The sequence below is a fragment of the Ylistrum balloti genome, unplaced genomic scaffold (assembly GCF_031769215.1).
Source record: "Ylistrum balloti isolate Yb309-2 unplaced genomic scaffold, AGI_CSIRO_Ybal_v1 Utg370540, whole genome shotgun sequence".
NCBI lineage: Eukaryota > Metazoa > Mollusca > Bivalvia > Pectinida > Pectinidae > Ylistrum > Ylistrum balloti.
This window is the reverse complement of record NW_026782343.1, coordinates 37737-159632: the sequence shown is the minus strand read 5'-3', so window position 1 is coordinate 159632 and position 121896 is coordinate 37737. Positions and strand designations below refer to the sequence as shown.

At 35.8% G+C, this 121896-nt stretch overlaps 7 protein-coding genes and 1 long non-coding RNA gene across 9 annotated transcripts; 4 read left to right on the top strand and 4 right to left on the bottom strand.

Moving 5' to 3' along the window:
* Nucleotides 1–2405: 2405 nt before the first annotated feature.
* LOC132556012 (GMP reductase 1-like) lies at nt 2406–33073 on the top strand. 2 transcript variants are annotated; one of them, XM_060220402.1, is made up of 8 exons: nt 2406–2532; nt 4881–4943; nt 22710–22829; nt 25763–25846; nt 26168–26341; nt 27235–27423; nt 29101–29303; nt 29817–33073. In XM_060220402.1, exons 1-8 carry the CDS (start codon nt 2446–2448, stop codon nt 30013–30015), a joined length of 1119 nt encoding a protein of 372 aa, XP_060076385.1. In that variant the 5' UTR covers nt 2406–2445; the 3' UTR covers nt 30016–33073. The 2 variants fall into 2 exon arrangements, with proteins under 2 accessions (XP_060076385.1, XP_060076387.1); XM_060220404.1 differs by lacking the exon at nt 4881–4943.
* Nucleotides 33074–34299: 1226 nt separating this feature from the next.
* Nucleotides 34300–47282, bottom strand: LOC132556013 (inositol monophosphatase 1-like). Its single transcript, XM_060220405.1, has 9 exons — nt 47249–47282; nt 43381–43471; nt 42500–42633; nt 41419–41523; nt 40754–40799; nt 39849–39957; nt 38775–38880; nt 37896–38047; nt 34300–37028 (listed from the first exon to the last, which is right to left on the bottom strand). The coding sequence occupies exons 2-9, from the start codon at nt 43441–43443 to the stop codon at nt 36922–36924; spliced, it is 822 nt and encodes a 273-aa protein (XP_060076388.1). The 5' UTR covers nt 43444–43471; nt 47249–47282; the 3' UTR covers nt 34300–36921.
* A 286-nt stretch (nt 47283–47568) lies between these two features.
* LOC132556011 (ribosome biogenesis protein bop1-like) lies at nt 47569–66219 on the top strand. The gene is made up of 20 exons (XM_060220401.1): nt 47569–47628; nt 50237–50329; nt 50730–50963; nt 51532–51683; nt 52199–52316; nt 54270–54371; nt 54635–54757; nt 55837–55947; nt 56658–56819; nt 57927–58007; nt 58514–58583; nt 59211–59343; nt 59581–59687; nt 61521–61603; nt 62177–62287; nt 62701–62775; nt 63725–63827; nt 64609–64693; nt 64913–65020; nt 65139–66219. Exons 1-20 carry the CDS (start codon nt 47569–47571, stop codon nt 65290–65292), a joined length of 2265 nt encoding a protein of 754 aa, XP_060076384.1. The 3' UTR covers nt 65293–66219.
* Nucleotides 66220–67714: 1495 nt separating this feature from the next.
* On the bottom strand, nt 67715–76320 carry LOC132556020 (uncharacterized). The gene is made up of 3 exons (XR_009554459.1): nt 76293–76320; nt 69221–69274; nt 67715–68755 (listed from the first exon to the last, which is right to left on the bottom strand). It is a non-coding gene; the product is annotated as an uncharacterized LOC132556020 (long non-coding RNA).
* A 287-nt stretch (nt 76321–76607) lies between these two features.
* Nucleotides 76608–78301, top strand: LOC132556023 (EKC/KEOPS complex subunit TP53RK-like). The gene is made up of 2 exons (XM_060220415.1): nt 76608–76842; nt 77325–78301. Exons 1-2 carry the CDS (start codon nt 76653–76655, stop codon nt 77816–77818), a joined length of 684 nt encoding a protein of 227 aa, XP_060076398.1. The 5' UTR covers nt 76608–76652; the 3' UTR covers nt 77819–78301.
* A 20155-nt stretch (nt 78302–98456) lies between these two features.
* LOC132556031 (transmembrane protein 42-like) lies at nt 98457–105938 on the bottom strand. The gene is made up of 4 exons (XM_060220422.1): nt 105871–105938; nt 101136–101334; nt 99226–99372; nt 98457–98667 (listed from the first exon to the last, which is right to left on the bottom strand). The coding sequence occupies exons 2-4, from the start codon at nt 101307–101309 to the stop codon at nt 98527–98529; spliced, it is 462 nt and encodes a 153-aa protein (XP_060076405.1). The 5' UTR covers nt 101310–101334; nt 105871–105938; the 3' UTR covers nt 98457–98526.
* A 208-nt stretch (nt 105939–106146) lies between these two features.
* LOC132556005 (ER membrane protein complex subunit 8-like) lies at nt 106147–112505 on the top strand. The gene is made up of 5 exons (XM_060220394.1): nt 106147–106350; nt 107274–107350; nt 107762–107831; nt 108581–108672; nt 108961–112505. Exons 1-5 carry the CDS (start codon nt 106147–106149, stop codon nt 109112–109114), a joined length of 597 nt encoding a protein of 198 aa, XP_060076377.1. The 3' UTR covers nt 109115–112505.
* A 6238-nt stretch (nt 112506–118743) lies between these two features.
* On the bottom strand, nt 118744–119437 carry LOC132556008 (zonadhesin-like). Its single transcript, XM_060220399.1, has 2 exons — nt 119277–119437; nt 118744–119078 (listed from the first exon to the last, which is right to left on the bottom strand). Exons 1-2 carry the CDS (start codon nt 119379–119381, stop codon nt 118788–118790), a joined length of 396 nt encoding a protein of 131 aa, XP_060076382.1. The 5' UTR covers nt 119382–119437; the 3' UTR covers nt 118744–118787.
* Nucleotides 119438–121896: the final 2459 nt, after the last annotated feature.

The following is a 121896-nucleotide window of genomic DNA, read 5'->3' as shown; positions in this document are numbered from 1 at the left end:
GATTTTACTCTCAAAATCCAAGATGGCTGCCTGTCAGCCATCTTGATTTTAGATCAGTCCAAAAAGGTACAATGCAAAACTAGGGACCAAGTGGAACCTGCATATGAAATTTGAGAAAGATCCATCCAGCACTTTCCCAGAAATAGCGATAACAAACTTTTACTTCCAAAATCCAAGATGGCCGTCTGTCAGCCATCTTGAATTCAAATCAGTCCAAAAAAGGTACAATGCAAAACTAGGTACCAAGGGGAACCTGCATATGAAATTTGAGAAAGATCCATCCAGCACTTTCCAAGAAATAGCAGTAACAAACTTTTACTTCCAAACTCCAAGATGGCCGTCTGTCAGCCATCTTGAATTCAAATCAGTCCAAAAAAGGTACAATGCACAACTAGGGACCAAGGGGAAACTGCATATGAAATTTGAGAAAGATCCATCCAGTACTTTCCCAGAAATAGCGGTAACAAACTTTTACTTCCAAAATCCAAGATGGCCGTCTGTCAGCCATTTTGAATTCAAATCAGTCCAAAAAAGGTACAATGCACAACTAGGGACTAAAGGGAAACTGCATATGAAATTTGAGAAAGATCCATCCAGTACTTTCCCAGAAATAGCGGTAACAAGAATTGTTTCCGGACGGATGGACAGACCATGGACGCAGGGCGATTTGAATACCCCACTATCTGATGATGGTGGGCTAAAAAATATGACACGAAATGATGGATCCTGGTCTGAAAGTGAGTATCTAGGATGGATATTGCATGGTAACTGACCAAAGAGCCTATAAAACAGACCAAAAGCGAGGGCAAATCATTACCACGATGCCTTTCTCTCTGTTTGCCGAGTTAGTTGACACTCTGACATCTGACATCTCTGACATCTAGGTGCGAAAGAGACTTACCTTTTTAGGATTTAAGTTTAAAGAAGTGATTTCTTCATTTTTCATGTTTTATATTATCCACTATTTTCAAACAAGTAAAAAATCTACACCATTGCTCAATACAATTGATTGCAGGTAAATGCTGTCTTCCTACACGACCCCTGGTGACATACATACCTGTCAGTGTAATTGTTATTCACAGTCTATAAGAGGCAGCTGTACCTAAAACATGTTCTCAGGTTTATTCCTGAACTGATTTGTCAGTTTGCTGCCCACAAACTATTCAATCTTGTTTGCCATACCTCTGTTACTGGTGATAGCACTATCTTAGTATGGCTTCTTTGGCTATTTGTGTTTTACTATACCCAGTTAAAGAAAGAATAAAAACATTCCTCCATCTTTTTGTGGTGCCAGTTGTCTGTCTTTATCTGTAACACATGTAGTTGTTGCTTTAAGAACAACTTTTTAACATTTTGTCACAAAATCCTGGTATCCAAATTCTGTAATTACCGTGCTTAAACTTAATTACCAAAAGGTGTATGGAGTTGATTGTAATGTTATTGTCCATGGTGAGAAATGGCTTTAATGAATGAAGGTCTTGTAATAGTCAAATGTGTAACACTCAAAAACCCTTTATCATAGCATGATGTAAAATATATTATGCACAATAAACAGATAGTCTTAAGTGATATGTTTGCACTTTTAAAGAGTTTCGGACAAATCTTATGAGAAAAACTTTCGTTCTGTAATCTCAACAATCGACTTTTATGGTCAAAATGTTTCATTGGACACTTCCGATGCCAAAAGCTCCCTTAGCCTGTATGTGGTCAGTTCGGTATAATATTTCACCTGACGAATTACCCCTAAGACCACAATAAACAGGTAGTTAGGTCTGTGATTAACACAACCATTTTTTTGTCACATAGGTAAAAAATAAATGGCTTTTGGTTCACTAGTTACAATGATAATCACGTCACATAGATCTATTCCATCTGAAAAGTGAAAACGCAGTGTACATGGTGATAGGGAGAAAAGCAAGCAAGTTTAAGATGTGTCCATGGTTTGAAAATAAGATTTCACGAAAATTGTTGCTCATTGTGCAAGTAGAAATATTTGTTTCACTGAAGAAATTACTCTACCTTTAAACAGAGTCTACTTCAGGTAAGTCTTTGGTGAAATCGGAGTTCAGCTAAGATTTTGATGTAGACTACATATGTTTAAGTCCGTAAAGTAAACATTTTTTTCGAAGCAGTAAAATGTTGAAGATGAAATAGATAGTATTAACACACCAGCTATAACACAAATTTGAACGTATGAAGATTTATTAGCCCCGAACACAATATAACTCGCATTAATTTGTTTTAATGAAAGCAGATGCTACATGTATGTACGATCGATATGATTATTTCAAAATGTGCTTTGTTACCATACGTCGAAATCCCCTCCCTTTTAACCTCTCATGGCATAACGATTTAGAACTCTTCTGCTAGGAGACAATAAAGGTATTTACTTCCTTTTGGCGCGAACGAAGGTCATCAGACAAATCGGTAGGGTACAGAGCAGCTATGCCTAGAATCGACAGCGATATAAAATTGGATTTTAAAGATGTGTTGGTCAGACCCAAAAGAAGTACACTGAAGAGCAGATCAGAGGTAGATAATTACTACAAACTCATTTTGAATGTCACGTGCGTCTGTTACAATACATGTAGTTTGTTATAGAACACAATCGAACGTTTTCAATTCGGTTATCGCAACCTGAAGGCCAAATGTAAAATTTACTAAATGTACACTAATTTTACTTAACTACAAACTGGTCTTAAGTAAACCCTAATACAGGCTGCATTGAAAACAACTTTTAAGACATTTACATCTATTTCAGGGACGTGTAACACCGATTATTCGTCCCTGGCCAATTTGAATGTGAGAAGTTGAAGAGCATGGATTTGGTTGGGGAATTTTTACATGTTAACATTATTATTTTCTTTTGGAAATATTTACCGCAAGATGAAACATTAATGACATGAGACTCATTAATTGTTAATTGCATGATGTATTATTTCAACATTTGCTTAATCTTTGTTTTGATCTTAAATATTTCCATGCAAAAGTTACTTTCATATATCTAAGTAGATAGATGCATACTTACCTGCCTTTATGCAAATATACAACTGCATAAATATCACAAAATTAAGCAAATTATTTGACAAATTATCCTTATTACTGTCCAGTCTTTTACTCCTAGAAAATCCCCTACTACGTTACATTTTTCTCATGGACCCTGATCATGAGCAGAGGCCCCCCAGCTTCCTCAATTCATTCCTGTCTACTGACATTTGGTGACTTCAACCAACAGGAATAATCCAAAAATTTCATTGATATCAAACTATTCCTACAATGTGAGGTTTACAAGATGCTTTTGAAGGCTATATATATCTTGTAATTGTAACAGATGTCATTCTATATATTTCAATAGGAATCTAACTGGGGACCCCTAGCTTACTAGTCTGACACTCAACCAATCGAGCTAAAGAGAAGTTCTCTCTAGCTGGATGGTATTTTGCGACTAGTATTTTACCAGGGTTACATATGCCTTCACTAGTAAATAACTCGTCATTGAGTGTCCAGGGGTCACAGCGGTACTTGTGAAAGTAAAGCTGAGAGGGCATGGCTAAGTATTATTCCCAAGTCCCTACATGGACGCCAATGTAACAGAGGCCATAATATTCATTTCAATTCCTCTGCTAGGAATCAACCCAGGGATCTTACTCTTAAGCTCAATTGGTTGAGCGTCAGACTAGTACCGTGATTCATTTCACCATGCTTCACAATACCATGCTACACCGGGTTTGATTCCTAGAATAGACATTGAAATGTATATAATGACCTCTGTTACATAATGCTGCAGTCAGCATGATGACACAACAAATCCACTGACCAGTGTTATAGGAGATTTAAACCAGTTATAGATTGTAGCAAGACATTCATAACATTACTTTCATATTCTAGGGAAAGCTCCCAGCAGGAAAAAGGCCCATATGTCACAGTAATAGAATCATTGTCACAACATATATATAAATATACATGCATTTAAAAACATCTTGGTCCTGATCTGACTGTCAAAAAATATACAGAGGACAGCACCATCCACTTTTTCTCTCAAGTTTGCTAAACTTCCATTCTTTGGAGAATTGTGATGCTTAAATCTGGAAATATTTACAGGTTTTGCCATTGGGAATTTGGCCATAATTCAACCCGAAATTCTGCCCCAAAAATTGCATGGTATTACTTGGTATTACATATATTCTTAATTATAAATGTTTGCATTTTCAGCTTTGATTTTTTTTTTTTTGATAACATTTCAACTTCTCATTGTTCTCAATGATGTTGAGCTTGAAGCCTTGTCCAATTTATATAGATCTACACTGCTTATCAGGACAGACTTAAATACACGTCTGATTAAATGAAGTATTTTACTGATGATTATGTTTTATCATTCCTGTTATAATGTTTTTTTAATATTTAATGGCTAGTACACTATCTAGCTATAGCAACTGAGTACAGTGAGGTCAATGCTTATCTAAAAGTACCAAAATAGTATAGCTTCTGCTATTAAGAAGAGTGTACATTTGTGTATCAACTGCATACTAAAATGGTTATGAGACATTACATAGATATTTCTCTTTTAGACCATGTAAGTGGATACAATTTGTACTCTTCAAAGATTCTGCAAGCATGGCTTCATACAAAAATGCATTACTTGTTACTAATAAAGTGCTTACAAATGAACAAATACTAATACACTGTAATTATGTTCTAGAGACTTTCTTGTATGAAATATTAATTTGTGCCATTTAAATCCTTAAATAGAATCTGAATTTGAAATTGTGTATAAAGTGTATACATTTCATTATTATTAAGAATAATAATATTGTATGAATTACTAAACACAAAGAAAAGTAGTCTTTGCTGTGTAAAGTGTGTGCCTGTTCTGTTGGTAGAACCCTAGTCACAGCCCTTACATTCACTATGCCAAATGTACCTCAGCGATCTCCGGGGACACGGTATGTAAGATGTTGAATTCAAATGTCTTTGGTAAGGTTTGTCCTTTATAAAACAACGCTGTCATGAATAACCACTGAAGAGTTCTACATATATGTGTTTATTAATATTACGACAGGAAATCATTTTTCCATCCCTATTTAGCTTTACAAGTCAATGTTCCTTGATAAGACTAGACTGATACTTGCATGTTACACAATACTCACTCACATACTCACATCATATACCTGCATTATCCCTTGAAATATATTTAACTTTAGTATTTTGGAGTTTGAGTGTTTTCGCTGTATTTGTTAAAAACCAAAGTGGGCCAATGGTACAGTGTCAAATAGAAGTGTAAGGGGTTTTAAAAAGGGAGATCTGCACCCTGTACCCTTTCACAGAAAACAGTGGACCTGCATAGCATACATGTATACAATCGTGGTTTATTGCTGGCAATATGCAGTACAAGCAATGAATGTACATTTTGATAGGTACAGGTGTTACAAATAACATAACTTGACAGTTGATACCAACACAGTGGGTACCAGATGTTGTGGTATGGAACTTGATCAATATATACGTGTCCATTCCGATTCAGTTCCAGTAGATAGGCGAGTGACATTTTTTCTTTGTTTTTAATTTTGGAATATATATATATTGTTTGTAAGATATGTTTAACAAAGTGAATATAGTGACTTGTAATTCTTTTTTAGGTCATCGGACCCGAAGGGTCCGATGACCTATAGTCATCATGCTTCGTCCGTCGTCGTCCGCCGTGCGCCGTCCGCCGTCCGTAAACTTTTCATTCAAACGACTTCTTCTCAAATACTAGAAGGTCTAGGGGGCTAATACTTGGCACAGAGGATACTGGCATGGAGCTCTACCAAGTTTGTTCAAATGAATGACCTTGACCCACTTTAAAGATCAAAGGGGTCAAATATGTTAAAATCTTTAAACAACTTCTTCTCATTAACCAAAAGGCTCAGAGTGTAGATATTGGGCCTGTGACATGCTGGGATGAAGGACTATCAAGTTGTTCAAATGAATGACCTTGACCCACTTTAAAGGTCACAGGGGTCAAATATGTTAAAATCTTTAAACAACTTCTTCTCAATAACCAAAAGGCTCAGATTGCTGATATTGTGCCTGTGGCATGCTGGGATGAAGGGCTATCAAGTTTGTTTAAATGAATGACCTTGAACAACTTTCAAGGTCACAGGGGTCAAATATGTCAAAATCTTTAAATAACTTCTTCTCAAATACTAGAAGGCCTAGGGGGCTAATACTTGGCCCATAGCATGCTGGCATGGAGCCCTACAAAGTTTGTTCAAATGAATGACCTTGGCCCACTTTCAAGGTCACAGGGGTCAAATATGTTAAAATATACAAAGGACTTCATCTCAATAAGCAAAAGTCTATGAGTGCCGATATTGGGTCTGTAGCATGCTGGGAGGAAAGGCTACCAAGTTTATTTAAATGAATGACCTTGAACAACTTTCAAGGTCGCAGGGGTCAAATATGTCAAAATCTTTAAATAACTTCTTCTCAAATACTAGAAGGCCTAGGGGGCTAATACTTGGCCCATAGCATGCTGGCATGGAGCCCTACAAAGTTTGTTCAAATGAATGACCTTGGCCCACTTTCAAGGTCACAGGGGTCAAATATGTTAAAATATACAAAGGACTTCATCTCAATAAGCAAAAGTCTATGAGTGCCGATATTGGGTTGGTAGCATGCTGGGAGGAAAGGCTACCAAGTTTATTCAAATGAATGACCTCAACCCACTTTCAAGGTCACAGGGGTCAAATATGTTAAAATCTTTAAACAACTTCTTCTCATTAACCAAAAGGCTCAGAGTGTAGATATTGGGCCTGTGACATGCTGGGATGAAGGACTACCAAGTTTGTTCAAATGAATGACCTTGACCCACTTTAAAGGTCACAGGGGTCAAATATGTTAAAATCTTTAAACAACTTTTTCTCAATAACTAAAAGGCTCAGATTGCTGATATTGTGCCTGTGGCATGCTGGGATGAAGGGCTATCAAGTTTGTTTAAATGAATGACCTTGAACAACTTTCAAGGTCACAGGGGTCAAATATGTCAAAATCTTTAAATAACTTCTTCTCAAATACTAGAAGGCCTAGGGGGCTAATACTTGGCCCATAGCATGCTGGCATGGAGCCCTACAAAGTTTGTTCAAATGAATGACCTTGGCCCACTTTCAAGGTCACAGGGGTCAAATATGTTAAAATATACAAAGGACTTCATCTCAATAAGCAAAAGTCTATGAGTGCCGATATTGGGTCTGTAGCATGCTGGGAGGAAAGGCTACCAAGTTTATTCAAATGAATGACCTCAACCCACTTTCAAGGTCACAGGGGTCAAATATGTTAAAATATCCATGAGTGCTGATATTGGGCCTGTAAGATGCTTGGAGGAGAGGCTACCAAGTTTGTTCAAATGAATGACCTCAACCCACTTTCTAGGTTTGGCTTGCTTTTTGTCAGATGACCGTTAAGGCCCATGGGCCTCTTGTTTTTCATATATGTATATGTGTTTCTTGATATATTTCAAGGTAAGACTAATTACTTACCATTACCACCAGTGAAAATCAGTCTTTATAGTAGGTATAAGAACATGTCATTTAACAGGTAAGGTAGATACCTGTACAGGTATAGTAGCATGCAGGTGTATAGTCACTTAAGGGCTTGTTGTGTAGTCTGAATAGAGCACATACATATTGAAGGTGAATACTGATGTCTTTGATATGATAAAGATTGTAAATGGAAGTATGTTTTAAAAACTATTGTCAGCAGCTTTAATATCAATACCAACACATGATAGTGTCTTGAATATTTCTCAGATAAAGTTATTTTTAGATGCTGGGAACAGTTATCTAACTTCTCCTTACAAAAAACCCAACATCACACAGCTTCTTCCCCTATGTAAATGAGTGTGTTTTAACACTCTACCATGGTATGTTTCATGTTGTCATGTGGTTGGTAACATAACGAGATAAATGAGTAAAAGGGAAAGTGTATGATCAGCCATAACAGTGTTTTTTTACCAACAAGTATTTCAGACTATTTCCACTACAATGATATAACTATGCTCCATGATCTATACTTCCCATGGTGTGAGAAACTCAAGATTTTGTGTGATTAAGGCTGCTCGAATGATATGAAATAATTTCATAGTTCATCAGCTTCTTGTCGATTTATACCTTCATACTTAAAAGTATTACATGCTTCAATTTGTAGGTGATAAACTTCACATCCACCCTTTAATGAAAAAGACGATAAGTTTTTACTGGACCTCTGCATTTATACTTTTCTTCTCCTGATTTTATACTGTCATGTATTGCGATACTGAAGTAGATAAACTTGACCAATGCTTTAACGGGAACAGTGCTCAAATACCCGGTTTTATTTTTTAGGTCATCTGACCCGAAGGGTCCGATGACCTATAGTCATCATGCTTCGTCCGTCGTCGTCCGCCGTGCGCCATGCGCCGTCCGTGAACTTTTCATTCAAACGACTTCTTCTCAAATACTAGAAGGTCTAAGGGGCTAATACTTGGCACAGAGGATACTGGCATGGAGCTCTACCAAGTTTGTTCAAATGAATGACCTTGACCCACTTTAAAGGTCACAGGGGTCAAATATGTTAAAATCTTTAAACAACTTCTTCTCATTAACCAAAAGGCTCAGAGTGTAGATATTGGGCCTGTGACATGCTGGGATGAAGGACTACCAAGTTTGTTCAAATGAATGACCTTGACCCACTTTAAAGGTCACAGGGGTCAAATATGTTAAAATATACAAAGGACTTCATCTCAATAAGCAAAAGTCTATGAGTGCCGATATTGGGTCTGTAGCATGCTGGGAGGAAAGGCTACCAAGTTTATTTAAATGAATGACCTTGAACAACTTTCAAGGTCGCAGGGGTCAAATATGTCAAAATATACAAACGACTTCTTCTCAACAAGCAAACGTCCATGAGTGCTGATATTGGGCCTGTAAGATGCTTGGAGGAGAGGCTACCAAGTTTGTTCAAATGAATGACCTCAACCCACTTTCTAGGTTTGGCTTGCTTTTTGTCAGATGACCGTTAAGGCCCATGGGCCTCTTGTTTTGTTCTCATTCCCCAGTGCAACCAACTTGTTCACTCTTGAAGCATGATAACTATGCAGGTGATGTAGGTACTTTTCTAACTCTGATAAAAAAACTTTCAAACAAAGTGGAGGTAAGCTGAATTCATGCAGATGACTTTTTTCTAAATACTGACTAGCAGACTGCCTCCAATGGCCTTGATGGTCATAATTTTTTTTTGTTTCTTTTGATTTCTTGAATTGAGAATGACTGGATTTGTAATTGTCAAGTTTCTAGGTATAATACGTATGTTTTCCTTTGTCCCTAGATGTGTGCACATTGATCCCAAGATGTGGGTGTATGTTTGAGTTTGGAACCAATTTCAAAGGAAAGAAAAATCTCACGATCATGTTAAAATATCTCTCTAGGATCTGTTTGTTTAGCCCACCTTGCATTGGCATAAGACATCCATCTCTGAACTTGTTAATTTTCGTGAGAGCTTAAATCAACCAATGTTGTAATATTTTAATTCCATATGTAAGTCCATTTAATGCCTTAGACAAGCAAATGCATCATAGGTTAAAGTTCAAGGTCACTTTTTAAAATTTAATTCTTGCCCAAATTTTGTCATAAACACAAGTTTACAGAGTCATTAGTCATGATGATACTTGTTATATATAGAAAACACCTTTTCCTGGTAATTTCTAGTTGCAGGATAGATTATTTTTACACTTCATAAAGTTATGTTCTGATAATCTCTTGTTTTATTCCTTTATTAGTCTACTGCAAATGAAACTGGAGGGAACTATAGTGTTTGTCTCTGTCTGTCCGTCAGTCTGTCTGTCCATATGTTTGGTTTCCAAACAATAACTTGAGAAAAGATATATGGATTTGAATGAAACTTCATTTAATGTTAAGTTATGAGGTATGAGTGAGATTGAATTTGGAGTGGAAAGGTCTGCTATGAAGGTCGCTATTGCTAAAAAAAAGGTCTGCTATGAAGGTCGCTATTGCTAAAAAAAGGTCTGCTATGAAGGTCGCTATTGCTAAAAACTTTTTTTTGTCAAATTTTGACTTCCATATGATAACTTAAAAAATGATCGATGGATTTGGCAGCAACTTTATCAAATGTTAGCTTATGAAGTAATATAAACAGGGAATGAGTTTGGGGTTAAAAGGTCACCTATGAAGGTCACTGTTACTAAGAATAGACTTAAGTCATCATATTTTGGCTTCCAGATGATAACTTGTGACAGGGTTGACAGAATGTATTTAAAGTTAATGCAATCTATTATAATTAGAAAATATACTGGTGAGATTGAGTTTGGGTACAAAAGGTCATCTGTGAAGGTCACTTATTAAGAAAAGAGAAATTTATTGCCATTTTTAGGGCCCTGCATCAAAGATGAGGTAAGCAAAGATTGTCAGAATAACACCAGTAGTCAACTGACCAAGGTTCAAGGTCACTTTATCTAAAGGTCAAGGTATTATTTTACATGTTTTTATGTGTATACTGACAATGGTTACATTTACCTTTTAAAGTTTGAACACAAAGCTAGGTTCTTTCAGACATGTCAGTGTCTTAGTTTGTTTTCCAGATAATCACTTTGAATTAAGGATGACAAATTTGATTAAAACTTCATTCATTATTAAGTACAAGTTAATGCAAAGTCAAGTTTTTCTTGCCTTATTTTCTGGTTTTTGTGTCCTTCCTTTCAAGACACTGGTTTTTGGAGGGAAGACTTTCTGTTGTTAAAATGGGACATCTGTTTAGAAAATTTGATTAACAGAAGGGGACGAGTATTCCATGCAACATTACCTGTAAGTGTTTCAATACATGCACAGCACCTTTAAGTGCCCTCGACACTTTGATACTATATTGATGTAAATAGACTCTCTTTGGTTTCTTGTGTATGTTGTGTATAATGCGGATATGTTATGTAATTGTCTGATTCACCTAACATATTTCTCAAGGAAAAAGTCGTTACTCCCGAGGTCAAGTTTCCAAGAAATGCCAACATATTTTGGCCTGCAAGGCAGGCTGTCCATCATCAGTGCACAATTATTTGTGTGTGTTATACCACTTGTGTGGTGAAGCTGAACAACAATGCTAGGTCATATGACTAAGGCAATGGGAAAATTTATTTACATAAATCGGAAATTTTTGTATGATCTATTAAGCGAGTCCTAAGAGATCAATAAAGTGCTGATATTTTCAGTGACTGTATAAGGTCTGTGCTGTTGTAGTATACATTATAAATCGAAGAATACAACAAGAATGATAACATGTGTGTAGAGAGCTTTAGAGGTCAGTAACAAGCATGGTAACATGTGTAGAGAACTGTAGAGGTCAGTAACAAGCATGATAACATGTGTGTAGAGAGCTGTAGAGGTCAGTAACAAGCATGGTAACGTGTGTAGAGAGCTGTAGAGGTCAGTAACAAGCATGATAACATGTGTGTAGAGAGCTGTAGAGGTCAGTAACAAGCATGGTAACGTGTGTAGAGAGCTGTAGAGGTCAGTAACAAGCATGATAACATGTGTGTAGAGAGCTGTAGAGGTCAGTAACAAGCATGGTAACGTGTGTAGAGAGCTGTAGAGGTCAGTAACAAGCATGATAACATGTGTAGAGAGCTGTAGAGGTCAGTAACAAGTATGATAATGTGTGTAGAGAGCTGTAGAGGTCAGTAACAAGCATGGTAATGTGTAGGGAGCTGTAGAGGTCAGTAACAAGCATGATAACATGTGTAGATAGCTGTAGAGGTCAGTAACAAGTATGATAACGTGTGTAGAGAGCTGTAGAGGTCAGTAACAAGTATGATAACATGTGTGTAGAAAGCTGTAGAGGTCAGTAACAAGTATGATAACGTGTGTATAGAGCTGTAGAGGTCAGTAACAAGCATGATAACATGTGTGTAGAGAGCTGTAGAGGTCAGTAACAAGCATGGTAACATGTGTAGAGAGCTGTAGAGGTCAGTAACAAGCATGATAACGTGTGTAGAGAGCTGTAGAGGTCAGTAACAAGCATGATAACGTGTGTATAGAGCTGTAGAGGTCAGTAACAAGCATGGTAACGTGTGTGTAGAGAACTGTAGAGGTCAGTAACAAGCATGATAACGTGTGTATAGAGCTGTAGAGGTCAGTAACAAGCATGATAACGTGTGTAGAGAGCTGTAGAGGTCAGTAACAAGCATGGTAACATGTGTGTAGAGGTCAGTAACAAGCATGGTAACATGTGTAGAGAACTGTAGAGGTCAGTAACAAGCATGGTAATGTGTGTAGAGAGCTATAGAGGTCAGTAACAAGCATGGTAACATGTGTGTAGAGAGCTGTAGAGGTCAGTAACAAGCCTGGTAATGTGTGTAGAGAGCTGTAGAGGTCAGTAACAAGCATGGTAATGTGTGTGTAGAGAGCTGTAGAGGTCAGTAACAAGCATGGTAATGTGTGTAGAGAGCTGTAGAGGTCAGTAACAAGCATGATAACGTGTGTGTAGAGAGCTGTAGAGGTCAGTAACAAGCATGGTAACATGTGTGTAGAGAGCTGTAGAGGTCAGTAACAAGCATGGTAATGTGTGTAGAGAGCTGTAGAGGTCAGTAACAAGCATGGTAATGTGTGTATAGAGCTGTAGAGGTCAGTAACAAGCATGGTAACATGTGTAGAGAGCTGTAGAGGTCAGTAACAAGCATGGTAACATATGTAGAGAGTTGTAGAGGTCAGTAACAAGCATGGTAACATGTGAAGAGAGCTGTAGAGGTCAGTAACAAGCATGATAACATGTGTATAGAGAGCTGTAGAGGTCAGTAACAAGCATGGTAACATATGTAGAGAGTTGTAGAGGTCAGTAACAAGCATGGTTACACATGCAGGGTTTTCCATAAGAGCCGGTTGCCGGCCAATTTGACCGGCTACTTTGCTCATTTGGCCGCCTACACCAATCCAGTTCCGTAATAATGTTCCGTACATGACTACACGTACACAGCAGGCCAGCCTCCTACTTTCACTACACAGCCTACTACTAACAAAATGATGGAAAACCCTGATGTGTATAGAGAGCTGTAGAGGTCAGTAACAAGCATGGTAACGTGTAGAGAGCTGTAGAGGTCAGTAACAAGCATGGTAACATGTGTAGAGAGCTGTAGAGGTCAGTAACAAGCATGATAACGTGTGTAGAGAGCTGTAGAGGTCAGTAACAAGCTTCATAACATGTGTGTAGAGAGCTGTAGAGGTCAGTAACAAGCATGATAACGTGTGTAGAGAGCTGTAGAGGTCAGTAACAAGCATGATAACATGTGTGTAGAGAGCTGTAGAGGTCAGTAACAAGCATGGTAACATGTGTAGAGAGCTGTAGAGGTCAGTAACAAGCATGATAACGTGTGTAGAGAGCTGTAGAGGTCAGTAACAAGCATGGTAACATGTGTAGAGAGCTGTAGAGGTCAGTAACAAGCATGATAACGTGTGTGTAGAGAGCTGTAGAGGTCAGTAACAAGCATGGTAACGTGTGTAGAGAGCTGTAGAGGTCAGTAACAAGCATGGTAACATGTGTGTAGAGAGCTGTAGAGGTCAGTAACAAGCATGGTAACGTGTGTAGAGAGCTGTAGAGGTCAGTAACAAGCATGATAACGTGTGTAGAGAGCTGTAGAGGTCAGTAACAAGCATGATAACATGTGTGTAGAGAGCTGTAGAGGTCAGTAACAAGCATGGTAACGTGTGTAGAGAGCTGTAGAGGTCAGTAACAAGCATGGTAACATGTGTAGAGAGCTGTAGAGGTCAGTAACAAGCATGATAACGTGTGTATAGAGCTGTAGAGGTCAGTAACAAGCATGGTAACATGTGTGTAGAGCTGTAGAGGTCAGTAACAAGCATGGTAACATGTGTAGAGAGCTGTAGAGGTCAGTAACAAGCATGGTAACGTGTGTAGAGAGCTGTAGAGGTCAGTAACAAGCATGGTAACGTGTGTAGAGAGCTGTAGAGGTCAGTAACAAGCATGGTAACGTGTGTGTAGAGAGCTGTAGAGGTCAGTAACAAGCATGGTAACATGTGTAGAGAGCTGTAGAGGTCAGTAACAAGCATGGTAACATGTGTAGAGAGCTGTAGAGGTCAGTAACAAGCATGGTAACGTGTGTGTAGAGAGATGTAGAGGTCAGTAACAAGCATGGTAACGTGTGTGTAGAGAGCTGTAGAGGTCAGTAACAAGCATGGTAACGTGTGTGTAGAGAGCTGTAGAGGTCAGTAACAAGCATGGTAACGTGTGTGTAGAGAGCTGTAGAGGTCAGTAACAAGCATGGTAACGTGTGTGTAGAGAGCTGTAGAGGTCAGTACAAGCATGATAACGTGTGTGTAGAGCTGTAGAGGTCAGTAACAAGCATGGTAACGTGTGTAGAGAGCTGTAGAGGTCAGTAACAAGCATGGTAACGTGTGTAGAGAGCTGTAGAGGTCAGTAACAAGCATGATAACGTGTGTAGAGAGCTGTAGAGGTCAGTTATGATGATGGTGATGGATAGAGAGCTGTAGAGGTCAGTAATGATGATGGTGATGGGTAGAGAGCTGTAGAGGTCAGTAATGATGATGGTGATGGGTAGAGAGCTGTAGAGGTCAGTAATGATGATGGTGATGGGTAGAGAGCTGTAGAGGTCAGTAATGATGATGGTGATGGATAGAGATAATGTGTTGGATGAGTAGGGACATCATTTAGCTCTGATGGCATCATTTAAATTAAATGGAAGAGATATCACTTGTAAACATCCGAAGTAGGTTTTATCTAATTAAGAATGGCATGAAATGATCAACAATTTACATGTATTGTCAGGATTATATGCTGAAACACACTATGTTATCATGTACCATGTTAGACTGAATGTTATTTGGAAGCTATACATGTATTTGTGGTAAAACTACTGATACGGAATGTGATTTGCTGTACATAATCAGATGTACAATCCATCTGAAGGAATAAACAGCTGATATAAGATTGTGTAACATTTTGTCTGGATTTACACTAATGCTATGATTTTCACAGTAGGGTCAGACTTCTTCAATTATCCACCCCCATACTACTGGGTGTCTGTTAATTGATTACGCACAGCTTAGTCAGTAAGATTACTTCATCTATACATACACTGGTATGAGTATGTATTACTAGCTAGATTTATAACACACATTATACTTTTTTTGTGCAAAATACTGAACTTTAGTATAAGCATCTAGAGCTAGGCTTCTTACTAAGTTGAATATGGTACAAGGTGTATGTGTACAAGTCACTAGTTAGTAAATGTAGGAAGATGCTCAACTTGAGCTAGTACTACTTGTAAACATACCATTAAGTAGTCTAGGTACCAATAACACAGGCCTGGTATAGACATGTGGAATGTCTGCTAATATTTCTACCATTGTAGTGGTCACATACATAATATACTTTCCTTTGTATATAGTAAATCACACAGGTCCTGTAGTGTTTTATATATAGATAGTGTGAAATCACACAGGTCCTGTAAGTGTGTTTTATATATAGATAGTGTGAAATCACACAGGTCCTGTAGTGTTTTATATATAGATAGTGTGAAATCACACAGGTCCTGTAAGTGTGTTTTATATATAGATAGTGTGAAATCACACAGGTCCTGTAGTGTTTTATATATAGATAGTGTGAAATCACACAGGTCCTGTAGTGTTTTGTATATAGATAGTGTGAAATCACACAGGTCCTGTAGTGTTTTGTATATAGATAGTGTGAAATCACACAGGTCCTGTAGTGTTTTATATATAGATAGTGTGAAATCACACAGGTCCTGTAGTGTTTTGTATATAGATAGTGTGAAATCACACAGGTCCTGTAGTGTTTTATATATAGATAGTGTGAAATCACACAGGTCCTGTAGTGTTTTGTATATAGATAGTGTGAAATCACACAGGTCCTGTAGTGTTTTGTATATAGATAGTGTGAAATCACACAGGTCCTGTAGTGTTTTATATATAGATAGTGTGAAATCACACAGGTCCTGTAAGTGTGTTTTATATATAGATAGTGTGAAATCACACAGGTCCTGTAGTGTTTTATATATAGATAGTGTGAAATCACACAGGTCCTGTAAGTGTGTTTTATATATAGATAGTGTGAAATCACACAGGTCCTGTAGTGTTTTGTATATAGATAGTGTGAAATCACACAGGTCCTGTAGTGTTTTGTATATAGATAGTGTGAAATCACACAGGTCCTGTAGTGTTTTGTATATAGATAGTGTGAAATCACACAGGTCCTGTAGTGTTTTATATATAGATAGTGTGAAATCACACAGGTCCTGTAGTGTTTTGTATATAGATAGTGTGAAATCACACAGGTCCTGTAGTGTTTTATATATAGATAGTGTGAAATCACACAGGTCCTGTAGTGTTTTGTATATAGATAGTGTGAAATCACACAGGTCCTGTAGTGTTTTGTATATAGATAGTGTGAAATCACACAGGTCCTGTAGTGTTTTATATATAGATAGTGTGAAATCACACAGGTCCTGTAAGTGTGTTTTATATATAGATAGTGTGAAATCACACAGGTCCTGTAAGTGTGTTTTATATATAGATAGTGTAAAATCACACAGGTCCTGTAGTGTTTTATATATAGATAGTGTGAAATCACACAGGTCCTGTAGTGTGTTTTATATATAGATAGTGTGAAATCACACAGGTCCTGTAGTGTGTTTTATATATCATGTCTTGTAGTGTATGTTTTGAAAATTGATGTAGTAGTTAGATGAGATTGGAAATTATAAGTGCAATGTATTGGCATTATGATTATCAAAACTGGCAAAGAACATTGTACATGTAGATTTTACTAAAAGGTTAGTATGTAAATTATAAAATAAAGATTTTTTTTATTCACAGTATAAGTAATTTGAGTTATTGCTTAACATTTTTTACAAGAGGGAAAAGGGTGAATGTTTTAGCAAACAAAAGACAATGCTAGATCTAGTGTATAGAAGTATGTCATTTAGTTGTAAAACAAGTTGCTTAAGACTTATGAAGCCATTGTCTTCTTGTTCCAATACTAGTTTGACCATGTACAGTGAGCAATCACACACCGTCGTATCAAGTGTTCTGTTCTATCTTTAGTAACAAACTGACTATGACCCTCATGCATTGTAATAACACACCTGGCTATTACCTGTAATATATACACCAGTTTCCTGTTTGGTGGGTCACTGTTATTTGTTTTCTTTTGCATGGTCATGAGTGTGATTGAATATCCCTCTTAATATAAAAAATTAGTCTAAAGCAATCAAATCCTACTTATATATGTTTATTGGATATTCAATCATGTGAAGCCCCATATCAGAAAACTCTACATCTTTATCAAAGATACTTAATGCCTCCAGTTTGACCCTAATTAGCTACAGGTGGAGCATGAAAAGGAAGGTTATTTACCATATTTATTGGCCGACAACTAAAATGAAGTACTATATGTATAATATATTGACGGACAACTGGAATGAAGTACCAGATGTATAGACTGACAACTGAAATGATGTACCAGATGTATTGACTGGTTACTCAAATGATGTACCAGATGTATTGACTGACAACTAAAATTATGTACCAGATGTATAGACTGACAACTAAAATGATGTACCAGATGTATAGACTGACAACTAAAATGATGTACCAGATGTATAGACTGACAACTGAAATGATGTACCAGATGTATAGACTGACAATTAAAATGATGTACCAGATGTATAGACTGACAACTGAAATGAATTACCAGATGTATAGACTGACAACTGAAATGAATTACCAGATGTATAGACTGACAACTGAAATGATGTACCAGATGTATAGACTGACAACTGAAATGATGTACCAGATGTATGTATTGACTGACAACTGAATGAATGTACCAGATGTATAGACTGACAACTCAAATGATGTACCAGATGTATTGACTGACAACTAAAATTATGTACCAGATGTATAGACTGACAACTAAAATGATGTACCAGATGTATAGACTGACAACTCAAATGATGTACCAGATGTATAGACTGACAACTCAAATGATGTACCAGATGTATAGACTGACAACTGAAATGAATGACAACTGAAATGAATTACCAGATGTATAGACTGACAACTGAAATGAATTACCAGATGTATAGACTGACAACTCAAATGATGTACCAGATGTATAGACTGACAACTGAAATGATGTACCAGATGTATTGACTGACAACAGAAACGATGTACCAGATGTATAGACTGGTTACTCAAATGATGTACCAGATGTATTGACTGACAACTAAAATTATGTACCAGATGTATAGACTGACAACTCAAATGATGTACCAGATGTATTGACTGGTTACTCAAATGATGTACCAGATGTATTGACTGACAACTAAAATTATGTACCAGATGTATAGACTGACAACTAAAAAACTGATGTACCAGATGTATAGACTGACAACTGAAATGATGTATACTGACAACTCAGATGTATATTGACTGACAACTAAAATTATGACAACTGAAATGATGTACCAGATGTATAGACTGACAACTGAAATGAATTCCCAGATGTATAGACTGACAACTAAAATTATGTGCCGGATGTATTGACTGGTTACTCAAATGATGTACCAGATGTATTGACTGACAACTAAAATGATGTACCAGATGTAAACAACTGAAATGATGTACCAGATGTATAGACTGACAACTATGTACCAGATGTATAGACTGACAACTAAAATGATGTACCAGATGTATAGACTGACAACTAAAATGATGTACTAGATGTATAGACTGACAACTCAAATGATGTACCAGGTGTATAGACTGACAACTGAAATGAATTACCAGATGTATAGACTGACAACTGAATGTACCAGATGTATAGACTAGACAACTGAAATGATCAATACCAGATGTATAGACTGACACCAGATGTATTGACTGACAACTGAAATGATGTACCAAATGATGTACCAGATGTATAGACTGACAACTAAAATGATGTACCAGATGTATAGACTGACAACTCAAATGATGTACCAGATGTATAGACTGACAACTGAAATGATGTACCAGATGTATTGACTGACAACAGAAACGATGTACCAGATGTATAGACAGGTTACTCAAATGATGTACCAGATGTATTGACTGGTTACTCAAATGATGTACCAGATGTATTGACTGACAACTAAAATTATGTACCAGATGTATAGACTGACAACTAAAATGATGTACCAGATGTATAGACTGACAACTCAAATGATGTACCAGATGTATTGACTGGTTACTCAAATGATGTACCAGATGTATTGACTGACAACTAAAATTATGTATAGACTGACCTGGTTAAATGATGTACCAGAGATGTACCAGATGTATAACTGAAATGATGTACCAGATGTATAGACTGACAACTAAAATGATGTACCAGATGTATACTGACTGACAACTGAAATGACAACTGTACCAGATGTATAGACTGACAACTGAAATGATGTACCAGATGTATAGACTGACAACTGAAATGATGTACCAGATGTATAGACTGATGAAATGAATGTATGTACCAGATGTATGTAGACTGACAACTGAAATGATGTACCAGATGTATAGACTGACAACTGAAATGAATTACCAGATGTATAGACTGACAACTGAAATGATGTACCAGATGTATAGACTGACAATTAAAATTATGTACCAGATGTATAGACTGACAACTGAAATGAATTACCAGATGTATAGACTGACAACTGAAATGATGTATAAACTGACAACTGAAATGAATTACCAGATGTATAGACTGACAACTGAAATGATGTACCAGATGTATAGACTGACAACTGAAATGATGTACCAGATGTATAGACTGACAATTAAAATGATGTACCAGATGTATAGACTGACAACTGAAATGAATGACAACTGAAATGAATTACCAGATGTATAGACTGACAACTGAAATGATGTACCAGATGTATAGACTGACAACTGAAATGAATGACAACTGAAATGAATTACCAGATGTATAGACTGACAACTGAATTGATGTATCAGATGTATAGACTGACAACTGAAATGAATGACAACTGAAATGAATTACCAGATGTATAGACTGACAACTGAAATGAATGACAACTGAAATGAATTCCCAGATGTATAGACTGACAACTGAATTGATGTATCAGATGTATTGACTGGTTACTCAAATGATGTACCAGATGTATTGACTGACAACTAAAATGATGTACCAGATGTATTGACTGGTTACTCAAATGATGTACCAGATGTATAGACTGACAACAGAAATGATGTACCAGATGTATAGACTGACAACTCAAATGAATTACCAGATGTGTAGACTGACAACTGAAATGAATTACCAGATGTATAGACTGACAACTGAAATGAATGACAACTGAAATGAATGACAACTGAAATGAATTACCAGATGTATTGACTGACATCTGAAATGTACCATAAAGATATATCTTGATCACGGAAAAGTAAAAATGTAAGAAAATTTGCTGGTCCATTTTTGTAAACCTGTTTAATTGTGAAACAAACAGAATCAAATTTGTTGTAAATGGTGTTTGAATAAACTGAAAGCTCCTACAAACCTTGCCAAAGACTGATTGTTATGGTTTTGTTGAGCATGCTGTACATGCTACACATGCATGTCCTTGCTGACAAGGTTGCAGTGGTTTTAACAGAGTGGATGCATTTGTCAGAATTACTTAATTAAACCTAAAACCAAATCATCAATATCTGCATAGTAATTTGTGAAGCCCACATACACCCCATTTTACCTGTAATACACAGTTTAAAATTGTTTTAACTTATAAAAAAATACTCAATTAACTGTGATAAATCAACATGCATGTCGTGATTCCTGTACTTATGGAATGTTGATAGAAATTACAAAATGTAATTAAATGTAACATTATGGGACTCGTTGTTTTGATAGCAATGAAGTTGAAAAGGATTTGTGAAAATAAATTGTAGATTAATTACTGATATAGAATAAATATTTGCTAGTGAAATGTCAAATTCTGTTTGATAAAATTCTGTGTGATCAGGTGTGACCTCACGCTTATGTGTCTAAAAGAAAAGCTTTGGAACCAGTCATTAATTTGTTGAATTGAATAGGACAGTTGATGTTATACACATGATATCTGACAGTGTGAAAGATATCGGTTTGATTGAATGAATAAAATACCATTACACATGAAAATATTTAGAAATAAAACTTCATATAGATATATATATTGTTTCATATACTGTGCTATGAAAGTTATATAAGTTGAACATGTTTTTTTGTTCCATGACATCTTGTAAAAGTTTTCTTGAGGGATAATCTGTTTCCATAATATATTCTGTACATATATTTTGTAAACATATGAAGCATATTTAATAGAATAGTATACATGATGTAACATGTAAATTTTTGACAGCAATAAAAGTTCTCTTTGAATGAAAATGAAGAACCAGGATAGAGATTTTTTTTTTAAATAACAAAAGAAGTCAAACTGACAGAGAAAAGTTGTTACGTGTTTCTGTCTGAAATAAGGTAGATCCACATGTACATATTATATACATACTATTTAAGCTGTCTTTAATTACTGTCATACAGATTTTCTATATATTTCATTGTAATTCTATGTTTTCTATTGACCAGAAAAGACTTGTGTGACAAGGTACTTTCAATTTTTGGAACACCTCTAACTTTATTCTCTTTGATGCGTATATTTATTGCTAACCAATTAACAATAGCTGCTTCTACAAGGTTTGCTTCTTCATTACGTACCAAATTAAAAACCCGATGGACTGGATTGATTCCATTGTCAAACAGACTGCCTTGACAGCAGCAAGACGGTTTACAGTATTTGACATATAAAAAAGTTTGTGTGCTGATTCTGGAGACTTTGAAAATTTTCCCTGAGATGGAATTAGGATGAGGAGTTACCAAGTTTGTACCACCCACCTCCTGGAAAGCATTGTCTCCCTACTTTTGCAGACCTCACTTTGCTGTGATTTACTTGAAATAAGAACCATAAGTGTTTTATTGTGGTTGTTGATAATGCTTGAAATATCAAAATTTTGTTTTCCTCCAGCAGTTTTAGTCTAAATTGATAAAGCAATTATAGTATGTTGATATGTGTCAATCCAAGATTTACGCACCAATCAAGAATAATATCTACATCAGACTTTGACGTCGGTCAATGTTGTTTTTGGTTGGTGCAATAAAATCATTGATTGACCTCATCAACAGGCTATAATTGTATGATATAGCCTTCAAAATATAGACATTGTATTTCAACTATACAGCATAAATGCCATGTGTAGGAAGCAGTGGCCATACATTTATCCTATTATAAGAAGCTATGTCTGGAATTTACTTATATAACCATTTAATTAACCCTCCCATATATAGCTGTCTAATTAGAAATTCTCACACAATACTATCATTGTTCTGTAATAAGCCTATCTTCCTAGCTGCATGTAGTTGACTTGGAGGTTATGATGATTCATATTCTGGTCTTAATGCGGGAATAGGTAATATTTCTCGTGAGTAGTGTTTGTAGGGTAAACAACAGAAGCTGTCTTGATTGTCCTTAGACCACGTATTATAACACTATCATGTTAGACTGATAGTTGATTGTGGAGTCTAGATGATTTTCTCTGTTGTAGGTTGATCTGACTCGAACATTCACCTTCAGGAACTCCGGTCAGAATTACTATGGGATCCCCATCATGGTCGCCAACATGGACACCACAGGAACATTTGAGATGGCAAAGGCTATGGGCAAGGTATACAATGATGAGATGTTTGTAGGCAATGGGTAGGGTATACAGTGATGAGGTGATTGTAGGCTATGGGCAAGGTATACAGTGATGAGATGTTTGTAGGCTATGGGCAAGGTTTATAATGATGAGATGTTTGTAGGCTATGGGCAAGGTTTATAATGATGAGGTGATTGTAGGCTATTGGCAAGGTATACAGTGATGAGATGATTGTAGGCTATGGGCAAGGTTTATAATGATGAGGTGATTGTAGGCTATGGGCAGGGTATACAATGATGGGTTGTTTGTAGGCTATGGGCAAGGTATACAATGATGAGTTGTTTGTAGGCTATGGGCAAGGTATACAATGATGAGATGTTTGTAGGCTATGGGCAGGGTATACAATGATGGGTTGTTTGTAGGCTATGGGCAAGGTATACAATGATGAGTTGTTTGTAGGCTATGGGCAAGATATACAATGATGAGATGTTTGTAGGCTGTGGGCAAGGTTTATAATGATGAGGTGATTGTAGGCTATGGGCACGGTATACAATGATGAGGTGATTGTAGGCTATGGGCAGGGTATACAATGATGAGATGTTTGTAGGCTATGGGCAGGGTATACAATGATGAGATGTTTGTAGGCTATGGGCAAGGTATACAATGATGAGATGTTTGTAGGCTATGGGCAAGGTTTATAATGATGAGGTGATTGTAGGCTATGGGCAGGGTATACAATGATGGGTTGTTTGTAGGCTATGGGCAGGGTATACAATGATGAGATGTTTGTAGGCTATGGGCAAGGTATACAATGATGAGATGTTTGTAGGCTATGGGCAGGGTATACAATGATGAGATGTTTGTAGGCTATGGGCAGGGTATACAATGATGGGTTGTTTGTAGGCTATGGGCAAGGTATACAATGATGAGTTGTTTGTAGGCTATGGGCAAGGTATACAATGATGAGATGTTTGTAGGCTGTGGGCAAGGTTTATAATGATGAGGTGATTGTAGGCTATGGGTATGGTTTATAATGATGAGGTGATTGTAGGCTATGGGCACGGTATACAATGATGAGGTGATTGTAGGCTATGGGCAGGGTATACAATGATGAGATGTTTGTAGGCTATGGGCAGGGTATACAATGATGAGATGTTTGTAGGCTATGGGCAAGGTATACAATGATGAGATGTTTGTAGGCTATGGGCAAGGTTTATAATGATGAGGTGATTGTAGGCTATGGGCAGGGTATACAATGATGGGTTGTTTGTAGGCTATGGGCAGGGTATACAATGATGAGATGTTTGTAGGCTATGGGCAAGGTATACAATGATGAGATGTTTGTAGGCTATGGGCAGGGTATACAATGATGAGTTGTTTGTAGGCTTTGGGCAGGATATACAATGATGAGATGTTTGTAGGCTATGGGCAAGGTATACAATGATGAGATGTTTGTAGGCTATGGGCAGGCTATACAATGATGAGGTGATTGTAGGCTATGGGCAGGGTATACAGTGATGAGGTGATTGTAGGCTATGGGCAAGGTATACAATGATGAGATGTTTGTAGGCTATGGGCAAGGTATACAATGATGAGATGATTGTAGGCTATGGGCAAGGTATACAGTGATGAGATGATTGTAGGCTATGGGCAAGGTTTATAATGATGAGATGTTTGTAGGCTATGGGCAAGGTATACAATGATGAGATGTTCATTTACTTCTTACTTTTTATTATCCTGAACATTTTTGGGGGGCATAGTTGCTGAGACGATGTTCAGTGTATCAAATTCAGGGCCTGTAACTCCAATATTACAGAGTTATTGTCCTTTGTTAAAATTTTGTGTCTGGTGCTTACTTGCATTTGAATTTTGATGATGAAAGTTGGTGTATACTTCGGTCTTCTTAAGACAATGTACATTGTAATAAAGTTGGAACCATTTGGCTTGTATTTAAATTAGGGTAATGAAACTTGGTGTATACCTTAATTTGGGGCCTGCAACCCCTTAATTACCGAGTTATTACCTTTACATCAAATTTGTGTCTAGAGCATCAATTTCTTTGCATTGAATCTAGGATTTCAATTTGGTGTAGACATAAGTTATACTAAGACAATTTGCAGTGAATTAAATTCAAGACCGACAACCCCATGATTACAGAATTATTGCCCTTTGTTGAATTTGGTGTCCAGTAAAATAATTTTTGGTAGCATTCATCAATTTCACTGATACTCTTTTTAAAATGGGCAATGATAGTTCAGTCTGTTAGCATTTGTCTACGTAACCCTTGGTGAAGACCAGACGTTCACGGTCCCATGTTCCAACCTAGTAGCAGATTGAGTTTCTTAGGAAATTAATAAATGGACTGGTCTGTGCTGATGTGGTTGTGTCTTGGGCAAGACACTTGTCCTATATTCATCTGGATAGCATATAGCAAACCTCCAATATGTTGTTCAGTGAGGTACCCACCAGCTTCTACAAAGAGAACCTAGTGAGGTACCCACCAGCTTCTACAAGTAGAACCTGGTGAGGTATCCACCAGCTTCTACAAAGAGAACCCGGTGAGGTACCCACCAGCTTCCACAAAGAGAACCCAGTGAGTTACCCACCAGCTTCTACGAAGAGAACCCGGTGAGGTATCCACCAGCTTCTACAAAGAGAACCTGGTGAGGTACCCACCAGCTTCTACGAAGAGAACCCGGTGAGTTACCCACCAGCTTCTACAAAGAGAACCGGTGAGGTACCCACCAGCTTCTACAAAGAGAACCCGGTGAGGTACCCACCAGCTTCTACTAAGAGAACCCAGTGAGTTACCCACCAGCTTCTACAAAGAGAACCGGTGAGTTACCCACCAGCTTCTACAAAGAGAACCCGGTGAGGTACCCACCAGCTTCTACAAAGAGAACCCAACCATAAGGGCTGTTCATGAGATAATCAAACAAACAAATCATTTACTTTTGCAGCATGCCATGTTCACTTGTATACACAAGCACTACTCTGTGGAGGCCTGGAAGCAGTTTGCAGAAGAAGCCAAAGATATCATACAGGTTTGTATACATATTTATAGATATGGTATTTTAAAACATGTAAAATTGGTTTGTCATCAAATCCAGAATTGGATATTCACTGAGAGGACTCGTCGGAATATAATTCTCTTGAGAAATCATACACATATCTGGGAAACAATGTTTTATAAAACTGTACTATTTAGAGGAACATTGTGGAAGTTAAGATACCCTAATGAACTGAGACCTATAATGATACATGTATAAAATTACTAGAGTAATAATTCTGGCATTTATATTACAAATTGCACTAAAATCAGGAAATAAGACAGAAATCTAATCTGTTGAGTATTTTTATGACAGCATGTTGCAGTGAGCACTGGAACAGGTGAAGGAGACTTGAGGAAGATCTGTGATATACTAGAGGCCGTTCCTGACATCAAATACATCTGTGTCGACGTTGCCAATGGTTACTCCGAACATTTTGTTCAATTTGTCAGAGATGTCAGAAAAAGATTCCCAAATCACACAATTATGGTAAAATATCAGAGTGTTTCTACATATTACATTGTCACGTCTTCAAAGTTTAATTTCCTTCCTTGATTCTTATCTGGTTTATGTCTTGAACCATCTTATTTAAAATAAATATTGAATCTTGCTTTGGTCAATTTATAGGGTGATGAATTTGAGTCGCTCTTGAGACAAATTCCATCAAAGCAAGATGCATTGCTTGGAAATTTTTCACTCATTGTACAAAAACATGAAAATTTAAGTATCATCAATCAAGGTTTTCCACAATATTTCAGTCAGAAAAAAAAACATGATAATGATAATTGTACTTGTTTTGCATACAAATTTCAGTTGTAAATGTACATGTAAATGTATTGTAGTTTTGGGATTAGGTCTGAAAAATGTACATTTTCAAAAAATTGTTCTTAAATCATTGGACACATGCAGATATCAGGTAATTGGTTACTATTATAAGCATGGAAAGAAAAAATGAAAGATGTGCTTTGATCATGATTTGATATTAGTATTCACTTGTTTAAATCTACATACCTGTGTTCTGTTTGTAGGCAGGTAATGTTGTGACAGGGGAGATGTTTAAATCTACATACCTGTGTTCTGTTTGTAGGCAGGTAATGTTGTGACAGGGGAGATGTTTAAATCTACATACCTGTGTTCTGTTTGTAGGCAGGTAATGTTGTGACAGGGGAGATGTTTAAATCTACATACCTGTGTTCTGTTTGTAGGCAGGTAATGTCGTGACAGGGGAGATGTTTAAATCTACATACCTGTGTTCTGTTTGTAGGCAGGTAATGTCGTGACAGGGGAGATGTTTAAATCTACATACCTCTGTTCTGTTTGTAGGCAGGTAATGTTGTGACAGGGGAGATGTTTAAATCTACATACATTTGTTGTGTTTGTAGGCAGGTAATGTTGTGACAGGGGAGATGGTTGAGGAGTTGATCTTGTCAGGAGCTGACATCATCAAGGTTGGCATTGGCCCAGGAAGTGTTTGCACCACACGCAAGAAGACTGGTGTTGGTTACCCACAGCTCAGTGCAGTCATAGAGTGTGCGGATGCTGCTCATGGTCTTGGCGGCCACATTATCTCTGTAAGGATGGCTTTAGTCTTAATATATTAATCTGACACAGTTATACATACACTGTTGACAAGTTTCTTCAGGTATAGTTATGATGACGCAAGTTTTAATTCCCTTTAGTACACACTAGTGCAACCAAATTGTAACAATGCAATTCTCAATCATTTGTTGATACTGTTCATAATTAAGGCTTCCTTGACATGTAATACACATATTCTGATCTATTTAAGTATTGATTTTGCTAAAAATAGAAAATCAAGCAAAAAGCCTTCAACAAAATTAATAAAAACAGCCTGTTGGAATGGACATGTATATATTTGGTACTGATCTACATAGTTTTGATTTCATAATGTTCACTTCACACTAACGGTGATAGATTGACTTATGAATGTATTGCGATAACTTTGCTCTCGATAGCAATAGATAGGTAGCTTATTTTCAAATCGTTAACTATCATGACCGTTAAAGAAATACAAGATCTGCACAAATCACCTACTTAAAATGGAAACAGAATTTTCAGCACAAGTTTTTACTGTTTCTAAATCTACGAAATATACGTTTAAAGGACATAGTGATTTCTTTAACTCTGTATCCATATTTTACACCCATTCTTGAAATGACCCAATTTGATAAATAATATGGCAGAAAGTAGCAGCATTTTAAAATTTGTTCCCAATATAAAGGCAAAATCAGCAATATGGCATTATTTTGGTTATGTAAATATTAACAAGAAAGTGTCTCAAAACTTATCACACTTAAAACTTTTTCATTTTGACAAAGCTGTGTATACAGTGTATGAAGTGTGTCAAAATTGCTGTCAAAACCAAATAATTATATCACTTGTTAATTATACACCTTTTAAAACATGAAAAAGTTTAAAATAAAGAGGAAACTGATACAGAATTTATTTTAAAACTAAGACTGATATGAAAATTGTATTACAGAATAGCATGTTTATATGTAAAATAAATAATACAAAGATATAGCAAAAACAGAACCAAAGTGTAATTTTTTTTTCAGCTATAACATTATCTAAATATGTAAATTTTTTTTCAGCTATAACATTATCTAAATATGTAATTTTTTTTTCAGCTATAACATTATCTAAATATGTAAATTTTTTTTCAGCTATAACATTATCTAAATATGTAATTTTTTTTTCAGCTATAACATTATCTAAATATGTAATTTTTTTTTCAGCTATAACATTATCTAAATATGTAAATTTTTTTTCAGCTATAACATTATCTAAATATGTAATTTTTTTTTCAGCTATAACATTATCTAAATATGTAAATTTTTTTTCAGCTATAACATTATCTAAATATGTAAATTTTTTTTCAGCTATAACATTATCTAAATATGTAAAAAAAATTTCAGCTATAACATTATCTAAATATGTAATTTTTTTTCAGCTATAACATTATCTAAATATGTAATTTTTTTCAGCTATAACATTATCTAAATATGTAATTTTTTTCAGCTATAACATTATCTAAATATAATTGTGACCTTGCTTTATTTCTGGGTTAGAAAAAAGATCTTTCAAAGGTAAAAAAAGAATTGTGATCGTAGTGCTATATTCACTAGACGATCGCAATGTTATTAAATGGTGTTTTCACTATTGCAATTCTATCATGATAGCTGTTTTGGCATCAGTATTAATGCCTACTCTGTATCCATCAATAGGACGGTGGCTGTACCTGTCCAGGAGATGTTTCCAAGGCATTTGGAGCTGGTGCTGACTTTGTCATGCTGGGCGGTATGTTTGCTGGGCACACTGAATCTGGTGGAGAAATTGTGGAAAAGAACGGAAAGAAGTTTAAACTGTTTTATGGCATGAGTTCAGCTACAGCCATGAAAAAACATGCTGGAGGTGTTGCAGAGTACAGGTATTCCCAGCATATATATGAAAGTATTACCAACTAGCGACAACTTTTGTATGGATTCCTAGGGAGGAACAAACTTTCAAATTTACACAAAATGTACTTATTATAATAACTTAACTTTCACTTGTCCATCAGCAGAAGATATTTCTTTAACAAGAAATGTTTCAGTTTATGAGGATTTTGGTTTCTGAGATAGACTGTAAGTTGTCCTCTGGTAGCTTCACTGCAAGGTACAAGGGCAGCAGTTTATGCAAGTCTTTTACTATCAGGGTTTTCCATAATTTTGTTAGTAGTAGGCTGTGTAGTGAAAGTAGGAGGCTGGCCTGCAGTGTACGTGTAGTGGTGTACGGAACATTATTACGGAACTGGATTGGTGTAGGCGGCCAAATGATCAGAGTAGCCGGTCAAATTGGCCGGCAACCGGCTCTCATGGAAAACCCTGTACTAAGATAAATAAAAATAAAGGAAAAGTCTTAAATTGTAGAGGATTTCACCTCATGTCTGCTGTCTTTTCAGGGCGTCTGAGGGAAAGACAGTCCAAATTGAGTACAGGGGTGATGTGGAGCATACCATCTTGGACATCCTTGGAGGTGTTAGGTCCACATGTACATATGTTGGTGCCGGTAAACTGAAGGAGTTGAGTCGCAGGACGACGTTTATACGAGTTACTCAACAACTTAATGAGGTGTTTAGTGCATTCACTAAAGAGCATTGATAGGAAGATGTTCTGTTATCAATCTTGTTTTGTCTAAATGTGAAATTTTGGCAACTTTTAGAAGAATCTCTTTGTTTTTGAGATTTGATTTTTTAAGCTGATAATGACAAAGAACTTTTTTTTTTTTTTTGAAATCTGTAAGATATTTTTATGGATGAATTTTATGCTTCTTAACGTTTTTTACCAAATTTACAGTAGTAACTGAGACACTTTACTTGCCTGCTGAAAGATATCAGAAGTATATTAGTAAACACTTTATTGAAACATTTATTTGAACAGTTAAAATAGTTTGCTGGAATTTCTTGGGAGAAATGTACTATTACTTCAAAATCATCAAGGTCTAATCGGAAACAATGAACTGTTAGGTAGGGTTTCTGACATAGCTGTCTTTAACCTGTATTTGTTATAGACATACTGGTAATTTTAAGGGACATTAAATACTCACAGTATTTCACAGGGATATGCCATCATTTTACATGGTTCATACAGATATTAAAAGTCCTTGAATGTCAACACTTTTCTGGAAAAGTTCTGGAACTCAATGTCATGGCTGAGACATGGAATTTGGCATCAATACCTTAAAAAGTCTTGATAATTTATGTCTGTGATGTTGAAATAAAATTCAAACCAAATTAATTTCCTAAGATATTTTAAAATATGCATGTTTTTTAAAGAGTGTTCTGGGATAGTCTTAAGTTATATTTTTCTTTTATAGCCCAAAAACACAAAAATATTATGGTTACCTACCATGAAAGTGGAAACAAACAATGGTTAATTACAACTCATAATGCGAACGTGAATGCATCAAGCACTGTTCCTTAAAAGATCCGGAAAAGTCCATAACATTTATTATCAGAAAGGCGTTGAAATTTCTTGATCAATCAATGAATCACGTCTCTCCTGGTCTTAGAACCTCTATGAATCATGTCTCTCCTGGTCTTAGAATCTCTATGTGCCATGTCTCTCCTGGTCTTAGAATCTCTATGTGCCATGTCTCTCCTGGTCTTAGAATCTCTATGTGCCATGTCTCTCCTGGTCTCAGAGACTATGTGCCATGTCTCTCTTGGTCTCAGAGACTCTATGAATCGCGTCTCTCCTGGTCTTAGAATCTCTATGTGCCATGTCTCTCCTGGTCTTAGAATCTCTATGTGCCATGTCTCTCCTGGTCTTAGAATCTCTATGTGCCATGTCTCTCCTGGTCTTAGAATCTCTATGTGCCATGTCTCTCCTGGTCTCGGAGACTATGTGCCATGTCTCTCTTGGTCTCAGAGACTCTATGAATCGCGTCTCTCCTGGTCTTAGAATCTCTATGAATCACGTCTCTCCTGGTCTTAGAATCTCTCTGTGCCATGTCTCTCCTGGTCTTAGAATCTCTATGTGCCATGTCTCTCCTTGTCTTAGAATCTCTGTGTGCCATGTCTCCCAATTCTCAGAATCTCTGTGCTATGTCTTTCTGGTCTCAGAGTCTAATGAACCATGTCTCCCAGTTCTCAGAATCTCTTTGAACCATATCGCCCTGTTCTAAGTGTCTCGATGAACCATGTCTCCCTGGTCCCAGAGTCTATGAACCATGTCTAACAACACATCGTAGAAGACTTGATTGTTTAAATTAGTGATAAATCTATTACATGTATATGGTTTAAAGACTTAACTAGATCAATTGAGTCCCAAAAAGAGTACAAAAAGTAAATTGAATTTTAATTGTTGCTGAAATTTTGTGATTGTTTCTGTTTTAAGTAAACTGTGAACATGTATATAATCGTCTCCGTATGATGAATTCCAAAGATATTGTAGAGGAAAATTACTGGATGTTTTAAAGTTTAAAACAAGTTGCAAATCAGCAAACATATTTGTTATTGTAGTTTTGATTTTCTTTTCTTTTTTTTCTTCTGAATTATCTATTCAGATGGCGTGAAAATTATTTTCATTCACTGAAGAAGTGAAGCATTTTCCTGTTGATTTATGTGTGATTCTCTGTTCTAGTGTGTGTTATGGTTGTATACAAATTTGACTAGGTATTTTAAGTCATTCAAGCATCATTATGACTACTAACATTAAATAAAGTGCAGGGTAGCATTTGGTATATAGGATCTGATGTGCACATGTACCTGTTATAGCCTTGTATTACAGATAATGTGCAGGGTAACATTTGGTATATAGGATCTGATGTGCACATGTACCTGTTATAGCCATGTATTACAGATAATGTGCAGGGTAACATTTGGTATATAGGATCTGTTGTGCACATGTACCTGTTATAGCCATGTATTACAGATAAAGTGCAGGGTAACATTTGGTAAATAGAATTTGAATAAAGAAATAGGGAGGCAGAGAAAAATGTGCTGCTGGAAGATCAAGAAATTAAGTATTGAATATTAATATTCTGAATTCAGACGGGTGCTTAATACATTTTGTTGGCTTATACACAGGTTAATGTTAAAAACATATTTTACATTGCACCAACAATCAGTTTGAATGTGAATGTGAACTATTGATCGTGAATCTTAGGAACTTTGTATTTAAATGTTACTGTTAGTGGTAAAGATGTGTATATTACTTCACAATAACAGTGGACCTTCAGTTTTAAACACAACAAGTCATGATTTACAATAGGTAATTATAAACTGGTGATAACTATCTATTATATTTTCTATATGCAGAAAACGTATTTTACTATGTTCCATCATAAAGACTTGATCTAGTATTAATGTGGAGATGTTCAATTGCTCACTGGCCAGGTATATGTACTGATAAACGTTGTTTGTTACAGGTCGTGGATAATGTCACATTTGCTGTAGTTGTATTAGAAATTTTATTGAGTGCTGGTGAATTGGTTTTACACCTTGTGATGATTGATCTTGTTATTCTGTATTCCCCGGGTTATACTACCATCGTAACTTACAATGTGTCCCAGTTGAGTTTTTGGGGTAAAATATAAACAATGCACTAAGTTGTTCCTTTGTTTGTAATTTTGTGTATATATCTACACCTTGGCTTTAAAAATTTACCCAATTGTACTGATGTTTTGAAAACAATTAAAATGTTCAGGGCATTATAACCTTTGATCTTTTTATATTTTAGTAAAACGGACAATTGTCAACTTCAAAATCTGGATCACTTTGTGATTGTTACACATTGTGTATATAGGTATGTGTAAAAAGAAGCGTTGAATTATTAAACACTAATGACATTTGTGTACCATTTTCAATGGATAACATTCCCTCCGTCATTATTTCTGCCTTGCTCATTATTCCAGTGTCCATACAGAATTATCAGTATTAATTAGTAGCCTTGATGGAAATTTTACCATCAAGACTCTATAGATGTTTCTGGGTATCTTTTTATTTCACCTGAGAAGCAACTTGTCAGTAGTAGACTTTTCTCAATCTTTCAGAAGTAGGGGTAACACTGTTTTCCAGATGTTGGCCATGACATCCATCTTGATTGTGAAAAAGATCTGAACTTAATAAGAAATATCTGAGGACAATACCTGACTCACCAAATCTAGTGTCAATAGGTTTTTTCATCCTGGATACTACAGTGGTTATGATCATTTTTGTCTCTGCACCCCTAGAACATTTCATGGCAGAATTGAAGATTCCATGTGTGACATCTTGTTTTTGCTTAAATCATCTAGGCACTTGGGTGATCTGCTGCAGTAATCACCATCTATAAAACTGGTTATTCCTACTGAACAGGAAGTGGAATGACTCTCATAGAGTATCATCTTCATGAGCCAAGGATGTTTAATATGATACTTGTCAAGAGGTTGTAGGTGATCCTAAATCCTAAAAGATGAAGGATGTCCTAGCTTTGGATCTTTTAAACCAGATTTCATATACACCGTAAATGTTAAAATTGACAGCATATGATAATTACAAATGATACTGATTTCAAATAATACTCGCTCTTCTATAGGACACATTGCTTCATGAGCACCTGTTAGGTCTTATTATCCAAATTATCACAGGTGACCATGTCAATGTGGGAAAGGTTGAGAGGCATTCCAATGACAATTCTTTTTGAGCAAAGTGTCCAAGGTGATGAATTTAACTTCTAAATCAAGTACATTTATAGCATGAACATCCTGTGCTATTTCCAGGAAACATTCCTGTATAGATTGGTCAACTGATAGGCAGAGCTGAGATAAATTAATTACCAACTGAAGGTAATACTACTGTATTTACAACAACCACAGCAGACTAATGGATTATTGTCAAAAACACTTTATATATAATGGAAAGTTGACCCAGAAATGGTGTTTATAAAGATAAAAATGCCATGTATGACAAATATATTTTATTATGTTGAGCAAATGTTGCTCAAAATTTGCTTTGTAACATGTACAAAAATAAAAAATAAACTACAGTACATGTAACAAAAAACTTTTTTCATCCTCAGTAACATTTTTCTTATCTGGTATTTACGAAATCCTGTATGATGACAGAAGAAAGTATTTGACCCCACGACCCGACTTCACATCTTTCTAGTGTTATAAATTACCGGTACATTTTACTATGTGTAGGTTGGTGGGTTTACAATGATTAATATTTCCTTCATAATTGTTTCAACATATAATAAACTTCAGATTTAGTACAATAAAATTAGCTCATTATCCCTTTATCCCTTTTTGGCAAATTATACAGAAGTGACAAGCAGTCATATTTTAATGGAATACTTTCAGTACGAAAAATATAAAGTAAGATGACTACTTATATATATACCTTCATGGTATAAAAAAGAACCATTACAGATATAAAACATTTTACTGAAGAGTAGCTTTCACTGAGGAAAAAAAACGGGAAAAAAATTATCTATTCATAGCAACAAAGTAAAAATTCACTTATCTAAGAAACACTCAAGACAATATCATGCATTTGTGTTTGTGCTGTAAACATACGACTGAACTACACATGGAAAATGGTTTAGATGTTAGATGAGAAGTCGGTAGTTACTACATGTATAAACATGTAGAATATTGTCCTATTCAGGCTGCATACAAGTCCTAGAATGACTACACACTTCAACCTGTGTTATGATGTCATGAAAAAGCACACAACATCTCACTTTGCCTGTAAAAGGCACCACCTACGCCTGTTTGAGATATTGGTCACATGGTTTCTTCGTTACAGCCTTCTGAACTTCATATAACATTGGTTTGTATTTCAAGTGGGTTCCACATTTATTAATCCATATTAGTTTTGATATCAAAGATATCCTCATAATTACCACTCAGCTTAACCGTTTTAATCTTTTCTTTGTATGATTACTAAGTAAACATTTTTGTAGAAATTTTCTGAATCTTGTTAATTTGCCAAATAATGCGTATATTGTGGCTTTTACTCAGTATAACTAAATTGTCCTATAAAAAGTTACAAACTAAATTTCTGTCATGCTTATTCTGTCCTCAACTGGTAAATTTCTGATCAATTAAGATCAAAGAAGTATGGACTAAGGATATTGCCAATCATGGAAGGCAAACACAGTCATACGGTAGTTTAAAGCCGAGTCTGATTTGTACTAAATATCTCATACATTTTTCTCCTAATGGGGTGGGGATATTTTGAAGCTTTTTCAAAGTATAGATTTTTATTTTTTCTATGCAAATATGCACACAACAATTTTCTTGCTATTACACATGCAAACAATGGAAAAAAACAAATATTACATCACTGAAACAAATCTACTCAAATACAACATCTATATTCAAACAAAAAGACTTAGCACTTTTTATGTAGTAAACACATATACATTACACATTCAAATGTAGGCGAGATTTAAAGTAGATTTATGTAAACCCCTATTTTTGAGCCTGATGACTCACAAATTCCAAATCACAAAATATAAACACCTTTTTTTTGTGTGTAGGGGGAGGGGGGCATGATAGCTCATTAAGGGTGTTTGCATACATAACCTCAGGTGATAATCCAAGGTATGTATTTCAACATTCCTTGTCTGTGGCAGTTTGTTTTTCTGAAACAGAATGGTGTGTACCGACATGGTTGTGTCAGGCCTCCCATATGTTGTTCACTGAGGTAGCCACCAGCTACTACAAGGAGACTTCAAAGTGAAATATTGGCTGTTTACAGTGCCATAAACCCAACAAACTATTAATATCACATCTTCAAGGCAATTAACTTAAACAACACGAGTTGTATTCATTCCTGTTTTACAACAATTATCTTTTTGTGAATTTGCAGTCATCACAAAATCTGTGAAAATAAATTAAACGCAAAATTAAGATCGTTTATAGCGACATAAACACAATCCGTTATTGTTGTTCTGATGACAGGTTGCTTGGACCCAAAATATGTCAACAACTTGATGCACGAATAATTCATGAATTTGGAAGGAATTGTTCGTGTTGTCTTAACCTATAGTCAACAACATGTATGCTATCTATGAAATGTGAAAGTTTTCTGGATATTAAAGCATAAATGATTAAAACAATTTACATCATACCCTGTTTTACCACTTTAGTGTCCAGGATAGAGTTATTAGAGTTATGGATACTGTCAGTCTGTATTCCTGGTTCTTATTGGTTATTAGACACTAAGGATAATCAACAGTGTTAGAGATACTGCATGGTAATGACAATATTTCTCCAAATGAAGTAACCCAACAGTAACAGATACTGTATGTCTTCCTGTAAAATGTTAAAGGTGAAAATTTTGACAATACTTAGGAGACTAGAGTATAAGAAGCCCCTTCTATTCTTTGAATAGGTGAGCTAAAAATGTACAAACTCTAAGAGCAGTGTACATGTACAATTTTCTGATTACAATACAAATGAACCTGTCATATTTAGATTAAAAGTATCATCAATATTACATAAGGTTTGTGTAACACATTAATAATAATATTTATATATACATTTTTCTTCATTAAATGTCCCATTAAAAAATTTCAGTCTCTTTCAAATTCCACGGGTTTGATGATTTTGCTGATGCTGGTCGCTACACTGGCTGAACTGGCACAAAGAATTCCTCGACTAAGGTAGTCCACCTCTGATCCTGTGGTCACAAAAAGTCAAGGAATAATAGTGGTTAATGTTTAATAACTTTATGAAAATTGAACAAGCTTACAGTTAGTGTTGCAAGCAACACATGTCCCTAGCGGTGCCTTAATTAACATTTTTGAAGAAACTTTACAAATACTCTGATTGGAACAAGACATGGGAATTATAACTAGTATGTAACACAACATTATGTATGTGGCACCCTGCATTGCAAGTGGTTATTTCTATATTTCATATATTATTTGTGTTCATTCGTGTAAGCATTAGTTACTTTCATTCTGTCTGTTGTTCATGTCTAGTAGGCCCGGAATAGGCATACAATTGTTAGTTACGTATCGCACATGTTCTGGACAATGACTGACCACTTGACCTGTGATATGTGCTGTTTTATTCTTTCTGCCTTTTCTATTTCTAGTTTTAGCTACATTGACCTGTGTGATCGACCTTTTGACCACAAACACAATCCCACAGTAGGTCTCTTACTAAATCAACGATGAATCAGGATTCAACCTAATCAGTCATCCCTAACTCAGATTATCATCCTCTTTATTTAGCATGCAGTGCTATGGACAGCAAGTTTGAATCACTGAATAAGCAGACATGAAATTAGAACCACACTACAGTAAGTCCTGTGGTGGGATTGCAAGATTTCATGGCTGTCAAAACATATATAGTCATTGCTGATTGACACTATACGAATTGTGAATAAAATTTATTAAATGTATACTGCATTCTTCAGATGCAATTTTTATGAAGACACAACTTTCATTATCTTCGATAATTTCACAAAATACTGTTGAAATACTACTTTGAAACCCAACTCTAGTTTTATGTCATACAATATTGAATTATGTCAATATACCTGTAGGATCCATGAGAACTCCACCTGCCTCTTCAACGATGATACCAGCGGCTGCAATGTCCCAGACATGAATTCCATATTCGATGTATGCATCCCCACTACCTTGAGCCACCATACACATGTTGACAGCTGCGGAACCAAAACATCGAATGCTGTGGCAGAAAGTGGTACAAAACCAAAGAAATTACAATGCTCTTGATTAAATAGAATTTTATTTTCATGTTGGCAAGAAGAAGGCATCACAGATGATACAAAGACCCATGAGGTTCTACCCTGACGTAAGTGCAATAAAGGAGATGGTCCATGGTGACAAAAAGATTCTAAAAATAGTAATTGTGGCCTTGACCTGGAACCTGCAACATTGGAACACAAACTTGTGTGGTATTATAGTCCTTATATGAATGTGGAATTGATCTAAAGACACAAGAGTGATGACAAAAATTTCTAAAAATAGTAACAGTGACCCTGACTGACCCTCAGAACAGAAGATCCAAATCCTCTGAGATGTAGTACATATTGTCCTTTATTTGAGCATTGAATTGCTTTCAGTTGGCATTCATGGAGTTTGTAACTCCTTGGGTATATAATTACTCATTATTCGTGTGTGAAGTTTGCTGAAAATCTCTCAAAAAATAAAATCAATAGGGTGCTGACAAGTTTGAAGTTTGGCAGAAATCTATCCTGAATTGAAGATGCTAGAGTGCTGACAATGTTGAGTTTGGTTTAAAAGTGTTATGTACAGGAACATTCCTATATCCTGACATTTGTCACAATGGAATAGTAATCCAACCTTATAAACAATGCTTCAGAAGTAATAGTAACTTAATTTTTGATCTTACAAAACTACATAATTGTAAAATGTAATCTTTGATTACTTACCCATGAGAGGCAAAGACAATGTTTTTCATGTTTTCAATCTTGGTGAGGACGGTATCTGGCTGTCTACTGTTACCAGCTTCAGTGTACACAACTGCATTCTTCAGGTCTGTTCATAAAGAACAATAATGTAAATTATCAGAAGTTCACAAATAAAAACTATCATGTCTGAATTGGAATATGAAAAATATCTTTAACTCACTTACTGGTTATGCATGGTGTGTTGTGATTGAAACTATAACTTTTATTTAAGAAATATGAAAATAATCACAAAATTTTGAATTTTGATTTTCTGTTCACAAGGATATAACAACACCTTTCAATGTACAGATCTATAGCAAGAAGTTCATAGAAATCTTATTCAGAAAAGGCCTGGTGGAACTCACCAATAAGAATTAATTGAACATGATAGAATGTTTTTGAACAAATCTTACTGTTTCTGTACATTTACAATTAAAAATGCAATTTAGCCTTGCAGTCATTTGTCAGGAGTTAACACTCTTGATTTTGAGTTGACCATCAGACAAGTAAACCAGGAGTTCTAGGTTTGAATATTAGTGGAAGCAATGAAATAAAGAATGACCATTGTTACATTGGTGCCTATGTAGGAATTTTTGTACCATAAGCATCGGTATAACCCCTGGAAAACTTGAGGACAAGTTCTTTCCTGTGGGGGGAGGTTATGATGTAACCCTGGTAATACTAGGTTACACAAACTGCAATACTAGCTAGTATCAGGGACACTCCATCTCAATCAGCTTGAAATTAATTTGTACTTGTTGCACAAACTTTGCCTTGTTGATTACCAAGTAGTTTTTATTAATTTTGTCTCTTAAGATGCCATGGCCTCCATTCATTTGACAATTAGCTTGTTTGACATTAGGATGGTCCATTTAAAGTTAAAGCAATGTGACTTCACACAGACTTATCCTAAACTTAATTCACATCACCAGGGAATACAGTGGAGGAAATGATTTTAGAAAAAGTCTACTACAAGTTAAAACTACATTTACAAAAATCTCCTTCATATACAGAAATGTTTCCTTTTTTCAGACAGACAGAACAAATTGTACTTACCCGATGTATTTGACACAGATAATCTTTTATCGTTACAAAATGCACCTTGGCCTTTCACTGCTGTATACATCTGGTCAGTTACAGGGAGAAAAACCACACCCAGCACTATCTGTAAATTAAAATGGTATTATTAAATATAAATAACAACAAAAATCTCCCCAATATATAAGATACAGGAATGTGCAGTAAAACCGTGATTATCGTTCAACATGTTTAAGAATAAACAAAAAGAGACTAATTTGATCAAAATCCTTTCTTCCAGAGATAAAAAGATTTCAATGATTTATAATAATTTTCTTTCTTAAGTTCTGGCCCTCTGCCTCTATCCTTCTGCCTCTACCCTGGGGTTAATATATTCTGTTGATAAAAGAATTTCCAGATCAAAAGAGGGATTGTAAAGATTTTCCTGTATTTCACCCATTGTGAGCCTTTCCTCTTCCTCCAAAGGGCGGACCACACCCTCTATGTTACCAAATTAAGTCCACATTTACTTGGATGCTCTAGATGACATTGTTTAAAAGCCCATTCTCTGAATAAAAAAAGAATCCCTAAAGAGGTCAGACCCTATTTATGGTAGCCTCATTCTCCCTGAGAAGCTCTAGAACAGATCTCGTCAAATCCATTCAGGTGTCCAGAACCAGGATGGTTTTAAAGCGAAAGGGAGCAACAGATGATAAATGGATCACAGGAAAGAGCAGCTTGCACTAGTTTTTAAAAAAGACTTCAGTTTGTTAAAAAAGGGTCTACTGGTGGCTTCAAATCTTGAGACTTGAATAATTTAAATATCCAAATATTCCCTTCAGAAATTCAGAAAAAAAATTTATTCAGATCTTATTATTAGAAATGTGATATCAAAAATAAGTCATAATTGCAAAGATATTAAGTAAAACATAGAAATGACTCACTTTTCTGTTGATTCCCAGACCAATACATACACAGTTGTAAGGAATACTGAAACAGAACAGATAAACAGCTGGAATTGGGCTATATCAAGTAAACACTGATGAAAAATGATATACAAAATAGTCTCATTTATACATACTATCATCAAGCCATACATTTTAGTTATATTTCCTGAGAAACTGAGATAAAATGCCAAATCTATGAATTGAAGAAAGTTATTAAATCAGTACCAAAACACACATAGTAAGTACTAATAGCCATCAAGAAAAATATTTTCCAGTTTACTGAGATAAAAATCAATTTCAATATTTGCTGTAATTGTACATACAATATTTCAAATAAATTTGAATACTGTAAATTATTAAAATTTTGTGAATACTTTATCTCACAAACTTACTTCTTCAGACAATTGATTTTGCAAACGGTGATCTAGAAATAGCTTTAAATTTGTGAATGATGGGCTATTAGTTTGACCCCAATACCTGTCTGTACAAATACTTGATTAACTCTCCTTGCGAAAATAAATTCTAAACAAAATGTAATTAATTTATAGTTATAAAAAATAGACTTAGTACCCTTTCATCCAAAATGTTTTCACTGAAATAAAAAATAAACTTAAACAAACCTAGTAACTACAATGGTTTATTAAGATATACTAGCATTTTACCTATGGACAAAGTTGGACGTTCCATCAATCGGGTCAATTATCCATGTCGGAGTGTCAGTCCATTCACACTTCTTTCCTTCAGCTACAGACTCCTCTCCAATAAATCTACAAACACACAAACAATTATGCTGTGCCTAATACATTATGTATCAGATATAGTTAAAACTATGCATGAGCATATTAACATCAAAATTTGTACAATCTCGAAGAATATAGCTAATGAAGTTAATAGTCACTTCAGAAAGAAATAATCTCTCTAAGATTTTCAATTCATAGAAGGAATTCATTACTGATTTCATCACAGGTTTTAGGATTCATCAGAAGATTATTGAAGATTTTAACACATCTCGGACATAAATACAATTTTGGTCACTTGATGCACAAAATCACTCCTGGTTGACATTAACTAAGCAGTTGATTCTAATTTTACTTTTTGAATTACAAAAAAGCACAAACATCGGTTTTGGTTTCTGCTTTTTCATGTGAATTTTAAGTATTTTCGGAGAAGTGTTTACAGAATCAAGAAATGCATTTGATAAGTTGATAACTTCACAAATATTAAGTTTTTTTTTACATCAACCATAATATGAAAGCCAAGCTAATGCCCTATTTACTTGTGTTGGTCTGGCGACCATCCCCTTCACAGAAAGGTATCAAGAGAATTTCTGACATCAGTCTGTGTAAATATATGTCAAACATCTCAGGGCACATGTTTTTCTGGGGATAGCCAGTTAAAAAAAACATGAGCAAAATCAACATGGGGTTTACAGTATAATTGTTTTGCCAAAATTTTGAAAAAAAATTAGGGTTAGTAGAAACAATAATAGAGACATTCACACTGGAAGCACATCTGTTTTTCTTTCCCATTAGAAAAGTAAACTGTCAGTCTCAATCTTGTTTTGGTAGTTGAAATGTTGACACCAATGCTAATTCATTTACAGACAAACAAAAACGCAAGAACACATCTGGCTTCCATATTTAAAGTTCACAGGCAGTATCTTAGGCACTCGGATAAAACAGATGATGTTCAAATACTATGGTTCCACACTAAGAAGTGACATCATTAGATATGAGTACCTACTTGTGTGTGGGATATTTCTTTTCTAATGACTCTATGATTTTCCTCTCCACAGCTTGGTCAGTCTCCGTCACTAAATCAGCAAAGCTTTCCTTTGTAACTACTGACTTGTCCACATAGTAAGCTTTTTTAACCATCTAAACAGAAAACAGCAAACCTATCTTGTACCATAAATCAAACAATTCCACCAATAACTGTCTCCTACTGAATGCTAAGTGGAGTAACATTGAATGTTTGACAGAGCCCGTATTCAATAAAGAAAAGTGTCAGTATTACTATTGAGAATAAACGTGCAGGAAGTTTACAGGAAAGCTGTTTTACCATTACATCTGTTCACGTCATTGCATTTCACCATTTAATTACACATCAATGTGAAGGAATTCGGAGATATCACAAATGAAAGCAAGCGATATCAGAAATTCAAACATATAAGCGATATAACTTCCAAATGAACTTCAGAGTAACTTATGTTTACCCTTAGTATGAAGTTCCACCGACAAGTAGAGTAGGAAATAGCAACTAAACAATTTGTCTTTGATGTAAATCAATGGCAAACTATAACATAATAAACAAAATAACATTGTGACACACCTCAGTGAACCCAAGCCACATGTATGAAGTTCCAGTGACAAGTAGTATAGCAAATAGAGCCCAGACAATATGAAGGATGGAAGGAGAAAGATGAACACAAATTAAAAATATGGTGTACCCTAGAATTCAACTTCTGCCATTTCCTTATAAAACATGACATAAATGATGACAATTAGCAATTATTGATTTTATTATAAATCCCTGCCATTGCTAAAATACAATTACAAAATAGATTTTCATTTTTTGAAGAATTGTGTCAAGGAAACAGTGAACTGACAATCATATCCACATACATTGCCTGCTACCCTGGCTACTTCCACAGCTGTCTTCAGGTAGTCTTGTAAATCATGGTCCATCCTTCAATCTAAGTTTACTGGAATGTCTCTGAAATAAAAATCAGTAAAGTGAATAATCAAGTTGATAACAACAAATTTCATCATCAAGTTCAAATCATGTAAGATTCAACACATGCAATATTCTGTTTATCATATACGTAATGTATAATACAACTTTTGCTAAATTCATGAAAACAGAATAACTACATTAGATAGAAACAATAGATAGATATCCTCACCGATCTCTTTGATGATGTCATGATGGTCAACAACAACATAAAGCTTTAACATCTCCATGGAAACAAATAAAACCTTTCACCATTTATAGCTCTAGTATAGTAGGTCATTACCCACAAAATGTGATAAGCATTTGATGAAAAATAATTGATGGGATAGCCAGACATGTTCTTAGGAAGAATTTTGTCATAGAGCCATAATTTCCATAAAAGAGGTTGGACAATACCAGAAATCACGTTAAGAGTTACAACTGCATAAGGTCCCATTATTACTCAAATGATTTGGAAAAACAGACAAACTCTTACAAAATACTTAAACAAAGGGGTTTGATAAATTCAACAACTGATAAAATTTGAAAATTTTTCTAAGAAATAACAATGAAAATCTATAACTGCTGAATACAAAATGATTACTTATTGTCCATCTTGTTTTTCTGATCAGTCCCAAAATAAAAAGGGCACAACTAGAGACCATGGGAAACCTACATATGGAATCTGAGAAGATCCATACAGAACTTCTCAATAAGTAGTCATAACAAGGATTGTTTACGACAGATGTTGGATGGTTGGTCTAACAAGATCTAAAGAACAAACTCAATAACTTAAAAAAAATCAAGATCAAATGATATATGTTTTGATGAAAAGGCATGCCAGACTTTAAAAGTAATTAAATGTAAACTGAGAAAAGAAATCTTTGAATGAGATTAAAATTTGATAAAAAAAATAATTCTCCCCAAAACTGAAGAAAATCAAAATATCAAAATGCCATTTAAGGATTTCTTTTTAAGTTTGCTTACATAAATTAAAGTGTATTTACATGGGCGAAACTACATATAATGCACTTGGTCCTTGTTAGCAGTAAATGGTCCACTTGGACATAATTGATGTTGTGTCTGTCACAAACAAACCAAAGCCAGACATGCCTTCAACGCAAGAGACCGTTTATTGTATACTATACAGGAGAGTTACAATTTGGGTGGGACCAATTACATAGCCGAAAGATGTGTACCAAAATCCAGAATTAACCAAAATAGTAAATACATAACAAATGACAAAGCCATGATGTTTTATCATGTCACATAACATATAGATGTCTTACATGTCTCTTCACATTTACTTAAAATTTAGGAATGTAGGCAAATATCACAGATAAACAATATGTATAAATAATGACTTAAAATATTTCATAAAAATTGGTGAGAAAGTGGGAGGAGATTGCTAGACAAGAAGAAAATACTTAATGACTCAAAAGGCAATAACCTCCTCCAATTATTGTCAAATCAAGAAAACACAATTTCATGTCCTAGATAATATGAAACACAGGTCTAAGAGCAAGTGCAATGTGTTCATTACTATGTGATTCAAATTAAGCTAACAGCTAGTTTTTTGAGTCAATGTGTTTGTATTCTCTCACACAAGATACATTTCATTGATGCATCAATATTTGTTAATCTGATGCCATACTGAATACAAGACAAACTTTATAGCTGCTTACAGTGGCTAGCAATGATAGTGTCACATAGTCTATTTTAGGAATGTTTTAGCAAGTGTATATCTGTACGGATTCGTCATGAGTTATCTTATCGAATGCCTGTGTTATTGTTTATCTTGGGACATGTGCGCGTACCGCTCTCAAGGTGAGTCAATCTATATTTTGCCGTCACACTTGGCCAACCGGTCTGGGTACCTGTTCCATTGTTAGCGTGCGTGGGTCGAACTGTCATATAATGTTGTTGAGTTGTCTTCTATTCTGTATTGTAATAGTTTGTATGGGGCGTAAGTTTTCTTTGTAAATCGTCCGCCTTTGTTCGGACAGACTGAGCTCGTTCGTTGTGCTGTGCAGATGTGTTTTTTACACCCTGTTTATTATTGCTCATGTCTTATCCCATTACACCCTTGCTTATTTCATTGTACTCAAACATGTTCTACTGATCCTGAATGCACATCTTAAGTGACTTTTCAGTCTTTGAGTGGTTTTTCTCATAAATTTGCCGTAAAATGATACATGGCCCACTGGCCGAGTCCCAAACTAATATGTTGACAATGGCAATCATCACATTGGCGCCCAACATGGGGCCTGGGAATAGTACTTAGCCATGCCCCACCGGCATTGCTGTGACCCCTGGAAACTCGAGGACGAATGATTTCCTGGAGGGGGAGTATGTAACCCTGGTAAAATATTTGCCGCAATATACCACTCGGCTAGAGAGAACTTCTCTTTAGCTCGGTTGGTTGAGCGTCAGACTAGTTAGCCAGGGGTCCCGGGTTCGACTCCTAGCGGAGCAGTGAGATTAAAAATGACCTCTGTTTCATACATGGATTGTCGTGGTAAAATTTTAATTTCTCTCTGATGTTTATTTGAGTATAGTTTTGTTCCATACCATTCCATGTTTTAGTATATTGAGCTTCAAACAGGAAATGATATCAGCAGAAAACCAAGTGTGCTTTTGTCCTGATTCGTTAAGATTTATTTTTTTCAAACAAGTTTTTGGCATAACAAGTTTCATTCAATCAATAGGTAGGAAGTTCACAGTCCAATGATGCAGAAAGTTCCAGTTAGCCAGTGCCACATACCATAAAACACTCACTTTTATCAGAGACGTATATATCACATTTACATCTCTGCTTTTATGCCTACAAAATCTGGAAGAGATCAGTTGTAACACCCCTGTTTTCATGTAACTAATAATATGGTGTCCTACTATCTGTTAAGTCTAACAAGTCTGGAAGAGATCGGTTATAACGCAGGTGTTTTCATCTAACTAATAATATGGTGTCCTACTATCTGTTAAGTCTAACAAGTCTGGAAGAGATCGGTTATAACGCATGTGTTTTCATCTAGCTAATAATATGGTGTCCTACTATCTGTTATGTTTCATCTGTTATCTGAACTTATGACTATATTGTAAATAGGATATATAGGACATATTAAATGATAGTTGTCAACTGTAAGAAGGTACATGTTATTAAATTTTATGATAGAAGACCAACAAATAGATAAGGGTTTAAGAGTTAAAGGATCCCATTTGAAATACAAGTCATTTTGTGACTTTGATGGGTAATCCTATTTCCATTAGTCTGAATTATTCTCATGTTGCGTAATTGGCCTGTAGTCAATGAACGTCGATCTACTGCCTTGTTCTACCTTTCTCATTTTTTGTATTACCTGCTTATTTTACAGTATTATCACAGTGCTATTAGCTTTGATACCGGAATGGAAATAACGTGATATTATATATTCCTTAATTGAATAAATACTAAGAGTAAGAGTGTTTTCATCAGTAAGTGTAAGTTGCAATATGATCTTGAATGTTTAATGTCTCGTTTTAAACTAATTTCACATGCACATTTTACCTGAATAAATATCATTATATTATTACTAACATTTTCATGGATGCATTGTATTGATATCCTCATAATCCAAAGTATGTGATCAGAACCTTACAATAACCGAAAAAGTATATTTTATGTGGGTTTATTCGTGATGGAGTGATTTTCTTATCTAACTCCAACCTGATTGAAATTTAGACGATAATGTCACTGTGAAAACATTTTATACAAGTGGGTACCTACTAGATTACTATACTTACAAGGAAAACCTACCGGAACGTCTTCTTCCCTCTGTCTGGAATACAAAACTTGATAAGATTAGAGTTATGTTTCTTGCAAGAAATCTCTAACCTTTGCAAAAATAGTCGATAAACCATAAAAACTATTTTGATATCAGAAGCCAATGTCAATATGTATGGATATGAGAAAATTCAAGTAATCTTCGTTAAATTATTATTTAACCGAAATCAAGTATCATCAAAATCATTATATTTTAACAAATTCGGCAATGATCGACTGACTGCTACTATCGAGTGCTTTGTACTTTTATGATCGAAACACATGTACTACCAAAACAAGCATGGCCACTACCAGTAGAAAACGTGTACGAGAAACATTGGAAGAGACTAAAGAGGACCCTGTATGTTCGCAGTTTATCGATACGGCTAATGTGTTAGAAATGTATTCAAAATCGTTATGAAAAATTACTGCAACCCATAATAACGGACCCTGTAGAATAACATTACCTTTAAAATCTGTCTATAACCATTTTGACTGGTTTGTTGATCACGTATACACTGCATGTAACAGGTTAAGTACATCTTTGTAAAATTGAGACTGCATAAAAGATTGGACACGCCATTCCTTTAATTGATTAAATGTTTCTTACGTATATAGTGCACCATTCCAGAGAATATTGATGGACCGTTGCACATGTCAGGAAGTAAAAATATCCATGATAATCAATATGTATACTGAAGCCAGAAAAAAAGCTAAAGTAAAACGGAAAATTAACGACTATGAATGAGTTTTTCACTTAGCTTTCCTGCAAAGTGTTATTTATGAGCATTGCCACACAGTACAATAGGATATTTTATGGACCCTATATCCATATCATTACTGGTATACAGTATAAAATACATAGTATATTAGGTTATACCTCCGCTGACTGATTTATAACTGACTAAGTAATTAAAGTTTATCTCACGATTTTTCCAAAAATTATCTAAATTAATTTCAAACTCTACTGCTGTTTTGAATTTAATAACTGACTCAGGCAGGTCAATCCAAATATCGAGGATTCTAAATGTAAAGGAGTATTTTCAAACATCCATCTTGTAACGTTGCTTTTTTAACTTTTTTGAATTGCCTCTTGTTCTGGAGGAGGTATCAATTTGAAGTAATTCCTCTGTAATTTCTTCATCGTAGAAGCTGTTGATTATTTTAAAGACATTAACTGGTCTCCTTTTAACCTTCGATAAATTAACGTTAGAAGCCCTAGTAACCAAGTAAAGAATTTAGATCCGAGGTAGATAGTTAGAATCTTTCAGATTTCAGCAGATGGTGATGGCACAACTAATGGAAGTAGGTTATATGTCCTCATAGCATGGAAAAACTGTTGTAAGTAGATTTACATTCTTGAAAATAGCTGTGTGTGTCAATGGTCATGCCCTCTAGCCCATGTTTACTTTGTTGCTAGTTAATGGTAGGGATCCAGTTAGTGTAAAGGGTTCTAATTGTCAGTCTGTGATTTACAAGTCTGGTAAGTTTTTATGTGTTTTGGTTAATTATGATGGTCAAATATGTATTATATAATAGTCTCCATTACGCTGATGCCATCCCGATGTTGATAGAACATCTTGGAAAGATTTGGATCAAACTGTTGAGTGTGAGACCTACCCAGTTCTTTTATTATGGGTGTTTCAGCTGCTGTTTTGAGTGATACTTCATGTATTGTATACTGTAACTGTAAATTATACCAACTCTTTATTGTCGAAGGTCATGTTTTATCATAAGAATAATGTTTTCAGGTATGGAACTTGCTTGACTTCCCACATCTCTCACCTATTTTGATGGTTCCTAAGTTGAATGTATTTTATTATCCCCGCCCAACAAAGTTGCCGGGGGATATTTGAATGGGTTCCGTTCATCCGTATGCTGTTTTCCGCATGATATCTGCTGAAGGGCTGGTAAAACTTGGTTGGTCCACTTGTTACCTTAATCCCTTGGCCAAGTTTGATTAACATTGAATTCTGAGATCATTGAATGAGGCTGCTGTGACCTGATTGGCTGATATCTTTAATCACTCTCGGATGCTGCTTTCCACATGATATCTTGTGGAAGACTGGTAGAATTTTGAAGAATCTTGGATGGTACACATGTTACCTTAATCCATTGCTCAAGTTTGATTAACAGCAAATTCTGCATGTATTTAATAAGGCTGCTATGACCTGACTGAATGATTTCTTTAAACACTCAATGCAAATTCTTTCTGCATATTATCTTACGAAGGAATGATAAGATTTTTAGGAAACTTGATTCTCCGACTTATTACCTTAATTCCACGTTCAAGTTAAATTACCTGCAAATTCTATGCATATTTTATGAGATTGCTGTGACCTGATTGGCTGTTATCTTTTGGCACTCTAACTGGAATGCTTTCCACACGGTATCGTTTTGCTTGGTAGACTTGTTACCTTAACCCCTTGTTCAAGTTTGATTGTTGGCAAATTCTGTGCATATTTATTGAGGCTGCTGTGACCTGATTGGCTGATATCTTTTCCAGTTTTCCACGTTGCTCACTTTAAATGTATATATGATACAAATGAATATGGATGGGGGATCTTGATGGATATGTCCATATTTGGAATTTTACTTTAGAAGAAAATTTTCAAAATTATAAAGGGATTGCACATTAATTTGAGAAAAAATTAGGCCCAAAATGATTGTTTTTAACATTATGCTGCATCATCAGATATAAATTATTGATGTGTATCCTGATAGACACCAGATGGTGACCTTAACAAAACAATATCCTTGTGATTTAAGGGGAAGATGCTTCTAAATAAATGCAATACAGATTTAGCTGAATTTAAAAAGTGTCTCTCCGACAAGAAGATTAAGTGGTCTAACTTTCCTTCCTAAAACTTATTAATATTTCATGAGCCAATTTTACAGACTGAATAGTCCAATATATTGGTATATTGTTATATATTCCATGTTAATTAATTTCTCTCTGCTGATTCCAGGTGAGTCTGTTTAAAGATGTATCAGACTCGGAGGAAAGTGTTTACTCGGGACTGGAAGAAGAACCAGAATCTGACAGTGAGGACTCTGATGAGGTAGAGTATTTCAGTGTATTCTCATTCATTTAATGAACTGAAGTGATTATATCACCGATTGGTTCAATAATGTAGATTTAGTGGCTCTACTGCTGTTTCCAACTCTTACACTTGTGTGTCTTGATAGTCAGTGTCTCTATGAAATGACGAAGTTGAAGTTGGAAGGAATGATTTACTACCAAGGTAACTCAGTATTGCAATATCCTGATAACTTTACACGTTCATCAGTTGGTTCGGTGAATAGCTGATATCTGATGTAATAACAGCATAATGATATCCTGTGTTTTCACTCTTTCATACTGAAGTCTTATATATTCTATGTTTTTGTAATACAAATACATGCAATATATATCAAAATTGAACTGAATTATTAATGTATATACATGGGCCCGTTATAAAGGAAGATGGTGAAGATAACTCAAGTTCATCAGATGATGAAGAAAATGTGAGTAATTTGCCATTTGATGAAGGATCATCAGACAGCGACAAGGATGAAGATACTGGACTACAGAAACCTATTAACATAAAATCCCAGACAAAATCCACAAATTTCAAGATGGCACAGGGAACAAATAGCACAGAGCCATCAATTCTGAAAAGAGATGAATATGAAAGTGACTCTTCTGATGAGGAAGTATGTTTGTCTATTTATCAAATATATGGTTGGCATAACAGAAAGTTTTTGATAAGATATTGCTATCTTACATTTGGATGTGTTATGGTATGGCATAGTTGATGTATTTAATAAACAGTAATTTGTTTGTATTAAATACCTGTATTGAAAACAAAGAAATATAAAAACAAGTGTATATGTCCTATAACATGTGATAGTGTGTGGTTATTCAACACTTGTTGATGTGAATAACTTTATTTTTTTAAGAAAATGTGTATCAAACGTGTCTATTTTTACTTCAGTACAACTTCTTCAGAATGGTGATGCATAGAGTCATAATATTTCTTGTAGTTTTATGAAATGGTGTACAATAAAGTGGTATTAAACAACTTCCAAGAACAGAAAATTTGATTTATATGAATCAAGAATTAATTCTGAAAATAGTAAACACTCTATTGAACACATCATTGATCAAGTGTTTGAAAATTTGATTTAAGTATAGCTTTTGATTAGATTTACGACATTTCAGTATAAGATGATAAAAGTCACCGTGATATAGTGTATTAGGAGTATGTTGTTTTGATTCTAGGATATCAGGAACACCATAGGAAATGTGCCAATTGAGTGGTACAATGACTACAATCATCTTGGTTATGATGTACAAGGCAGGAAAATAGCCAAACCTAAAAGGGCAGATGAATTGGATGAGTTCCTTAATAAAATGGACAATCCTAATTACTGGTAAGTAATAACTTGAGAAACTACTATGATGTAAAATCATGAATTAAAACAAGGAGAGAAAGAAAACTAGTTTTACATAGCGAGCGTTGTCAATAAAACACAAGACGCTTACTGGTCTGGAACATCTGATCAGATTCTTCTAGTACATGTTCAAGAGTCTGTGTAATCTTTTGTCAGTATTTTTCCCTGGTTTTATTGAATATGAATTTGAGTTTGGATTATGATTATGTTGACATGTTGTTATATTTTCTTATTGTTTTTTTAATACAACATGTGTAACCTTAACAACTACAGTCACAGACATTGCATCAGACTTATTTTAGAATAGAAGTTATTTTATCACTACTTGTAAGAAGACTATGTGTGACATTTAGATGATTGCACTGTCTGGACGATGATCACCTTGGAATAAGACAAACGACCCATATTTACACTGAGATCTGTAGTGTACAAGATGGTAATCTCTGTTTCCAATTCTATCATTAAATACTGATACAACTAATTCTGTAATTAAGGAGAACCGTTACCAACAAGATGACTGGCCAGAATGTGGTACTTAGCGAAGAAGATCTGAAGACCATAAAGAGGCTACAGAAGGGGAACCACCCCAAAGGGGTAGAGAATCAATATGAGGTATGTCAGTACACATCGTGTATACGAAGGTAGTGAGAAAATCATTATACATTGTAAGGTATGTTCTGTAGAAGAATCGTATTACTATGTAAGGTATACCGTAAATATTCGCGTATAGTGCGCACTCGCGTATAGTGCGCAGGTACTTTTTGGAGATCAGATTTAAAAAAAAAAAAAAAAAAATCTACAGAAAAATTAATTGACTGGTCACTGCGACGAAACATTTGATGTGGTCTGATCCATTGATAATTAGGAAACCACAATGAGCGTGACCCTAACACCTGTCATTACCTTAAGTAAACAAATTTACCCAGGTGACCTAACAAGCATGAAAGGCTTGGCTGATTGTATAATTAACGGTTAATGACAGTTAACACGTTGAGTATGAGGAGACCGATGACAACCGGCTTGGGCTGAACGCGTACTATTGGTCAGAAAACGATGTTGTTTTAACTGTCTGAACATCTTCAATCCTACCTTGTCCCCATAAAAGCAGGTGGTTTGTTCAGTATAGGCATGAGTGTCCTAGGCTCGGTTATAACCGGAACAAGGACGTTAAGCTCAAAAAAAAAAAAAAAAGTATAGGCATGATCTTTCATGGTATCTGTACCCACCGCGGTATCCAAAGGTATTTAATGATAGATTGTTTACACCAACTTCGACATGGGGAAACTGCGAACGCCATTTGACTAAGCCGAGAGACTTGAGTTTCGTGCCGCCGGTCGCCACTTCGACATTCAAGAGTGAAATATCAAGGCACGGAAGAAAGAAAAGACCGTATAAAGTCCCAACCACTGACCAGAAGGGCTGACATAAGTGCGACAGCGAAACACCCAGAGATGGAGAGAGAGAGAGAGCTGTTCAACTTTGTATGCAATCGCCGATATCCCGGCATCGCTGCCAGTACAACAGAACTGCGCGTGCGGGCCATGTAGATCAAGAGAGGTCATGGGGTCACCAACTTTTGGCATCGGTGGGATGGGCTGTCCGATTTATGAACAGAACGACAATCGCCTAAAAACTTCGGATTCATTGAATTCCACAGATACATCATCAAAATGACGGGAAACGAAAAAAAATTAGATTCACCGTAATGCTAGCGTGAATGGCAGATGATTAAAACATTTTATTTTTTTGTTGTTTTTATCTCCAAACTATCATATAAGACCGACGACTTTTACATATAACTATGTGAAGGGAGGTAATCCAATATGGCGGATGCAGAACTCGGGAATGATAACCCCCGGAATGGCATGTACCTGCGTATAGTGCGCACCCCCTTTTTGACACGACAGTTTCAGCTTAAAAAAGTGTGCACTATACGCGAATATTTACGGTATGTTAAATAGGAAAATTGTTTGAAATTGAGGGAGGCCCTCTAGGGGATAGAAAAGCAACATTCAATGTATGGTATATTAATAGAAAAATGTTTGTATATGAGGGAGGCACCCACAAGGAGATTTAAAATCGGAATACAGTGTAAGGTATGTTAAAAGACAAAGTGTATGACTAGCAGGAAGGCATCAAATGGGGGCTTGAAAAGCAATATGAAATTTGTCGGATGTCACTTTTACCTTAAAGTTGTCACCTTTGTGTCAACACTATTGGTTTGACTGATGTTAGATGGCCTTATAACTTGGATTGATGGGACATGAAAAGGTATGGGGTCACCTTCCTAACCATTTAGGTTTTCCCTGCTTATCAGTATTCCATTTCAAGGAGGTTGAGAAATATAAGTTATTTAACAATTGTTGTCAAAGTAATAAATTTATTTTCATTTTTTCCGTTGAGACCTCTAATCAATATGAAGTCAAGATCAGTTATGTATAGTGTAAAGTATTGAAGAAAGAAAACGACCAGCATATGCCTTACTGATAAATAGCATAGGTCTATCAGCTGATAGTGGTCATATACATTTTAATGTATGTATTTGAATCCATTATTTATTTTCAGCCTTGGGTAGATTTTGAAACATCGGAAGTGATGATTCACCCTATGACCAACCGTCCTGAACACAAACGTAGTTTTATTCCATCCAAGTGGGAACGACTTAAGGTAGGTTATATAAGGTGTTTGAAAACCATTTTAAAGATTAGACATTGCCAAGTTCTGTGTGTTACACTGCTATCTATCCTACTAACCGGTTACGTTGATAAATTGTATCAAAGCATCAAATAAAAAGATCACAATTTCAAGACATAAAATAAAACAATATTTTCCTGAAAGAATTAAAACCTGAGAAAAATGTCTGATCTCTTTGTTCTCTTGAAATAATTGAATTGGGGAAATGTGGACTGATCTCAATGCATTTGACGTAGGTTGGGCAAATGGTTCATGCACTAAAGATGGGTTGGATGAAACCAACCCCAAAGCCGAAAGAAGATGGAGAGGATGAGGAGGAGGAAGAGAAGTTTTTCATGCTGTGGAAAGATGATGAAGAGGTTTGTCCTACAATTATAATGAGTAATAAGTACCTTACCTCCAAACCAACCTTCCTGGTTACCATATTTTCCGGGTTATAAGCCACATCAGTATAAATTCCACAGGGCCAGATTTTAGTGAATTTTTCAATTTCATCCACATAAAAGCCGCACCCTTTCTTATGATATAGTGACCACTATTGTTGACGTTTGAAATACCGGAAACAGACAATGGAAGGCAGTTCTTACAATATGGTAACCGTTAAGTTGTCCAAAGTTTGTTGATAAAACAGACAATTTAGGACAATTTATCAAGACTGTAAGTGAAACATTTAATAGATGATTGAATGATATACAGATAATCCTTACTTTTATTGTTGTATTACATAAATATGAAATAGCAAACATCGAACTTGTTTGGCATGGGTGCCTTCACAGATTGTCTACGCACAGATATATGGCCTGAAGTTACATACAGTTTACTAAAAAATATCACCATCAGTGTCTGTACTATTAAATATTAACAAAGGCCCTTGCATGCTTACCAAATTCTTACAGTCCCATGTTATTTCTACTTATAAGTTACACAAAGCCATTCATATCGTAAACAAGCATGGTGGTCATTCTAGAATTTGATGATCTATCAATCGAAGGATGCGATAGCTATTGTTACCTTCTACTATGGCTTCAAGGTAACTGCCAAAGTCCAGAAAATATCATAACATATTAAAAATGTAGGATTAATCAACTCCACAAGAATGTTGTTTTTATTTCGATCTTCAGATCATTCTGTATATGGTCACAAATGATGGTTTAAGGCGATCAATTTCACTCACAAACACGTGACAGGCAGGTACTCCGTGCCATCACGTGTACTGGAAGTTTCCTTTTTGTGTTTTTTTTCATTCCGCTGATTTATTTTCGTCCACATATAAACCACACCAGTAAATAAACTGCATGCCCAACTCATGAGAAAAAAAAGTTGATTGTGTGGGTTATACTTATTTTGATGACAATTTTTTCACCGACGCCAGATGCGATAATAAATCTAGAAAAACAGGAATCATTTGATTGTTACTGAAAGTTGAATGTGTTCACAGAATGAGATGACAAGGAGGTATAGATCCCAGATTCCTGCTCCCAAGATGGCTTTACCGGGTCACAATGAATCGTATAATCCACCACCAGAATATCTGTTCACTAAAGAGGAGGTAGGAAACATAGTCATATTGTGATCATAATGGATAGTACAATGGTGTGGTGAACTCAGAAGTAATATAAATATATTTATCACTATCTTGTTATCAGTGTAACAATATCCTTTATATACATAATTTGTACAGTTATGATCATATGTGTTGTAACACCCAGCAGAACTGATGAACTTTGTTCAATTAAGATTCCATAACTTCATGCCACCAAAGAGATTATTATGGAGTGGGTATCACCTATTTTGATTATATAACAGTCATTTGTTTTTAAAATTGCTTGCAAATGATATCAGGTAAGTGATAAAAAAATCTCACATATGTTTCCAGTATGTATATGAGAAATTTGTCACAAATCTTACAGTTTATATTGGAAAGGTTTCATAAAATGAAAAATTCTTGGGCTAAGTTAAAAAATCTCATATCAAACAGAAACTCCAATGAGATCTTCATCATGTGTTTATGTTAAGTTTGCTATATTTTGTAACGTTACCAGAAGATTGATATTACTGTTAGAAATATATTCAGGTTTTATAGGACTCTGAATGTTTGTAACGAGTAAAACATTTACCTTGTAGACATCAAGTGTTCATTATTTTATTTTTATTTTTTCACTTTAAATGATAAAAATAAATCATATGTAATTCAGTAAATTTTTTTCAAGTTTGTTTATTTTAGATATTTGATTAAAAGGTAATTGTGTTTTCGTTCAGGAAGAAAAATGGCGGAACCAGGACCCAGATGAACGACGAATCAAGTTCATGCCCCAAAAGTTTGACAGTTTACGGAAAGTTCCATCTTATCCCAGATTTGTTAATGAGAGATTTGAAAGATGTCTTGACTTGTATCTTTGCCCCAGACAAAGGAAAATGAAGGTTAGTACTAAGATTTCCAACCTCAAGAGATGTAGGATGTCTACTTACAATTGACTTCTTAGTGTGTGGAAGCTTTAGTGTGACCAAGTTTTATCTATGTGAAAAATTGCTTTCAGCCAGTCGTTTGTAATCATAACATAAAAAAACCAGTTGTAGCTAAGTGATAGATTTTTTATAATCAGTATGCCTACATGTAAACTGCAGTAATGAGTAAATCACCATGAAAAGTGTATACACAGTTTTTCTCACCTTCTCCTTAGTAACCGAGATGCGTATAGGATCATGATATGGGGTCAGTAGCATGTTCAAATGACTTCAAACATTTTCAATTTTTTATTTGAATAAATGACCTAAATCTACATTAAGTTCCAGTTGGATAAAATATGCTGAAATTTTAAACAAACTCTTCTGAAAAACCATGATCTAGATATATGGTCAGTAGAATCTAGTGACCATGATCCCTTTGCAATATTTAATGTGTAAAATGTGTTTAAATCTGAAAATGAATTCATCTCAAAGAGTTAACCAACAAAGACTGTATAGTAAAAATATTAAGCAAGTTAGGTATTAATTTGTCAAGTTTGTTATAACAAATATTCTTGTCATAGGGGCCAAATGTTCTTCAATATTAAAAATAAGGAAACATTAACATGTTATTTTCATTCATAGGATCAAGTATTCCGAGATAGATGTTTAAATGAATGACCTTGACCTGCTTTTAAGGTCAAGCAGGTCAGATGTACATAAACCTTCAAAAATCATCTTGTGAATTTTCAAAATTCATGATATTTGCTGATCTGTTGCAGTGTTTGATTCAATTACAAATAAAGTAATAAAAGATGTTTGATAAATAAAGTATTGATTCAGTCATTTGTGTGAATTTGACCTTGACTCACAGTTCACAGTAAAAAGTTTGCTGAGGAGGCCTCTTGATTAAAAGCTTCATTTAAGCATTACTGTATATTATATTGACTTAATTTTACCACATCAAACTAAATATTGAATTATAGTTTTGATTGTGACTGCAAGTGTTAAAACATCAAATATATTGTAAATTTTAGTTGTGAATACAACATCACTACCAATGAATGATATGAAAACTTTCAGATGAACATCAACCCAGAAGACCTAATTCCAAAATTGCCCAAACCCAAGGAACTGCAACCATTCCCAACAACACTGGCAGTAGTAAGTATATTACACCTGTATCTTTGTTTACCTGGTAATGTTACTGTTGATGAGGCAGTAGTATCTTTGTTTACCTGGTAATGTTACTGTTGATGAGGCAGTAGTATCTTTGTTTACCTGGTAATGTTACTGTTGATGAGGCAGTAGTATCTTTGTGTACCTGGTAATGTTACTGTTGATGAGGCAGTAGTAAGTATATTACACCTGTATCTTTGTTTACCTGGTAATGTTACAGACAAGTGTCAGTGATCAAGTGTATTTACATTTTAGGTTATTATTCTGTTAGTTGAATTAAATCTCCAAAGCAAAGGCTAGTTTCTCTTACTTTCTACTGAATTGATAAATCACATCAGACAAAGAGTGACTTAGTAAGTATTTCTTCTGCAATATTTCTAGAATAGAAACATTGTTATTACAGTTATCTGGACATCTGTTTTGATATTGTTGATATATGAGTATCATTGGAATAAACATGTGGTAACATTTTGGTAATGATGTATTTGTAGACGTTCCTGGGTCACACAGATATTGTGAGATGTATAGCAGTAGATCCCAGTGGTCAATGGCTTGCCTCAGGTAAATATAACAGTAATGTGTTTGTTTTAAAGGAATATTCTGCCAAAGTTTCTAAATTTCTGGATGTTCTGCACGTTTTAAGAACACAATCTAATGACTCTTGAAACTATTGTTAGCATCAAAATATCTCTCCTGAGGTGAGATTGGACAGATGAAATGTGTGGGAATACTCCCAGCCAAACCGTCTAAATATAGCACATCGGGAAATCCGTAACAGGAAGTTCACTAGATTATAGATTTTATACTGAGTAGTGGGTAAATAAAAAGTGTATATGATGTTCACTAAAATTTCAGCTGGGGTTAAAATTTTGATACGTTATTGGGCTAATTTTCTGTTCATTTGATAATTTATACACAATACATCATTCTGTTAGGCTTATAACAATGTAAACCTGTTATGTTGCAATCAGGGGTGCACTAGCATTTGTAAATCTATCTAGCTAGATCTTTAAAGAATTTCCACAAATAAAATATCAAATATTTGTTTAAATGTTGATTTGAGGTGTACAATTTCCATAAGGAAATAGATAGATAATTTCCTGAAGTATTCTTCAAAAGCATCCCCTGAAATCCTTACTTGTGCCAAATAACCCTTCAAGTCACAATTCTCACAAAATCTCTGTTTAGGCTCTGATGACAAGACAATAAAGTTTTGGGAGGTGTCTACTGGTCGCTGTCTTCAAACGCTGACCACAGAAGATGTGGTCAAGAGTTTATCATGGAATCCCAATCCAAACATAAACTTAGTAACAGCAGCAGTGTAAGTATTTACGAATGAATCTTGGGAAATGACTTTCCCAGTTATAATATTCAGTTGTAGTGGTAATATAGAAGTGAAGGACATAGGTGTAACATATTCATTCTGTTGTAAAAGGATTCATCAAGATTGGTTTCATTCATTACTTGTTATCAATGCTTCAGGACAGGCAGTCTTAGGATCTTTTTCTCTTCAAATGTCAGTAAGTTATTTAAAATTATGTTTTGTTATTAATTTCAGGGGTTATTTCGTGTACCTTATTAACCCCGGTTTGGTGGACAAGCTGTTAGTAAATAAAACGGACGATATGCTGGACTCTTTTAAACCAGCAGATGATGCTGGGTCTAGTAAGTAATTTGGTCTGCAAAAATCTTCAAATCTAGTGATTGTAACTATACAGTCTTGAACTGATATTTCCTGCACAGCATTATCATCACACTTTTCCATTTAACCATATGTACAAAATCAAATCAGTGTCAGATCGGTATTATATATCAATACTGAAAGTAAAGATACTGTTGTAATCCGCTCCCCATTACAGTGGTGATTGCTCTGTCCGTCCATCGGCCATCCGTCCGTCTGAAACACATTCCTGTCTGCATCATAATTCTGTAACCACAAAGATTTGAGGGATGACACTTTGTATAATTGTTGACTATTAGAAGTAATTTTGCACCCTCAAACTTGAGGTCTTTCATGGAACCCCTATGTTGAACTGCAAAAGGTTGTGTCCACTTCAGTACTTTTTAACCAGTCATACTAGATAGTAGAGAGTGTTTGTGTGAGTCTGCTTCCCACAGCTTGAAGGATAGTAGAGAATCTGTGTGAGTCTGCTTCCCACAGCTTGAAGGATAGTAGAGAGTTTGTGTTTGTCTTCTTCCCACAGCTTGAAGGATAGTAGAGAGAGTTTGTGTGAGTCTGCTTCCCACAGCTTGAAGGATAGTAGAGAGTCTGTGTGAGTCTGCTTCCCACAGCTTGAAGGATAGTAGAGAGTTTGTGTTTGTCTTCTTCCCACAGCTTGAAGGATAGTAGAGAGAGTTTGTGTGAGTCTGCTCTCCACAGCTTGAAGGATAGTAGAGAGTTTGTGTTTGTCTTCTTCCCACAGCTTGAAGGATAGTAGAGTGTTTGTGTGAGTCTGCTCTCCACATCTTAAAGGATAGTAGAGAGTGTTTGTGTGAGTCTGCTTCCCACAGCTTTAAGGATAGTAGAGAGTGTTTGTGTGAGTCTGCTCTCCACAGCTTTAAGGATAGTAGAGAGTGTTTGTGTGATACATAATGATATGTTCATCACAGCTTTAAGGATAGTAGAGAGTGTTTGTGTGAGTCACACCTGCACACATCCACAGCTTTAAGGATAGTAGAGAGTGTTTGTGTGAAAACAATTGTTTCTGCTCTCCACAGCTTATATAGGATAGTAGAGAGTGTTTGTGTGAATTCCTGTGAACATAGCCTCAAACAGAAAAAATCCACAGCTTTAAGGATAAAAATCCACGTAGAGAGTGTTTGTGTGAAACAACGTTGCTCCCCACAGCTTTAAGGATAGTAGAGAGTGTTTGTGTGAGTCTGCTTCCCACAGCTTTAAGGATAGTAGAGAGTGTTTGTGTGAGTCTGCTCTCCACAGCTTTAAGGATAGTAGAGAGTGTTTGTGTGAGTCTGCTCTCCACAGCTTTAAGGATAGTAGAGAGTGTTTGTGTGAGTCTGCTCTCCACAGCTTTAAGGATAGTAGAGAGTGTTTGTGTGAGTCTGCTCTCCACAGCTTTAAGGATAGTAGAGAGTGTTTGTGTGAGTCTGCTCTCCACAGCTTTAAGGATAGTAGAGAGTGTTTGTGTGAGTCTGCTCCCCACAGCTTTAAGGATAGTAGAGAGTGTTTGTGTGAGTCTGCTCTCCACAGCTTTAAGGATAGTAGAGAGTGTTTGTGTGAGTCTGTTTCCTGCATCTGTAGGAAAGTTATCCTTGGTTCAAATATTATTCAATGTTGAATACATCTCTGGAAAAAATTGAGGTGTTATACAGGAAGTGGAATGTATTATTAACATTTTAGTAACTTGGCACATTGTCTTTATGAGCTTATGCTAAGTTGTAACATTTTGTGTACTCATTAGAACTATCAAGACTGTATTATCAGGTAATAGTATGGGACTCGATAAAATTCAAAATTGTGAATATTTTGCTTACTTACAGGTAAAAAGCCCCCTGTTGGTTGGATAGAGATTGGAGGAAAGGACTATGAGGCTGGCTATAGACTGAAACTTTCACACTCAAAGGTAATAGCCCAGGAGATTCATGATAATGTTCTGTATACAATCAGTAGAGGGTTAAAATATCACTACGTAAATCACTGAAAATAAATCTTTTATACTAATGTCAAAACTTTTGATGGGACATTTCATGGCATGGTGTCATCTATCTTCTTAAAGTTTTATTTGTCCGAAGATCTCCTTTCACAGTTTTCAACCGATTTTCATAGTGTTAATCTTCTCTTCTTTTCAGTCAATTTCTTTCAAACTTGGCCCGCTTAAATCACCCTGACATGAAGTGGTGTTCTGCTCTACAGCAGTTTGATTAACAATTTATGAAGAAGTTATTGCCCTTTGTTACTTGAGCCTATTGCTTTGCCCTGCAGTACTGTTGTTTATGATAGGGTAAACCTGATAGAATTAATTGTAAACATTTGACTTGATTTAACAAATAAATTTATAAAGAATTTATTCTCTCAGCAGTATTGTTGTAAAAGTGCTACAAAGCTTTTAATATGTTGATTGTTCATTTTGTAAACAACTTGACATCAACAGTTATTTTTATTTTAGTTATTACGATAACCTTATTCTGTATTACAGGAAGTTAACCAGGTGACATGGCATGTCAAGGGAGATTACTTTGCATCTGTGATGCCCAAAGGAGACAGCAATGCAGTTATGATACATCAGTTGTCACGGAAACGATCACAGGTAAATAAATCACTAATCAAGTTTATCTGTCAATTTTATCACACAAACAATAATTGGTCATATATCTTTATATGAAGAGCTTAGAGATTTCTTACCTCCATGCAAGTGTCACTCGCAATGAAACAACTCCACTCTTTGTGTAAGTTTCCAGAAGGATGAACCACCCACTGTTAAATATGGATTTTGATATTGTCCTACATTACATTTTTGAGTTTCCGATGAGAAGTTGTACATGGCAAAAGTATCATGTCAGCAACATTTACTGGCAAAATATTTGCTGAAATTGTTTGAATCAAATCTTGAGCAGATTCACACTTCAAGGTTACAATAGGTCATGATTATTCATTTTATCAGGTCAGATTAAATATGTGATGTTTTATCATTCTTAGAATAATATATTTTATGTTGTTTAGAATCCTTTCTCCAAATCCAAAGGCCTTGTGCAATGTGTGCTTTTCCACCCTATCAGACCATTCTTGTTTGTGGCGGTGAGTACAGTTTTAACTCTCTAATATGATTTGACAGAGTCCACAGTACAGTATTATTAGTAGTGAACTTTTTGTAAGGATTTCAGTTGTCACAAGAGAAACATTAATGTTCTAAATATATGCTGTAAAATCATTGTCCTGTGAACTCACATTTCAGTGAAGTTTTGAAGTTAGTTATTTATTGAGCTTAATTTAACCGCAATACCAAGTATCCACAAAATAGAAATTTTTTCAAAAACTACAAAAATTTATTCCCATGAAAACCTATGATTTTATAGGAGATATGTGTTTTGTAAGGTAAGGACAAATGCCACATTATTGTCACATAGAGATCTGTTTCCAGAAGTGATGCAAAATAGGATTGGTAACATTTCAACAGTTTTGAGTTTATGTGAGATCCTTAATTTTAATGAAAAATGAAGATGAATGTCGTACATATAGAAGAACAAAAGAAAAGCTAGGAACCTAAGGTACCAAATACCCATAAGGGAGATAATTGACCCGGACAGGAAATCACAGATTTGTTAATTATATTCCAATGATTTTAACATAACAAAATATAAATATTTTGTTCAAGGTAGCATATACCTTAGGGAGATAACATATATACCAAAATGTATACCTATTTAGGGAATTCAAGTGTACCAAGTATTCTGTATAAGTGTTACAGTGTTAAAGTCCTTGCTGTGGTGGTTTCTAAATTGATAGACAATAGTGCTTGAGATTTGTAAGTATATGTTCTAATTTGCTGTAACCTACAGAATTTTGTCAGAGTTTCTAAGGCATTGAAAAAAATAACACTGAATTGTGTTTATGGCTAATAATGATAGGACTTGTTAACACTAAGGGAGATAAGTAAGAAGATATAAAAGACAAGTAAGAAGTTGAATTCAGAAGCATGCCTCCTTCAGTTGTCATCTATAATCAAACTTGTGCTTTACATACACAGACCCAGCGATATGTACGTGTATATAACCTACTGAAACAGGAGCTCACCAAGAAACTGATGACCAACTGCAAATGGGTTTCAAGTATGGCAGTACATTCAGGAGGTAAGAAAATTCACCTGTCAGTGAGGTGATTCTGTGTAACAGATTTATTCTAGACACAGAGTGGCTAAGAGGGGTCTGATACACACATACAGTGTATCTAGATGGACAGTGTGCCTAAGGATGTCTGATACACACATACAATGTGTCTAGGTACACAGTATGACTAAGGATGTCTGATACACACATACAATGTATCTAGGTAGACAGTATGACTAAGGATGTCTGATACACACATCCAATGTATCTAGGTAGACATTATGACTAAGGATGTCTGATACACACATACAATGTGTCTAGGTACACAGTATGACTAAGGATGTCTGATACACACATACAATGTATCTAGGTAGACATTATGATTAAGGATGTCTGATACACACATACAATGTGTCTAGGTACACAGTATGACTAAGGATGTCTGATACACACATACAATGTATCTAGATAGACAGTGTGCCTAAGAGGGTTAACATCTGATACACACACTCCGTATATCTAGATTATGAATCATTGTCTGAATACAACAGGTATGAAAGGGTTGTAGACAAGGACGTTAACCGATACACCAAGCCTTAGGTACAATGTAGTAATAGCAGTATTTGATTTATAGATTAAAATTGATTAAGCATGGAAATGATATCTAGATTCTTTATAGAAATGTAGAGAAGCAACACTGGTTGTATGCAACAGTTCTGTAGTTTTCAATTTTATCTTTGCCAAGTTGGTGAAGATAGACATCTGATCACATCACAATCCTTTAACAACCATTTCCCTGTTTCAGGTGACAATTTGATTACTGGTAGCTATGACTGCAGACTCTCATGGTTTGACCTTGATCTGTCAGCGAAACCTTACCAAACACTCAGGTGATTTTTATTTCTTAATCTTGGAACTCATTTTGTTTGATCAAAACATTTGAATGAAAAAGCAAGACCATTATGGCAAATTTTGACTTCTGTAAAAATCAAATTTCTGGTCATATTTTCATAATGATCAACAGAAGAATGTATTTAATCCGGGATTATTGATTATTATCTCAGTGTAACATCTGCTTTCAGTATTATATCTTCATTGTTTATTTATAGACACCATAAAAAGGCTCTGCGTCAAGTATGTTACCACAAGCGATACCCTCTATTCGCTTCCGCCTCAGATGATGGAACTGTTATTATCTGTCATGGAATGGTGTACAAGTAAGTGAAAATGCAATTTTCAGAAAGAACACATTTTATATGAGATATGCTTTGCACTCCATATTCTAAATATTCTGTATTTCATTGACCTTCAAATCTTTTTACCTTCATTTTGCAGTGACATGCTACAGAATCCACTTATAGTGCCTGTGAAAATGTTGAAAGGACACAGTGTTACAAAAGGCCTTGGGGTGATGGACTGTGTGTTCCATCCTCATCAACCCTGGGTGTTCAGTGCAGGTGCTGACTCTACCATAAGACTCTTTTCTTGATTTTTGGAATGTCATGATCAGGTCATAACTAAGGACATTGTTTTGAGATAGTGACAAGGCTACAGGAAAACCTGCAGAAACCATAATAAAGTTACAGGATGCAGAATTCATCATGTAAATTGTGTTGATGATGGCGAGACTTGCAGGTTAAAACAGTGGCAACTAGCTTATGACAAAAATTGAATTTCCTGCTTGAAAACCTGAAGATCGGAATGCCTTCTTTTGTCATAGGATTATCAACTCATGATGTCATGATGAGGTTACAAAACACCATACTGAAGGTATGACATATTCTCTGAACTAGACAACTTACCAAGGATACTTATCACAGTGTTGGCAATGCTGGCAAGAACCATACTGTAATTATATGTGCAGTAATTGCTATATTTAGTATACACACTTCTCTTTATCATGGCTACCAAACATTTCCGTCATTGTCGACAGTAAGACAATGTCGGTGGAAGTTAATGATTGAGAACAGTGATTTTTCTCTTGTACATCCATCCTACAACTGAAAACAGCAAATATATATATTTGCTTGAAAGGGAAGACAAATAATTTTGTTCACCAAAACAAATTTCTAATTAGCATTTACACTGGCGTAGTGAGAGTTGGTTGAAACATTAAGATAGAACCCAATTTTGTTATTTGTTATAGATACTGCCAATGTAATAATCATCTACATGTTGAAAACATTGTATTGCTGCAGATAAATATAAAATTGTTTTTGATGTTGATAATGTTTAATCAACAGAGAAAGGACATTTAAGACAGCATCTAATGAGGATTACCTCTTGTTAATGTATCAAATTACTTTAAATTTTAGTCATTATAAATACATTAACATGAAGAGAAATAGTAGAAAATGTAAAATAACAAATTTCCACTTCAAAATTTAAACAATACTGAATTATTGCAATGGATGCAAACATGAATTAAAGAATGTTAAATAAAATATTTAAAAAATTACATTGTTTTGATTTTATCTTTAAGATTGTTTAATGAATTTTATTCATCCATATCATGTAGATATTATATAGTTACCAAGATGCACAATAGGCCTGTATCTGGTCGATAGCATATCAAGAGAATTTGTTGGAAGATTTTATTCAGAAAATGTTTTGTTGAAGAATTTGACCTCCATGACTAAGAAAGCAGGTCATGTCAAGTTAAAAAACTTCCTCCAAGTTTTTGACAAGTATCCTGACCTTTGGACATTTAAATTATTCATAAATGGTTACTTAAAAATATGTAATGTAAGACATTTGACTCTTATTACCTTGAAAATTTGATCAAAGTCATTTTTCATAAACAACAGGTCAAGTACATGTATCATAAACATTTGTCATTAAGGTAGTTATTTGAACATATTTGACCTTTATGAACTGAAAATGGGTTGTAGGAGTCAAAGTTAATCATTTTCACCCACTGTAGACGTTAATTCCAGCATGCCACTGTCTTATAACATCCTCCAAGCATACCACTGTCTTGTCACATCCTCCAAGCATGCCACTGTCTTATAACATCCTCCAAGCATGCCACTGTCTTATAATATCTTCCAAGCATGCCACTGTCTTATAACATCCTCCAAGCATGCCACTGTCTTATCACATCCTACAAGCATACCACTGTCTTATCACATCCACCAAGCATGCCACTGTCTTTTAACATCCTCCAAGCATACCACTGTCTTATCACATCCACCAAGCATGCCACTGTCTTATCACATCCACCAAGCATACCACTGTCTTATCACATCCTCCAAGCATGCCACTGTCTTATCACATCCACCAAGCATACCACTGTCTTATCACATCTTCCAAGCATGCCACTGTCTTATAACATCCACCAAGCACGACACTGTCTTATCACATCCACCAAGCATGACACTGTCTTATCACATCAGGAAAGCATGACACTGTTCTTTCGTGTCCTTGGGTCTTTCCTTCTTTTGGGTTTCTAAGTTCCATCAATAATCATGTTTATGCTCTGTAAACAATTTCAGTTATTGACAAATCATTTAAGATCTTAACAATCGACCCCTCAGACTGAAGTGGGTGAAGGGATTCATTTCAACAATCTTCATTTCACCAGTTTGCTGGCCTAATGTTTAGATCGTGGGCCTTCTTATTATTGAGAAATCTTATATAAATGTGTCTGATATAAATTTAAAATTAGAAGTCAACTAGATATCTTTTGAATCATCATACCCAGTCTGTTTCAAGATAAGATTTCCAACAACGAATTTGTCCTCAAGTATGTGAACTTTTGAACTTAAAATGAATTGGAGTATTTACAAGTTTTGAGACCAGGATGAGTGGCCGAAACACTGTTCTTACACAGGAACTGTTATTTATATAGCATTATATTTGTATAACGTTAGCACAACTGGAATCATAACACAAGAAACACACCACACAAGTTTTGTGTTAAGTTTTTATTTACATTTTCATCAAAGAGCTACACATGCAACAAGTATTAAATGAAGATAGCCATCTATCCATAAAAGATGCATTCATTTTATACTGATACATATTCGCATATTTAAATTTTGTTGTTACAATTTCCATCAGTTTTTAAATATGACATATGAACAGCTTTGTGGTATTCATTTCTTGTTATATTATGCAAATAATAATATCTTTCTATCATATGATCATATTCTGTCGGATCATTAATTCTATATAAATTGTTAACCATTGCTTGACCATTTCTTTTCCCTTTGAATTTTGATGACTTACTAGGCTAAATGATTTACAGATGAATCGGTCTGGGTTCTCATTCCACAGTGTAAGGTAACAGCATACATGTCTTTAGCAACTAGTCAACCTCACCCATACAAAAAATAAAAATGTCTTCAGCATACATAAATGACAAATTTTCATTTATTCCTGGCCAAAACTGATTAAATTTGACCTTTTGCCGTACAGCTGTTAAGATATATTGGTATGCAGATCATTCAATCTATATATTTCATACCAGAAAAAGGAAAAAAACATATCTTTGAAAATAAATACATAAACAACTCACATTTACAAAATGCTGCATACACTAGTTCAATACACATTAACTCTGTCAGTTGTTGGTGTGATATGTCATTTACAGCAACTTTCACTTATTGCCATGTTGTGTCACATTTACATGTAAATCAGTATGAAGGTACTCATTGCAGACCTTCAAGTCCTTGACAGAAAATGTGTGACTTACAAGAAACCTTTGAGTCCAATGTGTTAACTGTACTAGTCTTCATCAAACCTGCCATGTTCGATATATATAAAGTATAAAAATAATCTCTCTGGTAAAACACAAACACAAAGCTCAGTCTGATTTGGTAGGGAATGTTGATGTGTTGTCTATATCATATCCTTTTCTTCTACTTGTCTCCCTTGTCACCTTTCTCAAATTTTTGAATCATCTTCATTACTTCTTCATAAAGACTTTTGGGGTCAGACACATTGGGCAACTATTGAAAACAAAACCAGAGAAAAGTATATGATAATTGATACCTTGTTAACTCTACATGTATACAATGATCTAGTACACAACACCATGTTTGTTCACTGATACACTGTAAAAATACAACAACTATCAAACAATCAAATGATATATGACACTACTTAATATAATCCAATTATACAACACCTTTTGAAATCTTGAAACATTCATGTAATTTACTTTACAAAAATTACAGATGAAGTTTTATCAAACACTCTTGCTGAACCAGATGGAAGCTTGCAAGGGGTTCAAATGCCAGTAGAAACCAAATTACATATAAAGCGTCTGGTGGGTGATCCAATAACTAAATTTTACCTCAACCAAACTGGCCATCAAACTGTATACATTTACGACGATGGGAGAAATTACTGCTGCATATAATACTTTCCTGAGAAGTATCTATACATTTACAAACTTGTGTTAGCACAATTACCTTGTAATTCTGGTCAATGTATATTCCAGCATAGAGCCCAGTGGCAAATGTTAACTGTAAAGAAATACAAAATGGTTTTTGACTATCTGTCACATAAATCGTTTAAATGTACAAGAAGTCATGTAATGAGCTAGAGGTCCCAGAGGGATCTTGCTGCGATCATTTGTGGTCAAGTGACTTTTGATTTACCTGGTAGTTACCTTCACTTCATGTTATCAAAATATATTGATATAACCTATCAAGAAATAATATTTAACCTTGAACTTTGACCTGGTAACCAAGTGACATTGACTTTCTGTCATGTTGATTACAAGGATTCCTTACAGCTTTGCTTTATAATGTCATTACTTGATATTTCCCAGTTATTCAGGATGTAATGATTCACCATGACATTTATCCAATTTGAATCTAGACAATGCATCTTGATAAATCCTCATTTAATCCCATTAAAACATCATTTCAAAATGTCATGACAAAGTATTTACCAGTTAATTTTTTTTTCACTTTATTTGCCTTTGACCTACAAACATTGTGACGAAGTTTATAAAGATTTAAATCATCTTAAATTCCCTTCATATCCATAATATGTGAAAAATTATATAGAGAAACTAACAGAAATTATTCTTGAAAAGAAATCCAAGAATAAGTCATGCATATCTGAAAACAGAACCAGTGTTTCACAAGTAAGGCACATTATACACATTTCTTGACTAAGGGGAATTTATCATTGTCCTACAGTTCCATAGCCTGCCATCATCAGATGGTAGGATATTCAAATCATCTCATGTCTATATCCATCCTTAAACAATTTTTAATGCTATTTTTACAGAAAAAATGGTGGGATTGTTTCCAAAATTTCATATGTAAGTTTCTTCCTTAGTCACTAAGGAAGGTGAGAAATGGAACAGTCTGTGTTGAGTAAGGCACTTCCCAACTGGATGGCATGCAGTGAGCCTCCTGTATCTTGTTCCTTGAGATAGCCACCAGCTACTTCATTTCAAAATGATCACTGAAGATAAACAAAAGAGACAAAAGATTTTAACTGTTCTTTTCCATTAATTCTGGGGAAGCACTGTGTGGATGCCCTTGGCCCCAAGTTGTACTATTTTGATTTTGGTACAGATCAGAAAAACAAAATGGCTGAACTTGAGAATTTTAAAATGTGTTTTTCAAGATGGCAGTAATTTTTTTATTTCATTTTTTATTATATCTCGAAATAATAACACCAGGATCATTTCAGGTAAGCTTTAGCTCAGTCCCACAAATGGAACTGAGAAGAAATTTAAAATGTAAAAAGTTCATGGATGGCGCACAAAGATGGACAAAACACATATAGGTCATCCTGACCCTTTTGGTTTAAAATAAAATGTGTTATCTTGCATTTATTCTTATACCTGAAACTGTCATGATTGGTCTGTATGATATTGATTGTTGATCTACACTTCCAGTTACCTCAAATACGAAGTGGTGATGATAAAATATAACATTAACAGATGAGACAGCTACACAAATGTACATAATTATTACACCTCTTGCAAAATATGACATTAGTAAAAAAAAATTACTATAGAAAATCAAAAGTCTGATTAGGCTGTACATTAATTACATACATAAGTATATAATTACATACATAAGTATATATCTGGTGTACCTTTATATTTTTATGGTGTGTGACACTCTCATCAAATATACCATCCCAGCACACTAAGAAGCAAACAAGGTATCTAGAGAATCATATAAAGTCTACAGATGGAAAGAGCTAGCAGACTGAAGCTGTTGGGGATACAATAAATTAAAGAGGGAAAATAGCAACTACATTGTATAACAACACCCGGCAGACAATGGATCCTGGACATAACTAAAAATTCAAAATGAATGCCCAGTGTAACATCCGTTACTACCGCAATTGTTGTAACTCCATTCTAAATTGCATTCAGCTTTTGATATGTTTTGTCAACTTTTTTTTCTTTTGTGTGTGAGTAATATATAAGTTTCTATGTATGATGCTAACATTATTTGTTGTAAAAAAATATCAAGAAAATATTATCATGGCAACATAATCATAATTCAAACTTGAATTCCATTTATGAAGGGCAAAATATGAAAAAAGAAAAATTTCCACTGAGACTCCTGAAAAATTAATAGGAGAATAAGACCAGGTGTTAAGATAAGATAAGTTTATTCTAGTGCAGGACTTTATCAAAGTCTTCCATACCAGACTCCTAAACAACAAATAATAAATAATTTTCAAAAAAAATACATCTATCTGGTCTTGTATTTTGATGTCAATATTCTTTTGTTACTTTGTAATTAAAGAAAAGTTCTTGGTTTTTCCAGTGATTATCAGGCCTATTTTTAAATGTTTTTACATTTACTGCTAAAACAATGTTTTCTGGCAGACCATTCCAAATTGATACAGTTTTGATTGAATAATGGTTTTCCCTGAGCATATTTATGGTTCGTTTTGGGAATATTTTTTTTGTATGACCTGTAATATTCTGCAGAGTAAGCGTATTCTACTTCATCCAGGACATCCGCCATATAAACCTCTTTTTGTATGCTTCTCATCACTTTAGTCTATGTCCCACTCTCTCCCATCACTTCCTATCCCCCCTACTCTTTTTCCTATCTTTTCTCGTCCGCTGAAACACCGAAAGGTCGTAATAGTGAACGTAAAACTCGTTAAAATAAAATAAAGCTTCCCTTTAGCTCGATCAGTTGAGAGTCAGACTAGTTAGTCATATATCCCAAGTTCGAGTCCTAGCTGAGGCATTGAAATTAATAATGACCTCCGTTACATTGCCCTTGAGTATTTCCGGATTAAATTGTTACACATAATTTGGCCTTCTCTTGCTACTTTAATGTGACACTACTTTCACTGAAACAAGATACTATCAAGTTGCGGTGAATGCTGCATGTCTATAGCACAGGTAGATGCATGTATCCGTTCAGTAGAGGGCATAGGTTACATAATATTCAGGTAAACAAATTAAATGCCCATACAAGAACTTGTCAATATAGCACTAGCTTCTTTCCAAAACTCATGAATGAATGGAATGGCCCATCTTGTCTGTATCCCTCATTAACTTCTATTTATGCGATTAAAAAAACTTTTTTATCACAGCAAGCTACCATTCCTCCTTTCCACTGTAAAGATACTTTCAAATATAAAGGACAAAGAAAAGCTAACATAATTTTATGTCAACTAAGAAACTCTGCAAGTAATCTGAATTTTGATTTATTCAATTCCCACCTTAAAGATAACCCTGCCTGTAACTGTGGCCATCCAGTTGAAGATTGTACTCACTTCTTTTTCCACTGTCCCTTCTTCACTAACCAGAGGCAACTCCTCTTTAATTCCCTTTCTGGCCTTAGTGATTCTATACCTCCTACAATTGATACATTTCTTAAAGGTTCTCCTATACTTGATGCAAACATGAATAAATTTCTTCTTGATATAGTTCAGAGATTCATAACTGACACTGGTCGCCTGTTTTAGCAAATGTACATCCCATTCTATACTTCTATCTTTTCTATCTTTCATTTGTATTTGATGTCTCAAGTGTGGGTCCGCCTGTCCATTCTAGGGACTCAGCTCAGGATTGTGTGCGAATGGACTGTTTGAACCTGCAGCCTGTCCCACCACAAATGGACATATTTTGACCCAGTCTTGTAATATCTTGTGATACCTAATTGTACTTTTTAGTTTATGTTACTGCTCTGGAACTCAATAATACAAATGATGGTGATGCCTATTTTGCATTTCTGTTATATAATCATCCATTTGAATCTATCTTCTACATTCTTCTTCCTAATATTATTATTATCTGTTATCTTTAATTTTGATTGATGTGTCTTCGATAATCCTGACGAAAAAATGCTGGAATGTCAAAAATGTAGGTTACACTACTGCATCGCATGCTTAAACAAGAGCGAGGGAGTACAGGTTTCTCCAATCATCTGATGCTATGTGGTTTTACGGTAAGTGCAAAGAAGCAGTAGAAAAGAATATAATCATAGAAAGAAAGATCGAGGAGAAGTGTGAAGAAATGATGAGAGAGTTTGATAACAGACTAGTATCATTAGAATCTATGATAAATTTGAAATGTGACGAAGAGAAAGTGCAGGAAAGCGTAAAAAATGAGATGAACAAATTCACTGAAAAAGTACAAATAGAAAGCAAAGAGGAGAGTGAAGTGGCAACACTTGAAAGTGCAGAGAAGGAACAAAAACAGACATTGGATACAGTTCTAGGAGAAATAAACGAGAGAAGGGCACGTGAAAACAACATAGTGATGTATGGAATTGATGAGGTGGATTCTGCAGATAGAGAGAAGAGGAAAACACATGACATGAATAAAGCCAAAAATATATTGAAAATCTGTGGGCTGAAACCCAAAGAAACAGCATCATGTATTTATTACAAAAGCAATCAGACTAGGGAAATATAAGGCCAACGTAAATGAAGAGAACAAGCAGAAAACTAAAGGAAGACCTATGCTAGTATCACTCAACAACCAGGAACTGAAAGGTGAGATTTTCAAAAATGCAAGGAATCTGAAATCAGAGGAAGAATATAAGTCAGTCAGGATCTCCAATGACCTAACTAGAACAGAGAGGGAGAAAGAAAAAAAACTATGGGAGGAAGCAAAGAGAAGAGAGTCACAGTCTTCGGGGGAAGTTCGCTACAAAAAATATTGTAAGAGGCCCCCCAAGTTTGATATTGACTTTGAGAGTATTTATTTATCGAAATCCAATAAATAAAACGGAAAAACTACAGCAGGCAAAGAGGTTAATAAAAATTCCGGCGCAAGAATAGAAGACTCACATGAGATAGATATCAATGTAAATAGTTCGTTATTGTTGAAAAGTTAATTGTTAAAAAATTCAAGTTCTTTTGTTATTTTTGATAAAATCAGTTGTATATACACAAATGCGGATCAGTTAATGAATAAAATGAATGAATTGGAAGATAGAATCAGAGAATCACCACCACATATAATAGGAATTACGGAATTACCAAAGACAACCCTAAAGCTGTATGGAATTATATCAAGTCAAAAGGTAAATCCAAGGAAGGAGTAGGGGATCTATACACAGATTACACAGACAGTAATTCACAAACAACAGATGATGATAAAGTGAAAGCTAATGTGTTGGCAAGTTTTTTCCATAGTGTATTTGTTAAAGAAGAAACCGGAGAGATGCCTGAAATTCCAGACAAGAACATTCAGAATAAAATGACAGAATTACTCATACAAGGAAATGACATCAAACTGAAACTAGAAAAATTGAAGATTGACAAATCTCCTGGCCTAGATGGAATGCATCCACGCATGCTTAAAGAAACAGCAGAAAATATGTACATCCCACTAGTCACATTATTCAATCAATCACTAAAGGAAGGGAAAGTACCTGAGGACTGGAAATGAGCTTATATAAGTGATATCTATAAAAAGGGAGATAAACGTCAAGCTGGAAACTACCGCCCAGTAAGCTTAACCTCAGTTATATGTAAGGTAATGGAATCTTTAGTTCGTGACCACATAATATCTCATATGAAAAAGAATGAATTATTCTCAGATAAACAATACGGTTTTATATCTGGTAGATCCACCACACTCCAGCTACTAGAAGTTCTAAACAAATGGACACATGCATTAGATAATGGATACCCAGTAGACTGTGTGTACATGGATTATCAGAAAGCATTCGATGCTGTGCCACATAAAAGACTACTGAGTAAGTTACAATCTTATGGAATTCACACAAACTTACTGAGATGGACAAAAGAATTCTTATACAATAGAAAACAAAGAGTATCAATAAATGGTGAAAATTCAGACTGGACTGATGTTACATCTGGCATACCACAGGGATCAGTGTTGGGCCCGACATTATTTGTTATATTTATAAATGATCTACCAGAAATTGTGAAATCAGACATTTACCTGTTTGCAGACGATACAAAAATATTCAGAATCATTACAGACAAGGATGACAATACCGTTCTACAGAAGGACCTAGACACAATGTCCCAGTGGAGCGACACCTGGCTTTTGAGATTTCATCCAGACAAGTGTAAACATATGCACATATGTAAAAAATCTCAGCTTGCTGATCATGAAACTATATGCACACTAAAAGGAAAATCGTTACAGACAGTAGAAACAGAAAAAGACATTGGAGTAGTCATAGATAATAACTTAAACTTCGAAAGACATATATGTGAAAAAGCAAATAAAGCAAATTCTATGTTTGCACTCCTTAGAAGATCTTTCCAATATTTGAATGCAGATTCTTTTACTCCGTTATACAAGACCTTAGTAAGAACTCACTTAGACTTTGCCAGTCCTGTGTGATCACCATATAAAATGAAACACATTGAGAAGCTAGAAGGGGTACAAAGAAGGGCAACAAAACAGTTGCCAGGATTCAAGGAGTTGAGCTATTCAGAAAGACTGAAAAAACTTAAATTACCTACATTATCAGACAGGAGACTACGGGGAGACATGATCGAGCTGTACAAGGTAATCCACAGTCATTACGATCCTGAAGCAAGTAATTTTGTAGCATTATGGAAGGATACTGCGGCACATCATGGAACAAGAGGGAATTCTTTAAAAATTTAACCACAACACACCAAATCGGACTTGAGAAAAAATTACTTCACTGTTAAATCTGTCAACGTATGGAACAACTTACCTGAGAATGTTGTCAGTGCACCAACAAAGAACACTTTTAAAAATAGACTGGACAAGTATTGGGAAAATCAATATATTTTATATGATTTCAAAGCAACACTAGGAATTGACGCGAATAGAAGAGGGCAGGGAATACACATCGAGTCTGGTGAAGAGGTCATTAAAGGACCTGTACCAGAAAACTACTCTAAGTAACTCTAAGTAAGTAAGTATACTTGTTCATGCACTGTAAGGAGAGGGCTTTCATAGGCTCTGCCTGTTGCCCAATTCCTATTGTCAATACCACCAAGACAATAAAATATTCTGAAATCAAAAACAAATTAAATTAATTGAAATATGGATATGTATCACACATCGCAATAACTTACCAAAAATTTCAACATAATGCCGGTCGGTCGGTCGGTATTGACGACGCAGGCCTTGAATGCCGGTAGGCCTTATGTTTAGTTGGCCCGAAGTGAAAGCAATTAAAGATCATCTCTTATGTCATTGAAAATAAGCTAAGTGTCAATATAACTCGCGATGTCTTTATATATTACTTCATTATGAATGTTTGATGGAAAACGATTTTGTTCAACACGTTAGAAATCGAAATATTGATGAAAAAACCAACGGCATTCACTCTTTATATTTATTTCCGACGCTGTAAGCGACCTTGTATTTTATAAGACCGGCCTACATCATAAACAGACCAGTTCTAGATTAACCATAGTAAACGCAAATTGAAAATGGATGTTGAAAGAACTTTGATGAAACAGGGCGCTGAAGCTAAATTGTTCAAATTCAATTTCTATGGTAGACCGTGTATCGTTAAAGAACGTTTTAAGAAAACATATAGACACCCAGCTCTCGATGCGTCACTGACGGCACAACGAATGAAATCTGAAGTGCGGGCGATGCTCCGAAGCCGAATGTGTGGTAGATTATCACCTTACTTTTCGTATTTAGGCGTTCCCTGTTTCTGTATCTATTCGAGACAGTTATGATAAGCATGGCCCAACAAAATACGACTGTTCATGTATACACAGGGACACTTACTTTTTTTTATATAGGGCAAATAGAATAGACTAGATAGGTCAAATGTGATTTTCTTCGTGTTTGGGGTTGGAAGCGGTACACAATATATGGCGGCATTTCAGTTGCAAATGATATAAAGATTTATATTCATACATATATTTTGGGTTATAGATATGGAAAAAAAGTTATCAAAAATTATTTGTCGGCAGTCAATTTGAAACTAATAATTTTGGGCTAATGAAACATGAAGAATACAAAACATATAGTTGCTGCAGAATTTAAATGTAAATTTGTGGTCATATTTTTTTCTTGATGAAAGCAAAAGATCACATCAATAATCATGCAGTATGTATCACTCAAGACTTCCTTGAAATATTTTGCAGGCATATTCACACCAACAGTTTATTTTGTGGACATGGTCAACAGCAGTATCTACATGGAGGAGGTTCAGGATTCTCAAACAGTCCGAGATTATATCATGAACATTCAGGAGGAAATTCCTGATATCAATTCAGCAATGACTGTCCTTGAACCTCTGGGAAAGAAAATTGGTGAAATCTTAGGTGTCATGCACAAAAATAATATTATTCATGGTGACCTGACCTCTTCCAATATGCTGATTAAGGGGCAACCTTCATCTTTCAATATTGTTATGATAGACTTCGGCTTGAGCCATTTTGAGAATATGCCAGAGGACAAAGGTGTGGATTTATATGTGTTAGAACGAGCCTTGCTGAGTACACATCCCAACACAGAGCGATTGTTTCAAGTTATACTCAATGCTTATTGTGTCACTAACAAAGATGGAGCAAATGAAGTCCTGAGCAAACTAGAAGAGGTTAGAATGAGGGGAAGAAAGCGCACCATGGTGGGATAAACAAGTTGATGATTTTATACCTAGCTATATATTATTGGTATATGGTGTCCTGAAGAACAGGTTTTATTGTACATGTATGTGATTTGAAAGTCTGCAGCACACGTTTTCACTGCAAACAAATCTATCATGTATAACTTGGCAGCAAAATCATAACCATACAGATTAAGGAATATACCATGGTGCAACGTCTGTCTGTCGTTCAGCATCAACTTTTTACTTTAAACAGCTTCTTCTCAATAACCAATGGTTGATATTTGGCTATTATGTTCCTTGGATGAAGCCTGACAAAGTTTGTTAAGGAAATGTTCAAGGTCACAGGGGTCTAATTTGTTAAAACATTTAAACAACTTATACTAATGATTTACATGTAAAAGGATGAGATGCATGACAATTGACTGGTATGTTCCTTGTATTAAATGTAGTTTTATCATCTCATTTTACTGTGATTGAACTGAAGACAAACATTAAAGCAACCTAAATGATTTCAATGTTTGTTGTATTTATTACCCCTTTGCATATAACATATATTCTTAACCCTTATTTCACAGTCACACTCATATGTATGATAAAAACGAAATTATGTAAAAAGTAAGAAAATATACTGTACAGACTTAATATTACAAAGGCCATATACCAATTTCAGCTAATTATCTATTGGCATGGGTGTGTATCGCTCACCTCATATATTAGCTTATGGAGATAAAATTTTGTGAGAAGATTTGTAACAGTCATGTCAATTCTGTACTTAATACTCCATTAAGAGGGTTATACATGCTTTTATGGATTTCAATTTAGGTCACTGGATAGATTTTCAAACAGAAAAAAAAACATCAAAACTCGGACAATGACTTTATTGTACTTTCAAGGTCACAAGTTAAACTATTCAAAATCTTCTCAATAAAAAAAAAATTCTGGGTACTATGATGGGCTACCATTTTGTCAAAACGATTGACCTCCAACTTTGAAGGTCACATGGTTTGAAGTTGTTCAAATAATCAATGATATCTTTTAGATCAAAAGGCCCAGGATCTTTCACAAAAGATGTTATTTAGAAAACCTTGTTGGATGATTTTCAAAAATTTGAACTACAGGCCGGTAATGTTGTCAAACTGGCTAATCATGATTTAGACTGGCTGTTAATGATAAGAATAGGGACCTCCCATGCTCATATTGGATTCCTCATCTTCACAAGGATCCATATAAACATAATTTTATTGCTGGCTTATCTAGCTGGTCAACCAACCCTTTGTCAAAACTGCTCATTTTTGGCACTAACAAATCTGGATAACAGTCTTATTGTGATACTGTTTACTCAAGAAGTATAGTGTGTAGATTAAAAAAAACTCCAAAGAGCTTTGGACTACTCTTTCAACACTCTCTTCTGAAATGTATTTTATATTCTCCACATCTTCCAACAGACTTTCGGCATAGCTATGGGAATTAACTGTGCCTCTGTTGGTTGGCTTATCAAAAGACTTTGCAAAGGTGTTTGATTTCACTTTAAGATATATTGATGACGTCTTGAGTTGTCTTAAAATAACACTAGAATTGGTAATGAATGACAAGATACACTCTTCTACATCAGCCGCTTATCTTGATCTTTTCCTACAACGCTGTGTGATAAACGTGATGATAACATTTTTTCTATTGTGAATTTTCAAATTCTGGATAGCAATATTACTGCGTCCCAAACTTGTGGCGTTTGCATATCGCAGTTGATTCAATATTCAAAGCCTGCTCCCATTGTCATGATTTTCAGGCAAGAAATCGACAAACTCATAACACAGGTTTCAAAAGATAAAGGTTGATGGAAATAATGGGGACGTTTTACGGTTGTCATAGGGATTTCATTGAGAAATATTCTATTTCTTTGTGTGGTATGAAGCTAGGATGTGTTTGTTGGTCCGTTGTTGTATACCTTGTTCTCATTTGGGAACGTGACTTTGTCCACTTGGATTGACCAAGGTTCACATGGCGAGTGTCGACGATGCTGCAGAAGACGCTCTTATTCTCATTGTACTTGTCCAGGAGTCTCCGTGTAAATCTTACTTTTGTTCATATTTTGCCCTAGTTTTATTATATTTGAGTTTGGAATATGACTATGTTAACATGTTGGCATTTTCTTATTGTTTTTATATCAAAGTCAGTCATTTGCGCTAACTTTAAAGGCATTCACTCGAGCTTCTCCTACGGTCTCCATTTCCTTATTCTATACTTTATAGGTCATATGTTCATTGTGAGACCCTTTAAAGAACTGCTTAATGCAGGCAGTTGACAAAAACCCTGATAAACAAAGGCGTGCCAAATGTTGCAAAATTTAATGTTGTTTTATTGATTAATCTTATCTACTTTTTTTTTATTTTGTTTGTATTGATTTAATTTAATTCCAATAATTATATCTGTATTGGTAAAATACATATTTTGTATTGAAAATATTTTCATATTCGATAACAAAATATATTTGCATTTGCCGGGAAAAGATACAGTATATTAGTATGTATTCTCTCGAAAAGTATTATTGTACTGGAGAAAAAATCATTTGTGTTCGATTTTTTTTAATATAATCCATTACAACTGTGTTCGATAGACGTTATTTTTATATTTAAAAATATCTTGGTATCAGACAAAAAATAACATTCAAAGTAGTTAATTTTGTTATTTTATAAAAACTTATTTGTATAAGAATAAAAATATATCTGATATATCTGCAATAAAAAGATATGATGAATGAAAATTATTAAAAAAATATGATTCGATTTTTTTTTAATTGCTGATGTAAAGGTTTGGTAAACTAGGTCATTTAAATGTCCTTCAATTGAAGTGGTCAATAAGACACCACACTAATGACAAGTTTTAGTAAACTAACATTGTAGTGTGGTTTAGCTAGATCCAAAGGTCAATGCCAACAAAACATCACGGTGATGCTGGTTTTCGGTTTGTTTAAACTTCGTCAAGGTCAGTTAGTTCTCAACCAAATTCCCTAAATGTAACATAATGTAATGTTAAGAGATAGGCCGTAGCTTGGCGTTTTCGTTTGAAAATCGTCCCGTTAATAACCAGTCATTTTTAGACAAGGTCATACCGTAGTAACTGGTGGCTACGTCAATGCACAACATACGAAGGCCGTCTCGTGCCATCCAGGCCAAAGTCAATACAAAGGTATACATTTCCATGAATTTTGAATTAAGGTCAGTTCGATCAAATTTAATTTTGCTTCTCCAAATGGTCAAAAGTTATGGTAGTTTCCAGTATATTAAAGAATTAAAAAAATAAAATTAACATTCTATATCAAAACATTTTAGTCAATGTCTGCCAATAACTATATGGTATCATGATGATAGCTCAAATAATATAGTCTAATAATCTAATAATAATGTAAAAATGTTTGTATTTATGTACGAGTTATCTCCCTTTATATATCTACTTCTTCACTGTAGTCACCTCCGGAGAGAACTTGCATAGGCTCTACCTGTTGTTCAATACTATTGACTAAATTTATATTACATTTTTTTTGTCAATAAAATTGTTGAAATGAAATATCAAAGCAAATCCTCTACCCGGACAAATTAGCTTATTCTAGTTCCTTGTGGTTGCTCAATAGCAGAATATTTATAGAAATATTCGGAACTCATTAGTCCATTCTCGGTCTTAGTACGATTTTTTAATATGTCGAGCTTCGTCTTTCTGAGGTCATCGAAATGGCCATTAACTTGACATGATTAGCATCAACGTGTTGTATTTGTTCTGGTAAATGTTGTCAATAACCTTCTTTGAATGGGAAGAGAGTACAGGACTAGTGGACGGCAATACTTGACCAGGTGATCGTACCGCGCCGGCTGACTAGCGCTACCTGTGACTATTAGCGAATGAGTTGATCTCAGCACATGGTCGCGGAGTCAACTTTGGCGCAGGTGAAACACCTTGGTTTAATGGGAGCTATACTGTGCAGCATTGTTTGTCTCCTGATTCAGAGAGCTGTTGTGAAGGCCTTACTCCACACCAAAACTACATACATACACACCAACATGCCAGGGAGAGGGCGGCCGAGGAAAGAACAGGTAACCAACCAATACCCTTTTTAAAACAAATGTAAGCTTGATGGACAACCATGGTCTACACAATGTATCAGTTATCGTACACAATTAACTAAGTTTTTTTTTCTTGCACGCGTATAAAATTTTCCTTAAATAGACATGTTTTTATACGTTACCACCAATGTCCGTCATATGAAGGTAATCACAGATGTTCCTGTCAATTATGTAGAAGTTTTTGTATAGATCATAGGTGTCCATTATATAGATATGTCTGTATCTATGACATATAGAGATGTCTGTAAGTATACCAGTATCCACAGGTGTCCGGTATATAGAGATGTCTGTAAGTTTACCAGTATCCACAGGTGTCCGTTTATATAGAGATGTCTGTAAGTTTACCAGTATCCACAGGTGTCCGTTATATAGAGATGTCTGTAAGTTTACCAGTATCCACAGGTGTCCGTTTATATAGAGATGTCTGTAAGTTTACCAGTATCCACAGGTGTCCGTTTATATAGAGATGTCTGTAAGTTTACCAGTATCCACAGGTGTCCGTTTATATAGAGATGTCTGTAAGTAAACCAGTATCCACAGGTGTCCGTTATACAGAGATGTCTGTAAGTATACCAGTATCCACAGGTGTCCGTTATATAGAGATGTCTGTAAGTATACCGGTATCCACAGGTGCCCCTTATATAGATGTAAGTATACCAGTATCCACAGGTGTCCGTTATATAGAGGTGCCTGTAAGTTTACCAGTAGCCACAGGTGTCTGTTATATAGAGATGTCTGTAAGTATACCAGTAGCCACAGGTGTCTGTTATATAGAGATGTCTGTCAGTATACCAGTATCCACAGGTGTCCGTTATATAGAGGTATCTGTAAGTATACCAGTATCCACAGGTGTCCGTTATACAGAGATGTCTCTAAGTATACCAGTATCCACAGGTGTCTGTTATATAGAGATGTTAGTATACCAGTAGCCACAGGTGTCTGTAATATAGAGATTTCTGTAAGTTTACCAGTATCCACAGATGTCCGTTATATAGAGATGTCTTTAAGTATACCAGTATCCACAGGTGTCCCTTATATAGAGATGTAAGTATACCAGTATCCACAGGTGTCCCTTATATAGAGATGTCTGTATCTATGACATATAGAGGTGCCTGTAAGTATACTAGTATCCACAGGTGTCCGTTATATAGAGATGTCCGTAAGTATACCAGTATCCACAGGTGTCTGTTATATAGAGATGTTAGTATACCAGTAGCCACAGGTGTCCGTTACATAGAGATGTCTGTAAGTATACCAGTATCCACAGGTGTCCGTTATATAGGTGTCCGTTATATAGATGTCTTTAAGTATAAGTATACCAGTATCCACAGGTGTCCGTTATATAGAGGTGCCTGTAAGTTTACCAGTAGCCACAGGTGTCTGTTATATAGAGATGTCTGTAAGTATACCAGTATCCACAGGTGTCTGTTATATAGAGATGTCTGTCAGTATACCAGTATCCACAGGTGTCCGTTATATGGAAATGTCTGTAAGTATACCAGTATCCACAGGCGTCCGTTATATAGAGATGTCTGTAAGTATACCAGTGTCTACAGGTGTCCGTTATATAGAGATGTCTGTAAGTAAACCAGTATCTGTGTCCGTTATATAGTATTCCAGTATCCACAGGTGTCTGTTATATAGAGATGTCTGTAAGTATACCAGTAGCCACACGTGGCTGTGAGTATCCGTTATATAGAAATGTCACAGGTATCCACAGGCGTCCGTTATATAGAGATGTCTGTAAGTATACCAGTATCCACAGGTGTCAGTTATATAGAGATGTCTGTAAGTAAACCAGTATCTGAGGTGTCCGTTATATAGATATGTCTGTAACCAGTAGCAGCAGGTACCCAGTATCCACAGGTGTCTGTCTGTTATATAGAGATGTCTGTGAAGTATACCAGTATCCACAGGTGTCTGTGATATACCAGTATCCACAGGTGTCCGTTATATAGTAAGTATACCAGTAGCCACAGGTGTCTGTGATATAGAGATGTAAGTATACCAGTATCCACAGGTGTCTGTTATATAGAGATGTCCGTAAGTATACCAGTATCCACAGGTGTCTGTTATATAGAGATGTTAGTATACCAGTAGCCACAGGTATATAGAGATGTCCACAGGTGTCCGTTATATAGAGATGTCTGTAAGTATACCAGTATCCACAGGTGTCCGTTATATAGTAGATGTCTGTAAGAGATATAAGTTTACCAGTATCCACAGGTGTCTGTTATATAGAGATATATAGATGTCTGTAAGTATACCAGTATCCACAGGTGTCCGTTATATATAGGTGCCTGTAAGTAGTAGCCACAGGTGTCTGTTATATAGAGATGTTAGTATACCAGTAGATGTCTGTAAGTATACCAGTGTCTACAGGTGTCCGTTATATAGAGATGTCTGTAAGTAAACCAGTTTCTGAAGGTGTCCGTTATATGGAAATGTCTGTAAGTATACCAGTATCCACAGGCGTCCGTTATATAGAGATGTCTGTAAGTATACCAGTGTCTACAGGTGTCCGTTATATAGAGATGTCTGTAAGTAAACCAGTTTCTGAAGGTGTCCGTTATATAGATATGTCTGTAAGTTTACCAAGTATCCACAGGTGTCTGTTATATAGAGATGTCTGCAAGTATACCAGTAGCCACACGTGGCTGTGATATAGAGATGTCTGTAAGTATACCAGTAGCCACAGGTGTCTGTGATATAGAGATGTAAGTATACCAGTATCCACAGGTGTCTGTTATATAGAGATGTCCGTAACAGGCGTCCGTTATACTGTAAGTATACCAGTATCCACAGGTGTCAGTTATATAGAGATGTCTGTAAGTAAACCAGTATCTGGAGGTGTCCGTTATATAGAGGTGTCTGTAAGTATACCAGTAGCAGCAGGTGTCTGTGATATAGAGATGTCTGTAAGTATACCAGTATCCACAGGTGTCTGTGATATAGAGATGTCTTTAAGAGATGTCTTTAAGTATACCAGTATCCACAGAAGTCTGTTATACAGAGATGTCTGTATCTATGACATATAGAGGTGCCTGTAAGTATACCAGTATCCACAGGTGTCCGTTATACAGAGATGTCTCTAAGTATACCAGTATCCACAGGTGTCTGTTATATAGAGATGTTAGTATACCAGTAGCCACAGGTGTCTGTAATATAGAGATTTCTGTAAGTTTACCAGTATCCACAGATGTCCGTTATATAGAGATGTCTTTAAGTATACCAGTATCCACAGGTGTCTGTTATATAGAGATGCCTGTAAGTATACCAGTATCCACAGGTGCCCCTTATATAGAGATGTCTGTAAGTATACCAGTATCCACAGGTGTCCCTTATATAGAGATGTCTGTATCTATGACATATAGAGGTGCCTGTAAGTATACCAGTATCCACAGGTGTCCGTTATACAGAGATGTCTGTAAGTATACCAGTATCCACAGGTGTCTGTTATATAGAGATGTTAGTATACCAGTAGCCACAGGTGTCTGTAATATAGAGATTTCTGTAAGTTTACCAGTATCCACAGGTGTCTGTTATATAGAGATGTCTGTAAGTATATCAAGTATCCACAGGTGTCCGTTATATAGAGATGTCTTTAAGTATACCAGTATCCACAGGTGTCCGTTATATATAGGTATCTGTAAGTATACCAGTATCCACAGGTGTCCGTTATATAGAGATGTTAGTATACCAGTAGCCACAGGTGTCTGTAATATAGAGATTTCTGTAAGTTTACCAGTATCCACAGGTGTCTGTTATATAGAGATGTCTGTAAGTATATCAAGTATCCACAGGTGTCCGTTATATAGAGATGTCTTTAAGTATACCAGTATCCACAGGCGTCCGTTATACAGAGATGTCTGTAAGTATACCAGTATCCACAGGTGTCATTTATATAGAGATGTCTGTAAGTAAACCAGTATCTGGAGGTGTCCGTTATATAGATATGTCTTTAAGTTTACCAAGTATCCACAGGTGTCTGTTATATAGAGATGTCTGTAAGTATACCAGTAGCCACACGTGGCTGTGATATAGAGATGTCTGTAAGTATACCAGTAGCAGCAGGTGTCTGTGATATAGAGATGTCTATAAGTTTACCAGTATCCACAGGTGTCTGTGATATAGAGGTGCCTGTAAGTTTACCAGTATCCACAGGTGTCTGTTATATAGAGATGTCTGTAAGTATACCAGTATCCACAGGCGTCCGTTATATAGAGATGTCTGTAAGTATACCAGTATCCACAGGTGTCAGTTATATAGAGATGTCTGTAAGTAAACCAGTATCTGGAGGTGTCCGTTATATAGATATGTCTGTAAGTATACCAGTAGCAGCAGGTGTCTGTGATATAGAGATGTCTGTAAGTTTACCAGTATCCACAGGTGTCTGTGATATAGAGGTGCCTGTAAGTTTACCAGTATCCACAGGTGTCTGTGATATAGAGATGTCTTTAAGTATACCAGTATCCACAGAAGTCTGTTATACAGAGATGTCTGTATCTATGACATATAGAGGTGCCTGTAAGTTTACCAGTATCCACAGATGTCCGTTATATAGAGATGTCTTTAAGTATACCAGTATCCACAGGTGTCTGTTATATAGAGATGCCTGTAAGTTTACCAGTAGCCACAGATGTCCGTTATATAGAGATGTCTTTAAGTATACCAGTATCCACAGGTGTATGTTATATAGAGATGCCTGTAAGTATACCAGTATCCACAGGTGCCCCTTATATAGAGATGTCTGTAAGTATACCAGTATCCACAGGTGTCCCTTATATAGAGATGTCTGTATCTATGACATATAGAGGTGCCTGTAAGTATACTAGTATCCACAGGTGTCCGTTATACAGAGATGTCTGTAAGTATACCAGTATCCACAGGTGTCTGTTATATAGAGATGTTAGTATACCAGTAGCCACAGGTGTCTGTAATATAGAGATTTCTGTAAGTTTACCAGTATCCACAGGTGTCTGTTATATAGAGATGTCTGTAAGTATATCTAGTATCCACAGGTGTCCGTTATATAGAGATGTCTTTAAGTATACCAGTATCCACAGGTGTCCGTTATATATAGTTTTCTGTAAGTATACCAGTATCCACAGGTGTCCGTTATATAGAGATGTTAGTATACCAGTAGCCACAGGTGTCTGTAATATAGAGATTTCTGTAAGTTTACCAGTATCCACAGGTGTCTGTTATATAGAGATGTCTGTAAGTATACCAGTATCCACAGGCGTCCGTTATATAGAGATGTCTGTAAGTATACCAGTATCCACAGGTGTATGTTATATAGAGATGCCTGTAAGTATACCAGTATCCACAGGTGCCCCTTATATAGAGATGTCTGTAAGTATACCAGTATCCACAGGTGTCCCTTATATAGAGATGTCTGTATCTATGACATATAGAGGTGCCTGTAAGTATACTAGTATCCACAGGTGTCCGTTATACAGAGATGTCTGTAAGTATACCAGTATCCACAGGTGTCTGTTATATAGAGATGTTAGTATACCAGTAGCCACAGGTGTCTGTAATATAGAGATTTCTGTAAGTTTACCAGTATCCACAGGTGTCTGTTATATAGAGATGTCTGTAAGTATATCTAGTATCCACAGGTGTCCGTTATATAGAGATGTCTTTAAGTATACCAGTATCCACAGGTGTCCGTTATATATAGGTATCTGTAAGTATACCAGTATCCACAGGTGTCCGTTATATAGAGATGTTAGTATACCAGTAGCCACAGGTGTCTGTAATATAGAGATTTCTGTAAGTTTACCAGTATCCACAGGTGTCTGTTATATAGAGATGTCTGTAAGTATACCAGTATCCACAGGTGTCCGTTATATAGAGATGTCTGTAAGTATACCAGTATCCACAGGTGTCAGTTATATAGAGATGTCTGTAAGTAAACCAGTATCTGGAGGTGTCCGTTATATAGATATGTCTGTAAGTATACCAGTAGCAGCAGGTGTCTGTGATATAGAGATGTCTGTAAGTTTACCAGTATCCACAGGTGTCTGTGATATAGAGATGTCTGTAAGTATACCAGTATCCACAGATGTCCGTTATATAGAGATGTCTTTAAGTATACCAGTATCCACAGGTGTCTGTTATATAGAGATGTCTTTAAGTATACCAGTATCCACAGGTGTCTGTTATATAGAGATACCTGTAAGTATACCAGTATCCACAGGTGTCTGTGATATGGAGATGTCTTTAAGTATACCAGTATCCACAGAAGTCCGTTATATAGAGATGTCTGTATCTATGACATATAGAGGTGCCTGTAAGTTTACCAGTATCCACAGATGTCCGTTATATAGAGATGTCTTTAAGTATACCAGTATCCACAGGTGTCTGTTATATAGAGATACCTGTAAGTATACCAGTATCCACAGGTGCCCCTTATATAGAGATGTCTGTAAGTATACCAGTATCCACAGGTGTCCCTTATATAGAGATGTAAGTATACCAGTATCCACAGGTGTCCCTTATATAGAGGTGTCTGTATCTATGACATATAGAGGTGCCTGTAAGTATACTAGTATCCACAGGTGTCCGTTATACAGAGATGTCTGTAAGTATACCAGTATCCACAGGTGTCTGTTATATAGAGATGTTAGTATACCAGTAGCCACAGGTGTCTGTAATATAGAGATTTCTGTAAGTTTACCAGTATCCACAGGTGTCTGTTATATAGAGATGTCTGTAAGTATATCAAGTATCCACAGGTGTCCGTTATATAGAGATGTCTTTAAGTATACCAGTATCCACAGGTGTCCGTTATATAGAGGTATCTGTAAGTATACCAGTATCTGGAGGTGTCCGTTATATAGAGATGTCTGTAAGTATACCAGTATCCACAGGTGTCCGTTATATAGAGATGTAAGTATACCAGTATCCACAGGTGTCTGTTATATAGAGGTGCCTGTATATTGAAGACAGTTACTTAATAAATTTCTAACTTACCCAGGTATTTTTCACTTTTCAAGAGTATACTCCATCTCGATATTGCATGAAAATTATTTTTATAGACCACACGCTTAAGAATAAATATATTTCCCTTACATTGAACAAGAAACAAGAGGATGTTGATGAAAATTGGTCAGAAGACGGCCGTGTGCCCACAAGATCCAGAAGAAGTCGTCAGAAAAAAGTAATCTCTTATAATGAAGAGAGTCCAAAGGTTGCGAAGAAAACAAAAACAAAGAAAAACATACTGAAAGATACCAACGATAACGAAATAACTGATGAACATCCAAAAATACAGCTACCAAAAACTGCAAAAACATCAAAACAGTCTGAAAAGGCGGAGCGTGATGAGAAAAAAGTATTGAAGATTAAAACAGAGGAAAAGGCAGCGAAAGTTAAAACAAAAAGTACATCTAGAAAAGGTAAAAAGAAAGAGAATCAAATCAGCGATGAAAAGAAAATAACTGAACTAAATGATGCTGGTTGTGAAACATTTAATGGTACTGTAGCTACAGTTGGCGTCCAGGAACCGTCCGAGGTCATGGCCGTCACTAGACACGGGAGAGACTCTATACTACAGAATGCCACCTTTACCCCGGGGTCACCGTCTGTACAGGGCCATAATAGTATGATACTAGGGGACCAATGTCTCTCAAACGTCACATGTGATTCACGTGACATTAGCGTTGGACTGCATCTAATAAAACACACCGAGAAGGACACACAGAAACTGGACATCGAACTGACAGATACACGGAGTACAAACCTCAGAGGAGATGACGATGAGAATAAAAAAATCATCCAAGAAGACAAACAAACCACAGATAGTTCACGAAACACTATCCAAACAACACCGATACGGTTAGAAGATGTTGACACGTTGAGTGAGAAAATAGCTCAAAAAGTCGCATTTCAACAAAATGATCATATCAGACCTCTTCTTGAAAGGATGGACGATATGATGAAGGTAAGAATATTTTTACGTTTTACAAATGTTATCGGTTATGCAGTGTCTTCTCCAAATGCTGTATTTTCATAAGTCACTTCAATGTGATGTGATTAAATATTTCATTGACAATCGAATTCTAAAATAAGAATGAATATTCCTGAAACAGGAAAACATTCACATTGTTAATACAAGTAAAACACCATTTAGTTCATCAACAAATCTATATAGGAACTGTAAACTCAGTAAATCTTTTAAATCATATGATTTAGAGAATTAAAAAAAACTCGGTAGACATGTTGACTAATTCTTCATGATCAGCAAAGTTCGATATTATTTTCAATGTTATTTCTAGATGACATATTATTCAGTGTATGACTTTAATTATACAGCTGTCGTACTGACCGTGTGCAGTCCAGATAACACATATTACCGTTATTTTTACAGCTGATAGTCAAACTTTCTCTGTCAAACAAGGAGATGAAGTGGGATGACGAACCTAAACAGGTAAGATATAAACCGCCAAACACATTAAAGTAAATGGGTAACCATACCAAACAGATTACAAGGCAAGTACATGGGTAACCATACCAAACGGATTACAAGTAAAGTACATGGGTAACCATACCAAACAGATTACAAGGCAAGTACATGGGTAACCGTACCAAACGGATTACAAGGCAAGTACATGAGTAACCGTACCAAACAGATTACAAGGCAAGTACATGGGTAACCATACCAAACGGATTACAAGACAAGTACAAACAACAAAATGTTGATGAATTAGTGAGAACACTGGAATGACAAAAGTCAATGGTGGGTTATTAGTGTAGACAGTGGAGTGACAGGAGACAATGTTGAGTTATTAGTGTAGACAGTGGAGTGATGGGAGTCAATGGTGAGGGGATTGGTGTAGACAGTGGAGTGACGAGAGTCAATGGTGAGAGGATTGGTGTAGACAGTGGAGTGATGGGATTCAATGGTGAGTTATTGGTGTAGACAGTGGAGTGACGAGAGTTAATGGTGAGAGGATTGGTGTAGACAGTGGAGTGACAAGAGTTAATGGTGAGGGGATAAGTGTAGACAGTGGAGTGACAAGAGTTAATGGTGAGGGGATTTGTGTAGACAGTGGAGTGACGAGAATCAATGGTGAGGGTATTGGTGTAGACAGTGGAGTGACGAGAGTTAATGGTGAGGGGATAAGTGTAGACAGTGGAGTGACGAGAGTCAATGGTGAGGGGATTGGTGTAGACAGTGGAGTGACAAGAGTTAATGGTGAGGGGATTGGTGTAGACAGTGGAGTGATGAGAGTCAATGGTGAGGGGATTGGTGTAGACAGTGGAGTGACGAGAGTCAATGGTGAGGGGATTGGTGTAGACAGTGGAGTGACGAGAGTCAATGTTGAGGGGATTGGTGTAGACAGTGGAGTGAGGAGAGTCAATGGTGAGGGGATTGGAGTAGACCGTGGAGTGAGGAGAGTCGATGGTCAGGGGATTGATGTAGACAGTGAAGGGACGAGAGTTGATGGTGAGGGGCTTGGTGTAGACAGTGAAGTGACAAGAGTTAATAGTGAGGGAATTGGTGCAGACAGTGGGTGACGAGAGTCAATGGTGAGGGGCTTGGTGTAGACAGTGGAGTGACAAGAGTCAATGGTGAGGGAATTGGTGTAGACAGTAAAGGGACAACAGTTAATGTTGAGAGGTTTGATGTAGATAGTGAAGAGACGAGAGTTGATGGTAAGGGGATTGATATGGACAATGGAGTGACAAGAGTCAGTGGTTGGGAATTGATATAGACAATGGAGTGACAAGAGTCAGTGGTTGGGTATTGATATAGACAATGGAGTGACAAGAGTCAGTGGTTGGGGATTGATATAGACAATGGAGTGACAAGAGTCAGTGGATGGGGATTGATATAGACAATGGAGTGACAAGAGTCAGTGGTTGGGGATTGATATAGACAATGGAGTGACAAGAGTCAATGGTTGGGGATAGATATAGACAATGGAGTGACGAGAGTCAGTGGTTGGGGATTGATATAGACAATGGAGTGACAAGAGTCAGTGGTTGGGGATTGATATAGACAATGGAGTGACAAGAGTCAGTGGTTGGGGATTGATATAGACAATGGAGTGACAAGTCAGTGGTGGGAGGAAAAATATTAATAAAGGTGTGGACAATGGGAAGACATTAGTTTCACATCATAACTTTGCAAGTTTGCCAAATTGAGTAAATAGCTGCTCCTTGTTCTGTGTATTCTATTAAATAATGTTAGTTTTTAACATCAACAGGTGTATCTTTTTGCAGTTCTCTATTTATTTTAAATGATTGGTTTTCTGTAGCCTGACTCTCCTGGATGTTCACAAGTTGATGACTCTATATCTGTCAATTACAAGACTAGACATCTGTCCACTCAGTGGGCAGATTCTAGTGTACAAACCATAGTTTCACAATTAGTGGATGCCCAGGTCCAGACAACAGATACTTACCAGAAAGACACATCTCGAGACGAATTGATCAGTGTCCAGAATGAACGAGACATTCTGTGGACAAAATGTCAAAGCCAGACTAAGATCATCCGGGAACTGCAGAATGACCTCTACAAGACACGAGATGAATTCTCTAAAGAAAAGCTCACATATCAGGTACTTCACTATGATTTGCATGAAACATTGATTTCACAAAAGGTTGAAGTCTCTTGTGTGTTTAAAACACAAGAACCTCAAGCAAGTCAACTGATAGTCAGTTTGAAATATTAAAGGAGATCAGTCAGTTAGTATTAGAGACTTATCTTAATGGTCTGTTTCTGATTGTATTTAAAGGCGACTCTGGTTTCTGTCCTCACCAGTCTTTCGGATGCCTCACAACAGTATGGCAGTATCATTGCCAGACTTTCTAATGATAACTTAGGCTTGGATGAACTCTGTAAACTAGTGCATGATGCCAGAGTGGGGCATTCCTGTGACAGTTCATCACAGCTTGACGATGGTGATTCCACCACACCCTTACAGCAGGACAGTGGTGATTCTCAAGGACACTCCCAGCGGGGCAGCAGTGATTCCATGGCAGCCTCTCCAAGGGGCAGTGATGAATTTCCTGCTAAAGGCTCATCACAGCACTGTCATGATTACAACATGACAGTTTCAGGTCAATTTGATGACGACTCTAGATCTCGGGATGGGTTCATTAACTTGATTGAAGTATCATTGATGTGCAATATTCTTTCTATCATATACATGTACATAATCTAAGAAATTGTACTTGTTAAGCTATCAGATGCATTAAGAAACTAATATTGTCTTCCAAACTTGCATATACATGTATTTTATACAAGAGTGATGCAACATGAATCTATCGTCATTCCGTACCAACTGATAATAGCCAACTCTCATTTTCAAAATTTTAAGTTGACACAAATGGGTGGGGATGGGAAGTATTTGATGATAATGGACTAATAATGACTATGTCTTCATATATCTGTATACTCTATCTCTTACAGAGCCTGTCAAACCACTTGAAGTCAAGCTGGAACCTCTCAGTCCCCGATGAAGTTGCAGTGAAAAACCAAGGAGCCCCCATCACTGTGTTGTGGCAAACTTGAAAATCCTATTCCAATATCAAATAAGTACTGTATCATTTTAGATAGCTATGGTCAATTGATGTATTTCTGAATAAAATGTGTTTTCATAATAACAATGTTGAATGTCAATATTGGATTTTTTCATTATAAAACACAAGATATCTACAATTGTTCTAAGAGTACTCAACACTCTATTTATATTGTAATGAAGCACAATGCATATTTATCATTTCTTTAACTTTTCACTGTGGCAACACTATCTACATTCAATCTCTATATCATATTGATACCACCCACATTTACACAGAAACTATATCATATTGATACCACCCACATTTACACAGAAACTATATCATATTGATACCACCCACATTTACACAGAAACTATATCATATTGATATCACCCACATTTACACAGAAACTATATCATATTGATATCACCCACATTTACACAGAAACTATATCATATTGATATCACCCACATTTACACAGAAACTATATCATATTGATATCACCCACATTTACACAGAAACTATATCATATTGATACCACCCACATTTACACAGAAACTATATCATATTGATATCACCCACATTTACACAGAAACTATATCATATTGATATCACCCACATTTACACAGAAACTATATCATATTGATACCACCCACATTTACACAGAAACTATATCATATTGATATCACCCACATTTACACAGAAACTATATCATATTGATATCACCCATATTTACTTCATACTTCACACTTTTCCAAAATCCATTTGCAAATCACACCCTTTGTCCAAGAAATTACCATGGATACTTTGGGGATAGGAAAGCAACAAATTATTTTGATGATTCTGTTGGTAGTCTTGTTGCTACATCTGTGAAATGTCATGAATCTTTATCAAGTTTCATTGGTGTAGTTTGGTCACTTCCTCTGTGAAATATTCTTTATGTCTTTGTGGTGTAGTTAAGTCACTTTCTCTGTGAAATATTCTTTATGTCTTTATGTCATTGTGGTGTAGTTAAGTCACTTTCTCTGTGAAATATTCTTTATGTCTTTGTGGTGTAGTTAGGTCACTTCCTTTATGAAATATTCTTTATGTCTTTGTGGTGTAGTTTGGTCACTTCCTCTGTGAAATATTCTTTATGTCTTTGTGGTGTAGTTAGGTCACTTTCTCTGTGAAATATTCTTTATGTCTTTGTGGTGTAGTCAGGTCACTTTCTCTGTGAAATATTCTTTATGTCTTTGTGGTGTAGTTAGGTCACTTCCTTTATGAAATATTCTTTATGTCTTTGTGGTGTAGTTTGGTCACTTCCTCTGTGAAATATTCTTTATGTCTTTGTGGTGTAGTTTGGTCACTTCCTCTGTGAAATATTCTTTATGTCTTTGTGGTGTAGTTTGGTCACTTCCTTTATGAAATATTCTTTATGTCTTTATGTCTTTGTGGTGTAATCAGGTCACTTCCTTTATGAAATATTCTTTGTCTTTGTGGTGTAATCAGGTCACTTCCTCTGTGAAATATTCTTTATGTCTTTGTGGTGTAGTTTGGTCACTTCCTCTGTGAAATATTCTTTATGTCTTTGTGGTGTAGTTAAGTCACTTCCTCTGTGAAATATTCTTTATGTCAATGTGGTGTAGTTAGGTCACTTCCTTTATGAAATATTCTTTATGTCTTTGTGGTGTAATCAGGTCACTTCCTCTGTGAAATATTCTTTGTCTTTGTGGTGTAGTTAGGTCACTTCCTTTATGAAATATTCTTTATGTCTTTGTGGTGTAATCAGGTCACTTTCTCTGTGAAATATTCTTTATGTCTTTGTGGTGTAGTTAGGTCACTTCCTCTGTGAAATATTCTTTATGTCTTTGTGGTGTAGTTTGGTCACTTCCTTTATGAAATATTCTTTATGTCTTTATGTCTTTGTGGTGTAATCAGGTCACTTCCTCTGTGAAATATTCTTTATGTCTTTGTGGTGTAATCAGGTCACTTCCTCTGTGAAATATTCTTTATGTCTTTGTGGTGTAGTTAGGTCACTTCCTCTGTGAAATATTCTTTATGTCTTTGTGGTGTAGTTTGGTCACTTCCTTTATGAAATATTATTTATGTCTTTATGTCTTTGTGGTGTAATCAGGTCACTTCCTTTATGAAATATTCTTTATGTCTTTGTGGTGTAGTTTGGTCACTTCCTCTGTGAAATATTCTTTATGTCTTTGTGGTGTAGTTAGGTCACTTCCTTTATGAAATATTCTTTATGTCTTTGTGGTGTAGTTAGGTCACTTCCTCTGTGAAATATTCTTTATGTCTTTGTGGTGTAGTTTGGTCACTTCCTTTATGAAATATTCTTTATGTCTTTGTGGTGTAATCAGGTCACTTCCTCTGTGAAATATTCTTTATGTCTTTGTGGTGTAGTTTGGTCACTTCCTTTATGAAATATTCTTTATGTCTTTGTGGTGTAGTTTGGTCACTTCCTCTGTGAAATATTCTTTATGTCTTTATGTCTTTGTGGTGTAGTTAGGTCACTTCCTTTATGAAATATTCTTTATGTCTTTATGTCATTGTGGTGTAGTTAGGTCACTTCCTCTGTGAAATATTCTTTATGTCTTTGTGGTGTAGTTTGGTCACTTCCTCTGTGAAATATTCTTTATGTCTTTGTGGTGTAGTCAGGTCACTTCCTCTGTGAAATATTCTTTATGTCTTTGTGGTGTAGTTTGGTCACTTCCTTTATGAAATATTCTTTATGTCTTTGTGGTGTAATCAGGTCACTTCCTCTGTGAAATATTCTTTATGTCTTTGTGGTGTAGTTAGGTCACTTCCTCTGTGAAATATTCTTTATGTCTTTGTGGTGTAGTTTGGTCACTTCCTTTATGAAATATTATTTATGTCTTTATGTCTTTGTGGTGTAATCAGGTCACTTCCTTTATGAAATATTCTTTATGTCTTTGTGGTCTAGTTTGGTCACTTCCTCTGTGAAATATTCTTTATGTCTTTGTGGTGTAGTTAGGTCACTTCCTTTATGAAATATTCTTTATGTCTTTGTGGTGTAGTTAGGTCACTTCCTCTGTGAAATATTCTTTATGTCTTTGTGGTGTAGTTTGGTCACTTCCTTTATGAAATATTCTTTATGTCTTTGTGGTGTAATCAGGTCACTTCCTCTGTGAAATATTCTTTATGTCTTTGTGGTGTAGTTTGGTCACTTCCTTTATGAAATATTCTTTATGTCTTTGTGGTGTAGTTTGGTCACTTCCTCTGTGAAATATTCTTTATGTCTTTATGTCTTTGTGGTGTAGTTAGGTCACTTCCTTTATGAAATATTCTTTATGTCTTTATGTCATTGTGGTGTAGTTAAGTCACTTTCTCTGTGAAATATTCTTTATGTCTTTGTGGTGTAGTTAGGTCACTTCCTCTGTGAAATATTCTTTATGTCTTTGTGGTGTAGTTTGGTCACTTCCTCTGTGAAATATTCTTTATGTCTTTGTGGTGTAGTCAGGTCACTTCCTCTGTGAAATATTCTTTATGTCTTTGTGGTGTAGTTTGGTCACTTCCTTTATGAAATATTCTTTATGTCTTTATGTCTTTGTGGTGTAGTCAGGTCACTTCCTCTGTGAAATATTCTTTATGTCTTTATGTCTTTGTGGTGTAGTTAGGTCACTTCCTTTATGAAATATTATTTATGTCTTTGTGGTGTAGTTTGGTCACTTCCTCTGTGAAATATTCTTTATGTCTTTGTGGTGTAGTTAGGTCACTTCCTTTATGAAATATTCTTTATGTCTTTATGTCTTTGTGGTGTAGTTAGGTTACTTTCTCTGTGAAATATTCTTTATGTCTTTGTGGTGTAGTCAGGTCACTTCCTCTGTGAAATATTCTTTATGTCTTTATGTCTTTGTGGTGTAGTTAGGTCACTTCCTTTATGAAATATTATTTATGTCTTTGTGGTGTAGTTTGGTCACTTCCTTTATGAAATATTCTTTATGTCTTTGTGGTGTAGTTTGGTCACTTCCTCTGTGAAATATTCTTTATGTCTTTATGTCTTTGTGGTGTAGTTAGGTCACTTCCCTTATGAAATATTCTTTATGTCTTTATGTCATTGTGGTGTAGTTAAGTCACTTTCTCTGTGAAATATTCTTTATGTCTTTGTGGTGTAGTTAGGTCACTTTCTCTGTGAAATATTCTTTATGTCTTTGTGGTGTAGTTTGGTCACTTCCTCTGTGAAATATTCTTTATGTCTTTGTGGTGTAGTCAGGTCACTTCCTCTGTGAAATATTCTTTATGTCTTTGTGGTGTAGTTTGGTCACTTCCTTTATGAAATATTCTTTATGTCTTTATGTCTTTGTGGTGTAGTCAGGTCACTTCCTCTGTGAAATATTCTTTATGTCTTTATGTCTTTGTGGTGTAGTTAGGTCACTTCCTTTATGAAATATTATTTATGTCTTTGTGGTGTAGTTTGGTCACTTCCTCTGTGAAATATTCTTTATGTCTTTGTGGTGTAGTTAGGTCACTTCCTTTATGAAATATTCTTTATGTCTTTATGTCTTTGTGGTGTAGTTAGGTTACTTTCTCTGTGAAATATTCTTTATGTCTTTGTGGTGTAGTCAGGTCACTTCCTCTGTGAAATATTCTTTATGTCTTTATGTCTTTGTGGTGTAGTTAGGTCACTTCCTTTATGAAATATTATTTATGTCTTTGTGGTGTAGTTTGGTCACTTCCTCTGTGAAATATTCTTTATGTCTTTGTGGTGTAGTTAGGTCACTTCCTTTATGAAATATTCTTTATGTCTTTATGTCATTGTGGTGTAGTTAGGTCACTTCCTTTATGAAATATTCTTTATGTCTTTATGTCTTTGTGGTGTAGTTTGGTCACTTCCTCTGTGAAATATTCTTTATGTCTTTGTGGTGTAGTTTGGTCACTTCCTCTGTGAAATATTCTTTATGTCTTTGTGGTGTAGTTAGGTCACTTCCTTTATGAAATATTCTTTATGTCTTTATGTCTTTGTGGTGTAGTTTGGTCACTTCCTCTGTGAAATATTCTTTATGTCTTTGTGGTGTAGTTTGGTCACTTCCTCTGTGAAATATTCTTTATGTCTTTGTGGTGTAGTTTGGTCACTTCCTCTGTGAAATATCATGAATCTTTATGATGTTTCTGTGGTGTTGTCTCATCACCTCCTCTGTGGATTAGCATGAGACCTAATAGTATGAGGAGGGAACCTATCCACCATTTCAGTGAAAGTCCTTCATGAAAAAACATCCAGCCAATGAGCGCCTAAATAAAGGAAACATACAAAGTCATTTAAAGTCTACCACAACATATGTTACCTACATCAAATTATTTACTAGGTTAAGCATAAAATGGTTAAGGAATATGTGAACATGGGTTTTAATTGACTCTGGACATAAAATCATATTAAGTTAAATAATATTCCTTTTTTAAATTTCAAGGATTAAACCACACCACAAATAACATAAACATCCACGTAATGTGTGCATTTTTTTTTAAATAAATGTCTCAAGTGGGGAGTGCACACATTACATGGCTATAAGATTTTCAAGGGTTTTTTCATATAAAAATCAAAGATTCTTTGAGGCCGCCATCACTGAGTGTCAGGATTATCTGGTACATGTACTTAAAACTGACACAAAAATGGTAGATATATCTGAGTGAAGTATAATTTTGGTAACAAAAAGATCTACCCTGAAATGTCTCTAAAAAACCTTTATATTAATGATTTTGTTTCTGATATAGAACACAGCCATTAGTCCTTGTCTAAGATTGTATGTAGCCAGGAAGAATTAAACATGGAAAACCTCATGTGATGCTCACACTGACTAGAAAGTTGGTTGCTGTGTTGATGACTGTGGCCTCCAGGGAAGATGTACACAGCTGTAGACTCTTGGTAAAACAGGTCCACATCAGGGCATTACTGATAAATATCAGTCCAAAGCATACACCTTGTATGTACCACTTCAGCTGGAGGAATAACGAAGTAAACATCAGACTAGGACCGTTTTCATCATTACACCACATAGTAAAACTGTATAAAAGCAAGATACACGGTCATGTGTTTATATGGTGTTGGGACTCTGACATCCCAACAAAATTTGACAATTGCTGAAAATAGTTTTGAGATGTTCCAAATAGAAATCAATGCAGAGAAGGATTAATCAAAGGATAGACGGACTAATAAAAACATATATAGCTCTGAATTAGTTCACACCTTTGATTGCATCATTTCATTCCAGACAACTTAGTTAAAGATATTCCAAAAACATTTAATCACATTAATAGTTATGTTCAATAACATCAATAAACAAAGTGTTGTAACATTAAAATACAAGCTGTGGTTTATATCTTATAATCAAGAGACCTTTGTTTCACTTACCTGTTCTTCATCTAACAAAGAAATGACTTTTATCAAAGAAGATTCTTCAAGCAAAGTTTGTGTGTCTTGATCTTTCTTTAAAACTATATTCAAGGTGAAATAACATAGCCTTAGGTTTCTTAATGACTACGAAGTTTGGATTTGAACATTCTTTATCCAACTGACATTGAACGTGGGTCAAGATAATGCATTTCAACAAACTCGATAGCCTTTCATTTCAGGATGTTATCAGCCAAAAGCTATGTTCCTAGGTTTTTTGGTTGTTTCACATTTGACTGCTGTGACCTTGAGAGTAGGTCAAGGTTATTCATTTGCATGACATGATTGTTGTTCATCCAAGTATAAAGTTGAAGATTTCAACACTTTTGACACTTCTAACAGTGAAATTGGCAAAGGTCATTCTCTTGAACAAACACCATCACAGAAAGCCACTGATCCAAAATAACCAAACATGCCTCACCACAGGGTTACTTTAGCCATAACAGATTGCCTACCTAGCCACAGGGTTACCTCCATCATATTATCAGGGGACCTATTGGTAACCAAAGGGTTACCTCCACCATTATCAGGGGACCTATTGGTAACCAAAGGGTTACCTCCATCATATTATCAGGGGACCTATTGGTAACCAAAGGGTTACCTCCACCATTATCAGGGGACCTATTGGTAACCAAAGGGTTACCTTCACCACATAATCACCAAAGGGTTACCTCCACCATTATCAGGGGACCTATTGGTAACCAAAGGGTTACCTCCATCATATTATCAGGGGACCTATTGGTAACCAAAGGGTTACCTCCACCATTATCAGGGGACCTATTGGTAACCAAAGGGTTACCTTCACCACATAATCAGGGGACCTATTGGTAACCAAAGGGTTACCTCCACCATTATCAGGGGACCTATTGGTAACCAAAGGGTTACCTTCACCACATAATCAGGGGACCTATTGGAAACCAAAGGGTTACCTCTACCACATTATCAGTGGACCTATTGGTAACCAGAGAGTTACCACCATCACATTATCAGGGGACCTATTGGTAACCAAAGGGTTACCTCCACCATGACATAACATTCTTTACTATAGGGTTACCTCCACAATGACATGATAACCTACTTTACTATAGGGTTTCCTCCACAATGACTTTATAACCTACTTTACTATAGGGTTACCTCCACAATGACATGATAACCTACTTTACTATAGGGATACCTCCACAATGACATGATAACCTACTTTATGATAGGGTTACCACCACAATGACATAACCTACTTTACTATAGGGTTACCACCACAATGACATGATAACCTACTTTACTATAGGGTTACCACCACAATCTGATAACCTACCTTACTACACACAGTTACTTCAACCATGACTTCACATGCCTGGCTAATGATGCCCCCATTAAATGCAAGTTTGGCAAACACTGAACCTAGGGCAGCCATTGTTCCTGCTAAAAAAGCCAGAAGAAAGCCCTGACCATGCTCACTTAAGTTGGATCTTTTCTCCTTCCTTAGCATTTTTTAATCATCTTCCTTTCTCTTCCTGAAAATGAACAAAATGTCATTTTGTTATCGTCCATAAACATAAGCTTATCTACAAGATAAGAATCAAGTAAGGTTAAGATCAACATTCAGTGAATAGTTCAAAAGAAAATTGTGTCAAGTTGAGACAGCATGAGATTGGGAAGTGAATCGATTCCAATTTACCCTTTGATAATCATATTGGTGAAAAAGTAGAAAAAAAAGCAAGCTCCATGTTTGCTGTTCTCTGGAGAACATTCTTGTTTATGGATTGAATGTTTTTTATTCCTTTATACAAATGCCTAGTATCCTTACACCTAGATTATGCGAGCCCCTAAAACACCTTGATAAGATAGAGGGAGTACAATGAACGACAACCATGTGCCTTCCAGGCATGAGTAACCTCAGCTACAGCCTGAGCCTGGAAAGACTACCAACATTAGCCTTCAGAAGAGTAAGAGGAGATATGATAGAACTGTATAGGTATGCTGCGATTCAGTAACGTTATTGGATGACGCTGCTCAACGACATAGCCGTCAAGTAAACTCAAGAACAATATATCTTCGACCATGTTAAGGAGAAACTTTTTTCAATTTGATCAGCTACCATATGGAATAAATTACCTGAACATGTCATTTCAACAAAAAATATTAACAAATTTTAAAATGAATGCGACAAACACTGGAAAAACAAAGAACTGTTCTTTAATTACTGAGCTGCAATCACATAATTATCAAATTGTATACTTAATGTATATTTGAAAGAGGACTATGCATAATAATTGTAATCTCTTTTTTTTTGAGTCTGGTATAGAGGACTTGCATTTATATAGGTTTATATAATTCAGTGCATGATGGATAAAACAAGAGGCTTCCAAAAATGATAAAATATAAATGTTAAAACTACACAGTAATGGAGGTAGTATGCCTTTTGGATACTGAGCAGACAAGCTTAGGTGTTGAGCTTGGCCCTAAAGTCATCCAGTATGACAGGTGTTACTACCTTTTGGCTTCACAGGATCAATGTGATCGAAAGCCAAATTTTTCACTCGCAGATTCTGGTTCCTGTCGAAGGTCCATGACTGTGATGTGACTGATATGTTCCGTGATCTTACATGCTATAGGCGTTAGCCTGGCTGGTCTGTAGTTGGAAGCAACATGTCTTCATATTTTCCTTTTTATACTTAGGGACTATGTGTGGGTCTCTCAGTCATCCTTCACAGTTCCCATGTTCAGTGACAGCTAGAATATACTGGTAAATAGTTATAGGGCTACATCTGGTTTTGCCTGCCTCAGCATAAAAGTCAAAATCCCATCTGAGCCTGTAGCTGTGAAAGGACAAATTCCTTCCAGCAGCTTCTCTACTCCAGACACTGACCTGGATCCCTTGCATGGCCAGGAAAGGATTGGTTCCTTTGTCTGGCATACCTTCTCTATCTTTCCTATTGAACACCAACTGGAATAGTTTGGTAGGTATGGTTTCCCCAGTTTGTGTGTCACTGTGAAGAAAGCCATCTCTCGTTGTTCTTAAGTGAAGTTAATCTACTCAAGTCTTATTTCTAATACACATATGTAGGATCCATGGACCTTTGGTGAGGTAATTGCTGACTATATTTCCTCAAGGTAATATACACTGATCTTTATATCTATGTAACCGGGTGAACTTGTTATACAATGTCACCAGCGCCTATATAATGCAAGTGCTGTGAACAATAGTTGTGCAAGTAAGTGAGGGTATGAGTAGCACATGTGCTGCACCGTCCACTATCATTGTTTCACTCACTCAGCACCTGACGGCACCCAGCGCACACCTGGTTCCCTGGTAAGTAGTCTAGTCATTATATATGTTAAGTTATGTTATATCTGCCTGCAGGACCTCCTGGTCCTCTATAGGCAGCTCGTTCAACACTCATAACTAGTTTATTATCCTCCCGGTGACAAGTCCATAATCCTCGTTAAAGTTGTATAACATTGGATGTTTTTCCCATGAATTATCCAGTCTATTTTGGTATACAGTGGATGTGGAGATAACATGATCTGGTAAGCTGTTCCATCAGTCGACTACTCAGAAGGTGAAGCTGTGCTATAACGTGATCTGGTAAGCTGTTCCATCAGTCGACTACTCGGAAGGTGAAGCTGTGCTATAACGTGATCTGGTAAGCTGTTCCATCAGTCGACTACTCGGAAGGTGAAGCTGTGCTATAACGTGATCTGGTAAGCTGTTCCATCAGTCGACTACTCGGAAGGTGGAGCTGTGCTATAACGTGATCTGGTAAGCTATTCCATCAGTCGACTACTCGGAAGGTGGAGCTGTGCTATAACGTGATCTGGTAAGCTGTTCCATCAGTCGACTACTCGGAAGGTGGAGCTGTGCTATAACGTGATCTGGTAAGCTGTTCCATCAGTCGACTACTCGGAAGGTGAAGCTGTGCTATAACGTGATCTGGTAAGCTGTTCCATCAGTCGACTACTCGGAAGGTGAAGCTGTGCTATAACGTGATCTGGTAAGCTGTTCCATCAGTCGACTACTCAGAAGGTGAAGCTGTGCTATAACATGATCTGGTAAGCTGTTCCATCAGTCGACTACTCGGAAGGTGAAGCTTTCGTATATCTCTCCTACAATGGCTTTTCAACAATTTCATAGAATTTCTCCTTGTGTGTAAGTTTTCATTCAATTGCAGCAGGCCCGCTGTTACCCTTTTGTCGTATTTCCCTCTTAGAATCTTGAAAACTTCTATCATGTCTCCTCTCATACGTCTGAACTTTAATGATGGTAGCTTTAGCCTTCGCAGTCTCTCCTTATATTCAATTTCTTTCATGTTGGGTAGCATTCTGGTTGCACGCCTTTGAACATTCTCGATCGTTTCTATGTCCTTCTTTTTGTATGGTGACCATACTGAGCTGGCATACTCCAGATGGGGTCTGACCAGAGCCTTGAACAGTAGGGTGAACATTTTATTATCCATGTATACAAAGGATCTCCTCATAAGCCCGACTATCTGGTTAGCTTTGTTTACCTGTAGCTGGATGTAGTCTTGAAAAGTTAAATTCCTGTCTATTGTTACACCAATGTCCTTTTCGGATTCTACATTTTCTAATGTTATTGAACATCCACCATACTTGCTCATTTTATATTTAGTTACCTCACTTGTATTCCCTCTCCCCTGAACATGTAGCACTTTACACTTATCTGGGTGGAATTTCAGTTGCCATTTTTCACTCCATAGGAATAAGTGATCCAAATCTTCCTGCAAAACCTTATAATCGTTCACATGCGATATTTCTCTATACACCTTTGTGTCGTCTGCAAGTAAGTAAATGTGTGAAGACACTACTTCGGGTAAATCATTAATAAATAAAACAAACAATACAGGACCAAGCACAGTGCCTTGTGGAATGCCGCTGGTAACTTCGTACAAACTCGAGTGACAACCATTTACCCGTACGCATTGCTTTCTGTCCTTTAGGAAGTTCTTGATCCAGTTACACAACTTCTCATTTATTCCATATGTTTTCAATTTTTTCAATAGCCTGAGATGGGGGACTTTATCGAATGCTTTCATGTAGTCCATATAGACTGCAGTAAGCGAACCGCCTCTGTCAATGATATCTGTCCACTCATCTAGTATTTTAAGCAATTGTAGTGTAGTTGACCTGCCGCTGAGAAATCCAAATTGATTATTACTGAAGAGGTTGTACTTATTCATATGTTCAGTGATCCGTGCCCAAATAATTTTTTCCAACATTTTACATAGGATACTTGTAAGGCTTACTGGCCTGTAATTGCATACCAGGTTTTTATCTCCCTTTTTGAATAGTGCAGTAATTATTGCTTTTTTTCCATTTCTTTGGTACTACTCCTGTATCTAGTGACTTTTTCAAGATCATCAGTAGTGGTTTGTCTATAACATCCCTTAATTCCTTTAGTAACTTTGGGTGTATTTTATCTGGACCCGGTGATTTAGCAACATTGAGCTCCCTAAGCAATGTATTCACCTCCTTCAATGTGACAACTTGCACAACCTACTGACTTGTTATGTTAGGAACATCAAGATCTGGTATACAGCTTTCATCTTCTACAGTAAATATATAGGAGTCATGTTAATCATATTTTATTCATGCCTTGCAATGCACTTACGTTGCAGGCTCAATTCTGTTTACTACATGTACCTTAACAATGTCCCAATAAAGAGAGTGCGGAACGACAGAAGAGTTTCGTCGTTTTTTAATCAGACAAACCCGGATATATCTAGAACGATGCGGCTGCCATGGTAGTTCATTCCTTTCGTAACAGGGGAATTTCCTTGCATTAGTAAAAACTAGTAAGGTGACAAGTATACTCTCAATTAATGCACTGCCTCGGCTGAACAAATTGCTGCTTATTCATGTGTATCGAATCGTGTGTCGATGTCTTCACCGGTAACCGATACAAAATATACATGAAGTGTTATAACTGGCAAATAAACACATATATCGAATTACGGAATTACTTATAAATTAATGGTTTTGAACTTGGATTTAGATTTTTTAAAAAATGTAACGTATTGTGTTGATGCAACCTTGTCTAAACCGCCTGATTCTTCCACTGTTAACTCAAACAGTCACAATCCATGCTATTGAGGTACCGCAATGCGCTAGGCGCTGACATATTGCATCTCCGCAGAATATGTAAGGGTTCACTATATCTTAAGTCTAAAAAGCCATTTCCTGTACTATTCTGATACCTGAAATTCTTATCGAAGCAAGCTTTAAGAATTTGGCAAAATTGTATTTGTTTGTGATTCGAGTAATATCAACAGGAAGTTGTGTTTCATTTACTGCTTACTGGTGTGAAAATGGCGGAGATCACAGTCAGCACGCGAGCATACTGCAAATTGCTTTTACATGCCGCTAAATACCCACATTGCTCTGTAAACGGTGTACTATTGGCAGAACAGTCCAAGTCTAAAGAACACAGAAATTTAAAATTTGTAGACTGTATTCCATTATTTCATCTCACACTCGGCCTGTCTCCGATGTTGGAGGCAGCACTTCTACAGGTAATTGCGTATACATACCGGCAGCTACTCACTACTGTAGCATACTTACCTCTATGTTGAAAAGAAAGGTTCACAAGTTTTTCGAATTTTTCAAAATGCAGATACTGACAGGTTAGGCACAACACCTCCTATATGGGCAATAGTCCTGCATTTGAAGGATAGTTACTGTTTGATCAGTTAGTTATTCAAATGCACGGTCATTCTGTAATGGAAAAAATATGGCTATGTAGTTAAATCTGACTATACGCATATATACAGCAAATGTATACATACAGTCGAGGTCCGGTCTTATTTTTATAGTGCAGATCGAAAAGTGGATGACAAATCATGTATGTCTGTGAAATGAATGTTTTTTGAGGAGATATCGGCTTAGGAAAATCTCGACTTGAGGAAATCTCAAGTTGAGATGTTTTATACAAGTGGGGCCAGATACTGTGTGAAGGAGTAAAAAATCTTTTTAATTCATGCAAATTTCATTTATGTAAAGTCATCTTGTACAATCTTCGGCAGAATTGAGAACTGTATACGGTATACCTCATAACTAAAATTTTATCAAAATCTGAAAAATACAGAAACTATTTTGGACAAATTTTGAAATGATATGATGACTGTGGCTGAATTCTGTGTTTACAATGCATATCAGTGGAGTAAGATAGATGTATTGCACTAAGTATAACATTGTATTGTGAGCGCCTTTACATGTGAACAAATAGCCTTAAAATGTCTCTTTTGCTCTGTCTAAAAGAAGTCAACCAAATATGCACTTTCCTGAGATGTGAAATTTTGAATGTAGGCAGTAGTATGTAATTTCCCCACAAACTCTTTCACCCTTTGAAATGAGTAGATGTTTCCAACTTCATCATGTGTCAGTGTGACGCGTGCCTGTGTTCATTTACAAATATGTCACCATTCTTCTGTTTCAGATTGATGGATACTGTAAAAGTGTTGGATATGTGGTAGCTGGCTATTACCAGGCTAATGAAAACTATTCTGACTCAGAGTAAGTTTTATGTTTCTGAAACAAATCGGAGTATTTTTAAAAAAAAACCTGCCTTAGAGATTACAACAATGACTTTCGCCTGTAGACCAATTCTAAGTTTGTAGCATTCCTGAGTCTCTTATGCCTATGAGAACTATGTAGAGACTTCTAAAATAATACTCTGTCAGCACCAATTTCACAAGCATTGTCCAAGAAACCCAAGGAGGAGTTATTTCCTGAATGAGGAGTATGTGTAAAGAGCATTCATCTTTAGCTTTTGGTTGAATGGCTTGTATAAGCCAGAAGTTCAGGGCTTGATACCTGGAAGAGTCTTGAAATCAATAAGGACCGTGAAACAATGCAAAATATGTTTACTTTCAAATTGATCATTGTGAGAAAGAATTAATAAGGGACAGTTTCTTTCTCATTCAGGTTGAACTGTATTGCCCGAGTTGTAGGGAGAAAGATCAGTGAGAACTACCAAGACTCGTGTATCTTTATGGTGAGTGTTAGTGCCATGGCCGTCTTTATCTATGTTATGATTCATTACAAATTTTTGTAGTCATTATACATTTATAATATATTAGTTGGCTGTCAGATTATTTAATCATTGATGTGTAACGTACATTGGTTTAGCTGCATATTCATTTGTGTGCATAAATTATGGGGAACTGGCGCAACACAAATAGTTAAAAAAGTCATAAACATATATAATCATTTGCATTGTTTATTTAGCAATATGTTGTATATAATTATGGATTTTCTCACAATTGTAATAAAGTCAGTAATCATCTACAGTACAGTTAGAAGAACATGGTGGCCATTCGTTTCTTCCACTAACAGTAATGGAGATACTTTTTACTAGCTATATTACTACACAAGCCACATCAGCATTGTATGTTATTGAAAAATTACATATATTAGGGTATGTAGGTTCATTTAATTGATGTGTACTGGAAATATATTGTTTCATTGAAAAAGTGACAAATATATATTTTAATTATTTTGAAACTGTTAATAATTAGGATTGAAGATAGTGAAGATAATTTAACAAAACATTTTTGCTGATAATGGAAAGTTTTTAGAAAGTCTTGAAAGCTAAAAATGTATCTATTTTAAAATAATAATTGTTGATAATTGATCAACAAAAAGTCCTGTTCTATACCTCTTTACTGCAATCTCCATCATTGCTTGTAGACTATTTTTTGCTGCAATACTGTAAGCTACTTGTGCTTGTTTTACTACTTTCAGATTGATAATGAGAGAGTTTCACCAGAATCTGTACGGGAGGTCTATAGAACATATTCCTTAAAAGACACATACTGGAGAGAAACTGAAAAAAGGTTGTTAAACATGATTTTTTTAATCTGTTAGATAGCAGTTAAATCACTACTAATTTAACATTGTTTATCACTGATAAATTTTACAATTGTGAAAAGGTATAATTATGAAAGTAGTGTATTTTACCAGTGAATTATCTCAAAAGTCAAAGGTCATTCAATACTTGCCAGTTATTTAGATCAATACGTTTATTACACCTCTAATACTTACACAGTGATGTGTTCAGATGGGCTACTGACAGTGATGATATTTAATCTCTGTGTTGATATTTAAACTGTTTGCTCTTTCAGATCAACTGTTGATGAGGAAACAATGCAGACAGCGGCCACATTGCTCACATCAGGTGCTTATACGCAACTCACAGACTTTGATAATCATTTTGATGATTTGACAAATGACTGGCTTAACACGCCCATCAATGATATGATCAAACGATGTACATAGTGAGAACTACTATCAGAACAACAGACCACAGGATTGATGTTGTTAGACTTGTTTACACTTGTGGAGTTGGTGCAATAACAGACCTCAGCATTGATCTTGTAAGACCTTATGACAGGTCACAGATGGTGCATTGGACTATCTTTCCATTGATAAGGAATAGCATGACTTACCTTCAAATTGTTTGCTGATTTAGGCAGACTTTTTTCAATACCATCCTCATGTTTCTGATTAAGAATTATTCTTTTCTCTGATTCAAGCTAATCTTCATTCTGTTCAGAGGGATAGGATGGTAGGTTAGTACCAGTTCTTTCAGTAGAAGGTGATGGTTATTACAGGCTACACCAAGAATTATGTTGCCCTTCAATCATTACCCATGCTTGTGTTAAGTTAATAGGGTTTGTAGGGAACATAAAGAACTGTTGCTTCCTCTGATCCAAGCTGCATTTGAGAGATAGGTGGCAGGATATATCAAGAACTATTCTTTCCTCTGATTAAAGCTAGGGTAAAATGATACGGATTACAATGTCCATCTATTACCTCTTCTAATAAAGGTTGGACTAAGTTGATAATGGTGAGAGGGTACGCCTAGTACCATTTCTTCCTCTTAGCAAAGTATGTGTGCTTTACAGGAAAACACATATGTTTCTGTATATTAGGAATAAAAAAATTACTCTGAAAGTGAAATTTTCTGAAATTTTATTTCGGTCTTTAGATTGTAATCTTTGTTTAAAGGGAACAGAACACTTCAGGTTTAAGTCATTGCTCTCATCCAACAAAGTCCGAGGAATAGGCTGTGAGAAATTTAGGACAGGCCCCTTGTTGTACAGTAAGGTTGGATAATAGATCAGCTGAACTGCAGCAGTTTCTGTTACAAGTCAGAATTCTTTTACATAGAGTCCTCTCTGACAAAAGAGGTTAATACTCTTACTGTCAGCGTGTTTGTTCATCACATATGAAAATGTTGAATTCATGATATATGAATTCCATCATCAGTGTCTACCACCTGTAATCATTATCTTTCAAAGGAAATATTATTCTTATATGTCAGAAATTTTTGTTTGCACTTCAAAATTGTGTAACACTGCATTCCCACAACTGAAGTATGAAGAAATAGGAATGGAGATGGGAAACATTAATAGAAGTGGTGGTTAGCATGTAATTTGTCAGCATTGTATTCCAGAATTTCTTCTATTAAAGTGATTGTTTATGTTAGTTTGAAATAAGTGTCAGTATATATATGTGGTTGGTTGACTGGACTCTGATTGGAGTGTACTAGTGTGTGGAAGTTCTAAATAGAGTACACCTCTATTTAATACTATTTAAATCTGTTCTGGCAGATTCATATGTATATTCACCCTAGAAGTCATGCATGCCTCTTTATACCTTCAACTTTTCGAAAAAAAAGATTGTCATGCTAAACTTTGTTTTGCTAAAACTAGTTTCAAAATGATTTCCACATTTTTTTTTAAAAGTTTACTTTATTGTATATTGTATGTCATAATGATAATTTTGATGAATCAAATCATTGACAATGAAGCATTTTTACTGCATTCAGATGAGCATGAGTCACCACGTTTACAATCGCTCTTGCTTAGAATATGTAGTTGGTCTGTCCTGTTGTGGACCATATTTGTAGTCTCAGCCATGTTTACTGTCCCTCCTTGGTTAGACAATGTAGTGGGCCTGTCCTTGTGTAGACCACGTTTACTGCCCTTCCTTGGTTAGACTATGTAGTGGGCCTGTCCTTGTGTAGACTACGTTTACTGCCCCTCCTTGGTTAGACTATTTAGTGGGTCTGTCCTTGTGTAGATCATATATGTAGTTCTCCTTTATTTGTCAGAGTAGAGGACGTGATCTGTTCATTGGAAATATATATGGTATATGTGGTTTAGCTAAATGAACATTGAAATACAACGCATACTAAGAATACAATATTAAAAGCACTGTAACCAGGGTTGTATAAGGTGTTGTCCTGTACGTTTATACATTGTTATTGTAGTTTGTTTCACCTGTACTTTCATGGCAAGTCAGGTTTTTCTATCCAAGATCTCTTTCTCAGCACACATTGTATTATACAAAGTGAAAATGAAGATATTTTTTTCTAAATTAAGCATTGTTGTATTAGCATTGCAATGATATATTTATCCCAGTTTAACAATATGTGTATTCAAAACATTTATGTTGCTATATTGTCATTGTATAAAAACCACACAGCACATGCAATGTATCATGCTATTATCACCTTAGTGATGTGTCCAGTCAGTCACCACTGTGTAAAGGAAAAATGGAAATAGTGTCAGAAAAACAATGTATCATGCTATTATCACTTTAATGATGTGTCCAGTCAGTCACTGCTGTATAAAGGAAAAAATGGAAATACTTGCGGAAGGGTAGTCTTGAGGTATTACATTATATTTACATTACATTATTACATTCTAATGCTTGTTTATGTGATATCAAATTTGTTGAACTTGTTTTTCCATTTTTGAAAAATGGCAAACACTTTTAGTGAATGAAATTTCTTTTCAATATAACACAAGTGTTCATGGTAAATTATCTATTTACCTTTGTTAGGATATATTTATCATTTTCCATTTGCTAAACATCAAGCTACAGTTGTATTGCTTATGTTATTGAATGGATTGCTGCTTATAAGAAAGTTAAAAATATAATTATTGACATGTCTTTAAGTGAATACGGTGAATATTTGAGCCTGATCTACGGTTGATATGTTTGAGCAAGGTATGAATGTTTAGAATTGACCAATCTGTAAAAGGGGGAAAATCACCATTGTGTAATAAAACAGTTTATAGATCAAAGTGGCGATTAAGACTGAGATTCTGCAGACAATTTTTGACAAGTCAGCCCTGCTGACAATCTGATAGCACTGAGACAGGAGTGAATACCAGGATAGTTTTGTTGCTGGACCAGAGTTGTAACTTTAAGGAGTACTAAATATTGTGCTTAAGCAGAACAATACACATATGACTTTATTATATTGCAATAAATTCTGAAGCAAAACAAAAAAAACTGAGGTATGCATTAATTTATTTTCTTGTTTGTTCTTTTGTAGATATAATGATATGGATGTCAATTACATAAGGCACAGTAATAGTGATATGTCAAATTTTCATTGAAAAGAAAGATGAATTCTCTATCAGTTCATGATTTTCAAAGAATAACAAAAATGATAAGTAGATCTTATATTTTGTGTTTTATTTAAAGATGATTGAGTAAGTAGTCTGACATCTTTTATGATAGACTGTTTACTACACAGGTTGATTTAGGCCTGTGCTGTCATTATTGTTAAAAAAACTTCACCAGACATTTTGTATATTGTAAACAAACCTCCCCAGGAGTGGCAAACATAAAAAGATCAATGTGACTGTTATCAGCTGTTGTTTTGTTTATGAATTCTATATTAATATGATTATTTACAGATTCATACATACAATTGTATTTGTGCTGCCATCCTAAAAGGAGTCTGACCATATATAAATATTAAAACCTTGTCTAAGAGAGTTACCCTAGATGTCTGTCCCAATAATACCTATTTGAGATTTTTTGTATGAGGATTGCTCTGAGAGAGAGGATTGCACTGGGAGTCTTGACACCCAACCTATAAATTAAAATTTTGTATGGTCGAGAGGACTCTTGGAAGTTTGTCTCCATATCTATGGATTTGAGTTTTGAGTTAAAGGATTGCCCCAGGAGTTTGTCCCCATACCTATGGTTTAAGTTTTGAGTTAAAGAATTGCCCCAGGAGTTTGTCCCCATACCTATGGATTTAAGTGATGTGTGAGATTTCCCGGAGAGCTTGTCACCATGCCTATGGATTTGAGTTTTGAGTGGGAGGATTGCCGTTGGGGTTTATCCCCATACCTATGAATTAGAGTTATTTGTGAAAGGATTCCTTGATGAATGTTCCTATACCTTTGAATTAGTTTTGTGTGAAAGGAGGATTGCCCATGGAGTCTGTACATTTACGTACGTAGGAATTTGAACCCTTATCAAGAGTATTGTACCTGGAGTAAGTTCCTATAGATTTGAATTTTGCGTGAGACGATTGTGATACGAGTCTGTCCACATGATCCAATATCGCTGGACATGCATGAACTTTGTTTAAGCAGATTGACCTCGGGAGTTTGCCCCATACCATTGTCACTGGAGTATTACCGTTGACGTTTCGAATTTGATTATATAACAAGTCAATATAGAAATTACTAAACATCCATGATTATTTCTACCTTATCATTGTTTACATTTTACTCCAAATATTTCAACTTATTGCTGGAATCTAGAATTCTGACACGCACATATATTCTCACCTATCGCTGGACCCTACACTTATGACATAAACAGGTATTCCCAGTTATAATTGGATCCTAGACCTCTGACTTATTCCCACTTATCGCTGACCCCTAGACCTTTTGGCACACATGAATGATCCATCTTATCGCTGGATCTTAGACCTCGGACACATGGATATCTCAGCCTAGACTTCTGACACAGATATCACAACTCACAGCTGTAGTAGCCTCGACCTTGGTTACCATGCTCCCTGTTATCACTTACCTCCCCTTGTTCTTATTTGAGAATGTGACATTAATTCCTTAGATTGACCAAGATTTGCATGGGGGGTGTCCTTGATGAAGCAGGCGACGCTTACTATTCCGAAACATTATTCTCCTTTTTATTAATATCCGTGTAAATTTTTGTTTTGCCCTCGTCTTAATCAATTTCAATTATGGTTATGTTTACATGCTAGTATCAACTTGTAGCCCTTGTCACTGCGACTAATTTACTGACCCTACCTAGGAACCGTCACAGGTGTAATAGGACAAAGTAAGAGATATGTCTGTTCTTACCGTAGGACTGGTCATACAATGATATAAATATATGGTTATTGAAAAATATCCAGAATTATGAAGTTTTTACTTGATCTAAGTTATCAGGAAGTTGATATCTTTTATAAAATGTATAATAAAATGAACTATCATACACTACGGATTTCAAGATAAGCCTTTAGGCCAAGTACCCTTTAGATGTATAAAATTTGCTGCGATAAGCCTTTACACCTAGTACCCTTTAGATGTATAAAATTTGCTGAGATAAGCTTTAGGCCTAGTACCCTTTAGATGTATAATGTTTGCCGAGATAAGCCTTTAGGCCTAGTATCCTTTAGATGTATAAAGTTTGCTGAGATAAGCCTTTACACCTAGTACCCTTTAGATATATAAAGTTTGCAAAGATAAGCCTTTAGACCTAGTTCCCTTTAGATGTATAAAGTTTGCCGAGATAAGCCTTTACACCTAGTACCCTTTACATGTATAAAATTTGCTGCGATAAGTCTTTACACCTAGTATCCTTTAGATGTATAAAATTTGCTGAGATAAGCTTTAGGCCTAGTACCCTTTAGATGTATAAAGTTTGCCGAGATAAGCCTTTAGGCCTAGTATCCTTTAGATGTATAAAGTTTGCTGAGATAAGCCTTTACACCTAGTACCCTTTAGATGTATAAAATTTGCTGCGATAAGCCTTTAGACCTAGTTCCCTTTAGATGTATAAAGTTTGCCGAGATAAGCCTTTAGACCTAGTTCCCTTTAGATATATAAAGTTTGCAAAGACAAGCCTTTAGACCTAGTTCCCTTTAGCTGTATAAAATTTGCTGCGATAAGTCTTTACACCTAGTACCCTTTAGATGTATAAAGTTTGCTGAGATAAGCCTTTACACCTAGTACCCTTTAGATAGATAAAGTTTGCAAAGATAAGCCTTTAGACCTAGTTCCCTTTAGATGTATAAAGTTTGCCGAGATAAGCCTTTAGACCTAGTTCCCTTTAGATGTATAAAGTTTGCTGCGATAAGCCTTTAGGCCTAGTACCCTTTAGATGTATAAAATTTGCTGAGATAAGCCTTTAGGCCTAGTGCCTTTTAGATGTATAAAGTTTGCTAAGATAAGCCTTTAGGCCTAGTACCCTTTAGATGTATAAAGTTTGCAAAGATAAGCCTTTAGACCTAGTTCCCTTTAGATGTATAAAGTTTGCCGAGATAAGCCTTTACACCTAGTACCCTTTACATGTATAAAATTTGCTGCGATAAGTCTTTACACCTAGTACCCTTTAGATGTATAAAGTTTGCTGAGATAAGCCTTTAGACCTAGTACCCTTTAGATATATAAAGTTTGCAAAGATAAGCCTTTAGACCTAGTTCCCTTTAGATGTATAAAGTTTGCCGAGATAAGCCTTTAGACCTAGTTCCCTTTAGATGTATAAAGTTTGCTGCGATAAGCCTTTAGGCCTAGTACCCTTTAGATGTATAAAATTTGCTGAGATAAGCCTTTAGGCCTAGTACCCTTTAGATGTATAAAGTTTGCTAAGATAAGCCTTTAGGCCTAGTACCCTTTAGATGTATAAAATTTGCTGAGATAAGCCTTTAGGCCTTGTACCCTTTAGATGTATAAAGTTTGCTGCGATAAGCCTTTAGGCCTAGTACCCTTTAGATGTATAAAATTTGCTGAGATAAGCCTTTAGGCCTAGTACCCTTTAGATGTATAAAGTTTGCCGAAATAAGCCTTTAGGCCTAGTACCCTTTAGATGTATAAAGTTTGCTGAGATAAGCCTTTAGGCCTTGTACCCTTTAGATGTATAAAGTTTGCTGAGATAAGCCTTTAGGCCTAGTACCCTTTAGATGTATAAAATTTGCTGAGATAAGCTTTAGGCCTAGTACTCTTTAGATGTATAAAGTTTGCTGAGATAAGCCTTTAGGCCTTGTACCCTTTAGATGTATAAAGTTTGCTGCGATAAGCCTTTAGGCCTAGTACCCTTTAGATATATAAACTTTGCTGTGATAAGCCTTTAGGCCTAGTACCCTTTAGATATATAAACTTTGCTGAGATAAGCCGTTAGGCCTAGTACCCTTTAGATGTATAAAGTTTGCTAAGATAAGCCTTTACACCTAGTACCCTTTAGATATATAAAATTTGCCACTTATATGACGTTTAGTCGTACGACTGAATGTTCTACTCCGTTTAATTACTCAGTGACTTTACTTCGCAGGTTTTGCTTTGGACATTTATATAGTAATACCTTTCAACAGTTCTAACGATTTCTAAATCTCAGTACGTGTTTGAAAGGAATCTTGTCTTTTCTTGCACTTATCAGTTTTATTCACAAAACATCTTTTAAAGAGTTTTTACTTTTCCTTTAAAATATCCTAGTAGGGCCTTCTTTCTATAGTGAATACAGTTCTCATGTTCATGACCTATTTTTTGCATCAATTTACCAGGAGGAATCAATTCTATAGTTGGCAAATCATATATGTTTACATGTGGCATTTTATTTGATCCTCAAAGGCCTACAAGAAGTCGTAAATGACAAACTCAAAACAGAAGATTTCAAAAGATACCGTTGATGACGATTATGAGGAAGTTTTACGGTCGTCAGAATGTCATTTAGAAATATTCTATTACTTTATCCGATGTAACGCTGATCGTGCTTGATGCTATCCGTTGTTATATACCTTGTCCTCATTTGAGAACGTACCATTTCTTACTTGGATTGACTAACATAGCGGGTGTCGTCGACAATATCTCCATTGCAGGACCATACTGTCTTAATATGAGAAGGAAGTCAGTAAAGCCGTTAAATAGCTCGGTCGCCTTTGGCACCCAAGGGCTGCACTCTTATTGTAATCTAACAACCCTTACGTGGATAATGATTGATTTGTGACGTATTTCAACGTGTGATTTGGCTACAGACTTCATCTGATTTTATGACATTAATCGCCATTTTTCTTTTTTGTGGAAATGCTCGCACAAGTCTACTTTAAATGATATCAGGACGAATAGTGAAAGTTTTCAATTATATGGTATCCGTACGTTTATTGCATACCAATTACTGAGGAAAGGTAAGCATCTGGTCCGGAGCATAACTGATACCATTTGAAATATCAATATTAAACTATATAGGTAGATAGATCTCAAGAAGAAGTGCGGTGCTCAAGAACTATCACTCTCTTTTTAGCATGATTTAGGATTTATTGCCCTATTGAGAGCATTACCCGTCTCTGACGATCCTTGTTCTATAATAAGTACAGCTCACATGTTCAGCACATTTTTGTGGGGGATAGTTGCACAATTATATTTCAATTGATATAAGAACGAATAGTGAACGTTTTCAGTGATATAGCATCCATAAGTTTGGTAAGCACCTGGTATGATGAAGGTTGCTGCATTCTAGTTTCCTTATTCCATGAAACGTTCACGCTTTACCTCATGAAATTCAATAATTATACACTGACAAATAAATTGCTTGCTTAAATCATTTTTATTCCAGTTAAACATTTGAATTTTTTGACAAAGGATCTAAATTTTCACATCAAAGAAGATACTTATTTCCTTCATCGTACAGATAGAGAACGTCCATCAACATATCAGCATATTAGCGACATTTATCCTTGACCTCCCAGGGTTTATATACCCACAAGCCATAACCTGTCATTGACGTGAACACTCACAAACCACAAGTTGTCATTGACGTCAATACCCACACGCCCTAACCTGTCATTGACGTGAACACCAACAAACAAAAACCTGCCACTGACGTCAAAACCTACAAAACAAAACCTATTTTACAATTGGACGTTGGTGTCAATATTAGCATGCTAACACTGGTTTTGCTAGATTGATGACCGTCACACTGATCTCATTGTGAAATATATTATTTTTGTGCGATATCAAGCTGAACGTGTTTGATGCTCGTTAGTTTGCCTGTTGGTTACATTGTTGAGAATCCTGTTCTTATATGAGAACGTAGTACTGTTTAATTGGATTAAGCAAGGTTTACGTTGCGGATGTCGACGATAAAGTAGTAGACGCTTGCTCTTCCGTAGAATCTGGTCTTATTCTTGTACTTGTTTTAAGGAGTCTCCGCCTAGATTGATATTTTGTTCATATAATGCCTTTTATTGAAATAGGGTTTGAATTATGATTAGGTTGACCTGTTGGTATTTTCTTGTTATTTTTCAACAGTAGAGTACATTCTTTCTCGAATCAGGATAGCGTTAACTCCAAACTGTAATATTTAACAAATAAAAACACTGAAAACATTTTAGGAAGATTAAATTTAAATCAGATTGTTCTGAAGGAAAGGCAATTACTGCATCATCGATATCTCTAAACTTTGAACATACCTCTCTGAGTTTTGTATGAATTAAGTCACAACTCATACTTATGATCATAATCATCAGACAAACCTCCATATCTCACGTGGATCAAAATATTTTTTCCAGTGAGATCATGAATTTTTCGTCCCTAATTGTATATCACTTAGAATATCTGTATTTGTTTTACGTTTATCGGTCAGTAGTCGACGGCTATTTTGAAAGCTGTATATTGAATGACAGTGATGCTAACATAAATATTTTGATTGATTACATTCTATTACTATGATAGACTTTGTCAAACAAAGGTATTCTTGAGAATTCGAGAATTACTGCAACAAGCATACCTTCTAAGTTAATGGCCTTACTTTTTCACAGACAAAATGCAACCAAAATATCACATGCTATTTAATTTTATTCAAGTTAAACATTTCAAAAAACCAATACAAAATTCTTAAATTTCGTTCATAATCACTGATTAGTTCTTAAGTTGATTCTTAATGTCCAACCATTTTAACGGCATCTGTCCTTGACCTCCCAGGTATCCACGAAAGAGGTGATGTCACTGGTGAGTTGTCGTGATGACATCATCATGTCGTTATGACGTTCATTGTCGTAAGTTCCCAGTAAACCACCAGTCTTTCCGTAGTACCAACCACTCAGTCCAATCTCGTACTTATCATTGGGCAAGTTATGATGAATAGCGAAGCCACGCCCACTCACTGTGACGTCATCACCCTCATTGATGACGGATATATCTTGGGCGTGGTATGGCATTTCAACAATGGCTCCGTCAACTCTCAACTGTAAAGCGAATTCGTGTATCATAGTATTATCAACCGAAAGTCATATTTATTCCACAGACTTGATACGAAAGAAACGGTTTCACTTAATGATAACTTTTTGTATTGGTTATCAGACGTAATCTAACAGAACGATTCCAATACTACGATGAACGTTAACAAAGATAGTTGTTGATAGTGTTCTCTCAGACATACTCACTTTGTTCTTTGGCAGGAGCTGGACAGTGTGTTGAGTGGTGCTGATGATCATCCTTCTTTTCTGTTTGCCCATATAGTCGAGAATGACAGAGAAGTTACCATCCATATAGTCACCAGCAAGTACGTAGCTGCATCGACCATTGAACTGGTATATCTTCCCGTCAAAGGTTGTGAAAATGTTGCCATCTACAGTTGCATGAGCTAAAAAGAAATTACAACAATTGCTGTAAAATAAGATGAACAAGCAAATAAGAAAGAAAACACTGCAAATTCAAAAAAACATTTCAGCTTTTAGAGTGGTTCGAGCCAACACGATGAAAATGGCTGTAATATCCGATGACAAATCTTTATTACCGTCGAAAGGTGGAATCCAGGTGCTGACATCAGAGGATGGCACATAATCAGAGATGGATCCCCATTCACTGGTGTCTGGAATGTACGACCGAATTGTGTTGAGGCGTTGGATGACGTTGATGCCGGGAAGAGACTTCAGAGATTTCATGGGAACAATCAGGTAGGTGTCAGTTTGAACTTCTCCATGAACAGGGTCGAACACTGTTATCTTGGTTTTCTCAAGATCAGTGATAACGGACTTCAGTGATTCGATTTCTTCCTCAATTATTTCCACGATGTGATCGTAAACGCTTTTAATGGTGGCTTTGGCATTCTCCTCAACCTCCCAGTATTTGTAGGCAGCAGCGACCTATTATGTAATAGCCAATACGGTGAGTAATGAGGTGAAATATATATTTTATTTGCTTTGATATAAGTATTTGACATCTTTCTTAAAGTTCAATGATTCGTTGACTGACGATGACAAATAGTCGCTGTCATTTTTTCTATTCCACCATGGGGATAAGCTAGACGTTGTTTCATGTACATTTGTAGGCTTCTTATACATTGTAATACTGTTCAATGCATTTATCTGTGTATATTCCAGCAGATTTGTTTTCAAGTTTATTTGATGATGTAGCATTGCTATATCAATTCAGTGAGATATTTATATATAATTAAGACCGGATAAACGAAGCCAACAAATGTCTGTAAAAATCTTACCTGAGACTGGACATAATTTATTTCCGGTCTGTCCAGCAGTCCATTAAGGGCAGAGTTGATGTTTTCTCTGGTGTTATAAATAGATGACGTGTATCGCTGAGCCATGTTATTGATAGAAGGTAATTGGTTGGTAAGCTTGGCGAGATACTCATTGTATTTGGCTTTAGCCAGACGCACAGTGTCTGTGTTCAGAGGCTGGGCAATAGCATCTTCAAAAAAGAACAATATATTGTTTATAATACTGTAACGGACAGATGTATAATGCCGATGATATAACAAACATTTACAGGTTATACACAAACACTTAATTTGAACGTACTGGTCAATTGGTCGTGATAGGTTTTGAATGTGAGTAGGGCTGTTCTAGAAAGCTCTCCAAGTTTCTCGTCCATTACATTCATCATAACAGCATAGTTCTTCCTTGATTCTCGCCCCATCATCTAAATAAAAAAAAATCATAAAAAATGGACCAAATTTGTATAGTCAAATATCACAACATACAGTCATTTTTATAGTTCGGGGCATACAGGTCTACTATGAAAGTTTCAATCTATAAAAGGACATAGGATTTCCATGTCTTAAATCTACGTAGATTATATAACATGGATCAGGTAACAATTTAAAAAACTGATCGACTTCAGTCTAATAAGAAATGGACAGATGTATTAAATTAACAAAACCCTAGTTCATTGATGTAAGACCTTTCGAGTAACTTCCGAAACGAGATCATTCTTTGTGAAAAGCTTATTACATCATTTGCAGAACTTGAAGTACCTGTAACAATTCACTTCCGTCAACAATGTATACATCTATAGCGTCCTTCATCGGGTATGACACCCGTGTAGAGGCGGCAGTTTCCATCCAACTGGCCAGTGATTCCAGTTCTACCACAGCGGTCCTGATATATTGCCTTTGGAACAAAAATACGAGTCTGGTCAACAAATTGCATCAGACATTTTCTCTATACAAATTAAGTATGGACTTTAAATGTGAAAGAACCGATATCATTACCTCCAATAAACAAAGCAACTGTACATACAACTGTTTTATCCTTCCTATTAAGTTACCGGATTTTGTAAATATCGGGCGAATTACTTACGAAGATTCCTGAATACGCCTGTCCAACTCAGCACAGTCAATAAGTCCGACCAGAGATGCCATATCTTGCTGGATACCTCTAACGTTGGTTGCAGCGAATTGCACAAACGGCTGTAATTCTCTCAGGAAGGCTGACCTGATAATGTTGTACTTGGAGTTTACCTCGTTGTTCATCCCCGACGATATTTCATTGTAGAGCTCCAAAAGGTCTCTGCTGTTACGAGCCATTCTTCGGAGTCCATATGCCTATACAATATGAAATATGATGGAATATAATGACACGTGCATAAGTAATATTTCTGATAATCCGAAACTGATAATAATTACAAGCATTATCACACGTCTATTAACGCAAGCGTACCTTGAGATCCTGAACAATGGTGGGACGCCAGTGCAATCTCGTGTGAAGCATTCTTGATGAGTTAAGTCGCATTGCGAACAAACTGTCAGTGATTCTTTGTGTATTT

Bases quoted from the DNA above. Each gene is read 5' to 3' on its own strand.
- LOC132556012 (XM_060220402.1), top strand. From the start codon at position 2,446: ATGCCTAGAATCGACAGCGATATAAAATTGGATTTTAAAGATGTGTTG. The intron at 2,533-4,880 runs GTAGATAATTAC...TTCTGTTGGTAG, and splicing joins CACTGAAGAGCAGATCAGAG to AACCCTAGTCACAGCCCTTA. The intron at 4,944-22,709 runs GTATGTAAGATG...TCTCTGTTGTAG, and splicing joins CAGCGATCTCCGGGGACACG to GTTGATCTGACTCGAACATT.
- LOC132556013 (XM_060220405.1), bottom strand. From the start codon at position 43,443: ATGGACCATGATTTACAAGACTACCTGAAGACAGCTGTGGAAGTAGCC. The intron at 42,634-43,380 runs GTATGTGGATAT...TTTTCTGTTTAG, and splicing joins TAGCCAGGGTAGCAGGCAAT to ATGGTTAAAAAAGCTTACTA. The intron at 40,800-41,418 runs GTAAAATGCTAG...GTTCTGTTTCAG, and splicing joins ACGTCCAACTTTGTCCATAG to TATTCCTTACAACTGTGTAT.
- LOC132556011 (XM_060220401.1), top strand. From the start codon at position 47,569: ATGGCCACTACCAGTAGAAAACGTGTACGAGAAACATTGGAAGAGACT. The intron at 54,758-55,836 runs GTTTGTCCTACA...ATGTGTTCACAG, and splicing joins TGTGGAAAGATGATGAAGAG to AATGAGATGACAAGGAGGTA. The intron at 65,021-65,138 runs GTAAGTGAAAAT...TTCATTTTGCAG, and splicing joins TGTCATGGAATGGTGTACAA to TGACATGCTACAGAATCCAC.
- LOC132556023 (XM_060220415.1), top strand. From the start codon at position 76,653: ATGGATGTTGAAAGAACTTTGATGAAACAGGGCGCTGAAGCTAAATTG. The intron at 76,843-77,324 runs GTAGATTATCAC...AATATTTTGCAG, and splicing joins GCTCCGAAGCCGAATGTGTG to GCATATTCACACCAACAGTT.
- LOC132556031 (XM_060220422.1), bottom strand. From the start codon at position 101,309: ATGCTAAGGAAGGAGAAAAGATCCAACTTAAGTGAGCATGGTCAGGGC. The intron at 99,373-101,135 runs GTAGGTTATCAG...TTATTCCTCCAG, and splicing joins AAGTAACTGTGTGTAGTAAG to CTGAAGTGGTACATACAAGG. The intron at 98,668-99,225 runs GTGAGCATCACA...TCCTTTATTTAG, and splicing joins CAACCAACTTTCTAGTCAGT to GCGCTCATTGGCTGGATGTT.
- LOC132556005 (XM_060220394.1), top strand. From the start codon at position 106,147: ATGGCGGAGATCACAGTCAGCACGCGAGCATACTGCAAATTGCTTTTA. The intron at 106,351-107,273 runs GTAATTGCGTAT...CTTCTGTTTCAG, and splicing joins TGGAGGCAGCACTTCTACAG to ATTGATGGATACTGTAAAAG. The intron at 107,832-108,580 runs GTGAGTGTTAGT...TACTACTTTCAG, and splicing joins AAGACTCGTGTATCTTTATG to ATTGATAATGAGAGAGTTTC.
- LOC132556008 (XM_060220399.1), bottom strand. From the start codon at position 119,381: ATGGATGGTAACTTCTCTGTCATTCTCGACTATATGGGCAAACAGAAA. The intron at 119,079-119,276 runs GTGAGTATGTCT...TTCGCTTTACAG, and splicing joins AGCTCCTGCCAAAGAACAAA to TTGAGAGTTGACGGAGCCAT.